This window comes from Monodelphis domestica, chromosome 5 (assembly GCF_027887165.1).
Source record: "Monodelphis domestica isolate mMonDom1 chromosome 5, mMonDom1.pri, whole genome shotgun sequence".
Classification (NCBI taxonomy): domain Eukaryota; kingdom Metazoa; phylum Chordata; class Mammalia; order Didelphimorphia; family Didelphidae; genus Monodelphis; species Monodelphis domestica.
In genome coordinates, this window is record NC_077231.1 from 127,574,258 (window position 1) to 127,718,436 (window position 144,179).

General features: G+C 34.3%; 1 protein-coding gene across 5 annotated transcripts; it reads right to left on the minus strand.

The window, feature by feature from the left end:
* Positions 1–40,601: 40,601 nt before the first annotated feature.
* On the minus strand, positions 40,602–114,245 carry LMO3 (LIM domain only 3). 5 transcript variants are annotated; one of them, XM_007503596.3, is made up of 5 exons: positions 114,075–114,245; positions 109,606–109,672; positions 104,236–104,449; positions 50,511–50,636; positions 40,602–43,470 (listed from the first exon to the last, which is right to left on the minus strand). In XM_007503596.3, the coding sequence occupies exons 3-5, from the start codon at positions 104,439–104,441 to the stop codon at positions 43,365–43,367; spliced, it is 438 nt and encodes a 145-aa protein (XP_007503658.1). In that variant the 5' UTR covers positions 104,442–104,449; positions 109,606–109,672; positions 114,075–114,245; the 3' UTR covers positions 40,602–43,364. The 5 variants fall into 5 exon arrangements, with proteins under 5 accessions (XP_007503658.1, XP_001366731.2, XP_007503659.1 ...); XM_001366694.5 differs by lacking the exon at positions 114,075–114,245 and adding an exon at positions 113,165–114,023; XM_007503597.3 differs by lacking the exon at positions 114,075–114,245 and adding an exon at positions 109,875–110,306.
* Between the last annotated feature and the right edge of the window lie 29,934 nt (positions 114,246–144,179).

Consider the following 144,179-nt stretch of genomic DNA (forward strand, 5'->3'; position numbering starts at 1 on the left):
TTGTTCACTACAAACCACCAGAACAGAAAGAGGAAATAGATAAGGAGTTTGGGGAAATAGATAACAAATTGGTTCTAAAGAGAAAACATAAATTATTCAAGCATCTGACAAAAGCTGAACAGATAATAACTTCTTTAATTGCTTTGGTGATAATTTCATCCTTCAAAAAGCAGGAGAAAATTGTGCACTCTACCTGATTCTTACTAAGAAGTAGAAATTAGTCACTGGGGTGAAGATGACAAGAACCCTGAGAGGAAGTAGCCATTCCATCCTAGAGTTCATTATTGAACAAGATGAGAAATACAGCCAGAGTCTAACAGTCACCCCAGATTTGGGAATTCAGATTTCTAAAAGTTCAGAGAAAGATGGATAGTATCCTATGGAGTAAAATGCTTCAGTAAAAGCTGAAGAAAGAAAAGAGATGTTTGAGAATAAAAAATCTGAAAACTTTTTTTAAAAGGAAAGAAATTCCATAGAGGAGGAAAAATGGGATTTGTTTGAAGAAACCAATGTGAATGCACAGGGAATTCATCAACCAACTTATATTTTTTAAAAGAAATGTACAGAAAGTGGAAGCAAGGTCAGGTAACAGAAAATTAATATATTGGCCTTGACTGTGATTCCTTGGAAAATTCTGGAATGGATAATTAAAGAGCTGTTTGACAAACATATAGAAAAAGGAGTAGTGGTTATATTAAGCTAGCTTGATTTCATCAAGAATGGGTCATGTCTAACTAACCTAATTTCCCTTGTTTAACAGGTTGACTAAGCCAACAGATAAGGGGAATGCTGTGGATATTGTCTACCTAAAGTTTTGTAAAGATCTTGAATTATATCTCATATTGTTGTTGTGGAGAAGATGGAAGGATAGGAATTAGACAATAAATATAATAAGATAAGATGATTCTCAACCTAAGAATCATCAGTTCTTCACTATCTCTCCCCTTTCCCCAATCCACCCACATCCAAGTTATTGCCAGTGTCCATGGATTTCACCTTTATAACATCTGTCAAATATATTCCCTTCTCTCCTCGGACACTGCTACTACTCTAATGCAGACACTCATTGCCTCATTCCTGTACTATTATTATTATTATTATATTTTTCCAGATTACATGTATAAACAAATCTTAATAATAATTTTCTGACATTTTATCTCCCCTCTTCCCTTCCTGAAATGGCAGAAAATATGACATAGGTTTTACATGTGCTATCATGCAGTACATATTTCTGTATTTGTCATGTTATGAAAGAAGACACACATGGCTTATACTAGAAAAAGATTCATGAAAGAAATCAAGTGAAAAATGCGTGCTTCAATCTGCATTCAGACTCCATCAGTTTCTTGTTTGGTAGCAGATACCATTTTTTTTATCATAAATCCCTTGGATTTGTCTCAGATCCTCACATTGTTGATAATAGTTGTCATTCACAGTTGATCATCATGCATTATTGCTATCACTGTGTACAATGTTCTCTGAGTTTTGCTCACTTTACTTTGCATAAGTTCATGTAAGTCTTTCCAGGTTTGTTGTAATTGTCCTGTTCGCCATTTCTTATGGCACAATAGTATTCCATTACAACCATATACCACAATTTGTTCAGTCACATACCTGGACTATTGCAGTAGCCTGCTGGTGGGTCTTCCTGAGTCAATTTCTCTTCCCACTAATCTTTCATCCAGCAAAGTGATTTTCCTAAAACTGAGATCTAACTATGTCCCCAACTTCTCAATAAACCCTAGTGGTTCCCTAGTGCCTGCAGTATCAAAATGCAAATGTTCTGTTTGATATGCAAAGAACTTTAATAACCTATACTCTTCTTTCCAATCTTATACGTTACTCTCTGATATAATATACTCTTGGACCCAGTGGCATTAGTCCCCTTGCTATTCTACAAACAAGACACTCCATTTATAAGCTTTGGGCATTTCTCTGACTGATCCTTATGCCTAAAACACTTTCTTCACTTCCCCCTACTGGACTTCCCAGGGTTCCTTTAAGTTTCTTCTAAAGTCTCATTTTTAACAGGATGCCTTCCCCACTCCTCTTAATTCTAACGTCTTTCCTCTGTTCATTTTTCTATTTATCCCTTATGCAGCTTGTCTGTGTATTTTTTGTTTGCATGTTGTCTCCTCCACTGGATTTTGAGTTTCTTGAGGACAGGGAATGTATCTTTTTCCCTTTTGTATCCTCAGTGTCTAGCATAGTGCCTACCACAAAGAAGATGCTTAATGTTTATTCAGTGATTGAGATGTATTCAGAGTTAGTTGAATGACTCAACTCAAAGAGTAGTTGTTACTTGTTAAAAGTTAATATCCATTGGATTATCCATTGGACTTATCAGGGCTTGAACCTGATATTTTTTATGTTTCTATAAATGATTTATATAAAGACATAGATGGTATGCTCACTCTGAATAGTTATGTGATTTTCTCATTTCATTAGTTTTACTCACTAAAGTGGTAAAACAGTTATACACAGAAAAGAGAACGCACCACAATACTCTACAGCTCCCACCATAAATCAATTCTTAATGCAGTCTAATTTTAGTGTGTCATTGAAACTATTTCTTTATATTTACTTTTTTATCAGTTTTTAGTTATTAATTTTTTTGACTCTTTAAATGATCAAATTGTTCTCATGTTACCTTATATTTTACAAGGTGATTTAAGTCTTTGCTTTTATATTAGAGTTCATTTTCGACTCCAAACTTCTCAAATCCCATGTGAAAAATGTGTTTTTCAAAGTTATATTTTAGCAAACTCTATTTAGACAAAATTCTTTTCTTCTTTCAGCTATCAAACTGTCCTGAAAGAGGCAATATTTTATATGTTTTACCAGTTAATTTAAGTATTTTTCTTTGTCCAGAAATATTTCTTCTTTCCTCTTGAGAACTAAACTGCTCCATGTGAAAGAGTAATACTTAATGGGAAGATAACTTAAACATATTTAATATTTATGTACAAATGCCTATGTCTCTGAAAAAAAGTCATCAAATTTTAATGGTACAGAATTGAGGGAATCTGAGCACATTTTAATGAAAATTAGACTTCAAAAAGATTTTTACAGCCTACAAGAATGAAGTCAAATAAAATGAATTTAATTGGGGATCAATGTAAATTTTTGAACTTGGGTTCAAAAATATCAACTTCAGAAGGGTAACATAGGAGAGGAGTGTTAAGACCCAAGTTAATCTGAATTTTTTTTTTGGTGTCCTGAAAATTCAATATGTGTAGACATTGTGACAAAGAAACTGAGAAAACCATTATCTCAGGACAGAATTAATAGAGGAATCGTTTACAGGAATAAAAGCTGATTACACAATGGTATTCTGTCCTGATTAGACCTTATTTGGACTATTCATTTTAGTTTGGGGGCCCCATTTAGGAAAGACATTGATAACCTGGAAAATGTCCATAATGGCATGATGAGAATGATATGAGCCTTCAAGTTCATGTCATATGAGGTTAATTGGAGAAACTGGGGCAGTTAGCCTGGAAAAGATTAGCCTGGAGAAGACTTAGAGGCACAAGATAGCTATATCCAAGAATTTAAAGACCTATTGAGTAGAAGAAGGTATTAGCCTTGTTCTGTTTTGACCCCGAGGTCTGAACTAGGAAAATTGGATAAATATTACAAAGAAGCAGATGTCAGTTTAGTATATAAAAAAATAAAAATTAAAACAACTCCTGAAAACTATATTTTTTGGATGTTTGAATAAACTGCTTTAGGAAATATTAGGTCTACCCTTCTTAGAGGTCCTTAAATAAAGACTAGATTCTATAGAGGAAATTACTTTTCAGATATCAGTTGGATTAGGTGGCCTCTGAGCTCTCTTCCAACACTGATGTTCTATTATTTTAAAAGTCATGTTTTATTTCTCTTAGTTTCATATGGCTGTATCAGTAACTCTGCATCTACATTCCTAGGTCTGGTGTCAATTCATGCTGGGTTCATAATTGTGCACATTTATTGTCTTTATTTTACTTTTTGTAGAAGTGAATTTATTGTCTTTATGTTATGTTTTCATAACCCAGCAAAAGATGCATAGATAAAAATACAGTAGGAAATTTAAATCTTAGCTCTTATTTGTATAAAACAACTTGTAAAGACTGATTTAATGCATAGCCAATTCTCTACTATGCATAAATAATTAATAAAAATGGAGGAAACCGCATGAAAATAATTTTACAGAGGAGGAAATTTTGGTTCAGGGAGTAACTTGCCCACAGTGCCAAAAAAGGGATCTGAATCCAGGTCTTATCAGTGTAGTCATTACTCTTAACACTGTAGAAGAATGAATTAGATCCATATAATTTAATCAATTTTAGAAGCCTTTAGGAACATAAAAAATTGAGTTTGAGTCATGTGATTACAAATTCATACCATTTTTAGTGAAAGCAAGGCTTCTAAATTATACTCATCAAATTAAATGCACAATAGTATTGATGTTTTCCAAACTACTCTACAATGATGCCAAAATGCTTAGGATTTCTGTACCTAAGTGAATATCATCCACAAAAAGCTAAAAGAGGCACCCCCATTCAATTTTCAAGTATTTACAGGCAGCAGCAAATGTAGGACTGCCCAGTGTCCAAGGGGCACAGTGGTATTTCAATATGGAATCAAGGAAATCTAAGTTAAAAGCTGTCATTAAACATTTATCAACAATGTGACCCTAGACAAGTCATTCAACCTGAATGCCTCCGTCTACTCCTTGTAGAGAATAATATAGGGATAATGGACATAAGTTGCCATATGGCCAATGATTAGCCCAAACCTGATGGAGATTGAGGAAATTATTTTTGCTGTATCTGATTGTACCATACTTGCACAAAACTGGACTTTTCCCTTTTTCTTTTTAATGCTTAATAAATTCTGAAAAATGCAATTTTTTATTTATTTATTTTCCTAGATTCTACATTTTCTAAAAACATTTTATAATTAATCTATTACATTTGTGATGATTACTCTGACAAAGATTTCCAAGGGGATGATTTTTGTGAATAAACTCCCCAAATGAGCATTTTAAGAATTCTGATCAAAAACTCAAGGCCTCAAGTATGAAATCTCCTAATTATTTTCTCCATGAAATTTCAAGTTATGTTTGTGGTTTCTCTCCACTTTCCACTTTGCCTGTCATGAGCATTCCTATTTCTGCTAATTGTTCCAAACACCTGATATAGAATGTAAGCCCTATAAAAGTAATAACTGCAGGGAATTTATCAGACCAAATATGTCCAGATATGAATTGGACAAGATGTCATTACAACATTTAAAGGACAAATTCAAGATTGTCTTCAGAATTATTTGCTGGCAAGTAGGAAAGAAGTCATTCTTTGAAGCTTGTTTATTTAGGTGATGCCCATCCTTTGGTGTATGTCTGTGTGTGTATTTCAAGATGGGCACAAACCAAATCCAGTGATCTGTATCCTCAGTCCTGTGGAACAGAAAAATACTCTTTTGTGGGAACAGAGTATAATTCTCAACTATCCAGGTAAAGGGCAGAAATGTGTATTATCTAATAATGGCATGATAATAGTATCATAGATAAGTTTTAATGGCTTCCTATACTTTAAAATTTAAAATAAAATCTCAGGTTTACCTTAACCACAGATAGCTTGAGGTAGGAGAAAGATCAGTAGAGTACGTATATTGGATTCTACTACTGGTTCTGTTCTTTGATGAGCCATGGGATCTTTGTCAAGTAATTTAATCTAGGTGGGCTATTGTTTCCTTATGTGTTACTATGGCAGATGGATTATCTCAAGTCCTAGATCTTCCAGCTCTAAAATGGATTAAACCATGATAATAAAGACCAGAACCTTACTAATATTCAGGCTATGGATTTTACCTAAAATATACCCTTATTGTCATGCTGATCCAAACATCTCTGAGGTCACTACATAGAGTCACATTTTAGTATGGGTTTTGAAAGGGTAGATATAGGCAACTAGAATGGTACAAGGACATAAAGCTATTGGTTAAAGGACCCAAGGAAAATGAAAAGAAGCAAAGATTTCTGAATCAGGGGAAAGGAGAAGGGCAGATCAGGAACCAACAGGTGGAAATTACATGGAGGCAAACTCTGGATTAAAATAAGGAAGAACTTCCTTTATAATAAAAGATGGAAAAGCAATGGCAATAATGATAATAATAATAATAATAATAATGATGAGTTGATTAATGATAAGACCTTGAATGAGTTGTCTCCTGAGTTGCCCTCCCCTGGAAGTGTTACAGCAAAAGTTTGACTTTGGGTATCATAAAGGGGAATTAAGCATCAGGGAGCAATTAAATTGGGGTCACATCTAAGTCTGCCATCCTATAATAATGAAGAGAAATGGCAATGCTTTCTTTAATAGAGGAAAAAAATGCCTGTCTTCAGAAAGAATCTGGTAGTATGCCTTTTCTTAAGGGATGCATCTATTTTGTGAACCTATTTCAGTAAATAAATTAGGACCTATGGTATTCTTTAATCAAAATTTATTTTGATGTACACAAGGCATGATTTTCTTTAATACACACACACACACACACACAATAACAGAAAAGGAAGAAAGGGCAGTTTTAATACCTTTTGTACCACATTTGTACTGCAGCACAAGGAAACCATATAAATTATTCTTTGTTCAAAAACATTTGTAAAAACCCAATTTTTAAAGTATTATTTACAAATATTTTTCTTTTGTTCTCCCTTCATATCCTCCTTTCTCTTCTTTTCCCACTTATTTCCCTCTCTTTCTTCCCTCTTTCTCTCCTTTTCTCTCTCCTCCCTCATTCATTCTCTTTCTTCATCTCTCCTTTCCTCCTTCCTTCCTTGCTTCCTTCCTTCCTTGCTTCCTTCCTTCCTTCCTTCCTTCCTTCCTTCCTTCCTTCCTTCCTTTATATCCCCCTTTATCTTCTTTCCTTCCTTCTCTCCTTCCTTCCTTCCTGAACAAAAACAGGCATGATTTGAAACCAGTTTTAAAAAGATAAAGAAATCTGGGGTTGAATTTAGAAGGACACCAAGAACTACTAAGTGAAATAAAGTTTTCCTTTGTTTTGTATAAGAAATTAAATGGTCAATACAACAGGGGTCTTCATGATTCTACTAAGGTAGAGCAGATAGTGAAATAAGTTGATTCTATGTGTGACTTGGAATTATGCCAGAGTGAAAGCAGGCAACCACTTGTCTGTGTGGCATTGTTAAAATGGGTAAATGCCAAGATTGGCCCGAGGTTTAATTGAAATAAGCAGCTGCATGGGTCGCATCAGTGGAAGGAGCAAGTATTCGCAGGTGCAAGAGGGCCATGGGCTCATCTATTGTAAATACTAAAGTAAACAGGTAGTGCTACTCATTTATCCTCTTAAAATTTAAAACTTCAGGCTTAAATTGAAAGCAGCCCTTGGCATTGCTTATGTGTTTAGTCATCCAGTAGCTAGCTTAAGGTGCCTCCAGCTTCCTGAGTTCAATAAGCAAGACAGTTACTCATGTCTTTAAGAAAACCGAAGCGCAGGTACTGTGTCTGCAGGAGCCAAAGCTCAGAAAAGATCTCCAAATCACGGGAACTTGGAGCAGGTGTCAAATGACTTCCACAGTGCTCTATGCCAGTCTCCCCCTCCCCCCCCTTTTCACAGGCAATCTTAAAGTTGTTGTTTTTCTAAAAGAAAGCTCCCGAGGAAAAAAAAGAAAACAAACCTACTCTCTCTCGTCTCTGATTCCATATGGGCCACTATAATCTTATTCTTGTTTGTTTGCTTGGGGGCATTAGAAGCACTAAGGCCAGCCCTGCTAAGTGTTTAATTCCCAGTGCATCCCTGGTAGTCTCTGCTAAAGATATTGAGCTAAAATGGATGTTGTGGGTTTAAAATAAAATCAACATTTCCACCTCACAATCTTTACATTGGGCTAAAGAAAGTGGGGTTTAGAGCTCCCTCCGGAATATATGGTTTCATCTTGAGACAGAAAGAGTTCCATTAGTGTTTGTTAATTTGATATTTTAATAGAGTAAAGCAATTCCAAGAACTTCAAGTCAATTCATAAATAACTGCTCATTAGGAACACTATCCATCTTCACCCACATCGTATCATAATATTGTTTTCCTTTCCATTATGGTTGTTTTTCTTTATTTTAAAGAACTTGTTGGATGTACCATTTCTGGAGAATGCATTGAATAAATGTCTCCTTTCTGTCAATGGCATACTAGTACTAACAAATTATTGTGCACTGCTGTACTAGAATATTACTGTCCTGTTATAAAATAGAGAATATTAATATTTCAGAGTAACATGGAAAAATTTTTTTGTGAACTGTTAGCGAATGGAAATAGAACCAGGGAACAACCTACATAATGACCTTAAAAATGAAAACAGAACAATAAAGTGAGACTGGGTGCTATATGTTTATATTGACTACTCTTAGTTACAAGCAAAGTTAAGAATATGACATTTCCTTGCCTTTTTCTCAAGATTGGATTCTGTGTTTGTGATATTGTGTGTGTTGCACAGGCAGCGAAACAGTTCAGTGGATAGAGTATGGAGCCTTGGGTCAGGAAGAATTGAATGAAAAACTGGTCTCAAACACTAGTTGTATGATTCTGGGTTAGTCAATTACTCTCTGTATGTTTCAGTTTCCTAATCTGTAAAATGGGAATGCTAATAGCATCTTCCTCCAAGGTTTGAGATGAGGATAAAGTCAGATAATAATTAAGTGCTTTGTAAACCTTAAAATGCTATGGGGAATTCATTTGACTCTGTTTGCCTGTAGAAGAAAATGACAAACCTCTCTTCTTGCTAAGAAGACCTCAAATGGGATTGCAAAGAGTCTAACATGACTAAAATGATTGAATAAAAAAAGTATTATATGAATGCTAGCAATCATTAATATTACTGTCAGACCAAATTGCTGTTTATTAGTTTTTAAACTTTTCTTTTTCCTTCCTTTTTCCTTCCTTCCTTCCTTCCTTCCTTCCTTCCTTCCTTCCTTCCTTCCTTCCTTCCTTTCTTCCTTCCTTCCTTCCTTCCTTCCTTCCTTCCTTCCTTTCTTTCTTTCTTTCTTTCTTTCTTTCTTTCTTTCTTTCTTTCTTTCTTTCTTTCTTTCTTTCTTTCTTTCTTTCTTTCTTTCTTTCTTTCTTTCTTTCTTTCTTTTTTCTTTCTTTCTTCTTTTCCTTCCTTTCCTTTTGTGTCTTTCCTTTTTTCTCTTTCCCTCTGCCTCTCCCTCTTTCCCTTCCTTCATTTCTTTCATACTTTCTTTTGCTTTTATTTCTTTCATTCTTTCTCACTTTCATTCTCTTTCTGTTTTCCTCTCTGTCTTTCTGACTCTTTCTCTTTTCCTGCTTCTCTTTCCTTTTCTGTCTCTACATCTTTCCTTATCCATCCTCCCTCTCTCTTTCTTTTTTCTTTCTTTCCTTCATTCTCTACTCCTTTTTCATCCCACTTTAAGTCATCATCTTAAATATTTAAGATGATTTGGTCTATATCTTAAGAATTCAATTGCAATATCACTTAGAACTTTAACAAAAAAAAAAAGCTTTGGTATAAAAATGGAGGAAGGCTCTTCAATCCCCTTCATTAGGATCATGCATGGATAAACTGGAAGCCATGGTTCATTTTTACTTGGAATGAGGGAGAGTGGGAGCTGGGAATTGGGATGATGCTGTGGTATCAATTCCAGTAATATACTTCTACAGTGCCCAGCTGGATGTGAACAAAAACCCCCTTATTCTTGTCTGACTTCTGGAACCATCAATATGCTCCCTGCAGCAAGAAAAATCAGGACAGAGACCCAGGAAGCTCAGCTACTGATCTGGCACCCTGGGCTCTACTGCAAACCTCAGCAACATCTGCTTTGCCACTGGTCAGTAACATAAATTGGGCCATCCAAATCCACTACATTTCTTTTAGATTTTTCCCCCTAAGTGAATTTTATCTAAGCTTTCTCTTACTTTGGCCCATCAGTGAATTTGACAGTGACACATTATAGTAAAATTTTTTGCTCTGAAAAGGCAATTCAGAAGAGAATCTTCCTACATATAGAATAGAAATGTTATCCAGAACAGAATTTTTATATAATATTGCTTTCTTTTTCAATTTCAGTCCTGAGATTTTGAGGCTGTTGTTTTCCTAAGGCATCCCAGGAAATGGAAGGGATAGAAACTAAATTATATGAATAAAGCCAGGATTTGCCCAACTGAGTGAATGAGTACTACGAATGATTTGAAAGATTAATTTTGTGGTCTGACAAAAAAGAAGAAAATAATTTAAGGTTTTTTTAAGGGAAAACTATAATTATATGTCCCAATCATATTTGAAAAGCCAAATTCTCATCTTTGGATATGGCAACAAAAGAAAGCAACTTCTACTTATTAAGCTCATTTAGTTCTCCATGCTACCTGTCTAGAGTACGTCCCTGGGAAAGAATAGGAAATATTCATTATGTGAAGCTCTGCAGCAAGATTTTGGGAAGTTGGATTTTTGAAGGAATGAGGCTTTAAAAGAGTGGTGACCTTAGAGGGTAGAGATTTATTATTGGTTGACAATTCCTCTTCTTATTTACCTATTTACTGTTCCTACCAAGCTATATCAAACTAGAGGTAGATGACTGGTAAGGGACTTGATACAAGCAATGCTATTTACTGACCCAGGGAGTAGGGAGGTATAGAAGATGTCACAATTGATTCAGTGACAGATATTATTGGACAAGGCTAGATGTGGTGACCTCATTGGTTCCCATGGGTTTAATAATAGTCCCTATGTAGATGATTCACAGATCTATTTATCAAGTCACAGTATCTCTCCAAAGCCAAAATCTCATGTAATCAAGAACCTTTTGGACATATGGAACTGAATATTCCATGACTGTCCTAAGCTCATTTCCCAAATCAAACTCATTATACTTCTCCACCAAATCTATATCTCTTCCAAACATCCTCATTTTTTTTGAAAGGCACTCCCATTCTCACAATTCCCTTTGTTCTCAACATTATCCTTGGCTCTTCACTCCCCCTCATCCTATATGCCCAATAAATTTACTTGTCATTTTTACCTTCAAAATACCTCTTGATTCCAACTTCTCTCTTCTCATACAGCCTCCATATTAATTCAGGCCATCTGCTCCTAGACTATTGCATTAGCCTCTTAATCGGTCATTGCCCTACCTGTCCCAATTCTGATTTCAATTCCTTCCTCATTCCAATTAATCCTCCAACCACTATCAAAAAGATTTTCCTGGTGCATAGCTCTAATAATGTTTCATTTTTATACAATAAGCCTCTGGGATGGAATATAAACTCACTTGCTTGGATTTTAAAGTTCTTCACAACCTAGTTCCAACTTATCTTTCCAGGCTTATCATGCATTACTCTCTTTCCTATATTCTATGGGCTAAAAAACTGACCTTCTTTCTGTTTTCCCATTTCCATTACTTTGAGCTGGCTTTCCCCATTTCTAGAGAAGAAAGAGTTAATTCCTCAGTTGTACTTTATAGTCTTTCTTTTCATTCATTTAGCTCAAATAACTCCCTCATGAAGAGGCTTTTCTAGTGCTCCCAACCACATATGCATATACTTACATATGTTGTTTCCTCAAAAGAATGGAATCTTATTGAGAATAGGGAATGGTTTTGTTTTTTGTCTTTGTATCATTTGCACTTAATAAAGTACCTGGTGGCAGCAGCAAAATATGTCTTCTGAGCTATAAAATAATAGGGATAAAATTAGAATCATCATAATTTTTCTATTCTATTAATTTTAGAAATATTTATTGACCCCTCTTATGAGCCTAGACATCTTGGATGGGAATTACACATAGAAGAAATGAGATGTTTGTAGGTATTTGTCATTTTTGTAGGTGAAGGCATTGTCCCTTAAAGAGTATACTTCTTGTTGTTCCTTCATTTCAGCTTTTTTCTGAATCTTGGTGACCCTTTTTGCAAATTTCATGGCAAAAATATTGGAATGATTGGCTGTTTCCTTCTCCAGCTCATTTTACAAACTAGAAAACTGAAGCAAACAGGGTAATTTGCCCAAGGTCACATACTAAGTGTCTGACTCCAGATTTAACCCCCAAAATATGAATGTTCCTGAGTGTAAGGATAGGGGCTCTATCCATTGCCCTAAAGGATGTGCACCATTCCACAATTAGGGAAGGAGAGAAATTGAGCTATTGGAGCAGGGAGGAAACAGATGCTGCCAATTGCCTTCATGAAAGCATCAGTTTCTCTCCTCTGAGGTTGCCTAAAAAGCATGAGATAAAATCATAATTACTCAGAATTTGGGGGCTGACATTCATAAATTAGCCCTCATATTTTAGGCTTCAAAACTGGTTCTTTTAACTTAGAGAAAGAAGAAGAGGTGAGATTTCGCTTTGTATGATAGCGCAATTCTGAAAGGTAGCATGTTTCTGAGTGATTTTCTCTTTGAGTCAATATTTGTATTACTATGTCATTTTAATTCCTCTGAGAAACTCTAGCTTCCTTCAAGAAAGACTCTACTCAAAAATCATGTTCTCAAGGAGAATCCTCTCTATCTTGCACTCATGAGTCTCCCAGTCTTTCTCCACAATGTCCCATAAATCCCTTTACCCTAGTACTTCATTCCATTGTTTCCCAGCTGTGTGACCCTGGACAAGTCACTTAATGCCTATTGCTTTGTCCTCACCGCTTTTCTGCCTTTGAACCAATACACAGTACTGATTTTAAGATGGAAGGCAAAGTTTGAAAAACAAAAACGGAATACAGGCTCACCCCCACACAGTGATGAAGTGGAGGATTTAGGTCTTCAATGGAGATAGGACATACATTTGAAAACACACATAACCACATATATACCAATGCATACACACACAAATGTGAAAATATTGCAACAGAGAATGTCAGTTTGATCAAGTGCCTATTTGAAGATTATAAACAAGGGCTGTGGTTTTTTTAGCAAACTGTACAATGGTGAGGAAAGATTTTACTTGAGGAAATTAGACTTAAAATGGATTCTGAAGGATAGAACAGATTTAGTTAATATTTGGAAGGCAACAGTTGTATTGCCTGTGTTCTTTCCTGGGTCTGTCCCCCAGTAGTTCTTTGAACTTAACAAGTCTAATAAATCTTTCTGAGTCTCATATTCTTCAAAACACATAGGTCTAAGGGGCAATTCCAACCTCACAGAGTTGTGAGTATGAAATAAGATATTATACATAAAATGACATACAAAGGTTAGCTGTCATTATCGTCATCTAATTCTTCTCCCTTTTTTTTTTTGATTGGTTCTGATAGGGTACAAATCCCTAGGACAAATCCCCAGGCAGCTATTATTCTTTTATATTTATTGTTCAATAGATTATTGCTTAGGTCGATAAAGTAACTCCTTTTTGTACCTGAGTAGAAGTATTAGGATGTAAACTCATCCTAATTATGAGCTCAGTGCAAGAATTCTCAACAGAACAACAGTGATAGACAGGACAACAGGGAGGATGTATCCTTCATTGTGTTCCCCCATAATTTTTATCTTCTCTGCTAAGTTTCTGTATTTCAAAAGCTTTTCATTCCATGTAGTTCAAAGAATATAAACATTTGATTTAGTGACAGCTATTAAAATAGAGCTCTTGAGTTTTTATGAATCTGTGTTGTATCTATGTGGTTGTGGCCAAAGTTCAGTCTGTGATAATAGTCTAGTTCATGCACAATTTATTTGTTCAGCTTGCAGAATATTTTGAGATCTCTATTTCTAGTATGAGGATTTCTTGTCTGTCAGTCCATGAAAAATAGTAGACTTCTTAAAGAAACTTCTAGCTACCAGGTCATGCCTTGCTAGATATTCTATTAGTGCTGATTTTTTTTTTCTCCACATATTGTGAAGCGTTGAACAGTTTCTACCATTTCCTTTGTTTGGCATTTAAAACTCTCTATGTGACTGTCCCTTCTTGTCTTCCTAATCTTCTTACAGTTTACTCCTTTCCATTCACTCTACAATCTAGCCAAATTGCCCTATTTTCCATTTATCATCTATAGCAGTCCATTTCCATGTATTTGTACTGGCTATCCCCCCAAGCCTGAAATGCTCTCCCACATCACCTTGGGCTCTTGGAATCTCCAAGTAAGCTAAGGATTCTGTAGGTGGTTCATCTCCAAGATGCATTCATCATTCTCCTGGTTTTTCTCTTCTATGCCCCCATAAATTTCTTCCCTCTAAAACTCTTTCATGTCCTGGACTTCACATAGAACAAGTAAGTGTGTAATTAGAAATCTTGTACCTTTGAATTACATTACCCTGGCTCTTTCCTTCCTGGGTCGTGACTTTGGTGGACCAGGCTGTCTGAGCAGGTAGATTAGCCATGGGCACATGGTTTTATTTTTGTTACTTCTAGTGATTATTAATAAATCTTATAAAATATAATATTTGAAGTTATTGTATATTAATTTTAATTTTTTTCAGAAGGGAGTCTTTTAGCTTCTCTTTCCAAATAGTTGCTTTATTCAAGAACTTCCATTTTAAAAGTATATCTTTAGGGGCAGTTGGGTGATTCAGTGGACTGAGAACCAGGCTAAGAGATGGGAGGTTTTAGGTTCAAATCTGACCTCAGACACTTCCTGACTGTGTGCCCCTGGGCAAGTCTCTTCACCACCATTGCCTAGCCCTTACCACTCTTCTACCTTGGAACCAATAAACAGTATTAATTCTAAGACAGAAGGTAAAGGTTTTGGGAAAAAAGTATATCTTCATTTTTTTCTGGACTATATTCCTAAATCTCAACTTTTTCGATGTGTCCTCTTCCCCAATGTCTTGTGCCTTCATCTCTTTTTCCCTCCATCTTTTTCTTAGTCTGGTCATTATTTTTTGCTATGTGAGACATAAATTATGCTCTCAGAATTCTTGTTTTTCTTTTAAATCATTCAAGAATATTGTGTGGTGATTCTTTGTTCTACTCCAATTCCACAGAACCTTCAGTTTCATCAAGTATTAGATCACCTTCCTATATTTTACAGTATTTTTCAGAGATGACTGAATTCATTTTCTAGATCTAGAGGCCATATTCCTTTCTCTTGTTATTATTTTTTCCTGTTGAATTATCTGTTTATGTTCAATTTCTTTGATATTTCTTCTTCCTAAAATATCATGTACTTTCTGTCTTTCCCTCCTTCCTCTTCTTTTGCTTATTGTTTACTTCCTGACTCCCTCCCCTCTGACTGGGATTTCACACAGGGCATGGATCAATTTTGGGTGATCAGACCTGGCTCCTGCTGTATACTTGGGCTTGGAAAGGTATTAAAAAGCCTCACTCTCACCCACATGCATGACATCCTTTCCTGGTGACCTGTCCCCTCTCTTGCTGTCTCTTAGTTCTCTAGCCCAACACTGGCAGTTCAAAGCTTTGCAGCATTGGGACTTCTAGGTTGCAGCCCCCAGCAGGTTTTTGCCTTGGAAAAATGTGTCAAGGCTATTTGTCTAGACTTGAGCAAATTTCTGTACCTTGGACCTGGGATCTTCATGGCACTAGAAAGAAAGAAGAGAAACCTAGGTATATGGGGTACCTTTTGTTGTAAGCCTGTGTTATGTCGTTTGGTCTACTAATATAACCTTGCTTCTGGTAACGCAAAAGGGAGAAGATGGATCCTGAGTAAGCTGAGATCAGGGTCTCAATTTTTTAAACCTTTTTTGGATTTTGGGTGTCATATACCATGGAAACAGAAGTAATTGTTTTATCTTTGGCGGATAATATCTGTTTTGGATCCACTTGAGAGATCATGAATGTCAGACAAAATATGCGAGTCTAATCCATCTTATTGCTAAGGTAAACTGAAAGTTTTCTTCCTCCCTTTTAGCTCCCTTTTTCTATGTGTTGTCTTATCTTATTAGAATATATAGCTTCTTGAAGGCAGGGACTTATGTTAATTCATAGTCTCAATGCTTAGCATAGATCTTGGCATGGAATAATTGCTTAATAAATGTTTGTGATGACTTACGTGTCTTAAAAACTTTCCCAGTTCCTCCAGTTTGTAGAACCTTCCTCTTTAAAGTTCCCGTCTATTTACTCTGTATGTATCTTTTTCTTCCTTTTTGTATATTTTGTATATTATTTTAGCACTATAATGTAAGCTCCTTTAAGGTAGCAACTAAATTGACATCATAAACTCCTCCATTCCCACAAATCTTCATATAAATAACTCCTCCTTTGTTCAATACTTCTTTGTCAAAATAGTTGTTAGCTTCATAGGAATCCTTATGAATACCACCCTTGCAATGACTTTTTTATTCCATTCTTAGATTTTAGTTGTTTCATAGGCTCTATCCTGAGATAAGAAATTTTTGGTTATAGTATATGTTTTATATATATATATAACATTAATAATATTAATATTCATTATTTTTAATATCAGGTTATTTATTTTGAGCACCTATGTTAATAAATGAAATCTCAGGGAATGGTTAGAGTTGGTTGACCTTTGCAGATGAGTGAGATACCATGGGCAATAGTGGAAAAAGTATTTCTAAGAATTGAGTTGAAGTGTCCATTAAGTTGGTGATAGTCTCCTGTTCTATTAGAGAGAGGGGCATAATGTCAGCCTCTTTGTTCCCTCTCCATCCCCTCCTAGGTTCTTCTCAATATCATATTGGATCTAATCTCTGCAATGAGGAAACCAGAAAACTGAAAAAAAAATCAAACCCAGGCAACTGGAATAGTATAAACAATTATGATTATTACAATAATTATACATTTAATTGTATAGAACAGAAGGAATAGGATATTCTCAGAAGGGGGAGATAGAAAGAACAAAGGCTATAGAAAGCATATTTTCTGATCTGTGAGAAGAGTAGCTAGTTGACTGAACAGTTTCCTTAGAAAATAGTGATATATGTTGTTTTACTAGGCTAGATTATGCAAGATGTTGAAATTCAGACTGAGGCATTTATCCTATGCTCTAAAGACTGTGTGGAGCCATTAGTGTATTTTGAACAGAAGAGTAACATTATGAAGGAAATGTGTAGGATGGATTAGGAGGAGGAAAGACTGGAGAGAAAAGAGCCCTCTTAAAGCCTATTGTTACAGCCCAAGCAAGGTTGAATAAGAATGAATAGGGTGGGGGCAGTGAAAATAACAACACATCTTTGAGTTTTAAAATCTGATAAATGGAAGATTAATAATATAGACAAAAATGGAGAGTTGGAAGAGCTATGGGGGAAAAGGGAGAGAAATAACTAGTTCACATTTTGATGTGTTTTATTTGAGGTGATGGCAGAGTGTCCAAACAAAAATGACGAGCAATAACTATGTAAACCAATACTGAGCAAGGCCTGCCATTCCAGAGGACCACATGGAAGTTCAGGCCCCTGGGCTCTTTGGGCAGGATGAAGCCTGCTGCTTCCAGGCAAAGGCTTGACTAAGCTCTGAGGGGGATAATAACTTACATTTGCATAGTGCTTTAAAGCCTTCAAAGTGCTTCACATACATTATCTCATTTGATCCTATAACAACCCTGTGAAGGTTAGCAGCACTTTCTCCTAATCCATTGTTCTTTTCCACAAACACTAGTCTAGGGGGAGGAGGAGGGAAAGGGAGAAGGAAACTGAGAGGGAGGCCTGGGAGGAAGAGAGAGGTTGAGAAGGAGAGACAGAGACAGAGACAGACAGGCAGAGACAGAGAAAGAGACAGAGAGACAAATAGGCAGAGAGATAGGGAGAAACAGAAAGATGGAAAAATAGGCAAAAAAGGAGAGAGAGAAAAATTGAGATAGAAAAAGAGAGAGGGAAACTGAAAAAGAGACAGAGAGATGGACACAGCTATAGAGACAGAGATAAAAATAGTCAGATATAGAAACAGAGATAAACAGAGACCCAGACAGAGAGAGGAATATAGAAATACACAGAATATAGAAATGAAAAAGAGAAGCACAGAAATAGAAACAGAAAGGAAGAGAAAGACAGGGATGGATACAGAGAAAAGACAGAGAAAGACAGGAAATCAAGGGAAGAAAGAAAAGAGACCAAAAGGAAGAGACAGACAAGAGACAGGAAAAGAGAGAAAGGCAAAGACAAAAACAAAAACAAAAAAAAAACAACCTAAGATAGACACAGAGAAAAAGATAAAGAGAACAACAGATTCTAAAACAGAGAGAGAATGACTACAGAGACCTAGAAGCACAGAGACAAAGACTAACAGAAAGAAACAGACCCAGAAATAGGGAAACTAAGAGAAAAACAGACAGGAAAAGAAGAGAGGCAGATAGACAGAGATTTGGGAAGAAACAGAAACTGAACTTGTTAGGAATCATATCAGTTCAATTGGAGCTAGCTGTTTTCAATATTCACTTTAGTAAGTAAAAATGAGAGACATACAGATGAAAAGTCGCTATTTGAAAGATTCAGAGTCTTACACACATAAGCAATATATCAATCAACACACACTTATTCAGTCCTTTTTATGTACCTGATAATATGCTGTGTTGGAAATACATAGAAAAAGGTCAAAACAGTGCCTGTCTTCAGAGATCACATTTTTGTAACGTCATTAAGCATTTATTGAGCACTTACTATGTGCCAGGAGATAGATGGAAAACAGAGAACTAATCACTGAAACTATGTGAATGGCCTTTAGAGGTCAAGGGACACAAATGTGCCCAAAATGAACCTCCCCCCAACCTCTCAACTACAGTTAGGTACTCAAGCAAGTCTGGAAAATAAAAAAAAAAACTATCAGAGTTACTGCTAATACAGTTCAACCTTGATTGTTTTCATCTGTAAATTAACAACTGCAATGCTCTGATAAAGACGATTAAATGAATACAATTTGTAAAAGGAAATTAATTAAGGCATGAGCTGTATGGATATCATAGTAATGGATATTTCATTTTAGGTGAGCTATATTAACATTACTATGGAAACTTGTAGGTAGGTAGGAATCAGATATTAGGAGGGGGAGAGAGAGAGAGAGAGAGAGAGAGAGAGAGAGAGAGAGAGAGAGAGAGAGAGAGAGAGAGAGAGAGAGAGAGAGAGAGAGAGAGAGAGAGAGAGAGAGAGAGAGAGAGAGAGAGAAGGAAGGAAGGAAGGAAGGAAGGAAGGAAGGAAGGAAGGAAGGAAGGAAGGAAGGAAGGAAGGAAGGAAGGAAGGAAGGAAGTTATGGTACCATTTATTTGCCAAGTACTGTGCTAAACACATTGCAAATATTATTTTATAATTGTTAAGTGTTCTTCTACTATACACCTACTCATTAAGTTCTCAAGCAATAGTTTAATCTATATGTTTTACACTCATCACTGCCCCCCTTGTACCACCACAGCAACCTCACCACTACCACCACCTTAGACACCCTCTGTGCTCAGACTAGATAAAGAGAAATAAAAATAAACCACCAGCAATCAAGGCAATTTATCACTTCTAGATGAATTCTTAATGTGTTTTTCATTTATCTTTTTTATGCTGAATTCTTAGGGGCTACATATAGTATGGGATGGCATGTGGAACATAGATGTAAATGTTCCCTTACATATTGCACATAACAGGGATAGAGAAAGTCTTTATAAAAAAGTCAGAAAATATTTTCAGTGCATCAACGTGCACATGAAGTAGAATTTTTAATTGGTGAAATAAATTATGTTGTAGGAAGAAAAAAGATTTTTGAAGTTTTCTTCTCCTGACTAATATCCTCTTCTTTAATTAGTGAGATAGTAATGGAGTTGGTAAATCCTGGGGAAATTACAGGTATCATTGAACTTGAATTTCTCCTTTATTTGATTCTGCAATTTCTTTAATAATAAATTCTTTTCCTTTCTGCACAATGATAGTTGGTTATTTAACTAGCTGGAGGGTCAAACCTGTAGAGCAGTCATCATTGATCAGTGTTAACCTGCAGACTTATAACAAGGTATGTCTATTGGAGGCAGCATTAGGACCAAAGCTGAACATTTTCATGATGGTTTTAGCAGACGAGAGAGAACAAGCTTATTATCTTGGTAGGTGACACCATGGTGGGGGAGATAGTTGTATTTAACACTCCAGAGAAGAAGTCAGGTGATGTTAGTAAAATAGAGATATGGTCCTCCAAAAAACTGAATAAACTAGAAGTTGATAGGGTGGAAGCCAGGATAAAAAGTGATGAGAAAACAAATCATGCAACAACAACAAGATGGGATATATCTGTTTATATGAAATTATAGTAGAGAAAATATCTTGGAAAAACAATAGTCCCACATAAGAGTTGAATAAGTAACTTTTTTTATTTTAAGAAAAATAAATAATTTCTATAGAATTTAATTTAATTTAGTAAATCTAGAGTCTACTCTATGCAAAGCTTGCCCTCTGTATGACCCTGGTAAGTTACTTAACCTTGTTTGCCTCAGTTCTTCCTCTATAAAATAAGCTGGAGAAGGAAATGGGAAACCATTCCAGTATCTTTGCCAAGAAAATCCCAAATGGGATCACAAAGAATAAAATGTGATTGAAACAACTAAGTAATAATAACATATACTAATCATTGTCCTATAAAGTCTTGAATAGTGCATAAAACTATCAATGTAGAGGCAATATCATAATGTTCCCGTTATATTTAATTATTCACAGATAATTTTATTGTTAGGAATCAGACTTTTACTAAAATATTTTGTATGCCTGATTTTCACAAATAAAAAGGAAGTGAAAAATATGAAAAGACTTCAGAGAAAATCCATGAGGATGTGCATGATTAGGAAAATAAGACCTTGGAGGAAAGGTAAAAGTTTGTATTTGGAAGACAGTGACCAAGATTTTTCTTTATTGAAGAGAACATGAAAGTGGTTAACATCAACATAAATGATTTAGGCTTGAAATGGAATGTTGTTTAACATCTTTAACAACAGATAAAAGTATAAATGTTACTTTATTTTAATAATTTTATAGATGACAAACTGCTGGGAGTTATAGCTAGCACTACTTTATGCCAGAGTTAGGATCCAAAATTTCAACAGTCTACAAATACTATTCCAAATTTATTGAGATGAAATGTAATTGGTATAACTATAAAGCACCAAATTTTCCACTTGAGTTCAAAAATCAACTCCTCAAGTTCAAAGTTGGGGAAACATAGCTAAATAAAAGTTTATATGAACAAAAATCAGGATATTAGAAGATGACAATTCCTATCTGAGGCAAGATTGTGATATGACAATCAAAAAAGCTAATATGATCTTAGGGAATAAGAAGAAAACAATGAATTATGTTTTAGAATTAGGAAAATGATAATCCCACTGTACTCTAGCCATGTCTGACAACATTTAGTTTTGCGTTTCCTACATATCCTTTAATTGTATTGAGTTCTGATGCTACATTTGAGGAAGGATTATATGTACTCCCTACAGAGAAGTGTGAATAAGATAAGGAAAAGCATTGAGATCATGTCCTACAAAACCAACAAAAACCTTATGATTATTTCAACAGGTACAGGAAAAAACTTTTCACAAAATACAACACCCATTCTGATTAAAAATATTAGAGAATATTGGAATATATAGAGAACATTCCTCAAAATGATAAATAGTATCTATCTAAAAATCATCAGCAAGCAATATTTATAATGGAGAGCTAAGAGCCTTCCCAATGAGAACAAAAGTAAAATAAGGATGTTGATTATCACCAATATTATTCAATATTATGCTAGAAAAACTAGCTATAGCAATAAGAAAAGAAATAATTGATGGATTTAGATTAGGCAATGAAGAAATAAAGCTATTATTCTTTGAAGATATGATAGAATACCTAGACAATCCTAGAGGACCAACTAAAAAACTAATAGAAACAATTAACTTTAGCAAGGTTTCAGGATATAAAATAAACCCACTAAATCATCAGTATTTCTCTGAACTACCAATTTAAACTCAATAGCAAGAGGTAATAAAATCAATTTCATTTAACATAACCATAGTTAATATAAAATACCTGGGAATCTACCTGTCAAGATAAACCCAGGAATTCTATGATCACAACTATAAAACCCTTTGTATGCAAGTAAAGTAAGATCTAACCAACTGAAAAAAAAAATCTCAATTGCTTATGGGAAGGCTGAGCCAATATAAATAAAATGGCATTTCTTCCTAAATTAATTTACTTATTCAGTGCTATACCAATCAAATTACCCAAAAATTATCTCGTAGAAAAATAATAATAGAGAAAAATCATATCCTATTTGTGTAGGATTTAAAATTAACATCCATTACTTCAAGTATTATTTTTATAAAGTTTATTATCAGATAAAATTGAACCATGTGATTAAGTTTTTCTACCTGCTCAAAAATCCTCACTCTACCAACACTGAAATAGGAAAGAAAGAGAAAGATGGACCTCTACCCAATTTATATCCTGTGTACATCAGCATATATCAACAGAAATTGAGTGGGATTCTGGGAATTGTGGTTTTGCTGGGAATCATAGTTTTGCTAGGGAATTGTAGTTTTTAGGGTAACAGATTCAAATTACACATATAGATCAATTGAAAAAATTTGGGTTATTTAAAGTGGAGAAGAATATTAAGTCACAAGGATTATCCAGAAAATCTACACCCCCCCCCAAAAAAGAAGACAAAGAACTGTGAAACTTTGTACAAAAAATTGTGAAGAACATGGAAAATTATGTGATGACCTAAAGTGAATTTTCTGTTTTTGTTGCTCTACTATAATTTATTACTTATGATCTATTTTGTGTTGGTAGTTAGTTAGTTCCTTCATTATTTCTAAAGTTGTTGTTCAGTTGTTTCAGTTGTCTCCTATTCTTCCTCACTCCATTTTGGGTTTTCATGGCAAAAATACTGCAGTGTTTTGACATTTCCTTCTCCTGCTTATTTTTACAGATGAGGAAACTGAAGCAAACAGGGTTAAATGACTTGCCCAGGATCACACAGGTAATATCTGAGACCACATTTAAACTCAAGTTTTCCTGACTCCAGGCCCAGCACTATAATCTACTTCAGCATTTGACAATCATTGAGTTGGGGGGATGTCCACTGAAAGCATGTGAAGACACCAATCCCCCACCATCAGCAGAATGGGCATATGAGAACAATTTGTTCCAATGACTAAAGAACAACTAAAGTTGAGCACTTATGCTTGGCCAGACTTAGTTACACCAAGTTCCTACACTGTCACTTCCTGGGGCTGACCTCAGTTGTCCTAACTTTCCTCTTGCCACTAGATTTTCATCTCTGGGAGAGAGAGTGAGACTGATGATTGGGCAACTCTGCCTCACTTAAATCCAACTCATCTGTTAGTTAAGACATCACTCCTGGGTCATTGGTCCTCTTTGGAAAATGAAGGTTGGACAACAAGAACAATAATAATGTCTTGTAATGGATGTAAAGTACTCTGAAAACCTTAAAGCACTATATAAATGTCTATTATTATTATAATACTAAAGTTGCCTCCACTTTGTTGATAACCTCATTCCTTGTGACTTCTACTGCATTTCTGCTGACCTCAAGCAATGTGTATAAAGCAATACAGAACTGTTCTGATAAATGTTTAGCAACCATTAGACTCTCCAAAAAAGAAAATGTGTCTATATATATATACATATGTATGTACACATATACACACAAATGTATACACATATGCCATGTAGTGGTATGTATATATATATATATATATATATATATACATATATATATTAGTTTTATCTGTATTATAATCCTGACAAACAATAAATCAGGAGCTGATATGTAGCAATTCCTAATTTCTGAGATGTAAATACACTGAAAATTCAACATTCAGTAATCCAAATCCCAGTTCATTGGTTCTAACTCCAGCATAACTCTGCCTAAATGTTCAAAATAAAAATTGGTCTCCACCCGGGAAAGGAAATTAAAAGTGCTGGAAGGAGATATTTCTATGCTTCTGGTTCTTTGGAAGGACAAAATGTTCCATGGAAGAATGTAAAAAATGAAATGAGGAAAATAATGTTAAATTTATTTATGGTTGGACCTGAATATTTAATTGGTGGTCACCAGAGATTTAATTACTAAATCCCAAAATGAATTACTCAAGTAAGTGAAATTTATGGTAGTTTATTTTACAATAGAGGGAAGATATTAAGGAAGAGAGAAAAGGAGAGAGAGAGGATGAGAGAGAGAGAGAGAGAGAGAGAGAGAGAGAGAGAGAGAGAGAGAGAGAGAGAGATCCAGCTTCCTCTGAACCAGTTAGAAATTCTAAGGCCCCAATCAGGGGAAAGGAGTCTCAAAACCATGGGCCTTTCTCAGAGGTTCACACCTCAAGAATGGGCAAGGAAGGAAGTCAGCCTTTGCACTCACCAATGTGACTGTCTAAAAAGAAAGCAGTCTGAGGTCTCCTGAAGGAGCTCTTCCAGGGTTCCAGTTCCACAGTCAATTGTCTTCAAGTCTGAGTGTCTGTCTTCCAGTCTCTTCTCAAGTATCTGTTTTCCCTCCAACTCTGAGTGACACTCTTCACTCCATGTCTGAGTGAGTCTCTTCCAGTCCAACTCTGAGTGACTAAATCTAACACCGAGTTACTGAATCCTCCATGTGTCTCTGTTTCTACTATTTAAAGACCTTTTTCTCTTGTGTCAACTCCCCTGAATTTTATGTCTACGAATCACAGCAGAAGCTCCTTTCTTCTCAAGTGGGTCACAGACCTCCCACTCAATGTAAGAAACGGATATTCATACTGTTTGTGGTTAGTTCACACCTTTTTGTGGTTAGTTCATACTTTTTTGTGGTTAAAATGGGTAGATCTATTTTAAATACTGTGTTTACACTTTGGGGATTAAAATCCAAAAAAAAATCTTAAAAAAAGACTTGGGATTACAATTTAATCTTCACAATAAAGGAAGAGCTAAATTCCTTCATTGTTACAATCAAGGGAGAGCTAAATCCAAAGTTCACAAGAAGAAGCAAAAAAAAAAAAAGAAAATTAAGGAAAACTGAAGGAGCAGAGAGGATTTGTTATTCAAGGCATTCCGTGGAAAAGTGAATCTAATCATAGTAGTGGCTTAAGGTCAAACACTGAAAGGTAAAGTAAAAAAAAAACCTCAGGATCCAAAATAGATAATTCCTATTCCCAAAAGAGCCCAGAGGATTGAGTACTTTATTTGTATATGTAAAGACCAGTGAAAAAGTGAATTTGCCTTCCTTCAGGGCAGATTGCATTCTATATTTTGTCTCAAACAGTCCATCAAGAAGCTTTTATTGAGGAATTTGTGCCAAATTCCTAAGTAAAGCACTGTTCCTGCCTTCAATGATTTCACTATCTAAAGTGGGAGACCTGGAGCAAACAAACATATCCAAACAAGCTATTTTCCAGATTGATCAGAAGAGGGGGAAGGCACTTCAGAGAAAAAAAAAAGGAGAGAAAGGCTTTGGAAAGATGATGGGATTTGAATTAAGAGTTAAAAGTTAGGGCAGTCAATTAAAAAGGCTTCAGGCATGGAGGACAGCCAGAGAAAAATACCCAGAGTTGGAGGATCTCATTCCTAGAACAGCCAAGAGGCCAGTGTCCATGAAACCAAGTATATAGGGCAGAGAGCAATCTTTAAGACTGGAAATGCAAAAACCTACAACAAAATTCTAATTACTCAAATCTATAAAGAGTTAAATCAATTGTACAAAAAATCAAGCCATTCTCCAATTGATAAATGGGCAAGGGACATGAATAGGCAATTTCAGATAAAAAAATAAAAACTATTAATAAGCACATGAAAAAGTGTTCTAAATCTCTCATAATCAGAGAGATGCAAATCAAAACAACTCTGAGGTATCACAGATTGGCTAACATGACAGCAAAGGAAATTAATGAATGCTGGAGGGCATGTGGCAAAGTTGGGACATTAATGCATTGCTGGTGGATTTGTGAATGGATCCAACCATTCTAAAGAGCAATTTGGAACTCTGCCAGAAGGGTGCTAAAAGACTCTCTGCCCTTTAATCCAGCCATAGCACTGCTGGGTTTGTACCCCAAAGGGATAATAAGGGAAAAGACTTGTACAAGAATATTTATAGCTGCACTCTTTGTGGTGGCAAAAAATTGGAAAAGGAGGGGATGCCCTTCAATTGGAGAATGGCTGAACAAATTGTGGTATATGTTGGTGATGGAATACTATTGTGCTCAAAGGAATAATGAACTGGAGGAATTCCATGGGAACTGGAATGACCTCCAGGAATTGATGCAGAGTGAGAGGAACAGAACCAGGAGAACAATGTACATGGAGACTGATACACTGTGGTACAATCGACTATAATGGACTTCTCCATTAGTGGCAATGCAATGATCCTGAACAACCTGGAAGGATCTATGAGAATGAACACTATCCACATCCAGAGGAAGAACTGTGGGAGTAGAAACACAAAAGAAAAACAACTGCTTGATCACATGGATGGAGGGGGATATGATTGGGGATGTAAACTCTAAATGAACATCAACAACTTGGAAATATATTCTGATCAATGACACATGTAAAATGCAGTGGAATTCAAGTTGGCTATGGGAAGAAGTGGGAGGAGGGGAGGGAGGGAAAATATGATTCTTGTAACTAAGGAATAATGTTCTAAATTGACTAAATAAATTTTTCCAAAAAATACAGTAAAAAAAAGATTAAAAATAAAAAGACTGGAAATGCAAAAGGGAGAAAGGTCTGGAGGTCTTTGAATGCCAAACAGAAGATTTTTATTTAATCTTGAAGGTGATAGGGAACCATTGGAGTTTATTGTGTAGGAAAGTGAGGTAGTTGGACCTGTACTATGGGAAAATCACTTTATGGCTGAATTCAGGATAGAATACTGTTGAGAAAGACTTGAGGCAGACACACCACAAGATGGGACTGCAATTGTCTAGGGGTGAAGTGACAAGAGCAGTGCCATATTGAGAAGTGAAAATGTAAATAATAAGATGCTATTTGAGAAGAGAATTTGGATGTTACAAAGGTAAAATGAACAGGTCTTAGAAACAGATTGGATGTAGAGGTTAAGAGATAGTGAGGAGTTCAAGATGACTCCTAGGTTGTGAGCCTGAGGGACCAGGAAAATGGTTTTGCCTTAGGGAAAATTGGGAAGGAGGGGTAATAAAGATTTAGGGTGAAGATAACGGGTTCCATTTTGGACATGTTGACTTTAAGATGCCTATTGGACATCCAGTTTGAAATGTCTGAAAGTCAATGGAAAATGGCAGCCTGGAAGTTGGACAGAGAGTTTGGGGCTGGATAGACAGATTTGAGTCACTCATCTTCAAATATACAAGATTTCCAAAGGAGTATGGAATGTAATCCCTACACTTGTACCTCCCTACCATTGAACTTTATGATCATGCCTTCTCTTCTCTTCTAAGGACTCCAAGGATTCCAAGGATTTGTGGCAGAGTGCCTCCACTCCGCTTTAACTAGCCCTTGTTGGTGAGGGACTTAGTCTATAATTACTAATTTTGCTAGGCTGGATGAGAAGACACTTTTGCTAGTAAGCTGTCTGATCTAATGGCCAATCATTAAGGAGAAGCATACAAGTTGGGGTTCCTGTGTCGGTGTTGACATTAGTCACCTTCAGAGTTTTGACTAGAAAAATGAAAGATACATCAGTCATAATTCTATCCTCTACAGATCTGACAATCATTACCCAATTCTTGTGACTCATGTGGTGAAAGCATCATGAGATCCTAGAAAAGATTGCTAAGTATCATGAATTAATGAGGGCAGTTAGGTGATACAGTGGACAGAGTACTAGTCCTGAAGTTAGGAAAATTTAAATTCCTGGGTTCAAATCTGGCATCAGATAATCATTAGCTGTGTGACCCTGACCAACTCATTTATCCCTGTTTTCCTTAGTTTCTTCCTATGTATCTTTGCTAAGAAAATCCCAGATGGAGCCATGAAGAATCAGATATGATTGAATGAACAAACTGAATGAATTAATAAGATGGGAAAAACTGAGTATGAACAATGATGGTGTGATGATCTCTACTGTCAAATGAAGGTAGGTATTTCAGAAGAAAAAAATTGAGAAATGAAAATGTAAATAATAAGATGCTATTTGAGAATAGAATTTGGATATCTAGACCATTGGTTAATATTAACAGAAATAATAGAGATTATAAGTGATGGAGTGCACAAAACTAGGACTAGTTGAAACATTTTTGTGGAGGATTTTTAGTCTAATTAATGGATTTAGACTGAAAAGGAAGAGAGAAAACATTCATTGGTTAAACAATTCTAGGTAAAAAATACTTTTTTAATGGTTTAATTGCAGCCCGATTCCCATTAACAAGTGCTCTGCCATGGAATTTTCTAGGAATCTATGCTTCAAGCTCTGGTTTTTAATACTTTATTAGTGTTCTGGATAAAGGTGAATATGACATGCTTGTCAAATCTGCAGATGATACAAAGATGGGAAAATTTGCTCATATATTATATTAAAGAATTGGGACCTAGAAAGATCTTCAAAGTCTAGAATATTGAGGCAAATCTAATGGAATAAAATGCAATAATAATAAATGAAATTTACTTGGGTTAAAAAACAAACTTTACAAGTATAGTACAGTATAGGTATAAGCATACAATTTATTGTCTGAAAAAGATCTAAGAATTTTAGTGCACTGAAAACTTACAATAAGTCATCAGTATGATGCAGAAACCACAACTAATGCAATATTCCACTGTATTTAGAAAACCAGCTTCCAGAAATAAAGTGATAGTCCCTCAGTATTTCTCCCTAGATATACTACATGTACATTATTGTGTTTAGTTCTCAGCCCTGTCATTTAAAAGACCCCAAAAGAAGGCAACCAGAACAGTGAAGGGTGGGGGACCCATGATATCTATTCATATACAGGTACAGATTTGCCCTGCTTTCCTATAAACCACGAAACCAGGAGCAATAGGAAAATTAAGATTTGATTTAAGGAGGAATTTTTCTAAAATCCAACCTGTCCCAAAGTGGAATAAACTGCCTTGAGTGGCAGTGGGTGATCAAAGAAGAGCTGAGAGACCATTTAACAAGTATGTTACAATCATGATTCTTTTTAGGAACATTGGGAGAGTCCCATTGAGCTCTCAAACTATGTAACTTTCTGATTCCTTTAAAGCCTTTTGTGATGAGATTTTGGATAAGTTGAAGAGACATGAGCTAGTTGATACTATGATTATGTACATGAGTAGATTGACTGAACCCACAAAAGACTGATGGATTGATGTCCTCCTAGAGGGATGGTCTCTTGTGAAGTACTCCAAGGATCTGTGCTTGGCTCGGTAAAGATAATTTTAGTGTTGTGATTTGAAATCTAGATTTAAATGATAGCCAAATAAAATTCCCAAGTCAGTCTGGAAATTATAGAGATTTTAATTAATATATAGAGAAGGAATTAAGAAGAAGGAAGAAGAAGGAGTAGGCGTTTTCTCTCCCTCTCTTCCCCACCCACCCCCAATTAGTATCTGGCAGGGAGATCAGGAGATAAGGGAGTAAGGGTTTGGAGTATGAAGGAGGAAGGAATCAGCCTGACCTCCAAAGGGGCTCAGCTAAGATGCCCAAACCTGAAGTCAGCTCCAGGGAAAAACTCACCACCCAACACTCCAAGATGTCAGAACGCTTAGCATGCTGCCAGCCAGAGTTGTCTCTGCAGGGAAAGAGGAGGGATCAGGAAGTGCCTTGCCTTATATGGACGTTTTTTTCCATCATTTTTCTGCATCTCATCTGTACCAATGAGGACTTAGCTTGACTTAGGACAGCCCAGAGATCTGTCCTTTTTTTGCACATTCTGTTGAAGGTCATCTCCTGTGATAATTAAAATGTTTGGGAGCAAGGGAAATATATATATCAATTATGACCACTGAAATATGTTTTCTACTGTGTCTTGGTTTTATATAATTATAAGATGGTCGCCAGGGAATATATTCCCAATTTATAAATATGCCCAAGCCAACTGGGTTTTATAGAGAAATTTAATTTATAATACACTGATTAATCAATAGAAAAAGAGAGAAACTAAGAAAGGAATAAGAATGAATAAATCAGTCAGTTGATTTTATCACTCATCCAAGATCTCTCTTGGTAAGGCTTCTCATGCCAACCTCAGGCTCCACCTTCAAGAGAGCCTCCTTTCAAGAAATGTTTCCAGAGAATTCTCCTCCTTCAGAGCCAGCCTTCTCTCCTGGTCCTCCCACAGAGCAACCTCCTCAGTCCTCCTTCAGAGCCACTTCGCTCAGAGCAAAATCTCCTTAGAGCAAAACCTCTCAGTGCAAAAAACTCTCCTCCCTCTGTCCTCAGACCCCACTATCTTTAAGGAAACCATCTAAGTTCCCTCCCCTCAGTTCTCACATCTACCAATCACTGTCGATGTCTTCCCTGTGCCAATGGTGGCTCTAGTTTAACCCAGGACCACCCAGAGGTCTGTAGCTTTGCACATGTCTGTTGAAGGTCATATTCTCAAATAATTAAATCTTGACCTTTGCTGCAGCCCTTCCTAAATCCTGTTACTCTAAGTAGGGTGGAGATTGTATTTCCAAGACCTGGTTCTGTCATTCCAAGTATCTCTATTGTATCAATTCTAAAATCAATCATGACTCAAAGAACTTCCTGTTCTATGCTTAAGCATAGGTCAAAGCCCTTTCCATTGTTTAGCAAAAGGTTTTTGTCCTAAAGTAGTCTTAAGTAGGGAGGAGAAGGATCCTCCCATGTCAAGGAGTTTCACATTCCAATAGAGTTCTTACTATCAGTAGGAAATTTTTCAAGTATGAAATTTCCCAATGGTGAAATTTCCAACATTCATAAGTCTAAGAAATGTTAAGGTTTACACTCCTCAGATAATTAAATCTTGAGTTTGATGCAGACCTTCAAAATCTTGTTAAACTGAGTAAGGTGAAGTATGTGCTTTGAGTGTGAGACCTTTAGAAAGATCTCCAGCCTCCAATGAGAAGAGCAAAAATTGGTTTAAGGGGGTCCTAGATAAGAGAAAGTCAGTCTCTGGGATTAGATAGTGAGGGCAAAAGTTATGCTCTGGGAAGAATCAGGTCTTCCTTTTTTTTTTTTTAATGAGTGAAAGAAGCTTTAAAAATAAAGAGCAAGTATCAGGACACTTTTGTTCCATTGTGACATGTACCAGTTATAAAAGATTAAGAAAGAAAAAAGTCAAGGGAAGAATTCAGCAAAGCTAAAGGCTACATCAGCCAAATCTTATAATACCCCACAACACACTCACAGTCTCCCACCTCAGCAAAGAAGGAAGGAAGGTTCATTCTCTCAGCTTGTCACTGGAGACAAAGGTCAATAATTATATGAAGTTCAGTTTAGTACTCTTTTCCTTCCATTTACATTGTATAATTTTGTTCACTACTTTCCTGGTTCTACTTATTAAACTTTGTAATAATTTACATGATTTACCATGCTTATTTTCATATTCACCATTAATTATAGTAGAGTAATATTCCATTTTATATGTGATCCACTGTTTAGTCATTCCCATATGGATGAGTATCTACTCTGTTTTTAGATCTCTATTACAAAAATCTCTGTTATGAATATTTTGGTCTATTTGAGGATCTTTCTTTATGTCATTGATTTTTCTGGGGGAATTTTCAGAGGAGAAAACTCTTTGAGTAAAAAGGTATACCATTTCAGTCACTTTAATAATTCTAATGCTACCTTAGGTTACATAAAAAGGAGCTTTATCATTTCCAAAACGAAAGTAATAGTTCAATTATTCTCTCCCCTGGTCAGGATCCTATTCTAGTCTCTATAGTAAAGTAATAATCTAGAAAATGTCTAGGATGGGATAAGAGGATGGTTATTGGATGTGTATAGAGGACACACACACATCATGTGTGTGTGTGTGTGTGTGTGTGTGTGTGTGTATTCACTATATATTATATGTATATATAGTGAAGATTGGATTTAGCTATCTCCTGATTGTAACAATGAAGGTACTTAGCACTTTCCTTTATTGTGATTACATTGTAATCCCCTGTCTATTTTTAGATTTTAATCCCCAAACTCAGTATTTAAAGTAGATCTACCCATTTTATCTATAAAAAGTGAACTAACCAAAAAAGGTGTTAACCAACCACAAAAGGTATAGCTAACTAAAAAAGGTGTGAATATCCATTTCTTACATTGAGTGGGCAGTCCTGAAGAGGAGCGTCTGCTGTGATTGGTAGATGTAAAATTTAGGGGAGGTGATCCAAGAGAAAAAGGTCTTTAAATAGAGGAAACATAGGTACACAGAGACAGATCGAAGGATCTTCAGTCACTTGGAGTTGGACTGGATAGAACAGTCACTTGGGCTTGGAGTGAAGAAGAGTCACTCAGAGGAGTGACTGGAAGACAGACACTAGACTTGGAGTGAGGACACTTGGCTGTGGAACTGGACCCCTGGAGGAGCTTGTGCAGGAGACCTCAGACTGCTTTTCTTTTAGACAGTCACCATAGTGAGTTGAAAGGCTGACTTAGTTTCCTTGCCTTTCTGGAGGTGTGAACCTCTGAGAAAGGCCCATGGTCTTGAGATTCCTTTCCCCCAGCTGGGCCTTAGAATTTCTACCTGATTCAGAGGAAGCCAAAGTTTTTTTCCCTCTTATCTCTCCCCTTTTATCTCTTCCTCAATATATTCCCTCTATTGTAAATAAACTACCATAAATTCCATCTACTTTAGTAATTCATTTGGGATTTAGAAATTAAATCCCTGGTGACCACCTATTTAATATTCAAGCCCAAACCATAAAAAATTAATTATATATGTATATTTTCAGTCTGAAAATAAGGTTAATCAATTGATTACAACAAGATAATTACAACTCTCATAGGCATTCATTTGTTGTCAATACCCCATTCATTGGATGGAACCCTTTTTAGGATACACACAAAAGTCCTACAGGATAAGAGGGCATATATAAGTTGAAAGGAACATCTTGAAGAGAATGACTGAATCAATAAGATCATCATTCCTACAGCAGGAAATTGTTTTTAGTGAAGAGATGTGTCATACAGATTTCATGGCCCTTCAACTCCAGCCCAAAACACCAATGGTGAAAAAAGTACAATCAATTCCACTTCATTTTTGATTACAATGATCTGAACTTAAATATATGACAACTAAATGATCTAAAACTACTTCACCTCTTTAATTTTATATATTCCATGGACTGCAATCACAAATACATATATTAGTGGACTCACATTTTTATTTTAAAAACAAATCTTTTAAAACACCCACAAAAATGTTTAATTATCTACATCTGCTATAGGCTTATCACTGTTTCTTACTCAAGGAAATTATTATAATTGTACTAAATGGTATTATTTTTCAATTTACCATAACACGATAGTGGAGCAACTTTAGTCAGTCAACAAACATTTACTGAATGCTATGTGCTGATTGTGCCTGATCAGTTTGTAAGTACTGGATTTTTAAAGCATCCATGTCTTAGCACATCTTATTTCCCACTCTATAAGGAAAACCTTAAGAGTACAAGAAAGGCTGTAATATAATGTTGCCAATTATTCAAAATTCAAGAAAACAACAGATTAAAACACGGGATAAGAAAAGAACCTCTTTGTATAAATATATACATATATATGTATATGTATAACAACTCTTTTTGTAGTGGCAAAGAATTGGACACTGAATGGAAGACCATCAATTGGGAAATGGTTGAACAAATTATAGTATAGGCTTGCAATGGAATACTGTTGTGCCATAAGAAATGACAATCAAGATAATCCCCCCCAAACCTGGAAAGACTTCAATGAAATGATGCAGAGTAAAATGAGCAGAATTAGAACATTGTACATAGTAATGACAATAATGTATGATGATCAACTGTGAATGACTTAGCCATTGTCCACAAGATAAGGATCCAGGACAACTCCAAGAGACTCAAGACAAAGAAATGATATCCACCATAATAGAAGGAACACATAGAGTTCAAATGCAAGTTGAAACATACTATTCTTTATTTCCCCTATGAATTTCCCTCTAGTGTAAGCAATATGTATCTTATTTCACAACATAATAAACATGGAAATCTGTATTTTATTAGAATATATATATATATATGTATATGTATATATACAACCTATATCCTATTCCCTGCCTTCTTAGAGAGGGGGAAAAGGAGAGAGGGAGAGAAAGAACATGGATTGTAAAATGTTAGAAAATGAACTGAAAAGTTGTATTGACATTTAATCTGGAAAAATTTTAAATTAAAAATGCTTGTATCTTTCCTTCCTTTCTCCCTTCTTTTCTTCTTTCCTCCCTTTGTGGCAGTTAAAAGAGTGGATACCATAAACTATAATAATTAAAATAGTTATGGTCATAAAATGTGGTGATTAAAAGTGTTGGGGTCATAAACTGTAAGAGTTAAAATAGTTAAAGATATAAATTATAGTAGATATAAGAGTGGGTGAGTAAATTTGACCACAGAAAATATGTTTTACTACAATGTCTTGTTTTTAAAACAATATATAAGGTGGTTGCCAGGGAAATATTCCCAATTATGAATATACCCAAGTCAACTGGGTTTTATAGAGATTTTAATTAATAATACAAGGAATTAAAGAAAAGCGAGAGAGAAAAAGGAAATAAGTATGAAGGGCCTTAAGCCAACATGGCCTAGACCTGAGTCTTAAGAGAGAGAGAGAGATCAGTCAGTCAGTCTTTTATCACTCACCACAAGGTCTGTCTAAGCAAGGATTCTAGTGACAGTCTCCTCAGAGAGAGTTCCAGCCAGAGTCCTCCTCAAAGAGCCTTCCAGCCAGAGACTGTTTCAAAGGGCCTCTCTCCAGAGCCTCCAGAGGGACAAAGTCCCCTCAGAGGAGCTCCAGCGAGACCTCCTTAGAGATTGTCCTCCAAGAGCTTCCCTTCTTCAGAGCCTCTCTCAAGAGATTCTCCAAAAGGATTCCTCCAAAAGGACTGACTTTCAAGAGATTCTGCTTTTTCTTATATAGGGGGTTTTCTCCTATGTCACCTCCCCTAAGTCCTTACATCTACCAATCATAGTAGACGTTTTCCAAAGGACAACCCATTCTAAAAACACTGCTGGGTCGACTAATCCCTTTAGTAAGTTTGTATCAGAAAAAACTTCTGAATAAGTTTTCACCTCTTTGCTCCTGGCAAGTTTACAAGTTGCCTGGCCTTTTAATAGGTACTTAGCATCCCTTTGTATTACTTCTAAAAATAGGCTGGCTTAAAGAACTTTTTGCCTCATTATAAGTATGGGTTAAAGTACTTTCATTGTTTAGCAAGGAGTTCTCTCCCCCAAAGCAGTCCCAAGTAGGGTGGAGCAGAGGTCCTCCCATTTCTGATCCAAGTAGAGTTCTTACTGTCAAAATGGGGAATGTTCCCAGTAGGGAATTGTTCCAATTGAGAATTCCCCGATGGGGAAATTTTTAACATTCACAAGTCTGAGAAATTTCAAGATTTACACCTTCCTTTCCTCTTCCCTTCCTTTATCCTCCCTCCTTTCATCTCTCCATTCCCTCCATCTTCCTCAGCCATGGAGTGAGGAACATCTTTAACTTAAATCTCTTCTTTGGGGTCAAACTGGTAGTTTGTAATTTCACAACATTCATTTTAGATTATTTTATGGTTGCTACTATTTCCATTTACATTATAGCAGAAATGTTTTCTATCCCCCCACTTCAATTACTTTACTTTGTATCAGTTTGAGTCAGTTTTCCCATGTTTCTTTGGATTAATCATATTTATCATTAATTATATCATGGTAAGATTATTTAACATTCATATGCCACAAAAAAGGGGACATGTTAGAGCAGAGAAAAAATTCTAAGTCTATGACTAATGTTCCTGTGTGGAAAGGCACATTTAAAAGATATCAGAGATATGCAAGTACCTTCCCTAACATCTCCAATCCACATACATTGTTGGACAATGGAGTAATGCTTTTTCTCCTGTTGCCTTACAGAATATCACTATCACTTAAAAATAGCTCAGTTGCCCATCATCATCATTTTCTTCTTCATCATCTCTTAATGTGATTGTAACCTTTATCAGACATGTTAAAACCTTCTAAAAACTGTAAATTATCAATGGATCTGTAAAAGGAAGCTCGAGCAAAATATTTAGGTCCAGGGGTGCTTACTTCTTATTTCTGACATCTTATAAACCCTTATGTGTAATAGATTTCCTCTTCTTTTCATTTATGAAGCTTATCATATGAAATTACATACAAAAAGTGCTTTGCAAACTCTAGAGCACTGTATAAGTGTTTGCATTTATCAGCTAGCTAGTAATTATTACTTGTGTTCATATGTTAAATATGATACTGTTTTCAATCTAATAATGAGCCAACTGCAGTGGCTAAAAGGAAGTACCGCCATTTATAAGTGCTATATTATAATCAAAATAAGGATGAATCCTTTTCTCATTGATCTTTTCTATTATGCACTATTGAGCTCATGAATATTTTGTGGGAGAATTTTCTGAATAAATTGATGAATTGAAATTTCCCTAGACTTCCCTAACCAAGACATGGCAGATGTATACTCATTATAGGGAGGCTTGAAAAGAATTTGCATCAATGTAAAGGCATTTTTGGAAAGTATCAGAGACATTTAAGTACCTTCTCTCCTCATTTCCACTGAACACACATTGTTGGGTAATGGGGTAATGGTTTTCCCCTCACTGCCTTAAAGAATATTGCTATCACTTAAAAACAGCTTAGTCGCCCATCATCATCTTCATCATCATGTCTTAATGTGATTGTAAGATAAAGATATAGATATAGATATAGATATAGATATAGATATAGATATAGATATAGATATAGCCAGAGCTGCAAGAAGCACAGCCTGACATTCTCATATTTGTGCTCCATTTCTGGTTTGGAGGTTTGAGCACCTGGGCCCAAAAAGAGAAGAAACATGACCCAAATGTTGTTTTCATTTCCAGGCTGGTTCCTTGAGATTTTTGTTGGCTTTTATACTATAAAATGCTAAATGCATACTGATTATTATAGGGTTTGAGAAGAATATACATAATAAAGGCAATGGATGGGGATGGTAGATTTGGGGAGGGCAGGCAAGTCAAGAAAAAGAACCTAACTTGATGAAGGAGCTTGGAGTATTGGTTGTCCCATCTTCCCTGTGCTGTTATCTTCCCATAGCCACTTTGCCAGTCATCCAGTCTAGGATGACCAATGAAATTCTGGACTTAGAATTAGGATGATAACTCACTTGCAGTGTTAATATGGAAGAGGGTAGGGAGTCTTGTGACTCCTCTAAGATCCAGATTCTTGAACTGGAATTTTATAATAATAACCTATTTCACAAGACTGAAGCCAAGGATGAAATGAGATGACATATGTCAGTTAGAAACCTTTCAAGGGCTCTCATGTTTCGTTTCCCTGTTTATACATATGGACCCACACTATTTGGAGATTTCATATATATACATATATATATGTATATATATATGCCTTTTACAACCCACCTCATAAAAAGACATCTATTTTGCTGCCCCTTTTTATCTCCTCCCAGTCAGTGCTTAAACCCTTGTAATCTGAATCTCAAACAGCACTCTGGTAAGATTGGGCTTTCTTAGTTATTGTTATTATTTTCCATCTACAAATTCAAATCGAAGGCTTTGCCTATATATCAGATATAAGGGTTCAAAGAATGTGTAAGTGTTCTTTTCACTAATGAAGCATACATAATTAATAATCATAGAGACATTAGACAATTAAGTACCTTTCATCTCCATCTCTTAGATTACTTCATTTCCTTAAACTTAACTCGTGACATATACATAAAGCCTTTCTTGATGCTCCCTCAATTTGCTCTCCCCCAAACTTAGCTTTTTTATATTTTTATTTATTAACATACACATCTTCCCCAAGAAAACATAGGGTATTGGAGGGCAAGAACCATTCAATTCTGGTCTCAAAGCCTCCCAAATTTCATTAGTGCTTTGCATATAGTAGGGAATAAATACTGGCTGGTTGGATGGGAACAGCCCGGGAAGGCTTGTTGGAAGGATGGAGGAGCTAAGGTCAGTACTGAAGGACATTTATGTTTGATTCATGTGCAAGAGAAAGAAAAATGCCCCCAATCGGAGGTGTGTGTATAAGCAAAGCTACAGGTATGAATGAACATAGTGTTGAGGGAGTTGAGAAGACAAAAAGGAAGTGTAGTGAATGATGAATGATTTCTTTATTTAATCTAATCACCTTATCTGAGGGCTTCTCCTTCCCTGACTTCTCTGCAGCATTGGACTCCACTGATCATCTTGTTTTCATGATGGCAATCTTTCCTGCTTCTCTTCTCTGACGTCTGACCAGTGCAGGCTCCTTTGCTAGATCATCTATGCCCAGCTCCTTAAATATGGGGATATTTGGCAGTATTTAAGTACTAAATATATGCAATGCAGCAAGGCATAAAGGTAGATAAAGAACTGTTCTTGGAGCAGTTCCATGTCTGACACAGACTGGCTTGTGTGTGACCTTGAGCAAGTTACTTAACTTTGCAGTACTCTAGGTAGTTCTCTAAGACTACACGTTGTAATGGTACTTTTCATGATGAGGATGTGCACAGGGAGAAAGGAGTTTCTTCAAATGGAAATTCCTTAGTCTAGACTTTTTTTAGACAGAAATGAAAGAGTTCCCTGCTCAAGGAATTTACATTCGGGGTGGTTGGGGTGGGAGGCATGAAAAGGGGGGAAAGTCAACACAGTTAAATCAATATTAAAACACAAAGATCATGGGGCAATGCCAACTGCTGGGTCATAAAAAGCCTCATCTAAGAGGTGAACTCTCGAAGGCAAAAATCCTCATAAGGGATTCTAAAAGGTAGAGAGATCTAGATGAGGTACATTAGAGGATAGTCTATATGAGAGCAGAGGCAGGATATGGATTATCATGCATAGGATGTAACACAAAGTATCCAAGGGTCTTCTGGTCTTGCATTTCTTTCTACACCCTCAGTACTGTATCATCTCTTTTAAGATGATTATTACACCTCTGACATTACCTGTATGAGCTGGAGCAAGTCAAACTCTCTGGACCTCAGTTTTATAGCATCTTTCTAAAAATGAAACTACTAAAGTACTATAGATACTCTCTGGTGTATTTCAGATTTAAATCTAAATTACCAGTCTTCTAGAGATATCTTCAAATGATTAACTTAGATGTATCTTGAGCTCAACATATTTAAAACAACTCTTCACCCCCCAAAGCCACCCTTCTTTAAATTTGCCTATTTTTATTGAGGGCACTACAATTCTTTGAAATACTCAGGCTCACCTCAGTGCTGTCTTCAATTTTTCCTCTCCCTAGAGAAGGAAAACCCATTACCAGAGTTGCCAAGTTTTGTTGCTCCTGCTTCTACAACTCTCATGTCAACCACCTTTACACACACACACACACAGTCATCTTTCTACCAACTTTAGCCCTCACCAATTCTTATCAAGCCTTTTGCAAAAGTTAATTGGACTTCCAGTTTCCTATCTTTTCCCTTACTATGCCATCTTTACTATTAAACCAAAAAATAATCTTTGCAAAGGTTAAGTTCAGCCCCAAAATTACTCGGTAACATCCAGTGGCTCCCTATTGCCATTAGGATAAAATATAAACTCCTTCTTTTAGTATTTTAAATCTTCTACAACTCTGACTCTCATTTATTTTCCAACATGGATTTCACATCACTCCTTTTCATTCTGTGTACTTGCCAAAGTAGTCTATATTTTGTGCTGTTTCACAAACCAGTTATCTTCAGCAGAGATTATTCCCATGTCTAAGATGCATGCCCTCCTCTTAACAACACCTTATAGAATCTTTGGTTTTAACTGGCTCATGCAATTTCCTACAGGAAGTCTTCTCTTCAAACTATCAGGTTTATATTTACCTATTTACATGGTGTATCCCCCTAGAAGGAACTCCTAGAGGAAAAGCTCTAGTTCATGTCTTCGTATCGCCAGTGCCTTGCACAGAGTAGGCATTTAATAAATGCTTGTTAGATGGTAAGTAGAGGATGATTTCATCTAGCCCCTCTCCCACTCTCCCCTTCCCAACTTGTATCATAGCATCCATTCCCCCAACTGTGGGTACAGTTTTCCACTTCTTCCTATGTATGAAAAAAATTCCTAATTACTGGTCTGCTGTTGTAACTCTATTACAATAAAAACACAGATTGTGTTGTAATTTACTTAAGTGAACACTTGAATAGATTTGGTCTATATAATTTCCCTAACTGCTTAAGTGAACTCACATATTTCTACGTCCCCTTTTCCCCAAAACACACACGCACAACCAACATTGTAATTTTACTTGTGAATGCTTTGCTTCATTTAAGTAACAACTTCCTTTGGGAAAAAACACCCCCTACACTTTGGAATTTAGTGGGGTTTTCCCCCATTAATTCTTAAATTAAAATGGATAAACTTATAAGTCTGATAGTAAAACAATTAATACTTTCAAATCAACTGGTTACAATTATTCATATAAAATTTTGCCTAACACTTGTGATCTTCAATTTTGACAATCTTCCCTAGTAAATAAAACCACAAAGTACCCATCCCCAAGACACTAAAAATAATACTGTGGGATTATTTTTTCTGTCCCAACTAACCCATATCATAAGCATATCAATGCATGTAAGCATCTTTCTCTTCTCTCCGCTTAAATTTAAGCTTTCTATATGGATCATCTAAGGTTCTGACAATTAAATGCAATTGAAGCAGAGTTATAACCTTTTTATTAAAAGCATAAATCCAAGTATAAAAATGGATGAAAGAGATCAGAAGATATTTATTAAGCAAGATGAAAGTAAAATTACAAACATTTCAGCTTAAAACTTGATCAGTGTTTTTGTGAAGTAGAGCTTCCCTGATCCTTCAACGCAAAGATTATATAAGAAATATGTGGTGAATGGAACTGTCCCCTCTTTTAAAAAAAATCTAAGCTTGAGTCTAATACTGCAAGATTTGGAAAATGAAGCATAATGTGAAATATAAAAAGTAAAGAGGAAAACTTGCCACAATCCAGTGAATCTGAATAGTGTACTGCAGACAGGGTTTAAAAAAAAATCACTATTAAAAGAGCAGTGCAGATGTTGATTTTAAGATTTCAACGTGTAAATCAAGCCTCTAAATTTTTAAATTTATTCATATTGAAGATATAATAAATAATCCAGTTCATTTATTTTCCTTATAAGTAAAAGAATTTTTTTAAGTACTAGAAAAGAAGTAAAAAGAAATTAGTTTGGCCTTTTGCTAGTGAGGACCTTCAATTAGATGACAGAATCAGAAAGGACCTGAGAGGCCACCTAGTCCAACCTTCCATCCAAGACAGGATGGCCTTCCACCACAAAATGAATTTTGCTCACAATTTACCTTACATGTTCTGAAACATAATTACAAAATGTAAAATAGTTTACATTTTAAAAGACATTTGCAAATTAGATATTATTTGACCTCAGGTAACTATCAAGAATGAGAGGGCAATAGGAAAGCCACTTCTTACTTTTTCCTTTCTTTTCATAAAAGATTCTTCATCAAATAAGTAACTTTCATCTGGAATTTTAGTCTCTGTACTAATTAATTACACTTTTGTGATATTCAATGTAAAGCTGCTTACTATGAAATATCATTAAAATGCTTATGTTTATTTTCCAAAGCATGAAGTTCTCTTGAAAATAACCTTTGGCAAGTATTGAGAAAATGTGTACATGTGTCTATTTCCTCCAGACTTAAATGCATACTGATCATGAAGCTTTGCTTTAAATTCAAGTTCTCAAATACCTCACATCCAGACTAGAAGTCTGAAAATATACTTTTGTCTAAAACAAAGCAAAACAAAACAGTCATAAGATGCATTCATTACCCTTAACTTCCATTCTTTGTATATTTATAAGACAAAACTTCTTTGCAAAACCAGTGGAAAACCTAAATTCCCTCTATAGGCACAGCAAAACAAAAACAAAATGTTAATAGCACCACATTTGCTTTCGCAAATTATATGCTTCATTGTGCCTGTGTGAGAACAGCTTAGTGACTGAATGGAATGAATCCCACCCAAGAGGAGTTCAGGTCTTCACATCTTCCATAATTGTTCTGTCTTCTATAAACCTGCTCACTTGCAAACTATGAGGTAAGCCTAGAAATAATATTTACTCCTAACAAAAAGAATAAGTAATGACAGATTTTCGATGTCTCTGTGATGAAATCTGAGCAAATAGTTTCTTTAAATTTAAATAAAAGCAGTTGGGAGTATGAGGAACAAGTTTAAAAGTGCTCAGTTTGGAATGTTAAAAGGATGGTAGAATGCAGAATAAAATATAATCAGTTTCAGAGTGGTTTATCCAATCCTTGTTTCTCTTCTTCCAATTGGTCTTAATAGCTAGTATTATCCAGTTTTGAGACACAAGTAGCACTGCTGAGAGGATGTCATGGCTTCACTGTATAGAAATAAGACTTCAGCAAATTTCTGTGCAACTCCAAATATTTTTCAAAGACCTTAGATTATGTGGAAAAAATCAAGGATAACATGATGTTTAAAAGTTTTTATAAGAACTTTGATACTTTTCTAAGTCACTACACCAGGGCAGTAACACTTTTCTAAATTAACCCTTTGGAAAAAAAATCCATGACAACCAAAGGCACTAGTTTGTAAAGGGGACTAAAGGCTGACAAAAAAAAATCATGAAACATATTAAGAAGATTGAGTACAAGAATCTGAAATCATTAATAAGTATTTTCATGATTTAAAGATATATTCTAAAAATGCCACTTTTTCCCAAGTTGACAAAAAATAAAATTACTCTTAGATGAAACTTTTATGCGTTTTTTTTAAAAAGCTGATCTTCAAGCCCCTGAAAATAGGGGTCTTATAATGAAAACACTGACAGACCCTTCATCATAGTGGCAGTAGTAGTGGATGCTGCTAGAATACTTTTGTTTTCTTAAATATTTAACATAGATAGACTTGCTTTATCTATGTATGTAGCAATTAGTGGGATTTACCCTTTAATTTTTTTAATAGAAAGTTACAGCTCATTTAAAATAGCTGATAGATACAGAAAGCATAAATATACAATAAGTTTAAACACTGATTGTACTAAATGCAACAATACAAAGAAGCAAACAAAACACAAATGGTAACACAATAAAACTGTATTACATTTGTGCTTCAAATATTACAATACATTATATACAATAGTCCAAAATAAACATCTCATGCCAAATGACACAAAACAAAGAGCAAGCAAGAGAATCTGACAATATGTACATTACCTTTTGTTTTTAATAATAAACATTCAACTCTGACGGAGAGCAATTTTACTACATACAGCTGCAGTCCGCCTTTTATTCCACACGATCATCCTGTTTCTCTATATCTACGCTATCCAATAGGTTCCTGTGTCAATTCTTATATACATTTTGAGCAAAAAAAGATAAAAGAATGTAGTGCTTTTGTATTCTTAGTGGAGTGACGTTGATAGATCAGCGAACCTGGGGTGCATAACCTTCTTTCATCAAACCCTCCTCATAGTCCGTCTGGCAAAGGATCATGTTATTCTTTAAGAAAAATTTGTCTCCGACACAAAACCTGAAAATATAATAAAAAAGAATCATTTTGACAGATTTAAGACCATTTTATCGTAGAGGCAGTGTTTTAAAATATGGTTCTTTGTCAATGACATAATTCTATAAATCTGAAGTTTGGCTTAGATAACGCTTTATCAAAATGAGGCAAGTTAGAACTTTATAGAAATGCTACTTGATTATTTCCAATTTTAAACTTAAGTCTTAAAAGAAATCATAATTAAGAGATGTCAGCCAAAGCAGCCCCATATTTAGACAACAGGTTTGTCTAGGGTGAGCATATATTAAAGAACGATTTATTTGAAGAACAAATAGAACTTTATTGCTTTCTGGGAAAGAATAGAGAAGCATTGGCATTGTTTTGTCCATTTATTCACATTATGAAGGAGGGCAGGGAGGGAAAACATTAAAATAAACAGGCAGATTTTAGAAATTAAGCTTATTTTAGTGCTTTCTATTTGTCAAAATGTTTAAATTTTAAGGATTAAAAAGTGAAAAAAGAAAGTCTGCAGCATGAAAGCTTCTTGAACAGACTATGCTGCAGGGTAAGACTCCTGGTTTGAGACATGCTCACCAACTCTAAACCATTTACAGAGGCATTTCTTGGAGATTTCAAGTTAAAACAAAAGAATTAACTAAGGGAACACTGATGTGAATAAAGCAAACCATTTTCATTAGCTAACTATGCATTTGACTTCATAACGCGCTGCTTAATCTATTATAGGCAATAATGCTCTTAATAAAGGCTTTTTGTTGGAGGAGGGGAGGGCGGAATTTCTAAATGATGGGACTTTGGTCACCATTAGGGTCAGCAAGAAATGCTTGTGTTTAGAACTGATTTAACTGCTATGTGGGGGTGGGGTGCCCAGGGAAGGTTTATATATGTATTTAATTGTAACAATTTAACCTTCAAACAGTCCTGTCTGCTAGAGTTGACCCAGTATAACAGACATATAATTATACAAGTTGACCTTCCTGACCTTTGATAGTGGCCTCTCTTTATCAGACAGTCAATTTCTAATGATGTTCAAGTAGAAATCTAAGTGGATTGTCAGATTAAATTGTGTATTGAAAGCTACCCTTTAATGTTTTGTGAAGTTTGAGGCTTCAATGAGTAGCAGTTGGGCTGATTTACATTTGCAAAGATTGGAATGCTAGACAAACAATGAACCCATTTATTTTCCAACTGGGTAGTTTTGGAAATTTATCCTTACACTAAAGTAGATAGGGGGAATTGCACAATAAAAAAGTAGAATGAAAAGAATTAGTTTTTCCTCTTAAAGGAAAATTGGTCTGTTTATTTATGGAGTATACTTTCCCCCCTCCTCTAGGATTACTGCCTGCTGATGATGTTGACTGAAAGGGGAGCTTAAGCAATGATCTTGAAATCTTGCAGTTATTGGAGGTCAAGACTGATATAATGAACTTTAAACATCTTGGCCTTGGATTGTTTTTCTCTCCTTTACTGGTTGTAAATTATATGATAATTTAAAATGATGAAAGACGATTTGTTACTGTAGATTATACTGGTAACTCAAAATAAACTAAAAAATAGAAAAATCTTTGGTTGGGAATGTATCTATTGCATTCCCATCCGGAAGAAAATTTTCCTAGATATGGAACAAAATAGCACAGACACTATTTACAGGCTAAAATTCAAAACCAATGATTTATATGCCCTGTCTTGTTGAAGTGAATATTAATTTCTTAATAAAATCAATATTTATATAATGTCAAAACTAAAACTGCTAAAGCTCTTCCTTATGCTTTATGAATTTATTTCCATACTGAAATGAATGTCCTCAATACACTCCTCTTACTAATCTTAAAGAACTACAAAATTCACATTATTATAACTAAGTTTACATTAAGATAAATAAAAATACATTAGCTCCCAAAACAACAGGTGAAGTCAAATTATTATTAAACCTCTTTAAAAACTTTTCCCCCTTACAGACTATGAAAGTGTTATTCTCCAATTATATATTAACATATATCATTGTTATAAAGTCTTCACAGCAATAAACCATTGTTCCCATTTACCCAGCTCTATGATTTACCAAGCTCTTCCTTCACAACTATCTCCTGAGGCAGGCAGTCTATCATCAGCCCCATTTTACAGATGAGGGATCTGAAGCTCAAATTAAAATGAATTGAGAGTCAAAACCCATATCTACTGTTTGCAAATCCACTGTTGTCTCCTGCTTTGTAACAATGCTATTCAATATCTGAACTGTTTTTAGATATTTACATATATTATAATTCTACATTGTTATGGGCATCATATGACCATAGATTTAGAGAGGAAAGGGACCTTGGAAGTTCTCTAGTCCAAACTAGGCAGATTAAATAAATTGCCCAGGGTCACAAAGTTAGTATGAGCCAATGCCCAGCAAAAAAGGGAATTAAAGTTAACTTTGTAATTTTACATAGAATATTTACATATTGAAAGCCTACAAAGATCAAAAAGGGAAAAACATGCAGTTGTCAAGTAATTTTAGCACTCTAATAGAGATTTAAATATTGGAGTTTATATTTAAATCTTACATTATGAGACTAGTGTTCTATTACATCAATGTTATTGCTATCATATTTGACATGTTATTGTAATGTAATGAATGTTATTAGAATAGATTAGAAAATGTCGAGTAATGGACTAGAGTTCCATGTAAAATAATTTTATTGAAAATTCAAGTCATTAAAATGATTCCTATTCTGACAACTTTGGAATAGATAAAAAGTTAACAATCTTCACCAAAATACTTTTGGTCTAAAGTATAATTTCATCTCTTTTTTCCCCCTACAATGCCAATATTACAAAAGTATAAGGATTTATATATGCGGTATGATGGTTGTTTTTTTGTTAGCTTAATTTTAAGTTGAATTCATATGAAAAAAATCTTAAGAACTTTCTGAAAGGGTTAAAAATGTTTACATAATACCCTCTGCATTAAATAGCTGATGATGCTGGGTAAGCACATAAAGAAAGCTTTAGAAAAAAATAAAGAAAAGGCACTTCTATTACTACCATCCCTTCAAAGGGTCATTAAAAGGCTACAGCTCTTAACTTTCCTAATAGGGTAAGGGCAAATTAAATCAGACAATTGCAATTTAACTGTCCCACCTTTCTCTTATAAAAACAGTTAGGTAGGACCCAATTCTATTCTCTGTCTGTATTTCTGTTTCAAGTTGACACTCAGGATTACAGAAAACTTAAAAGGATTTCAGTGCTACCCCCTACCATTCTCAGGTTGTGATCAGTCTCTTCACTTGAATGTAAACTACAGAGTAGGGGAAGGTTTCTTTTAAATGAAATTAAATTAATTATTCGATTATTATTTATATTATTTATTTTTAAATTAAAAAAATTTCCCCTCTATGTTTAGTACTGTGAACCTATTGTACACTATTTTGCCAACCTGTTTTCCGAGATGAGATCTAACAATTTATGATTGCAAAGTACTTAGCACCAGTAACATACCATCACATTCCTAAGTCCTGGTCCTCATTACAAAAGGCAGTAGGGAGAGTATGGAGATAAGCATTTATTAAGCACCTACCATCTAAAAATGGATTACAAAGACTTTTGACATAAATTACCAAATAGTTTACAAGTTGGTCTCATGGCTTTCAGGCCTCATGGCTTTAATTTTCAATGAAGATGAATTTTTTTTTTAAAACCTTTACCTTCCGTCTTGGAGTCAATACTATGTATTGGCTCCAACACAGAAGAGTGGTAAGGGCTAGGCAATGGGGGTCAAGTGACTTGCCCAGGGTCACACAGCTAGGAAGTGGCTGAAGCCAGATCTGAACCATCTCTAGGTCTGGCGCTCCATCCACTGGCCACTTAGATGCCCAAAGATTAACATTTGTAGAAAAAATAAGATCCTTGTGGAGAGAAGCGTTTTTGTCTTCATATTCCCAACGGTTAGCAGAGTGTCTGGCACATCATAAATGTTCAATAAGTCCTCACTGAATTGTGCTGAGTTTACCTGGTAGGATCTTGAGGTCTACAACTGAACCACACTGCCATTCAAAATCACAAAAACAATGCTTGACCTGACATTTAAAGCACGCTGTAATCTGGTGCAATCCAGCTTTCTTTCCCCGAGTCCCTAACGCAAGCTCTATTTCTGAAGATATCTCATTTTTTCCCTTCATTCTTTCTTACTTGATGGAAACAACCTCCAGGAGCCTTTGTATCTCTCTAAATTCTCAACATGTATCAAGTCCCATTATGTGATTGGAATTGTACAGGATGAGGAAGTCATCACACCTCTTAAAGAGCATCTCATCTTTTAAGACCTAGAATTTTATTTCCTCCATTAAGTCTTTTGATCATTCCTATGATCACCATATACCTTAAAACACACTGATCTATCTATCTATCTATCTATCTATCTATCTATCTATCTAATTTTTATCTAATTTCTTATATCCCCAAATAAATTGTCAGCCCCTTCTGGGGAGATTCTTCTTGATTCTTTATAATTCTTGACACACAAGGTAAGTGTTAAAAAATAAAATTATAAAGGATTTTTCTCAAATCCTAGTGTTTAAGACATTCCAATTATGAATGGATCTTAAAGAAAAACTAATTTAAATCATTGTATTATATTTTGACTCATTCAAAATAAGGAAAGGCTATTGTAGTTAGGAGAAGGAAATCTTGGATTATAAGCATTTACTTCCATATACATATTCCATCTTGGAGAATCAAGACCCAGAGAAGATTCTAATTCATCTATATTTGGTAATTTGGAACATAGATTTCTGTATTTAGAAATAATATTTTTGGATATGGAGATTTTTGGATAGTGAGAATTTTGTGAATGGCCCAATTAGGCCTTAAAAGGCATGACTTGCTTTGAATAGTTGGAGATTTTCATTTTAATTATATATAAAATTAAATATTAGAACTAAAAACCTAATAAATAATCTTACTCAACATTCATGATATCTCATTTCAAAAACAACAAAAAATTCCTCTTTGGGAAAGTTATCTATCAACAACAATTTGCCTTATGTTTCACTTGAAAAGACACCAATTATTACAATTATTTGGCTGCCTAAAGTAGAGCACCATGAATTATCATGGCTTTATTGGAAACAATGGTTTTCCAAGCTAACTTCTAGGAAAAAAGTGTCACCTACGTGGAAAACCTTTTGTACTGAGGGTAACAAAAATTGCCTGCTTTGCTTGACTGATGAAGATTAGCTGACTTCTTGCATTAAAGAAGTTTGTCTTGTATGGGCTAAAGTGACAAGATAATAACTAAGTGCTAATTGTGCATAACCAACACTAAAGATATGCGGCCCCCTTATGGCATGTAATAAATGAAGCGACAACAGAAATATATTAGGTACTTTCATAATGATACTAGAGTAGTGTTTTACAGCAATAAGAATATGAACAGTTTTAGAGTCAGAATTTAGGAGTGTTTGTCTTACTTGACTGAGTTCTACTGGGGAGAGAGACTTAATTGTGAATGCATTTTTTTTATTTCCATGGTGAAATAAAATTGATGCATGATTTGTAAATAGTATTAACAACCCGCAATTATTCTGTATCCTAATACAGTTTAAGAATGGTTTAATATTTGTATGATGATTTAATTTTATGTACAAAATATGCTTAGAATAGGGATGCTCAACCCTTAGGTCAGTAGACCAAAGTAATAAATCAATGCAATTACTCTGTCTATTAATAATATGCCTTTTGGAAATAAGCTGCATTTGATAATTTTTTTCTGAGTCTCAGCCAAAAGTGTTTGGGTTGTAATTTGTGGTTGCAAGGATCTAGTGTCATAAAACCTACTCTTTGGACTAGGAAGATGAGCCCTTCCAATTATCCCTTAGGAGAAAGATGTCTAGCTTTAATGTGTATCGGCACATGTCTAACTGCTTATTGAAGTTCTTCAGAAATATACCTGAAGTTTTGGAAGAAGAAAGTACAGATGCTTTGTGTTCTTCAACCAAATCAAATGAATATTCTTTTAACCAAATAACTTACAGCACATAAAATATGAAAATGTATGAGTGTGTTCCAATTCAGGATTATATGAAGCATTATATAGTAATTGAAGACTGCTTAAAAGGGGAGAGTCACATTAGATAATAATCATCTGCAGAAAGTATATTCTTGACATTTAAGTTCTTCATGAGATCTTTCTTGATCTCCCAAATTGTTAGTGCTGTTTCCTCAAGATTCCCTAGTGTGCTCACCTGCACACACACACACACACACACACACACACACACACACGCGCGCGCGCGCGTGCTCACTCATATTGTCTTCATTAGGATGTAAGTCCCTTGAAGTAGCATTTCCATATGTTACAGTAAAAGAAAACTCAAGTTGCCAATGTTATTTATTTAGACGCTAAAATACAGAGATCATATAAAAATATTTGTTTTCCTCAAAACTTCTGTTGGCAATTTGTTTCAGAACTAGAACAAAGCCCAGAGGAAGTTGGTTGGATCCTCTGTGAATAATTTCTATAAAGAGGCAGAAAAAAATCATTGAATATGAAAAGGCTTGGGTGGCTCACTCTTAATACTGAGGAAGTACCATAGCAGTGTTATAATAATGATAGTTAGCATCTACATAATGCTATTAGATTTGAAGAATGTTTAACAAATGTTAGCTTATTTTCTCTTCACAACAACCCAAGGAAATAGGTGCTATTATGATTTCCATTTTTTAAATGAGGAAACTAAGACACGATGTCTATTCTTTAAACTACCAATGCCCAGTTGACAATTTTTTGAAAAGGACTAGAATGAAAATAATGATTTATTAAATTATTACAAATATATGTAATATAATGATGCATTAAATTAATTAAAGGAAGAAATTATGTAATCACCTGTTTTTTTTCCTATCCCAATTGGGTATTCCTGTGCCTAAATGAGTGTTAATAACACAGTTACATTCAAATAATTCCTTTAAGTTTAGTGGAGTCAAATATTTTCTGGTCTTAAAAAAAAGAAAGAGAGAGAACTATTCCATTGCATTTGGAAGACCCAATAAAATTTTCTTACCTTTGATTACAAAGCTGACATGCAAAGCAGTCCAAGTGGTAAACATTGTCCTTCGCTCTCATCACCATCTCAAAAGCAGGGATAAGCTTACTGCAAGCAGCACAGTTTCCTGTTACACCAAATAACCTAAAAGAATATATGTATTTTTTTTTACAAAAATAAAATTATTGAAAGGGAATCTGAAATTATGGATGAAAAGGAATCAAAACAAAATACTTATGATATATAGGTAAGCAACTTTTATGTATTAAATGTAAACATTTGGGGGGTCCTATATATCATTATTTCTTTCAAAGTTCTCTTATTCAATAAAAGGAAATAGCAAAGCAGGGTTATGTACCCACATGCAAACAGAAGCCAACCAGTTTGAATACATGGCAAGAATTTTGTTCTTGGATTGTACCATGAATATAAGATCCATGTAACTTTGGGGTTATTGCCAAATTTATTTTTAAAAAAACCAACAACAACATTTTAGGTGAAATTAAAAAAAAGCCATCTTTAAAAGATGCAGCCTTCTTTGGATTTTTGACATCTAGTTAATAATAGCTATAGCATTATTATTAAAAGAACATTTTATGAACAAGACATCTAAACAGTCAGAAAGCATTAGTGGTTCATGCACCTTACAGCCCTATACCATAGTTATAGCTATGATTATGTTATTCAGGTAGCACATTAAAGTAAATGAGGCTGTAAACTATATGTAGCTAGTCCAGGAGTTGAAGTATAATATACTGTAAGAATCATTTGAAATGTCTAGTACAAAAACACACACACTTTAAAAAAGAAAAGGACCTATTTGCTCTAGATCTCTGCAAATAGTTTCTGTAATAGCCTGAAAAATTGCACAAAAGTAAATGCCCATCTAGACTCATAACAGGAGCAAACAAGGAGCAATGATTTACTCTACTTGTTTTTGGCAATATTTGAAGCCAAGTTTATTTAAAGTACTTAATAATTGTAAGAATGCATAGAATAACATTCTGCATATTGTCATTAATGCTATTTTCTTTTTTTTCCAGGAAGCAAGCTACATGAACACAACACATCTGCCAGTTTCTTTTTTTCTCCAGTATCAGGCTGAGAAGAGAAAAACATAATGGCTCTCAAGGGAAGGAAGAAATTAAAAGCAGTTCTAAACTAATGCATTCAAAAGGTACAACATAGGGAATTCAGTTTGGTAACAAAAATGCAATTTAAAGAAATCTCATCCTTTCATTTTATTGAATTTAAAGATTACACAGGTGTGCTTCTGAGTCTTTCTAAGTGCCCTCCATTTATAAAGACATAGCTTTTCTTTAAAGGCATAAATACATATTTTCCAATTCAGCACGATGTCTGCTTTCATACTGATTACGTTTGTCTGAAAGAATGGCAAGACTGGATGTTGCAAATCTGATTTTTGGCAAAATGCCTATTAAACATGTACATCAAGATGCCCAACATCTTCTGAACATGAACACCTTGAAGGTAAGAACTTCAGATATATTTTAATCAGTTCCTAAGAGGGTGAGTGTTTTTAATAAGTTTTGGGCAATCATGATATTGCTTGATAGAACAGTCTTGATTTTTTGGTGTTCAATATTTCCCCCCAAACACAGACCTTCCTCCAGTTTTCTTTGAGGAATACATCATTAGGCAAGCATTGCATTGCTAGTGGTTTTATAATCTTCCTATCAGGAAAAGAATTTGGCCTCTGTAGAACTTCCTTTTAAATGAAACTTTACTTATTTTCAACTAGAATTCCAACCAGCATCTCTTTAATTCTAAAGAAAAATTAGGCCTTTCATACTTCTATAAGCAGAATTCTGAATTTACTATAAAGCCAATATCACTCTTTGGTCCTTTGCTACCTAATGGTCTATTCAGGAGTAGCATACTTAAGAACTTCATTCATTTTCAAAAAGTGAGCAAAAGATAAAGAAACCTTTAAAGTTCTTCATGCCACTCTATATACATACATGAATATCAACGATGGTTAATATTGGATAATGCAATTTTTATTTGGTTTTCCACTAATGCACACAATGCCATTTTGAAATTCTGGACATAGTTTCCCCCAATTTCAATTGCTCTTGCTAGCTGAGCATTTATCAGCTACCTGATTAGAATTTGTTTCCACACAAACCATTGATCATCAGCCTATTACTAGGCAAATGACAGTTAATTACCCACTACATTAACCACTGGGACCTGAGACCTGCTTCTGCTGCCATCAGTCAACATGATAAATGTGGCAAGTTCAGTAATGCATGGCCAGCCCTGAGCTGCCTGCTATAGTGTGAACAACCCTCAATCTCACTTCCAGGCCCAGGAAAATCTATGGCAATCTGCATAATTACAAGCTCTGGGTTAATAACAGACAAATGATTTGTTGCATCTAAACAAAGTCCTTGGAATGGGCCTAGTCTCTGGTGACTGCCTGTGCTGTTCTGCCACGAGTGTACTTTCTAGTACATTGTGCACAAAACAGATCTCTGACGTTCTTAGCCTTCCAATTTGTTGCCCTCCAATTTATGGATTCTGCATATGTGATTTTTAATCATTAAAGGACTCGAAGCAATATTATCTTAATTATTCTCTGCTGTAACTAGGGAATTAGGCTTCAGATAAAATTTTCTTCCTCGGCACACTCTCCCTGCCTCGCTGGAGGCTCCATCACTTCTCATCTACACCTGGAGTCTGAAATCCTAATGATAAATTATTGCCCCTTTTCCTAAGAGGGCGAACCTTACAAGGGAACATTTTACTGAACTGTCAGCTCACAGGCTGAGAGCAGAGATGTGGAAATCTGATCTAATTTACTGCAAAACGATGCATTTGTTAGACTTTTCCCTCAGTTTTGTCCAAGGATCAAGAGATCATTCAGCAGCCACCTTCATGGGTTTCTTTTTCAGTGAGGCATGCCCCATGTTCTCCATAACACAGTCTTCTGGGAAAGTAAACGAAGTAATGTTTTGATTTTAAAGAGAGAGGTGGGAGGGAGAAGGAGGGAGGGAAGGATGGAAGAAGAGAGAGAGACAGAGAGATTTTTTATGCACTTTTTTTGAAGATTTAACAATGGCAAAAGAATTAGAGAAATTATATTTTTATAGAAAATCAAATCATTTTCCAAGCTGTGAAGCCCTAGACAAGTCACTCAACCTCTCTTTGCATCAAACAGATTTGAGGATCAAATGAGATAATATTTGCAAAGCACTTAGCCCAGTGCCTGGCATATAGCAGGCACTATATATATATATGTTAATTCCCTTCCCTTCTCCTTAAATCATAGTCCTACTCTATATTATTTCCCCACATTCTATACAATGAAGAGCAAAAGAATAGTTTACGATAACTGTTTTTCACATTTTAAAAACAGGTGTGAAAATTGGTAAAATCATCGTATTCCAGGTGTGACAACTCCCCTCACCCAGCTCAACTTGTCAACTAAGTAGAAAAATCCTAGGAAGATGAATGGAATTATGTATTCTTCCCAGAGTCACAAAACTTTGATGTGTCACAGAAGGGATTTGAAATCAAGTCTGCTACATTATCCTTCATATCACATTCTCTCTCCTAAATTTTAGATTCTTAAAAAAAAAAAAAACTTACCTTCCATATTAAAATCAATATTGTATACTGGTTCCAAGGTATAAGAGTGGTAAAGACCAGGAAATGGGCATTAAATGATTTGCCCAGGGTCACACAGTTAGTAGGTGTCTCAGGCCATATTTGTACCCAGGACCTCCTGATTCTAAGCTTGGAGTCTATTCATTGTGCTTAAACCATCTACTTTTGAGACTTGAATTACCTGGCATGTTTATGCTGAATAAAACTGGATAATTTCCAGTCTCCCTTCTTTGTTAGGTTAGGGATCTTTATAAACCTTTGGGCATTTTAAATACGATTCTTACCTATTTTGCAAATGAGAGACTACAAGAAATCAATTCTAGTCCATGAGAGGTTAACAATCACTATCACACCTAATGTCCAGTCTGGCAACTTTGGCCTCTATTCATGCTACAGGGTATTTTATGATTTATTTAAAAGGAAAAGAGAAATTGCATCTGCTGTGGGGCTGTCATAGGTTGGAACTTTATCTACTATTTAACTTGTCAAATAAGTTGCTAAATAAATGGCAGCCTTTAGCTTCTCTTTTTGAAGTAATATGAAATTCAGCTTTGCTTTGGAAAAGCACTAGGAATTCCTTGCTCAAACATTGCACCCACTTTAGCATCTGTTACTGACTGCTAGAATCAAAAGACAGGCTGTTTAACACCCTTTTAATATCATTTATCCCCTATGCTCTGATTTTGTCACAATTTCCACAGTTTAAAAGGGCAGATTTTTTTTACAAGAAGTAATATAAAGCATTCCCACAATGAAGACAATAGAAAACAATAATTCGGTGGTTTTTGTGGGCACAGCAACACTTAGAAGGCAAGGACTTCTGTACATTCTATTTAAGACAGATTATTGTGGGTTTTCAATACATACCAAAACATCTTTGTAGTCTAGGAGTCGATAAAGTAGAATAAACTTTATAGATGGTTATGACGTGCTAGTTACCGAAATTCCACTGAGAGGTAGGGAGAAAAAAAAAGATTTAAAATATCTGACATTATTTAAAATTGTACTTTCTCTGCTATATGATTTTGGAGGAAACATATGTATGTCGCATGTAATAGCATGAGAAGTTTCCACAGACTTTTTACCATATCACTATCACAACTTGCTAAATCAAGTTCTTAACAACTTAGAGGAAATCATACTTGAAATACAATTGTTAAAGAAAAATGTAAATATACTTCGTAAATATTTAATTTGGAAAGACACTAAAATTTCCCCCAGAAATCTCTTCTTAAATTTATGGCAGGGCTGTATATATCCTTCTAAAGTAGAAGTAATCTCTGGCTAACATGTTCATAGAGAAGTTTTCTATAAAAGTATATAGAGATAAGTAGAGAGGAGGTTTGTTTTCTAGAGATATACCAATATAAGCATTTCAGTTGAACAGCTCTAACTTTTAACATCTTTAGTCTGGTTTTCTTGTAGATGTTACAATGACATGGGATATTGTCAGAGAAATTAGAAAAGGGCCATTTGCTTTTTTGTTTGTTGTGAATGAACTTTATGCATTTGGCAGTTTTACTTTTCAAAATAAGAGAAAGGTAGATAAAGAAAAAATTAAAATGCTATTAAAAAGGATAGATCCTCATGTCTCACTTTTCTCACTGAATCTTATCCATGAAAATCAGGTTTATGTCTATTATGGAAAAGGTCATCCTCTCAAAGCACAATCAAGTTAAAAAAAGCCAAAATGTTATTTATTGAGGAATAAGTATCCACCTATTGAACAGCACATTTATTTACTTATCGCAACCCTTACCTTCTGTCTTAGAATCAATACTAGGTATGACTTTCAAGGCAGAAGAGCAGTAAGGGCTAGGTAATTGGGGTTAAGTGACTTGTCCAGGGTCACAGAGCTAAGAAAGTGTCTGAGGGCAAATTTGAACCTAATATCTCCTGTCTCCAAGTTTGGCTCTCTACCCACTGGGTTACCTGGCCTCTCCAAACTATACATTTATGTTACATTTATGACATTTGTACAATTATCCAATATATAGGTTAGTAAATTAATTTTGGATAATACGTACCAGAGGTGACTGCTCTTTAAAGAATCCCTGACAGTACATAACTTTTTTGAAAATAAATTTTATAGATAAATAATTTTATTATATAATCATTCCAATTTTATTCTAATTATGAAGCAAGACACACTTGTACAGGAGTAAATTAGTCATGCCTACGTCCATTCTTTTCATTTCCATAACCAGATTATTCTCAGGCATTTATTTAAATAGGAAACATTTTAAAACAAGACATTCTGGGTTCATCCCACTTATAGACTCCATCTCTTTCATTCACTCAGAAAACTCCTTTAAATGGTATTTCTTCCATTCATATTACACTTCCTGGGTCCTTGCTGTTTACATCTACTGGCCTTTTCTCAATCTCCACATATAGATTAAACTATATAATTTCACTCTTCAGTAATTTCACCTCCTGGTTTACATTCTTTCCCCTTAATTCTCAATAAATGACTCCTATTCTGTTCCATTTTCCTCCCCCCCCCCCCCTTTGTAGCATCCAACTAATTAGATAAACCACAATGAAAAGCTAAAGAAGGTCATCAAATTGTGCTGACCAGGACCAGTATAATGTCACTACAAAGACTCAGCTCAAGGAGAAAACTTTCCTGGTCCCCAACACTGCTAGTGCTGACCTTTCTAAGGTTCCCTTGTATCTTCTGTGGACCCATCTTTTGTCCTCCCTAGAGTGTAAACTCTTTGGGAAAAGGGGCTTCCCCCCAACCCCCGTTTCCTTCTATCTCTAGCATTTTGGCACAATTCCTAGTGTAAAATAAATGCTCACTTTATCTGTGCTGGTTGACTAAATGACAATCCACTTAGTTTTTCTCATTACTTATCACCCTCTCCCACAAATATTTTAAAACTTCCCTTTACGCAAGTCCCCAGTGCCAATGTTCTGATCCCACTGTTTTAGCAAAAGACCTCAGCTACTTCAGGAAGATTAAGGCTACCCTTCATCTCTCTATGCACGTGGGCATCTTCCCAAGACTCTCACCTCAGCTTTCTTGCTTTTCTTGATCTACATTTTATGTTTTGGGTACCTCTTCCACTCTGGATACTTGGATACTTGTCTATATTGAACATATTGAACCAATATTTTAATTTCTCTTGAGCTCCAATCTCCAATCTAACTTCCTTCTTAAGCATTTCTACCTTGATGTTGCCCTGGTATTATACACAATATGTCTCCCCTTGACTCTACTACCTCAAAATCAAAATCTCCCCATCCTCTCTGTATCTGTTCACTATTCTCCCTATCACCCACGCTGGAACCTAGAAATCACCTTTAACTTTTTCTTCTCCTTTATTCCTCAAAGTTGATTATTGTGGGTTTTAAAATATTTTGTGTGTGGGTGTGTGGGGAGAAACTGCATCACCCCCCAACGTGCCCCTGGGGTCCCTCCCCCTTACTTCCTGGAATGGACTAATCCTGTGCTGGGGGAGGGACCACACACCCCTACTTCCTGAAATGGGATTGATCTTGAATTGGACCAATCCCGTGATAGGGAGGGGCCATTCCCCCCCCCCCCACACACACACACACTTCCAGGCCAATCCATGCCAGGAAGTAGGGGGGAGTGACCCTAGGGCATGCTGGGGTATTTAGTTCTCCTCCCAACCCACCTTATATATTCGCAACCTCTTTCCTATCATCCCGCTTCTGCTACACCACCTTATTTTTAGCCTTTATTCTTCTGCAATAGCCAAAGAATATTATAATTGTCTCCTATTTTTCCTGCATCTTGTTGTCTTCCTATGCATAGAGTAGGTACTTAATGTCTGTGGAATCAGAATATTATAGAATTATAAACTCATAATTACATAGCAATATGCAATTAGAATTGAAATTAATTATATATGTTGAACATCTATTTGAATCCTATTCCATGGCTTGTTCTTGATGTGAAAATGACTGCATGATAGACAGCCAAAAGTTCTTATAGTCCTTATATAGCAGGAATGAGTTGAGTAAGGATCAGCCTAGCAAGGTTAGTCACCAGAATGCTTTTTTTGACCAAAGCAACTCATGAAGATTATCTATGAATGGCTGTAATCTGTACCACTGATGAGAGTAAATAAACTAATAAAATAAGCCTACAGAATTATAGTTACTTAGAGTGTATTTGACCAGTAAAGGCCATGACTGGAAACATTTTTGTTTTTCTACTTTTTTTCCATCAGAAAGAAGTGCCAAAAAGCATTGAGTATACAAAATTTAAGAGGGAAGGATAGATAATTCTCTTAAATCCAGTAATTTCTTGCATACTCCCTCCCAAACTATCTTGTATTTAATTTTATTATATATTTGCATTTGCTGATTTTATATGTATGCAGTAGATATTTACATATGTAAGCTTCTTCTGAAAAGGGATTTTTTTCAGTCATTACACTTGTATCCATAGTACCTACTAGCAAAATGCCCAGCACATAACATGGCCTTAATAAATATTTGCTGATTGACTGATAATATAATTATAATTACAGAGTTGGAAGTCCCAGAAATAGATTAGACATGATATTAATTTCCATTCTGCTTTATAGCACTGAAAAGAGAAAACTATATATCCCAATAGTACCTTACAAAGAAGGAAGAAAGTGAACCTCACCCAATCTACAAGTGCCCATTTAGTGAATTTTTTTTTTAAACCCTCACCTTTTATCTTAGAACCAACATGATTCCAAGGCAGAAGAATGATAAGGTCTGGGAGGTGTGGGTTAAGTGGCTTGTCCAAAATGAAATAACTAGAAGGGTCTGAGGCCAGATTTGAATTTAGGACCTCCAGTCTCCATGTGTGGCTCTCAATCTACAGTACTACCCACCCCCACTGCCTAGCCCTTACTACTGGTCTGCCTTGGAAACAATATACAATATTGACCAGAAATGGGAGGCAAGGGTTTAAAAAAAGCCACAAAAATAAAATTCTTTCTCTAGACCTTTTAACATTCATTGGATACCAGTTTCCTTTTTTTAAAGCCATTTTCACTTGTCTTCCTTGTCAGTAATTCCTACTATGTGACTTTCTAGTGCCTATTAGGTCATACATAATTTTGATTCTTCATAGATAGAGCACATGACTGTAAATCACAGAACATCACAGAGAGATTATTGGTGTAAAAAAAAAGATTAGTTTAGGTGTCAAAACATCTTGAGTTAATTGAAAGGGCTATATCACTTCCCAAATGATATCTAGCCTATTTTTCCTGCCCAATTCAGGTCCAAGTTTATTGTTCATCTCTGTGGAGGTAGACAGCTAAGTGGATTGAGTGTGCAGTCTGGAGTCATTTAGACCAGATTGCCAACTAAGGGAGCTGTTAGTCCATTTAAGGATTATTACCAAAATACAAGTTTCTACTTCAATATTCTCATATAAAAATTAAAATATGTGACATTTAATTCTATATATTTTGATGGCATTAACTATATCCATTCTGCGAAAGGTAATAAGAATTTTAAGAATATAAAGTACTAAATTGTTATAAGAATAGAAATTATTATAAGAATATAATTATTATAAGAATTGATGTACTAAAATGACTTTTTGTTGTTGTTGCTATTTATTTCCCTTAGCACTCTTACTGGTCAGATGGCAAAAGTGGCAAGTAACTAACAGCCAATTTGTTCGATTAGGATTTTGATTTTATCAAGAAAAAGTGAGGAAAGGACCCTAGTAGATTGGATCAGATAGACATCTTTGGTTAATTTATAAGAGAACTTTGGCAATTTCACCGAATAAATCCAGGATGGTATGGGTCGTGATCAGAATCAGAAGGAATATCCACATACTGATGAAATTGCAGATCCCTCTTGAGTATTATACTTACTTAACACAATAGTACACATATATTAAGTAGCCAGCATGTATAAAAAATAAAAATAGATTTTGAAATAATCAAGAACATCAGCTAAGGTGGAGAAATTAACAACTTAACCTTAACCTGGTTTCCTGCCCATCTGTCTCCCCTCTCTATTTCAAAGCTAATGAATGATGCTGCAAGTAGTCCCTGAATAATGCAGATTGAGCCCACTATGACTGACTCTGAGTCCTCATAATAGTTATTCCAAACTTTACTCACAATTATTGGGGTGTTTTTCCTTCATGCCTGCCACCATTAAACTGAAAAGTCCTTGGAAGCAGCACGAGCATTATGTTTACCTTCATTTCCTTAGGTTACTGAACAATGCCTCTCATTCAGGAGGAAACTGAGAATCTTGTTGAATGGATACTGAGCCATTTTAATTTAAAAACAGGATCAAATATCAGCATCAGATAGTACCTAGTCACTTTAAATATACATACTAATTATAAGAACCTTCATAGAGGGTCACAATGATCTGTAAGGTAAGAAGTGGGGTTATCTTCATTTTTTTGGATAAGGAAACTAAACATCAGAGTTGAACTTGACAAATTTTACAGATTGTATCAGGATTGAGACATGAATCCAGTGATTGTTGGGGGGGGGGGGTTGGGGAGGGAGGGAGGGAGAGAGAGAGAGACACAGAGAGAGAGAGAGAGAGAGAGAGAGAGAGAGAGAGAGAAAGGAAAGAAGAGAAAAGAAAGGGGAGTATAAAAAGAAAAAAAATTGAGCAACTTCTTTGAAAAATGTACTATTCTAGGCAACGTGTGTTCATCCTTTCTTTTTTAAACTCTTACCTTCTTAGAATCATCTTAGAATCAGTACTGTGTTTTGGTTCCAAGGCAGAGAAGTGATAAAAGAGTGGTAAGGGCTATTGGAGTCAAGTGACTTGCCCAAGATTACAAAGCTAAAAAGTATATGAGGCCAAATTTGAACCCAGGACCTCCAGTCTCTAGGTCTATCTCTTTACCAATGAATCACTTAGCTGCATCTATATCCTTTTTTTTCATATTCATAATCCTCATATTGTTTTGTATTCTTCTAACATAATGTTGTATTTCATAGGATCCATGATGCCATCAATGTTATTTCCTCCATTGGAAAATATTTCTATATTTCCCCTATTCATTTCCTCTCTGATCTAATTATAAAAATTTATGAATATTTTGTTTTTATATGAAAACAATTTATATATTATGCCTAAACCATGAGAGGTCTCTTGTAGCAAAATAAAACAAAACTAAAAATATAGTAACCTCATCTAAAATTTCATGTTAACATTCTATATCTGTAGCCCTCCCCCCATTCTACTTTAAAAGAATTTTTAATTAATAGAGATCTATTTTTACTTCCTTTCACCCACTACACCACTAAAAAAGGAGAAAAGAAAACACTTTTTCAAGAAATATACATCATCAAGCAAATGAATTCCCTCACTGGCTACGTACAAAAATATATCACATTTTGAAATCTATAACTATCACCTGTCTGGTGGACAGTATATTTTATAATCAGTCTTTTGGAACACTGGATGGTAATTCTAATGATTACAGTTCTTGCTTTTCAAAGTCATTTGTTTTTATAGTGTTGACAACATTTATATGAGGTATTCTGTTCTGCTCATTTCATTCTTCATCATTTATAAATCTTCAAAACTGTTCAATTATACTGATGTTATTTTTTATTTGTTCTTGTTTTTATTACTTTATTCCATATTGGTTCATAGAAGTCTTCCTTTCTTTTTGAAATCACCACTTTCCTTATTTCTTACAGCAAAAATATACTTTATTACATTTATGAATAATAACTTATTCAGTCATTAATCAATTTGTTTAGTTCATGCAGAGTTTTTTGCCACCACAAAAGAAATTGCTTTGATCTCTTTTGGGTATAGCAAGGTCAGAAGACATGCTTTAATAACATTTACATGTTTGGCAAACTATTTTGTATAGTTCCAAATTGCTTTCCAGAATAGTTGTACCCATTTACAGGTCTACCAAAAGAACAACCCTGTGCCTGAATTCTCACAATCTCTCCAACATTTAACATTTTCCTTTTTTTGTTATCTTTACCACTCTCAGGGGTGTGAAGTAGAATCTCAGAATTGCTTTAATTTGTTATTTCTCTAATTGCTAGTGATTTGGAACATTTTTTTTTCATGTGGCTATAGATTGCCTAGGTTTCTTCTCTTGAGAATTGTCTATTCATAGCCTTAGACTATTCCTCAGTTGAGTAATATTGGCACATACACAAAGCTGAATCAGAGAGGGGGTGTATGAGTTTGTGTGTTGAAAATGAGACCTTGATTAGAGAAACTTACTGCAAAGTTTTTCTCTTTACCTCCCCCATTGTTTCCCTTTTAATCGGAGTTCATTAGGTTTATTTCTGCAAAACCTTTCTTAAAATGAATGATCCAAATTATGCCATTTTATTTTGTGTGATCTAGCCATGCTTTCTCATTGTTTCTTTCTTTCCATGTCTTCCCACAGATCTCCACAGGTCTTTCCAAAATGCTGGAGACCTTCCCCTAGTTCTGTATTCATTTTGTGTTTAACAATGAAGTTATTCATCTGTTATCCTTTCCACTAGTTATATAGCCAGCTCCTTTAAAAATATTCTAAATGTTATCTTTGTGTCACTTCGGATGCCTGGGTTATTTTTTATTTTGCTATAGCCTAATTGTACCCAGCATGCTTTCTACATTGCCTTTCAGGTTATCCACAATCGAGGCTTTAGAGATTTGTGGCGATGCAAGTTTGTTTCAATGGGGGAACATTTGTATTTTTTTAAAGGTGAGTGTGTGTGATTTTGAGCTGATGAGAGATCATTAAAAGCAGTTTTGTGTGTATGTCTGTATGATATACTTCCCTCCTTATAAAATATATTAAATAAACAGGTCATCCAACTAAATATTGGTCTGGATTAAAAAAAAGGTATTTTGGTTGTGGTTTTCTTTTTTTCCTTTAAATTATGGGAGAAATGGGGTGGGGAATTACCTTATTCCCAGAAAACTGAACCCCAGAAACTGACTTCATCAGGTTTCCTGAGGCTGGCAGCTTCTGGTGAACCTCTTTTTGCCTCCCTTACCTTCATCTCTCTCACCAACCCCACTGCTATTGTACCATCAACTTCCCTGACTTGTTTGTGTAACACACAGATCCTTCTTTCCTTAGAACCAGCCCTTCTCCTCCTCCTCCTCTTCTTCTTTTTCTTTTTTTGTTGCAAAAGACAAGATGGTGTTTTATTTAGCATTCTAGGGAGGGGGTTGGAGTTACATAGCCAGCCCTTGAAATTGTTGTACTTATTCAGAAAACAGAAAAATTACTTTTGTCCTAATTATGGTTTCATCTTCCACAACTTATTTTAGTTAGAAGGAAAGAGGAAATTTAATCCCTTTTGAAGCTGTTTGTCATCCAGTAAAGCCTGCACCAGTCTTACTGGGGTATTTCAGAACTCAAACCAGTTCTCTTCCTTTAGCATATAGCAGTTTACCCTGTATCTATAACTGAAAAACAGATGTGAATATATTGTTTCCCCATTGACTCACCTGTTAGGACACTTCCTAAAATTCAGAAACTTCCTAAGAAAACATTCTAAAATTTCTTAGATCTGACATTTTTTTTTAAAGTGTGGTGGTGAGAGGACTAGAGAATATACAGCTTTCCCCTCAAGAAAGAATTTCTGAGGGAAGGGCTTCTAAGGCTCTCAAATTAATAAAAAAAATTTAAGACAAAATGATGCCCTTTCCAAAGATGTTTTACCTCTGGTGCCATAACATTAAATTTCTTCTTAAGTATCTGTGGCAAATCCTATTTATGCTAAAGGAGAGAGCAGCAGAAAGGAAGTGTATTTAATTTAAAGAACCAGCCCCTCTTCAAGGGATATGGACTCCATTTTATTCTGTATCCGCCATTTTGATGTAAATGTCTCTTGGTAAACCATAATCCCAGCTGGTGCCTTTCAGTGTCTCTTTTTTTTTTTACTTCTGATCTGGACCAAAAGACTTAGCTGCTAGAGGTGGACAATTCCATGCATGACCCCAGAACAATTCTCCTCTCAGTCTTCCTCAATGGGCAGATTTCTTTGATTTAATGAGACTGGCTATAGTCTGATGAATAATTCCCTTATTTCTCTCTTAGCTATAAGATGACATTCTTTTTTTATTAATACCTGCATTTTATAGGTAATTTCCCCCTCCTCTTTTTTCCACGTTTGGCTACTTTGAGTAATTTTAGCTTATGAGTGCTCAAATATAATAAAGGAATGATGGCCAGTTTACAGTAGATGCTATCCCGCTTTTCTATGAACCCAATGGAATAAAATGGCTACTAGTTTCACTCTTGACTACCCATTTTCTGTTACTATATGACCCCAACCTAGGAATGCAGACTGGTGAATAACCCCCAATGCCACTACTGCATCTACATTGGAAGAGATGCCCATATATCAGACTGAGTTTTGATTATGCTTCATCACTATTTGGGCCTTGTGCTATGGCAACATAATTTATATAATAAATGATACTGATATGGTATTTTAGGCTTCAAAAAGTACTTTATATGCATTATCTCATTGGATAAGAATCTAGTAAGTTAAGTACTATAGGTACTATTCTCCCCAATTTATAGATGAGGAAACTGAGGCCAGAGAGAAGTTAAGTGATTATTTAGTGTCAGTTAGGAATGATTTCAGAAATTTTTCCTGTCCACAGATATTTTCCCTAAATCAGTGATGCTTTGATATTTTCATCAAGGTTTTTTTTTTCCTGTAACTGACAAAATTAAATTTACTGAAATGTTTTTAAGTGTTTATTCAAGTTCACAATAAATAATCCATGTGTGAAGCTAATGAAATAATTCTTTGGAGCATGGTATCTCTATAGAGGCAAGATATCTGAATTCTCTCATTGGTATATAGGTATATACAGCCATATGTAGATATATGTAAGTATACACATGTCTATGTATAATGATCTACTCTAAGAGCTGAAGTTGGAGAGCTAGCACCGTATAAAAGAATGATGGATGAGGGTCAGAAGACCTACATTCATTCAAGCCTGGCTCTTCCATTAAGTTATGGTCTCCTCCTGTGAGAGTGTATCTTTATCCTATGTTTCTACATTGAATAAATGAGAATACATGTAAGAACTAAGGTGATATAACAGATATAGTGTTACATTTTGGAGTCAGGAAGCCTTGGGTTCAATTTGGCCTCAGCCACATCCTAGCTATAGAACTCTGGGCAAATCATTTAACCTTTTCAGTCTTACTTTTCTTATCTACAAAATAATATAGCACCCTACCTCCAAGGTTGCTATTAGGATCAAACCAGATAGCATCTATAAAGCACTTTGCAAACCGAAGTGTTATGTAAATGTGAATTACTATTATTGTAATTAAATTTTTAAAATTTATAATGCTGAAGGGCATCCTATCACCTGAATTAATAACTTTCCTCTGAGAATAGAAAAACAAATCCAAATAGAATAGTCTGAGCAGTTAAAAATACCCAGGGAAATTTGATGCTTAGAGTCAGGGAGGGAGAGTTTATTTCACTCCTAAATGGACATGGATCTCAAAAGAATTCCCAGAATCTAGCCATTAATCCAGGTTCAGTCCAGACCCATTCCTTTCCAAATTATGAGAGATCTGTATCTCTTATCTTAATTGCTATCTTAATATTAATAATAATAATAATAAATCTTAATGGTTTCAATTGAAAGATTTAGAATCATAGATATATAAGCGTTAGAAAGGATGTTAAGAGATCTTCCAGTTAAATCTCCTCATTTTACCATTTAGGCAAGTCAGAGAGAAGTGACTTGCCCAAGGTTACTCAGGAAATTAATGGCAGAACCAAGAGAAAAATCCACATCTACTGGCTCCTCTTTCTACTATGTCACAAAAATTATACAGCCACTTGTACAGTCCAACCGTCACAACTAAAATGCATTCTGTGGTTTCATAGTATCTTGAAATATGATCTACATGTTTTAATATCATTCTGAAAAAAAGGCAGAGATAAGAAAATTAAGTAAAGAAATATGCTGAAGTCCAAATCCCACAAATATATATATGTATGTATATATATATATATATATACATACATATATATATTTAAATTAAAAAAAGCTACTTTTGAACTTACTCAAAACTTTGAGATCTGAATTCAGGTGTGAGGTTAAAGAGGGTAAAGAAAGAAAGCTAAAAGTGTGTGTGTGTATGTGTGCGTAGGTGGTGATATATTAAAAAAAAAAAAGGTAACTTTAGAGTTAAAGGTGTTTTCAGTGGTAGGGTAGAGACTGAAGCTACCTCCAAGGCTCCTTGTATTATATTGGACTGAAGGTGGGCAAAATACTTTGAAGATAAAAATTATCTAGCCACTTCAACCATGAATGGAAAGTATTCTAGTTATATAAATTCAGATTTCCCCAAATTAGACTATTTCATGCCACTTTTAGTACATATTGCCTGCTGACCCTTTTGGAAGTTCCTAATTTTTTAATTTTATCTTTATGAGAGCCAAGCCCCAAGATTAGCCATGTAGTCCTTGTTCCTTCACCAACTTTCAGCAGATATCTTACTCCTATAGGTCTAAGGAGAGAGGATTGATTTAGATATGTTTCTCTTGGCTGCTGATGTGGAGAAAGGTAAACCTGAGAGAATCAAGTGCAATTTAGGGGAACAAAATTTCATCCACCAGCTGCTGGTAAGAGGTATAATGGTGTTTCAACATTCTGCTTTCAATAGAACATTATTTATGCTCTTCCCAAACCTTCAGAGAAGCTATTACAATTTCTCCTGGCAAGCACAGAAGCCTATTCAAGGGGTAGAGAGAAAAATTAAATTGAATGTTTTATTTCCTCAAAACTATAGCTAGAAAAGGGGTAACATTTCAGGACATATGCTAATGCTATCACAGCCAGGATCAACATTCACAGATTCAAAAAAGAGAATGACAGATTCATGAAGCATAAGTGATAGTTCTTCTGATATAGTAAAGAGGCAATATGAAAAAGTAGTGGAAAGAACCTTGATCTTCCCATCAGAAAACTTGAGTTCAAATCTAAGCTCTTCCACAGCGTGACTGTGGGCAAATTACCTGAATGAACTCAATAGTCCTAAAAATCCTGACTTATCAGAAGACTCTGACACACATCTTAAGGGAAGTCCTTTGCAAACTTAGGAACTGCTTTAAAAACATGAACTATGACGACCTAAATGCTAAAATAAACCCTGAAAATAGAATTAGCTAATGAAAAGGGTTCTCTCTCTGGCACCTGAAACAATGAAGAATTGAAGGTGAAAGGAAATAAGATATAATGAAATCTACGTATGCTAGAAAAGGCAATGTGTTAGAATAAGTATGTTTTCTTTTAGAGATGGATATATTTAATACTAATAGTACTCTACTTTGACTTTTGAAATAACTACAATGAAGAAGAGATGAAATATATAGGTCATGATGACAACCTCAAAGTCTATAACTGTTTTTTATGTTTATAGGTGATTGCAAAAAATATAGCTACCAAATCTCCTTAATGTGACAAAATACAGTCTTAAAAAGCTTTTCCTTCAATAGAGACAAAATTTCTTGATTGGTACAAGACCTAACTTTGCTCAGTGACCCTCTAATGAGAAAGGTGAAGCAAGATATAGAGCAGGAAAACACATATTCACCAGTTATTTGCCACCATGATGGAATATACGAAAGGCAGAGGACAGATGGAAGGAGCATTCCCTACACACACAGTCATATCATCCAGATGCTCCTATTTGCAGATGACACCATGTTGATTGCAGCAAGCTTGGAACACCACAGAACCTCCCCCTGCCCAGATGAGATGCATTATTATTTGATAGTTTTACTTAAGTAACCATAAAAGACAGAAAAAAAGTGAAGGAAGAATTCTATAATACATTCTATAATACAAACAATGGAAATGCATTTGGATGGAAAAACTATAAAGCTAGTTTAATTGATAAATGTATCTTGGACAGAATCCAAATATGGCCAAAGATTTGGCCCAAAAATCTATGCAGAAGAAAGAGCAAATTGGATTGTTTTGGGGATCTAGTACAATACATTTTTTGGTTTGTCGTTGAGATGTTTCAGTCTTGTTCAACTCTTTGTGACTCCATTTGGGATGCTCTTTGCAAAGACACTGGAATGGTTTTGTCATTTCCTTCTCCATTTCATTTTATAGATAAGGAAAAAAGAAGCACACAGGTTTAAATGATTTGCCCAGGGTCACACAGAAGATGTGTCTGAGGCCAGATATGATGAGTTTTCTTAACTCCAGCCTGGCACCCTATCCACTGGAGAACCTTAAATTTTTCCCTGAAGCAGTGGTCCATTTTTTTAAACAACATACTTCCACCAGTGCTACATGCTTTGGATTGTAAAACCACAATCTCTGAGGAATTAACTTTGAGGGGCAGCCATTTGATAAAGGAAAGGTGCTTGGATAAGCCCAAGCAGGCTGCAACACAGTATAAATAAAGAATTGAACATGAGAAAGCCTTGTAAAGGAAGTCAGAGAGATGTATTACTGGGGGATAAAATGTTCTGTTCACATAGTGAAAAAGGCATAACTGAAAGACAGCCTGTGTGTTCCAGTGATATATTTTTTTTTATTGTTGAGAGATCTAGAGGACAGCCCCTACCATGCAAGTTTGGACACCTCCCTTTTACCAGGTAATTTTAGGTGGAGATAAATAGGATGGGCTGAATTAAATGGTATGTAATTCACTGATATAACTGGAGAGAATACCTACATTAATGAAATCAGGGATCCAAAGAATATATATGAATAGTTAAATTCCTAATACATATCTCCTGTAATAATCTCTAGAAATATGAATAGTCTTCAACCTATATAAATCAGATAAGCTTCCATTTTATTTAAAAAAATGGAAAATTCCTTGTTGCTTTGTATGTACTCAGGTAATTTTCTAATAGTTCTGATACTGACATATTTCTAAAAGGAGAAAATCAAAAGAGGAAATAATGATTTAATGAATTTTGGCTAGAATAGTAAATTCAGGTTCTCTTAAGAAATTATTATTGTTAAATACATTTGATAGATATACCAAATATTATGAAAATCACCTTTCCTATATATCTAAAAAGATATCTAATTTATTCAAAAGCAAAAATGACAAAAACATTTAATTCATTTCTGAGTTATTATTAATTATGATAGCATCATACGTGGGAGAAACAAAAACAAATGACCAAAAAATAAACATCCTACCCTCTAAACCACTTGCATATTTAAGATACCTTCTCCAACAAAGTTGAAATAAAACCATGAAAAGTTAAACCTTAGAATAACTTTGCTTCCCTAAAGGAATATCTTAAAAATATTTCACCAATTAAGTTTGAACTTAACAGGTTTTTATGAAAACTTCTCATTTATCTTTTATGTGTAAATGAAATCCTTTAGACAGCCAGATGGCTCAGTGGATAGAACACAGAACCTTGGAGTCAGGAAGATATTTAGTTCAAATCTGGCCTCAGACACTTTCTAGTTGTGTGACTCTGGGCAAGCCACTTAACCTTTATCTACCTCAGTTTATTCATCTGTAAAAACAGAGATGACAATAGTATCCATGTCCAAGAGTTGTCTTGAGGATAAATTATAATTGTAACTAACTGCAAACCTTAAAATGCTTTCTTTTTAAATGTTGGATACTATTCTTAATATAAGCATTTTGAGGATTTAAAATAGTAAGTAAAAGAAATTAAAGTAGTAAGCCCTTCATAATGAATAATAAAAGGAAGCAGGAAAAAATGGGAGAGGATGTTTGGGCATCATGAAATTAATATCCTATTGTCTGATCTATTTTTAAAAAACTGCATTTCTAGCAGGAGCCAGAAACTGTGACAGCTATATTTAATAAAACCTATAAAGACTAGAAGTGATGACTTTAAAAAAACATCTGGACTAGTCTATATAAAATAAAATACTAACCTGCTAGTTATCTCTTTTTCCTCTGTCAAAAATCCTGTCAGCTGCCAAGGCGATAAGGTGGGCAGTTTAAAGAAGATATTGAAGGCTTAAGCTTCTTAATGTTCCAAGAATCAATCCCATGAAAGCAAACAACTTTAAAAGGAGTTGTGTATGCATTTAGGAGATCTCTCAAGCCCTCTTCCCCTCCTCTTCCCTCCTCCCTCCTTGCTTTTGCTGGAGCTCCAGCTAGTACTCAAGTTTTCTCACCCTAATGACCCCTGAAGCAGCCCTGAGGGATTGCAAAACAAGGCCGTTACACAAGGCAGCTTGCTAATTGAGAAGTTGATCAGGGGTAGAGAAATCCTGCTTTACCACGTTAAGTGTCGAAATCAAGCATGACTAGATTGACGTCGCCAAATCACTGTCTGGGGGCCACTCCAAGCCAGGAGCAGCAGGGCTTTTCACACCTGATAGGCCCTCACTCTATCTACATCAAGTCACATTAAGAAAGGAATGTATTACCGAACTACAGCCTCTGCCCCTTAAGAGCATTACTTGTACTGTTTAATTGCTGCTTCGGAGCTTCCCCCAAGTCGCAAATGGATCCAAGCCTTAGAACTGTATTTTCCTGGTTACCTCTGCTTACCGCACCCTTTCCTAATTGTATCAACTTGATATAGAGAAACTTTTTCAGGTTTTATTTATTTATTTATTTTTTGTGGCTGTGGTAGAGCCTGTTAGAATTTTTCCAATGTTTTTCTTTACACTGACCTGAATGACACCCTCCATCCAAAATGGAACCCAAGGAATAGTTCTTTAAAGATTAAAGAGAACAGATGTCAAATTCAAGTTGTTATAGATGTGGAAAATGATTGTCAATGGGGTAAAAAAAAAAAACATAGTTAACTACTGCTGTGGACCAGTGTAGAGGCGCACGCTAGAAAGGAGTCGTTTGATTTGCTGGAGCTTTTGGTTATGGAACCACTCCTAAAACCCATTGTGTTGCTCTGTGACAGATGGCGCAGTAGATATTACGACAGTACAAACTGGCAAGCTTATATTACTTGCCTATTTATCTACTGTGTGTTTCTGACAAATTCCAGACATTTAAACAATATTTGATGGTCTAAACACACACATGCATAAAGGACAGGAATTGATTTTTTTCCCTAGTTCCAACACTATGTGACCTTGCGTCTAATTGTCTTACTTCCAGAATGGATTTAGTGCCATCTTGCCCTCTTTATTCCAGACATCAAGTGGCTATCGTTTAGGTAAATAGTATCCAAAATGGCTCTTTAAATGCTAGAGAGAAAGGTGTTCTTGTTCTATAAACACATCTTAAAACCACCTTTCATGAGTTGGCAAGTCTACAATCTATAAATGGGGAAACTGAGGCACTCAGCTTATGGGACTCACCCAAGATCCCACAGTCACTTATCGGTACAGATGAGTTCACTTCTTTGGAAACTTATGTTAGTGCTTCCTACAGATGAAATTTCTTCCCTTAATCTTATTTGGTATCTCATGGTTTTATAAAACTAATAGCAAACGTAGCCAAAAAGAAAACAACAGAGCCATTTCTGACCTAGCAAACGATGACAGATGTAACCACGGGGCTTCATGAATGAATAACTATAATCTACATTTAGAGCGCAATGCCTATTATGTTTTTTAACAAATAATTCTTCTCTTGGAATTACAAGCTAAGAAATCATATAGGCAGCCACATTCTATCTCCATTGACCTGATCATTTGGTAAGCATTCCTGAATAGTAAGAAGGAGCTAGGTGGCACAATGGAAAGAGGGTTGAGCCTGGAGTCATGAAGGAGTTCAAATCTGGCCTCAGACGCTTACTAGCTGAGTGACCCTGGCAAAGCCAATTAACTGTTTGACTCATCTATAAATTGAGCTGGAGGAGGAAATGGCAAACCACTCCAGTATCTTTGCCAAGAAAACTTCAAATTGGGTCATGAAGGATCAGATATGACTCAACTACCAAAATAAAAAAAAAAAAATTAACATTCAGAAACTGTAATATACCAATAATAAAAAAATTGAAAAAAAAGTGACCAGGATTTGAAAAATATATTTCACAAATGTCATGCAAAACTTACTTTGCTTCTTTAAAAAAACCCCAATATATTTCCATATAGATCAATAGAAAATAAATGACTACTCATTTTAAAACATACATGTAGTATGCATGTATAAATAATCTCTGCTCACTAAAATTTTCATTTAAAATGGAAAGACACTAGATCCTGCTTTCTCAGCAACTGATAGATCCAATAGATTTTTCTCAATGTCCATCCATAAAAAAAAAAGATATAACTTGATCTAGTTGTAAGAGGTTTCACATAATTTAAGGTTTTACTTGAAATATACTATATTGGACATAAGAAAAAATAATCTATAGAACTAAACTTAAATCATTTAGGAACCATGGTAGAAATCATTACTGAAGTTTAATAATCATGAAAGGAAACTAATCTCTATTACCTAGTTTAAGAGCAATCTGTTAATACTAGATAAATTTAGTGAAAATAACACATTACTTTGCAGGGTGGAATTCGGCCTAAGGTGGGGCATTCTTAGATACTGACCTGGATAGCTTAATTGCTAAGATGTCTAGAGAGTTTGCCATTCTTCTGTAAGGCAATATAGACTCTGAATACAGCTACATCAAGACTCTGGAGTACATATTTTATGCTGAGATTTTCATATCACAATACAATTAAAATATTCCACACTTCATTTGATTAAATTATACCATTCCTGTAACACATCATTACCCTCTTTCCATATTTTTAGGTATCCTCTGTTTGGGTTTGGGAGTAAAATGACTAATATCATCTGGTACAGAAGATGTCATTTAGTTATCCTGGACTGCAGACAGTCTACCATAGTGAATCAGCCTCAGAGTCAGAAACACCTAAGTGTGACCATATATTAGACGTGTGACCTTGAGTAAATAATCCCCAAAACAGCTGCTGATCTGCCTTGGTATAAGAAGTCTCCTACTGGGACTTGCAGCAATTATAACACATCTAGCCTATTTTTTTTTTAAATGGAAAACTGCTTGATAATGACACAACTCTTGTGTCAGATGACAGACACCTTCTCCATCCTTAAATGTCATTTTCTAGGGTGCCTGCTTTTTTTTTTTATTTGAAAATTTTATTTAATTAATTTAGAATAGTTTTCCATTAGGGTGCCTGCCTTTTGAGGCGATTTAGAATTCCATCTCTTCTCCGAGCCCTTCCTCCATTACTCCAGCCAATGTGATGCTCTTCTTCTTCATGCCACCTGTCTCTTGAAGCCCTGATGACTTTAGATGCTTGTACTTTGTCACATTCAATTACGCTCTTTTTCTTCTGCTACTTGATATATGACTCTCATTTCCCCCAACAAGATAAGTTCCTTGAAGGCAAGAATTTTATGAAGCCTTTTGTTTCCTCTAAGGCATCTACCATACACAATAAGAGGTACACGGTTAAGTATTCAGTCCTGGAACCGAAAGGAAGCAGATACACTCATTTTAGAAGAGGGTACTGGAGGGGTCTGTTGCTAGATTTCAAGGGCTATGAGAATTCACATGGAAAAGACAACTACATCTTTATTTTTATTGGATACTAAAATTTTGCATATCCTTCAATAATGAGTGTAAGCAATAGTCCATTACTCAGGAAAGCAGGGTTTGGAGGCTTCACCAGATTGCCAGAGGAATACCTGACCCCAAAATAGGATATATGCTCCTCCCCAAGAGTTAAGAATCTCTGTTTTAAGATGGCACTGCCTGTGCTTTGTATATTTCTTATTTTTTATTTTCAATACACTCGAGAGGATGCACTTATTTAGCCATCCTGGGCAGGTGGGGAAATAAATTTTCATATCTAAGTGACATTTAGAAAAAGTTATTTCTTGGTGTGGTTTAGAAAGTGAGATATTATGAAGTTCTTTGTCTAGAGAACTAAAATATAATGCCAGTTATCTTAATGGCCCAGGGTAACCCCTCTTCCCCTATAATAACTTATTTGCAATTAAAAGTTATGGCAAATAATTATGTTAAACCCACACTAACCCAAATTGTCTTCCTTTCACTTTATGTATTAATGATTCCTTTCATAAACTCTATTATAATACATTTTTATGCCTTTTATTTTCTTATCATCTACATTTCTGCATGGGCAGATAGATGGCACAATAGATAGCACTTGGGCATAGAATTCAGAAGGCAAAGTTTCATGAGTTTAAATACAGCCTCAGACATTTACTAGCTGTGCCATTTAACTGTTTGCCTCAGTTTATTCATCTGTAAAATGAGCTGGAGAAAGAAATTGCAAACCAATATCTGTGCCAAGAAAACCCTAGATGGAGTCATGAAGTCACTGAAAAGACTGACCAACAAAACTTTCTGCACACTCTCTCCCTTTCCCTGAGATTCATCCTTTATAAGAAAGAATAAATAAGTAAATAAAAAGGAGAAAGAGGGAAAAAATCAGCAGAATGAATTAATATGTAGGAAAAAATATAACAAACAGCATATACAGATTTCCATATCAGTGGATTTCTACCTCTGCCAAGGAGAAAGGGATAGTGTCTTTTCACATCTATTCCTTGGGGACAAGTTTGGACATTATAATTTCACAATATTTAGTTTCTATTGTTTTGTGGTTCTCTCCTTTTGAATTGCTATCATTGTGTATTGTTCCTGCTTACTTTTTTTTTATTAATTCATTTAAGTCTTTCTATGATGCCCTCTCCATTCATCATGCTTCCCATTTCTTAACAGAACAATATTATTTTATCACCTTGATGTACTCTAATTTTTTAACCATTCCCCACCTGATGGGAATCTACTTTGTTTTTAGCTCTTTGCTATCACAAAAGGGCTGTGATAAATATTTTGATTTATATTGAACCTTTATGTTTTTGTCAAGGAACTTCTTGGGGGTATATGCCTACAATGAAATCTCTAGGTCAAAAATTATGTATAAAAGCAAAAATTGTTTTCCAGAATGGTTGTCCCAATTCATAGCTGGGACTAATATTGCAATATTGCTACAACTTCTCTAACATTGGAGCATTCTTTCAGATGGTTTTAAATGGCTTGTGATTATTCTTTTGAGAATGAAGTATTGTTGATCACCTTTTACCACTATCTATTGGAGAATGACTTTTATTTTTTAATATTTTTAGTTGTTTACAAAGCTTAAATATACAGCCCTCATCAGAGATATTTGATATAAAATTCTCTTTTCCCAGATTACCTTTTTATGTTCTTATTGTAGGTATATTAATTTTGTTTCTCCAGAAGCTTTCTGATTTAATGTAAACTAAGTATCTACTTATTTTTATAATTGCCTCTATCCTTTGTTTGGTTAGTAATTCAGCATTTACCCATATTTGTCAAGAGTGTATTTTCTACGACTTAGTTCAAATTTTTTATGGAATTATCTTTAATAGTCTAGGTATCCATTATAGAATAATTTTAGAGTATAGAATAAAATGTTGGTTGAAGTCTGCCAGGTTATTTTCCAATTTCCACAGCAATTATCAAATAGAGAGTTATTACCTAAATAATTTATGTTTGGGGATTTATTGAACAATGAGTTAAGTTCCATTATTTCTTATTCTTGCTTGTCTAGTCTGTTTCCTTGATGCATTCTCCTATTTTGAAATCAGTATAGCAAATGGTTTTGACTGCTACTTTATAATGGATTATGAAATCTGGAAGTGCTATTATTCCAATTTCATTCTTTAAATCTTATTTAATCATTTCCTGTGATATACTAAATAATTTGTTTCTCCAAATTAATTTTATTATTATTTTGTCTTTCAATAAAGGATCCCTTAGCACTATGATTAGTATATTGCTAAGTCTGTAAATTTATTTTGGCATCATTGTTATTTCTTATTATACTAGCACAGCATAGCCATGAACATTAAATCATTTTTGAATTATCTATTAAATTTTAATTTTAATTAAAATTTTAAAGAGTATGATGCAACTGAATCCACAGTATTAGGCATACAATGATATATTAACTCCCAAATATTTTATGTATTTTGCACATTTTTAATGTAAATTCCACATTATTACCTTCTACATCATTATTACATAGAAATGTTGCTTTTTTGTGAGTTTATTTTGCAGTTTCTGTTTCTATTAGGTTCTTTGCTCATTCTCTTGGATTTTCAAAGTAAATCATCATGTCAATAGCAAATAAGGGATACCTTTATATACCCTTTTTGCATCTTCATGTCTTTAATTTCTTATTTCTTATTCCTATTATTAGTACACTTCTAGAAATACCTGAAATAATAGAAATAAGCTACAAATGTATACGGAGGTTGTCATCTTTCATTAGCAGCTGTAAATCAGTATAAGCTCTGAAGTCTTTGATGTTTTGAAATAAGATCATTTTATTAGATCATTAAAGATGCTATGGAGAAAGCACAAAATTGACGTTTCACTTACAACAAAGAAAAAACCTACAACCCTTCCAATTATGTCTCCTTGTGTATTATTAAATTTATATTCATTATTGAAAAGCATATTATTTAAGGCAGGTGACTTTTCCCACAACACCATTAACTCTGGCTTTGAGGAGTCTTTTTCTTTTTAAATACTGATCACAAAATCCATGACCAGTTACTATGTGACTTTAAGAAAAATTTATATTTTTTTCCAGAACTTTTCTATAAAATTAATGTGGGAGATGCCTACAATTTCTAATTTGTTAATAGTAATAATTACTGAGTTTTATATATTATATGCAACAGGTATAATGAAACATTTCTCTTACATTATTCTTAAAAGAGAATATTTGAACAAGAAAATATTATAGTAAAAAGAAATTTCTAAGTCCACTAATTCAGAGGTATCAAACTTAAGGTCTTCCTGTATATCCCACAACCCTTCTTAGTTAATCTGGTTAAATTATAATTAGAAAATAGTTAATAGAAGAAATAAAAGTACAATAAAACATAAATAAAACAATAAGTGATTATGCAACCTGCAAGGATCCTTATGTACAGATTAGTGGTTCTCATTTTTATTTGAGTTTAATACCCCTGATCTTGTTCCTACAGGTGGGGATGGAAGCTTCTTAGGGAGAAAATAATGTGTTTAAAGGATTCATAGTTAATAAGTAGCATAACCAGGAATCAAACATTAGCTCAATATCATAAATTTAGAGCTGGAAGAAACTTTAGAAGAAAATTAATCCAACTTACTTAATTTTACAATAGAAGAAACAGATCCATAGGGATCAATGTATACAAGGTTAGTCTTAGCTATTTTTTCATTCTGTTTTTTTGAAAGAAGCATTGATAGTCAGTGGATCTATAAATATTTGGGAAACATGAAAACTATTAATGTGAAGTGGGGCTCACTTTACTGGTGAGAAACTAGTAAAGTTTACTCTAGTAAGTAGTGAATAAAATTCACACATTTATGGTAGAGTAGTCGTTTAATAAATTAAAACTTCTAGCCCAAAAGAGAGCAAAATTTGAGTGAGAATATTGTTTTCCTTTTCATACTGGTAATATCAGATTTAACAAATCTGAGAGTTCACAATACTAACTGATGCTTAAATTTTTTATTCTTTTATGGTCTTTTTTTTTATTCTTTTATGGTCTTTTAGTTGTGTCCAACTCTGTAATCCCATTTGAGGTTTTCTTGGCAAAGATGCTGGAATTGTTTGCCATTTCCTTCTCCAGCTCATTTTAGAGATGAGAAAACTGAGGCAAACAGGGTTAAGTTTAAGAAAAAGATGAATTATACAGATTACAGAACTGGCACTCTATACTTTGTAGCATCTAATAATGACTAAAAGGACCAAGATATTTGGTGGTAGGAAGCACAACCAGAAGCAGAACACCACAGCTCTCTTAACTAAATAGTTTTTATAGGGTGGTCAGTTCTTCTACTACCTTTCAATGTTTATTCCACTACAGTACTTATGTGAAATGTACACAGTATGGGTTCAGTTAACACTTAAAAGTAAATGTATACTTTCAGTTAACTTTCCAACTTATGAAATGGAGAGTCTGGCTTATAGTTTATCCTGGAACTAGGCACAGAAGGGAACATTTTTAATAAAGATGGCCAACACAACCCTGTACTAAATTAATATTTACCATGCTGCTTCTCTGTGTAATGATATGCACTAGGCAATGATATGAGAAATTAAAAAGAAAAATTAAAACGTGATTCCTTCTCTTAACCAGTTTAAACCATAATTGGAGCAAGATGACAAACATGCAACCTGGGTAAGGTATCTCATGCTATCATTGTGGTCAAGATTGGAAGATACAATCTAATTGAAAGTACAGTCAGGTGGATTTGGGAAGTTTGAATTACTGAACACAAAGGGTCAATGTAATAGTTTAATTTCATCTTGGAGGGAAGACTCCAGTCAAGCACTCTAAGATCACTCCCTTGGTTTTGTGCCATTCAACTTTTTTTAATCAATGGCTTCAGAATATGAAATATGAATTAAGATATATTTTATAGCACTTTATGGAATTTATTTGAATTGTTATTTAAATAATCTTTTACCTACTAGGATCAAAGTCAAAATGGTCTTCTTGCTGTTCTCTGAACCCTATGTTCCATCTCTAATCTCTGACTTTACAAAGTCCTGCATGTCTATAATGCACTAGTTTCTTACTTTTGTCTCTTTAGATCTTTAATCCTACTTCAAGTCTCAACTCAGATGCCTCAGGAAGCCTTTCCTGATCTCCCTGCCTGTTACCATTTTACTCTGCCTCAAATTATCCTGTATTTATTTGTGTAAATCTTGTATCCTTCAATTAGAATATACATTCTTTTTGAGGAGGAAATAGTTTTCATTTCATCTTCACATCTTTAGTTTGTAACAACATTGCCTTGTATATAGTAAGTGCTTAATAATTGTATATTAAATTGAACTCTAAAATAATCCCCCTAAATTGCCAAGAAATATTGTCAAAAATATTGGAAAAGTGGATTAAATAACTTGCTAATAAGTCAATTGGAACCAAGAAAGCAACTGTGTATATCTGATCATTAAGTTGTATTATAAAGTTTTTAACTCTGAGAATGACCATTAAATCATGATGAATAAATAAATATAAGAAATTGTGATAAAAACTTCAGCACAAAAATTTTATACTGCAAATTATTTTACATATATAAATTCTCTGTTAATATTAAATCATTTTCTATAATGAGTTATTTAGAGCTAAACAAAACATGAAAGATTATGGAAATATTAGAATAGGAAAATTCCTAGGTCAACATTTTATATCATCCTCATTGAACTTTTTGAAATATCAACTAAAATATTTAGACTTTTATTTATCTATTAATAGAAGACAAAAAGACCTATTTCCTATTTTTCAATACTTGGATTCAACTATGATTTCATAGATAAGGACATTCCCTGCAATAGAACATATATCACGATATATTCATGTACCGTCATCCTATGTGAGGTACACTTGCACATATGCCCCAAAGAGGATCTACCTGATGTTCTGAGCTCCTCTCTTGAATTCTCTTGATGATTAAAGATATCAATAGAGCACAGAGGCGATCTATTGACTCTCAATCTTGCAACATAACTCTCCTTCTGATTCCCTCACCATTCTAGTCCTTTATCTGACAATATCCTTTGTCCTGAACTATTCTTCCTAGGTAATTTATTGCAGCCTAACATGTGCTATACTTGATGATTGGGCAATCTGGAGCACTAATTCTCCAAAAATTTCTGTGATTGGCATGTAGCTCCATCAGAAAATTATTTTTATTTCAGATAGAATATTGGGGATATTAAGAACAATTCACTATTTCCCCAAAGTAAAGTAACTCACACTTCTTCCTGTTAAGTCTAGGATGTGCTCTTGTCCACTCACCAGTGATCAGGATTTCTCTCTCTCTCTGTCTGTCTGTCTCTCTCTGTCTCTCTCTTTCTTATTCTCTCTCTCTGTCTCTGTCTGTCTCTCATTCTCTCTCTGTCTCTCTCATTCTCTCTCTCTCTCATACACACACATACTTCATGTCATTGTTTGCATACGTGTATACATACAGATGGATAGTTGAAGAATGAATTTTTCTATTCATTTAACAATTCTTATACAACTATTTAGGCTGAACTGCTGAGGGTTTGTTGATCTGAATTAGGAGGTGCTACAATTCTCTTAAACCTTAGATAATCAAAGCAATGTTATTTGTAAACTGGAGAATCTGGGACTTTCTTGTTTTAGAAGGATTCTCTTTTCCATTTGGACTGTGCTGGACATCAACAACAACAGTGGCAAATAGCTTTGAAGCTTTTGAAGACGATCCCTGTTTCATGATAACTTGATATTAATCACTGTCAAAGTTTATTGATACATCTTCAAAGGATCTTATGATGTTGATATATGTATTACAGACTAATTATTGGAAGAGATGTGGCATGCTGAATTAAATGATTGACTATAGTCACAAAAAATACAGAGCATGGCCAAGATATGTGCAAAAGCCTACCAGTTCTCTTTTAAAACTTTCAAAAACATTTTCAATGCATGTATAAATTATCTTCACAGATTTTATATGGAAAATTGGGGATATGAGTCATAAAGGCATTTCCTCAATTTCAAAATCTACAAATTTATTCAAGCAGTTTTCTCTCCTCTTTCACACTCCTGAGATTGAATCCTCAATAACCCTCAAAATAGTGTTACCTCTAGTATGGACCTCTTCAATGTGTGCTTGTCTGGTCCATTCCATCTGTTGTTCTCAACTTTCTTTTGTGCTATTTTTAATTTTTTTAATGCAGAACAAAGGGAATTATAGAGTCTAAACAAAGTAGTCACACTGTCATTGACAGGGGGAAGAATACATCAGAGTATATTTATAGCAGTTTTTTTTTTTTGCATTTCTTATATATCTCCCCATCCAGTTTCATCTTTAAATGCTCTCAGGCTCATTTTGTTTATGTCTCACAAAGCTTTCTGTAAATTTCTTCTCCCCCCCCCCCATTTTTTTCTTGCAGTTTTGAGGAAATACTGGTCATAATTTTACACTGTTGTCTGTTACACTTCCCAAACCATATCAGTTTATAGTTTAAACTCTTACTTCTCTTAGCTACTTTCTCAGGAGATCGATCAAGTGTTATTTTTGGTGGAGGTCCTTGCAATATTCTTATTTTGGCAACTGGCTTATACTAGATGAAGTCCCTAAGAAGATAGTTTATGCTGCTGATAGTTCTTTGGTCCTTTTACTATCTGCATGTAGGTAACAGATTATTTAAATAACAAATAATTTCCATAAAGTACTGAAAAATAAATCTTAATTCTTTTATATCTTTTAATTATGCAAATCATCTGCATACGCATTGTGTATGTATGTAAAATTATGTCCATGTGTGTGTGTGTGTGTGTGTGTGTGTGTGTGTGTGTGTGTGTACACAAGACACACACTGCCCACCAGGCATTCTGCCTTCTCCAATCTGTGTGAAAAGGAACTTCTATTTCTTTTCAGCAATCTACCAGTAATCTACTTATTTCAGTCCATATTAAGCATAAGCTAGAATAATTATACTCAGAAATTAATTGCATCAAGTCTAAATCCCATAGCCTAGCATGCAAGACTTTCAATTAGCACCATGCTCTACAAAATGAAGGCTCTTAAACATTGGCTGAATTAATACTAAATGCTCTTAATCTCATTTTCATTACCTCCATATATAAACCTCCAGCCCTGATCAAACTAATCTGTTTGATATCTTCCACATATACATTTACTAGTTTCCGCCTATGTCACTGCCCATGTATTTCTTCTACCCACAATCCCAATATTCGCTTCTATGCCAAGAGGATTTCTTATATCTTCTAAAAGCGGGGGAGGGGGGGTGGGAAGCCTCAAATTCACATGCCTCCTTCAGGAAGCTTCCATAAGTGATTCTACTCTTATTTGAAACCCGCTTGGTAATGACTGACTTTGTATATACTTTGTATATTTGCACTTGGTGATGTGGCACTCTGGAAGGAGTGATTTCTTGCTGTTACTTGTATATTTACTCTACTCCCAAATCCCATAAGCCCCCAAGGTCAGCACCATGTTAAAGTCTGTTTCTTGTTGTATCCTTTTCCTTCCGCTCACTGCCAGCAAATCATTTCTACATAGTTAGAAATCAAATGCTGGTAGTTGTCATTTTTGTGAGTTTTTTACATTCACTGTTAAAATTAGACAATATCATATTTATCTAAGTCCAGGCTCATTGATTAAAAACACATCCTGTTTTAATTAAAGAGGAATTCATTCCTTAAAATATTCAATTCCCCTCCAAAAATGGCTAATCTTATCAATCTCTTACTTTATTTCTCAAATAAATTACTGCTTTACTCAGAAAGCCCTGAGAGAATTAAAGAACTTGAGATAATAATTCAATGAAGTAGCAGAATACTAAATAAGTTCACAAAAATATTAAGCATTTTTATCAAGTCCTAACAAAAACCATAAGAAAATAATAGGATGTGAAACTATATACAAAATATCTATAAAATTCATAATTTTATCATACCAAGACATATGCCAGGCTTACATGGATAAAAATACAAAATAATTTAAAGAAATGAAGCGATACACACATAATTAATTAGAGAGATTCAATGTTCATGGTTAGGCTGCATCAATATAAAAAAACCATGAGATATACATGAGTACATACATGAAAATATATGTATACATATACATATACACATGAGTTTTTATACTTATATGTACACACATATATATGATTTTACAGTTTTAGTGCCCTACTAAACACAAATATTTTCCTTGAAAAATAAGACAAAAAACATTTTCTCCTGAAGAAACACAAGGTTAAAATTTTAAAGAAATCAGTGAATCAAAAAATTAACAATACAGAGACTACTAGTTTTCAGATTGCATTAATCCTCAAAAATTTCTAGCACAAGTTTTAAAAAATCAGCAATAGAGATCAATAGAACTGACTAGATAAACAAGATCCATGAGGAAGCAGCCTTGTGGTTTGGAGTTTAAATGAGTACTTATTACTAGGACAAGAACTCTATTTGACAAAAAACCACTTGGTATTTTAGCAGAAACTGGCCACCTTTTTATAATTCGCATTTCAAAATGATCTTCTATGATTATATGACTAAAATATTAGATCAGTCACAAAAATGTATACATAGAAAAGAGAGAAAAAGGTACCCCTTTAACAATAATTTTGCTTATACAACATTGAAAAGCTTTCATGAAAACAAAACCAATATAGCTAAGATAAAAAGAGATAAAATTGCTGAGTAGATGCAGTATGATGTACTGGACAGGGTGCTGGGACTTGGAGTCAAGAAGACCCGAGTTCAAATCCTGCCTCACATACTTATTGTCACTTTAGACAAATTACTTGACCTCTGTGACTCATTTTGTTGTTTGTAAAACGTGACAGTGGGGTTTGGTGGCCACTAAGGTTTCCTTTCAACTCTAAATTTATGATCTTATGAATGGGGAAAATATATTGGCATTATATATCTCTGATAAAATTCTGACATGCAAGATATATAGGGAATTGTTTCAAAGATATAGGACCAAAAAATCATTCTCCAACAGAAAAGTGGTCAAGACATATGGTAGTTTCCAGAAGAAAACAATTATCAAATGAATGTGTTCCATGTACTAATAATAGACAAAATTAAATTACTAAGGTTTCACCTCACACCTTTAAGATCAGCAAAAATTATTTTTAAAAACTACAAACAGTCAATGTTGAAGGGGCAAATTAATACCCTTGTGATGCAACTGTGAATTGGCCCAATCAGTCTGAAAATTAATTTAGAATCATATATTTGATGACTTTATGTTATATTTTGTTATAAGGAAGGTTTTACTAGAGAAGGGATAGGAAGTAAAAATGACCATTATGAAAAAGAGCAACAATAAAATAATTTTTAAAAATATATGAAATGTTGTCAAAATATCATAATAGATGACAAAATAGGGTATTCTTAGATCACATATCAAATTGTGATTATATGAAAGAACTTGCTGCCTACCTGTTATTCTTAAATACATTTATAAATACAACAAAATTAAATCATTATACAAAGAAATCTCTTTGTCTAAATGTTTTAAGAAAATGATCAAATATACCCAGATATCCAATAATAACAATTTAAGTACTATAGATTTACAGCCTTCTAAACGGTAGCTGCTTAAACAGCTCTGAAGCATTCCTAAAAGGTTTCACTTAAAACATTCCAGCAATAAAATCTTACTGAAGTGCTGCTTTTGTTAATTTCCCACAGACTAGACAGTGAAGAATTCAAGTTTGTGTTGTTGGTTTTTTTTAAAGTAGCAAATAAATTGCTGTTTTGTTTTTAAATAAACCCCTGGCCTTGGGTTTCAGCCCCTTAATAGTAGCCTACATGGTTGACTACTTTCGGTGTTAAATTTTCTTAAATTGTATTTCTGTCAGTATATCATTTTTTTAAGCAATGGACCCTATAATAGCACACATTGGTCTGTCAGGAGTGCATTTTAAACAGTACGATAGTTATTTTTCACTACAGGAGACAAACAATGATATGTATTACATGCAGTAAACACTGCCTTTGAAACATAGGGTTGGTTTGCTTTGCATTCATCAGTCTAAAATCTTACTGTGCCTTTTATGGGGGTGGGAGAGAAACCCTACCTCTCGTTAATGATAGCCAGCGGCTATAGGTTTGCAACAAGCCAACAGTAAACATTCACATTTCTCATGGAACAAAACCTTGATTAAATATTACATGAGATGGTCGAAACACGGCAAAGTAGATTAGGATATATTTTGATACTACTAATAGGAAGGAGGTTTATATGTGACATAAACCTCCTCATTCAAATATAATGTGTGTGTGAGGGTGTAGGTATGCATACACATCTGAATTTACAACTGCTTCTTCAATGAAATCAAACAAGTTTTTTTTTTTTAATTCCTACTATGTGCCACACTCTATAAATACAAAGCAAAGAGCAAAATAGTCATTCCTTCATGGAACTCAAATTCTAATGGGAAAAACAACATGACCATAATTCAGACAGCACAAAAGAGATAAGGAATTTGTGGGGGAGAAGGAAGGAAAAATAATATTTTTGCAAAAATGAATAACAAACAAGTGACTTTAAGGAATTCACAGATAACATTACTTATGGATATTCTTTTAATTGATACAAGAAAATATAAGTGATCATAGAAAAATGGTTTGCAAGATGCAAAGCCATGAATAGAAAGAGTATGAATATTAGACAGTGTAAGAAGAGGTAGGTTCAAGTCCTTGATCTCCCATTCTTTATTTTTTATGACCATGGGCATTTCATTTTCTATTTCTGAAATTTCATTTTATCATCGATGAAAAGAGATAGTTGGAGCAGATTACTTAAAGTCTCTATGATGCTTTACAGTTGAGAAAAAGCTAAATTAACTTAAATATTAATTATTTAGGTAAACTTTTCATTTATAAAGGAATTATGGCACTTTTAGAGGATGGATAAGTTATTAGTATGGTAAAGGATAACCCCCACAAAGACCGCAGAAAATCATACCTATGTAAAATGGCTCCTTACCTATTTAATTCTCTCTAAATCCTAATAGGTGACCAGGTAATTAACTAATTTTCAACAAACTTCATCTAAAGAAATTCTTCCTAGTAAAAAGTCTTAAAATATTGTTTGTTTTCTCTTATTTTTCCTTAGTAAAGATGAATGAAGATTGGTTTAAAACATCTTTTACAATCTTTCATTTATATGAAGCCATTTATTTTCAATCCACCTCTTCTAGGATGAATGATCCTTGTTTCTTTAACTTTTCTTCATGGGTCTTTTCAATTCTTTAAATTATTTTCCTAGATACACCAAAATCCCACTACAGCCTTCTTTCTATTCAATTAGGAATAATTTTTTAAACACCTAATCTTTGCTAAACAGCAGGCAGAGATTAGAAAGAATGAAATATTCTCTTCCATCCTAGAGTTTATCTTCCATGAGGGGTATTTATATATCCATATATTTATACATACATATGTGTGTATCTATCTAGGAGAGAAGGGGGAGAGAGAGAGAGAGAGAGAGAGAGAGAGAGAGAGAGAGAGAGAGAGAGAGAGAGAGAGAGAGAGAGAGAGAGACAGACAGAGAGACAGACAGAGAGACAGAGACAGAGAGAGACAGAGAGAGACAGAGAGACAGAGACAGAGACAGAGACAGAGAGAGACAGAGACAAAGAGACAGACAGAGAGAGAGAGACTGAGAGACAGACAGACAGACAGAGAAAATTTAAATGAAAATGGGTATTGGAAGAACATTTAAGAGGGGGATCAGGGAGGTGTTCTGTTTGTAGTAGCATACGATCTGTGCTTTAATTGGGAGGGATTCTACAAAGGAAAGGTGAGGAAGGAGGTCATTATAGTCTATACAAAGGTATACATGGACCATGCCATGTTTATAGTCAGGAACAAGTTCTTTTAGTCGCTAGAGTCTATATTAGGCCTTAAACTATACCCAGAATAAACCTGTCATAACTTGGCAGTTCTTAAAAAGAGTTGGTATAGTGAAAGTAGACCTGGATTTGTAATCACAGGACTTTCATTCAAATCCAAGTTGAAATATATTATCATTAAAGTCACTCCCAATTCTATACCTATGATCCTAATTCAATAAACATTTATTGGTACCTTTGTACTTAGTGTGCTAGGTGCCAAAGGCATAAATAACATTAATCAGGAAAATTCAAACTCATTTTTTCCTACCTAAAAATGACCATAACATGGGCAAATGGGGGGAATAGAGGGTGTTAAGTGGGAAGATGTTTCTAAAAGGAATCAGGATTTTAAAAGTAAGTGAATATCTCAAAGAAAACAAACTACATTTGGATTTAAGACAATTTATACAGTTTTTAGAATAGAAACATTTCTGGATTGTAGGACAGTAACAGTTTTAAGAAGATAGACTTTGTATTAATATGTACATAAGTTATTTAATTTTTTAAAACAAGTTATTAATAAGTCATTAAATGAAAAAAGTATTATTAGGCACAAACTACAATAAATTCATACTTAATTTATTTTTGATGGTTTAAAGGTCACTGACTGTTCTCTCAAAAACTAACTGAAAAATCTCAATTGCCCAAGAGAACAACAAAATACAATTCAAGGGAACTAGATTAATTTAGTTCATAGCAAATGCCTTGGTTTCAACACCTGCCTCTTAACACTTTACAAAATAGATGAACAAGTCAATGAGTTCAAGCCCCAAACTAGCTTTTCCAACAAATCAAATATTAAACTTCCAGTTGTGTCCTACTCTGATATCTCATTGTGATGGGGGCAATCCCAAATTATTAAAGATTGTGCAAATAAAGCACAAACTGTTCCACCTCACCAAGCTAAAAAGGCTTGAAACACATGCCAGACAATGGATGACCTAAATGTACTTGTGATCTGAGGATCATCACCAAGATATGACCAATTAATGGATATTCCTAGGAACATTAGTAAATAAAGACAATGCAGAAAACTATGATGGAATTATGAGTCTCGTTAATGAAGAGTATTTATGCTAATAAAATCTATATAGAAAGTTCAAACTAAGTGTTTAGAACAAGTATTCAGGGTGTCTAAGAGAAGAATAACTATAAATATTGACAGCTGGATAAAAAGTGGAAGTATGTAATTCTAGAAATAGCTTAAGGAGAAAGAAACAAGGAATCTGAGGGTGCAGAACCCAGGAATGTCAGGCTGACAGAAAGAAGGCTGCAGAGTGCAGGTATTCATCTCTTCCTTACTTTCTGGGTAGTGAGGGGGCACAGTGGATTAAGTGCTGAGCCAGGAGATAAAAAGCTGTGTGACTCTGGACAAGTCACTTATGGCTCTGCCTCAGTCTCCTCAACTGCAATAGGAATATTTTTATAGTACCTAGCACCTCCCAGGGTCATTGTGGGAATGAAAATGATTTAATAATTATAAAGTATTTGGCATAGTGCATTGCACATTGTAAGCACTATAGAAATGTTAGACATCATCCTCATTATTAAATAAGCTCTAGGAATTTACCTTTTAAGGTTCATCTTCATTAAAACTCCCTGTATTAAGTAAACCAGAGGACATCTCAAGATATTTCCTCTTATGTATCATGTTCAGACTCCATATATGTATGTGGATTGCCTTGATTCTTTAAATAAAATATTTTAAAATGACAGTCTGGCTAAAGAAAAAGTTTGTCCAACTTCAAGTTCTTTTATTCCTTTAAGTAAAAATGGCCAAACCAGTTCTGATAGGTAGGCTCGATTAGGATTAATGAGCACAAATATTTAAATTGCTGATATTGTTCAGCCTTTTTTCCCGATCACCTATAAAAAGCTTCTTTTTATGAAAGACAAGATAAAATGTAATGGAAAAAGAGCCTTCCATATGACAACTTAGTGTTTGTTTCTCTTTATTCACTCTAAGATTTCTTTTCTTTTTTTTTTCTTTTCATGAAATGAAGCTTCTAGGTTTTTTTTTGAACATTAGGCTTGGATTCAGTTAAGATAAAGAACCATTCCTTTCATTTTAGATATTTAGAATAAAGGACTAACAGTTATTTAAAGAAAATGCAAACTCCAACACTAGAACTATTAACATTTCCACCTTAGGTCTAGAAAAATGGCACCTTCAAAGGGACACAGGTGTCTAGAATCTACTTCAACTAAGTGTTCAAATCAATCATGACATGGCTAGGAAAGAGTCTAAAAGCATCATTCACCAACCCAGTGCCTAGATACATGCTGTGCAGCCAACTGTCCAATTTACTTTACATGTATTCATCGAAAGGTCAGATTCAGTAACATTAAAATGTTCATTAGTATGAATTACAATATGTGTGGAGATGTATTTTTTGCCTAAATTACAAGTTTTCTTTTGCTTTTGTGTCATAAGCAGCAATAATATTTAATTTTACCACATCCAAAATAACCAAATTATTTAGACAGATAACAGAAATTTAGAGGTCTATTACAATAGACTTCAGTAGGAGGGAGATTTCAAGCAAATCAGGACTGTTCCATAGCCACCCTAACACACTTAATAGTGAAAATTTTATGAACTGTGTCCTATGTTGCCAAGTGAACTAAGTTTAATGAGACATTAATGTGGTGGCAACAGACATCGTTAGAGACATGGAACTTATCTGGTTCCTCAGCATTAAAATCCCCTATCAAAAGAAAAATCTCCCATCATCCTCCCCTTAAACAAATATGTCTTTCCTCCATTCACCTGACTTCTTCTCAATGTCATCTGTTCATGTTACTAAAATCGCATCAATAACAAAGAGATGGGACCAATCTAAATAGCATAGCCAGAGTTCCCTGAAATGAACAGTCTCACTTTTCAGGACTTCTCCTTATTCCTTTCCACTTATAAGGGACTTCTGAATTCCAGACTCTGGAATGTGGGCTGTTTGGCTGGAAGCAGAAGCAGTAGTGTACTACATCCTAAAAGCATGAAATCCAAAGGAGTATTGATTAAGGAAAGCTATACAATATCAACAAGGGTGATGGACGCTGTGTGTTTGACTGTGCTGTAGGGAGAGGAAGGAGTAATAAGAGCACAATTACACTTCGGTTCTCCCTCCAACCAACTACTCACTGAAGATGACTAAAGCCTAGACATGGTTCGAAAGGTTAGTTACTGGTCTGTAAAGAAACCAATCAATAACTACAAAGTGTAATACATTCAGGTTTTAGCTGTTATAAACTCTCCTCCCCTGCTTTTTTCACCCTTCCTTCTACCATTATAATTGCAGCAAATAAAACAAGTAGAATATGTAAAGATGTTTAAAAGTAGCATGGGGTAAATATGGATGCAGAGGAATACTAACTAGTACATTGTATTTTGCTGTTCAGTTGTTTTTCAGTTGTCTGATTTTTTGTGGTTTGCCATTTCATTCTTCAGATCATTTTATAGGTGAAGAAACTGAGGGAAAAAAGGATTAAGTAACTAGTCCAGGGTCATAGACCTAGTCAATATCTAAGGACAGATTTGAAGTTGGGAAGATGAGTCATTCTGATTCCAAGCACGGCATTTTATCCACTCACTGGGCCACCTAGGTGCCATAAATTATGTCAACTAGATATAATTTTAGTAAATTATATAAAAGTTTAGAAGTCCATGATTATTATCTCATCAGTTTCTATGTTCTTCATAAAATGTCTAGTAAATTTCTGTGTGGATACTTCTATGTGACTTATTACATAATGAATATGAAATCTAATTATAAAAACATTAGGACCAATATAATCCAGATTTTATGAATGTGTCATTTAAACATTTTAACTGCAGATGTGTTTCCAATTATTTGAATAATAAAATGGTAGGGAGAACTTCAGATGATGGTAATTAAAAGTGTAAACATTCTATCTCAGAGGAAGACTTCCATGGAAGATGTCCGTTTTGACAAAGTAAGAAGAGCCTTCTTTTGAGATTTTCTATTCATGATTCAGAACTGAAATTTACCCTAGACTTTCCAAGTCCTTAAAGTGGAGAGGGAATGGTCAAGTACAATTCCAGAAAGCCACCCCACTGTTGTTGAGAACAAAAAAATAATATACAAAGTAACTTAGAAATCAGAATAATTAAAAACTTTCCCTTATTCCCTATAGTGACATTTATTTCTTGGGCCTCATGTTATACTTTTCTGCTCTCTAGTGTATGCATCTTTTATTAGAGTTAGTCACATATGTATCTTATGCCTCTAGTAAACTGTAACTCATTGAAAATAAGTACATAAACACTATGACATGTTCTCTCCTGTATACACAACATGTAGAGGGTTAAACATTTTGTTGAACAGGAAATTTTATCACACACACAAATATATATATATATATATATATATATATATATATATATATATATGATTTTAAATGTGTCATATGTGTGCATATTGATAATCTGGCACTCACTCATGCCTGGAGAACTGAATACTGTGGTCTATATGGAAGGAGATAGGACTTCTGAATGATGAAGAGAAAGTAAGAGATTTTCTGAATTGGGGTGGGGAGGAAAAAGGAAATGAGGAGAAGGGGGAGGGAGGGAGAGAGAGAGGGAGGGAGGAAAAGGAGAGAAGGAGAGAGAGAGAGAGAGAGAGAGAGAGAGAGAGAGAGAGAGAGAGAGAGAGAGAGAGAGAGAGAGAGAGAGAGAGAGAGAGAGAGAGAGAGAGAGAGAGAGAGAGAGAGAGAGAGAGATTATTGACATACAGGAGAAACTAGCTCCTCAATGTTTTGGTGATTTTTGAGTTAATACGCTAGGAAATGTATAAAGACTTTTCTTTGGGTGAGAACAAGCCTACTTCCTTTTGTTAAGTTCTTATCACTCCCAGGTAAAAAGGTCTTTTACATGTGTGTATGTGTGTGTGTGTGTGTGTGTGTATGTGCATTTAAGGGCAGAGGGTAGAGTCTATTTTGATATATGTAACCTGATTTTTTTCCCCTCTGTTTTGCCTGAATAAAAAAATGAATTCATTTGCTAGTCACTATTTGGTGATAGACTTTCGCACTGATTAGCATTTGGTGAGAAGGAGCTGTTCGGTTTTCTCTAATAGACAACTCATGCAGGCACAAATATTACATATGTAGATAAGAAAGTTTCCCAATGCAATTCTAAATCAGTATTTAGAAGAGAACAATCTCAAATGAAAAGAATGCTATGGGGAATGATGGCAAGAGATTATGAGCAGCTCTCTTTTGGGAGCAAAGTACTGAAAATTGAAGGGGCACAGCTAAACAACTTGTGGAATATGATTGTGGTGGAATAGCACTGCACTGTAAGAAATGAATTGGTTAATTTTGGAAAAATATGGAAAAACCTACAGAGAAATAATGAAGAGTGCAAAGAGCAGAATCAAGAAATATTATATACTGAAACAAAAATAGTATTTGAAGAATAACTTGTGTATGTCCACTTCTGAAAAAGAACTGAAAAAGAGAAATAAGACGTAGTTTTACATGTACACATATCTTTTGTATCAAATAATGCTTCCTTCAATGAGAGGAGAGGGGGGGAGTTAAGTATTTTAATATATAAAACATGTCCACAACCAAAAATATATACACTAGGATTATCACTTCCCCGTGGTGTTTGATACTGTACCTCCCTAGGCAGTCAATGACAGCTTTATTTCATGGTCATATTAAACTAATGATTTATTTCAACCTTACAATATACTAGAATTTCCATTTGAATTGTTGTTTAACTACTCCAACCCCATCTAATATTCAGCTAAGTTTATTTCTTTAACCTAAAGATTTCTCCCCAACCCTCCCTTTTTTTCCTCTATTCAATATCAAGTAATTTTACTGTTTTAAGAATTCTCTCCCTACTCATAAATGCAGATCAGTAAATCATCCAGGTCTTAGAGAGCAGCCAGAGAAAATGGTTTGTTCCTGGCCACAACCTAGACATCAAAAGCTTGGCTTAAATTTCACAGACTCTAAAGCCACCTTTCTAATCGCTATGCTAACTATGTTGCTGAATATTTTACATGTAGGGGGCAGTTGAGTGGCTCAGTTGACTGAAAACCAGACCTAGAGATGGAAGGTCCTGGGTTCAAATTTGGATTCAGGCACTTCAGAACTGTGTGACCCTGGGCAAGTCACACTTCACCCCCATTGCCTAGCCCTTATCACTCTTCTGTCTTGGAACCAATACACAGCAGTGATTCTAAGATAGAAGGCAAGGGTTTAAAAACATGTATTTTACCTGAATTCTTGTTACATTTCATCATCTTCTTATTTGGTCCAAACTTCTGATCTCTCATGATAGTTCTAAATTCTCTCATCCAATGATTCAGCAATCCTGACTATCTGTGTCATTGGTAATTTGATAAACCTATTATCTATGCCTTTATTTATTTGTGTAATTATGTATTTATTTATTTTTCTATGCCTTTATTTAGATTGTAAAGAAAACTACTGAAAAACACAGGACCAAATAGACTCCTGGAGTAATCTCCTGGAGACTCTCTTTTCAAGCTAACATGAAACTATTAAAGATTGCTTTGAGTTCTTCCCTTCTCACAGGCTAAACCACAATCAACCTCGATCTCTCTGTGTTGTGCCCCCAAATAGGAGAGACTTTGTTAAAACACTAGTTGTCACGTTGTCTTCCTGCTCTATCAGTATGATAACCCTTACAAAAAAAAAAATAAAGTCAAGATTTTAAGAGAGTTAGTTCCATTCTGATTTTTCAATTGATCCTACTGCTTCCAAACACAGATTTCTCCACCCAGTGCCATCACAGACTGAGAGCTCAGATCACAGAACTAACTGAAAGGGATCACTCTGTCTGAGAAAACCGAGGTCTAGAATTAAACAACAAAAATTTGGTCATCCGCTAAATAGAGAAACTGGGACCAGTTCTCATGATTTTGGGATCCCCTTCTTTTCTGCAATATGCATTGCTTTCATATTTCCCAGAATGATGATTTTTCTGGATTTTTTGCCTTTGTTCATGCTTTTCCTTCTTAGGTACCAAGCTCAGAAACATATTCATTCCAAAGGATCCAAGACTACCACGTGGGAAAATGTATTTGGTTAGGTAAAGGGAGCAATATGCCTTTGTTCCCATTAGAGCTGGCAGAAACCTCTCAAATCCTCACCATTTTTTAGAGATTCCAACCTCTTAAAAATATCTCCTATGAGATTGAAGGTACTTTTAACCTCTGCTACAAAATTTAGGGATTAAAATAAGATTCTCACAAGATAATTTAAAACAATTAAAAGTGTTACATACACATGAGGTGGTTATTACTGACAACACTGGAGTTTACAGTATCAGATAAATCACTTGTCAACTCACAAAGTGGGTCCTCTACACAAAGTTATCTATTCCTGGCTAACATAGTGAATGGTTCCATAAAGACTTAAAATTTTAATACTCAAATTCCCACTGATATGTGTATTTTCCAGTTGGCTGGGGAATATTAGTAAAAAACAAACATTTTATGAAAAAAATACAGCAAAGAAAATATTCTTCTATAAATACAAATATCAGCATTGGGAATAATTGATATGCTTTGGGGATGAATAGGACACATAGCTGGAGCTCTAGAATTAAACCAGTTTCTGATGCTTCCAGGTTGCTGATATAATTCTACTATGTTTCCAGGCATTTGGGATCTGCCAAGTGTTATTCCCTGGTTTCACATGGCTCCACTGATGCTACGGTTCCTTTCTAACCTCAGCAGAAATGTTCTCTTCCTTAAGGAAAAGAAGAATGGGCACGTTTAGGTGAACACCAATAGCTTTTTCCTGTTGCTGCATAAAAAGAAACCTCACAACTCAATCACTGGTCTATTCTGTTATACAAATAAAAATTCCTCAAAAGTATACTTCCTTAACCCCCCCCCCAGAAATTGGTTTGCTTCCCCTAAACTTTGGCAATGTAAGAAATTACAGTTTCTTTTCCCAAGGAGGATTACTCGCTCCAAAGGAGTGCCAAACTTTTTGAAGCAAAAACCAGCCCCAGCTTCCTAGTGCCCTCTTGCTTAAATCTACTTTTTGAACTGTCTTTCTTGGCCATTGAACTTTGTCTGTACTTCTCCATCTAAGGCTCAAGAAAGTTTTAAAGATCCTTATAATTTCCAGCAGCAAAATCACACCTAATCATTATCCATTTAAATGGCAATCATTGAGAAAATTGGCAAAGACTTTTAGGGTTTAGGGTCTATCGGTTTCTTAATTAAAAAAATATTTTGCTTTCCTGTAGAAATGTTGCTTCTTGTAGGAGAGTTTGAAGTAGAAAGGACAGAAAACAAACTTCAGCCCAGATTATATATTTATTATTATTTTTTTGGCCAGCTACAGTCCAAAACCCTTCAAGGGACTGGGCCTTCTCCATGTGGAATTCTTGACTGATCTTAAACTCCCTTCACAAGTTATTTCTATTCTTATCCACAACTGTTTCCACAAAGCAAATCTTCACTCTAAATTATAAAATATCCTACTTCCTCTAACTCAATAGTGCTTTGGGCTGTGGAAAAGTGAGAGTTCATTTTTTTCATCATTTCACTATATTGGAAATTCTAGGAAATAAGTAGGTCTCGACCAACAATTATATTAGATATTTTAATTAGACTATAATAAATCTATTGTCTTCTCCTGTCACCATTTTTATCTAGTCTCTTCATGTCTTCATGCATTTATGTTGGTTGTTGGAGTTTTTTGATGTTGATGTTTTCTAGTCCCTTCAAGTCCCAGATCACTTATCATATCCCTTTCATTTCATGACATCCTTGAAAATTTTCTCATGGATCTTTAAATAGAATTTTCATTTATATCTATCATAAGGAAGTGTGGGCTACATAAAGAAATAAATAGGATCACACTGTATTTTGCATAGGAATGTAAGCTCTTTAAGGGTAGGAGCTATCATTTTCTGTTATTATTTCTATTTTATTCCTTGGTCCTAGGAACATTATTTGGCTCACAGGATGATGATGGAATCATGGATTTAGAGTTGAAGGAACCTTAAAGGTCATTTCGTCCAACCCTGTCATTTCAGAGATGAGAAATCTCAGGCCTAAGGAAGATGTCACCCACTCAAGGTTGCACAGATATTAAGTTTCAGAAGAAGGCTCTAAATCAGGTTTTCTGATTCCAAAGTAAGTGCTCTTTCAATTATAATATATTGTCTTGCTCAATGAGAAAAGACCAAATTGAATAAAACCATTATGAGGCATCTGAGTAGAAACAAAGTGGAATCCATGTAGATAGAATATCTTTAAACTATTGTTTGAAATGTATGAGAAAAATTATAGCATCTTGCTAAAATGAACATTGAGAGTGAAAATCTTCTGAGTAACAATTAACAGGAATAAATACTCGAATCATGCTACCTAGTTTTATATAATTTATCAGATTTCAAGATTGAGGATCTTCCCTCTTTCCTTAACTTTCCCAACCACCCCCCTCCAAAAAAATTATAGGCAATTCAACAATAAAGTCATAATTCAAAGTAAATAGTATAAGAAAACTATATAAGGCATGTGAAAACTGTAAATGAGATTTTAAACTTTTCCTTTAAGGGGAGCTAATACAACTATGAGAAGAAAGAGTATAAGAAAAAAGGAGGAAGATATAAAGTTTTAAATAATAATTTAGCCCAATCATGAATATAAAAATTTAGACTTTTTTTCCCAACCCTTGCTATTTTTGTTCTTTGTTGTGGTTTCAAGGCTTAAGCATGATAGAGTTTGTTTCTCTGAGGTTCCAAAGAGTATGATTAAAGGTCAAAAAGTTTAATATACATTAAAATGACTTATCAGATTGTATATGCTTATTAACAATAGAAGACATTCCATTCATGAGCCATACCTTTGTTTAAAATTGAGTTTGGAGTGCTCTTTTGCAAACCACTTTTCTATTCTAGAGTCTATTTCCTTTTCAGTCCAGTTAGTAAGTTTTCAATATTAAATTACACCATGCATACACATCCTCTTAATATAGAAAATTGACACTGCCTTGTTTAATGTTAGACCTTCCCTCTATTTCAAGGTGTCACAAGTATGCCTTTCCCCTCTAATAAGACTTTAATATGCAGCCCCAGTAATATAACTTTTTAACACCATGTAACAAAAAATAAAGTCACGGGATACTAAAGTATGAGGTCACGAGTTGCATAAAAGATTATGAAAACAGATGGGTAAAAAGGCTGTCTAATATGTTTGACATAGAGTTCTAAGCTTAAAACATCACAATTCAACAGATCCACATAAATTTGCTAGCACTCAGGATAGGAAAAATGGAGAGAAAGCTCATGACCTAAACACAGCTTCAGACTGAAGGAATATTAATTCAGGAAGATGTAAACATCCTACTTTCAAATGACTAAAAAGTATAGCTTCTCATGCTTTGTAAGGTAAATATCCACTATAAAGGAAAATTCTCCCAGGAAATGAAATAAAGTAGGGATAATTTATTAAGCACAAAATCTGATAGTTAATGGGTGTACTATTAAACAGTACTGAAACAGAGAGAATCAGCAATACCTTCTGATTCAATTAAATCCCAAGATGCTTTAGGAATTCTGGATAAAAAAATAGACAAGCAAATTTTCTACTGAAAATGTTTACCAGCCACTTTTACAGTGTCTGATGTTTGAAATTACTAGATAACATGTCTTGGCAAAAGATACTATCACATTTTCAAGTGCCAGAATCAACCAAAGAGAATTGAAATGCCTTGAGGTTGTCTCTGAAGGAAGAGAAAAACTGCTTTTTAATGTTTCAAACTTTTTCTTCTACATTCCACAACAAAGATTATTTCTTAATTTTCATCTTTTGCTGTTCGTGAATGATTTTTTTGCTTTCCTATCTAAGAGAAATGGATTCTTAAAAAGGAAAGTATCTATATACCTTATCAGTATATCAGTCATCCCAAATAGTATTAAGAACCAGTAGGAATTACATTTCTAAAGAAATGTGGATAGGGCAAATCCAGTGTGACATTTTTGCTGTTTTGTGGTCACTCTAGAAGTAGAACAAATCCAGGCTTCCTCATAAAAAATTAAGAAGAAAATTAGAAAACAAGGAATGGGAATAAATATCTAAATTAGATAAACTGTCAATTAAAAAAGCATTTATGTTTCCTGTGTCCCCTATTTCTCATGTCAATTCAATAAATTCTATTAACCAATTTGCCCTTTATGAATGATACTTAGAATGATGCAAACTCATAGAAACTGTAAGGAATTTTCAGAAAGGAAGGCCAGACTTAAAATGTTCTATCAATTTTATGAAACAATTTCCAATAGACATTTATATCAACCAATTGTTCTAGGCTATATCTGATGTAGAACAAAGTCTTACTATGCTATGCTCACAGTTATTTAGCTCACAGGATATATTCAGAATCTGACATTTACCAAATTACTGTTTTCATCCTGCTTCCTTTTGTCACCATAACACAGCAAAATTCTATTTATTTTTCAGTTTGCATTGTTGAAAGAACATTAAGTTCTATTAAAGGGTTGACCAATTTTAACCTAAGGTTACAAAGCACTATGCTCATTTTGTTATATTCTAGAAACATCCAAAAATAGAATCTCAAACTCAGAAGTCTATTTACCATGTGCAAAATAAGCAATTTTTGCAATTCACAAGTAAGTTATTTCTGGATGTCTTTAATCCTAAATATACTTGTGGAAGCAGAAATTTTTTTTCTGATAAATTTCAATACATCTAATTTGTCTCTTATATGTGAAAATTATCTGGATTGAAGAATCTCATGCTGCAAAAAGTCAGATCATAGTCAAAATAAATAAAAATATGAAAGCGTGGCAATACTTTATGATTCTAAAGGTCAGTGGAATACCAGGTTTAGTTTAAAGTTAAGAAAATATAATTAATATGCAAGAGATGAAATTTCATAATTGTGTAATACATTTAAGATTGTAGAAAGTTCACAAAGCTATGGAAATACTTCAACACATATCTTAACAAGAACTTTAATAAATTTGTTATTCCTCCTCTGAACCACCAAAGTAACAAGTTTGCCATTAAATATTACAAAAAATGACCACTGATTATGCTTAGTAATTTTTTCTCTCCTTCCTTTTGAGCATGCTGTGAAAATTATATATGAAACATGTTAATTTGCAGGTTTGTTTTTTCCTAGGATGTTATAAGATGGGCTACTATATATGCTAAACCACACCTGGATATTTTCCATTTAAGAAAAACATATTTTGAATTTATAAAAATTAATTATATTATGAATGGAATTAAACATATTATGTTTGAATTACAAACTAATTTAACAAATAGAGTGTGTAGGTCCCTAGGCCTAAAAATATTTCATATTAATATTTAACTTCACAAAATTAAAATACAGTTAAAATTGATGATAGGAAGTTTGGAGGATATAAAGTAATTGACTAAAGAAGCACAACAGATACTCTGGCCTCAGTTTCCTCATCTATAAAATGAGGGCGTTTGACTAAGGAATCAGTTTGACTGAATGACCTCTAAGATCTCTTCTATGTGTTGAATCCCTGATTCTATAATCTATATTTCACAAAATATAGTTTTGCATTTTAAAATAAATATTTATTTTTCAATGAACAATGATACTACTTTTCAGGGAAAAAAACAACAAAACTTCCCAAAGCCTAATACTGGAATTTTTAAAATGATTAACAAAAAGAACAGATATTTTCCAGAAAGGTAGAAAGTTAACCATATTACTGAATTCAAATTTAACATATCAAGTTGCTATGCAATGCTACATAACCTGACAAGCTAGATTATAGAAATACTAATTTTATGACCTACAAAGTTATATAAAGTATTAGCAGCAGTATCCTATTTATTGATATAATTCTGTTGAAAAATCTTCAGTTTGATTGGCAATCTATTTTCAAATCAATCCAAATTTTAAGTCATTAATCCTATTAATTTCTTATTTTAGAGCTCTTGAATTAATTTTCACTTAGAAAAATGACTTCAAAGAGTTTAAGAAATAAGTAGTTATTGAAAATAAAGTAATAATTCTAACCCAGTGTTCTCATTTAGAAATAAGTAATTTGAGAGAAACTTCTATCTCTACCTAACACAGAATAGTAACATATGCTAGGTTTTTCTAGTAAGAACATTTTTCTGCCCTTTTAAAAACTTTTTTTATAGGAACACAAACTCAGATTGCTTCCATAATATGCAGAATAAACAGCTTTTAACAGCTACTTGGTAAGATAGCATTCACAGAGATTTAACTTATACTATAAATTAACTTAATGCTTTGAAATATACTACAAATAACTTGGCAGGTTTAAAGAAAACAAAATTGCCAGATAGGCTGAATAGTGAATGTGACGCTATTTACTTTTCTTATGTTGAAAAGTACATGTTCCTTTCACAGCTTTGGTATTTTAGTGAGGCTATACATGCGCATACATCTATCACAAACTAATTTTAATGAGTGAGTGAACATTAAATATTTTAATCTGTAATTTGTAAAAGAAATACAAACTAAGCAAGGTTATTTCCAATCCATTAATTCCCCACTGTTGATATACAATTACTATTAAAACAACTACTTTTATATGCTGTGCATTAACCTTTTGCACAATGGTGGGCTAGTGCCTTAAAATTAAATTGCACTAGACAGGGAACATTAATTAATTTTGGATTGTTAGATATATCCAAACAGTTCTAAGTCATTCCAAGTTCATCTTACTTTAGAGAAAGGAAGGGGAGAATTTGGTCACCTATAGTTCTTAACTATACAAGCTCCAAAAGGATGATTAAACTTAATGTTCTTGAAGATTCAACGTTGATGGAAACTTTGGATCCATAGGCTTAGACATGGAAAACTGAAATGCAGAAATATTTCAGGTGTCTAAATCCACTATTCTTTGAGTTTGGAAAAATATTCATTTGGGTAAATATATAATTAAATTCTGCCATTTCTTAGGTAAGGCTTCAAAAAGTTAGTGATATGTTAGAGAGAATGAACAAATCTCACCATTAAGATCACAGACCAACGTCAGACAATTAAAAAGTTATTCCATGTGAATGTATATAGTCTCTATACATATACATACACATATACACAATACTAATTTCGACTAGATTCCTAAAGTCTATCCCAATTCTACCCCATTTGGGCTGAAGTCCTTTATTTGAGTTCAGGAAAAAACTACAAATGTTTATATATATACACAAAGATACAAAATCATACATTTGCAGAATGCAGTGTGAATAAGACCACACAACTTGTTACCTACAAATATTTCTTTACTTGGGAGTTTCTCAAATTATTTGGGAGTTCTTGCCAACTGTCATCACAACCTTAGTCTCACTATACTGAAGTTTTAACAAAGTAAGGACTAAGAAGTCCACGATTTCCTCTAGTCACACATCAAAGGGGATATGTTAAGTGATTCAGCTTTTCTGCCTCTCCTCTATACAACAGTGACAATTTTAATTTTTAATATAATTATCTAATTATTTCCTTGTCTAAGACAACTAGTATTTATCTAATCAGGTTTATTCTATCCTTGCTCCACCCTACCACAACCTCGCCCCCCCCCCAAATGTACCCAGAAATATAGAAAAGGAGAAAATAGCAATGGAAAATATGTTTTAAGAACTCTGCAACCTGCTTGTCTCAATCTATTTAAATATTAAAATAGGAAAAATCTAAAATTGCAATGTCATGTAAATTAACTCATTTACTGAAAACTAATTTCACTGCATTTAAGATTCTGGATTAGAAAATTTAAACAAGAATCAATCACATTGTTTTTATTTGTTTTTAACTAAACTAATACTACTGGATGGTCAAAATGGGAGAAAGAGCTGCATTTTATTTACAATGTATTTAATGAAGTTCATTTCATCATATTATGTTTATTTGTAATCTATTTTAAATGTAAAATTAGATTTCAAAATTACAAAAGATTACAGATCTAGTTGCACAGAAATTTGGTGTCTGTGTAGATATTTCAAGGTGAAACTTCATGTACTATACGTGGAAAAAGTTACCTTTGTATTTTAACAAAATGCCTTCTTAAAAACACATTCACATCTTATCCCACATTGTTTCTGAATTTTAACAGGTGAATTACTAATTCACTTTAAAAATTCATTTTATCAATAACTTATATGTTCAATTTAAATAAGTAATAACTTTCCCTCTAATAAGTACCTTGAAATGTTAACAAGTCTGAGGCTATTAACATAACAACTGGTTATTAAATGTGGCGATGACTAGTTTAGAAGAAATGGCATTCTGAAAAAAAGCTGTATAGTCATTCCAAATGCAGTTTATATTTTAGAAAGTATATGACATTTTCAAAAGCCAAAAGTTGAACAGCATTGTATTATTTATCAAGCTAGAAATTAAAGAAGAATATTTGGGTTCCATTATAGTGACATCAAGCACGGTTTTGTGGAGACAAAGTGATAACAGAAAAATATAATGATTTAATGTGTACAGCAAGACCCCTGAATAGGTCAAATACCAAATTTAATATTTTTCTAACATCCTTGAGTGGAAAATAGTTAATAGTTCTTTGGAAGGCAAATTAAGTTCATACCTACGCCATAATACTAAATTTGCTTTATTATAATTAGAGTTACTTTGTCCAGAATTGATCATGAAAAAAATTATTTGTAAAGCAAATTTTTTACTGAAAAAGAAACCAGATAATGGAGCTTTGATTAAAATTTGGAAAATTTTGATTCAAGGTGAAATGGTACATTAGTCCATAAAATTCCTCTTCAGGTTAACTAAGAGATTATTTTAAGGAATTTTAATATAAATTCATCCTAGAAATTGTTTGCAAATATCATAAGCATAATATGCCTATGGCTAAGGACTTAAATAGTGTGACTACAAGTCAATATAGCTGTAATACAACTAGCAGGGTAATAAATCAATTGTAACAGATCTAGATACTTTTTGGGTGGGTGGGGGGTCAGGAAATAAGAATTAGTTTACAAATAAACTGAGGGAAAGAAAAACTATAATTTTAAATCTTAACTTTATAAATATCCATAGTTCTAAAAGAAATGATCTAAAACAATAACTCATTATTTGTACCTGTAATAATCAAAGATTGAAACCAGAGTTATAATTAGGGTGTAAAGTGGTGACTGGGGCTTTGCCCTAGGGCACCAAAATTTAGAGGTTACAAAAATTCAACACTTTTCCTTCATCAGGATAGAAGCCACCATAGTAATTAATTGTCCCTCCAACGCAAATAAATTTTTCTTAACTTGCGTTATTGTCATATTATAAATTACTATACCGTCACCCCCCAAAATGTGGATTTGATGGTTGATTAATGCTGCTTGCTCCAGGGTACCAAAATTGCTACTTACAGGTTTGAATAGGTTATTTTAAAGAGCCACTTTTTTATTTTTAGACTCTTATTTGAAGAAGCTCACAGTACCATAAGTAAGAAGAAATAATAACTATATATTTTACATGACCTGGGAATGTAGAATTAGACAGCTAGAAAGCTTTTGTGCCATCTTTGAGGATGACAACTTAATTCAAATGAGATTCTGTTGTTTGTACTTATAAAATGAACCTGCATGAAAATGAGAGTGAGATACTATGTCTAGACATTTTATAATCTCCTAAAACCATATGATTCGCTAAATAATAGGAGATATAAGTTATCAGGAATAAATCCATGCCTTTAGTAACTGACCAAGTTGTATTTCTCATGGGCTGTACTAGAACAGTTTGATTTAAGTTTTCCACTCTAGCATCATCACATAGGAACAAGAAGTCATCACTTTAAGTCCATCATCAATGTGAAGTTTCAAATGAGTTCTTCCTTATGTAGTACACTTCAACTGAGAAAAAATCAATTCACACTCATTTCTGAAATTCTGAGCAATGCACTTTGTGAATTGACATTTTTTGAAGTTAGTGCCTATCCAAGGATGGGGAACTCTGAAACGAAAGACCCTTCATCAGAATGAAGTTTTCTCTAACTTCTGGCATCACAATCCAAGGTGTCAGTGCACTTCTTTATCTCTTTAGCTATTTAACTTATAAGAGGTATGTCATTTGCTAATGACAGAGGCTTTTAATATTCTGTTTCTGAGAGAGTTATTGGCAGATTAGTGTTTAAAGTTCAAGGTTATTTTTGTGCTAGTCAGTGTAACTTGGGGAAGAAGGGTCTGAAGCACATATATGAACACACACTAAAACTATACGAAACTGCAAAGGAAGTTCTTCAAAACAAGGGTGGGTTAAGAATTTCAAAACTTATGTTCATATGAGAGATGAATAACTGATCAACTCTTTAGGTTATTAAATTTTGGGGTCCAACTATTAACTAGTGACGATTATTTCATATAATGCTCTCGAAACTTGGATTAAAAAAGGTAAATATAAATGTATGCCATTATCTTTATCTGTCCAATTTCCCATTTCCTTCTGTTGAAATGATATGTATATGTTTATATATTATACATATACCCATACATAAAATACATACACATCTAGAACTTGCTGGCAATTTCAACAGTAACAGAGAATTGATTTTGTAAGTTGAGTAGACTAGGTTACAACATATTGCTGATATCCAGTCTGCCCATTTTAAAAAATGCACAACCAAAACAGAACAGTTTTGAGAATTGAATTCTGCACCATTCAGTTGCTAGGATGTGTGTGAGGGATTCCATAAAACTTGATAATTTTTTAAAAAGTCGAGTCCCCACTGGTGTACAAGAATAATTCCTACCTCAGATAGTCTCTGCGACAAAGGATAAGGTTTGCTTTAGTGTACAGGGTGGAGCCCACCTCTCCCAACCGACAATCACAGCAAGCACACTTCAGACAGTCTTCATGCCAATATTTGTCCAGGGCCTTCAGTAGATATCGGTCCTTGATTTTACGGTTGCAGCCAGCACAACCTTTCGGCTTGGTGTCTGGCTGGACTGAGAGCATTTGTATACCTATGAAAGTAAAAAATAAAAAAAAAGCAAAGAACTGGGGCTATTAGATTGAATAAAAAGATAGCACAGAACAAAATCAGACTCTAAAAAGCATTGCTTTCTCTGTATATATAAGGTTTATTTTTTTTCTTCCAATGTTTATTGAAATAAAATTGGATTTAGGCTCTCATTTACATTCTATACTTTCCTTCCTCTCTTTCCTCACCCATTTGTTCACCTTCCAAGTATCAAAAATATTATCTTTATGTGTATATGTGAATATATTTGTGTGCATATATGTATATATATATTTATACATGTGTGTTTATAGACACACACATGCACACATAAACAGAGAGAGACAGAGGGAGAGAATATTCATGTCATGGTAAGCAGCTGTTATAAATATGAAGCTAAGTAATATTAGATAATTGTATAATGTTTCTGCTCCTGAATAGAACATTTCCCTTGGGGAGAAAATGTGATTAAAATTCTAAACAATTTTTAAAGAAATCTACTTAATAATGCACCACACATAAATTTGCCCTCCAGTACATAAGTGTCAATCTTGAAATATCAGAAATAGCTAGGTTAAAATAACCACTTAATGTGTATTTGGTGGTAGGAAGAGTGGGGTGCCCCTTGTGTAGCGAAAGGAGTTAGCTTTCAATAGTTGAAGGGATATATGACAAATCAACTAAAGGCAGAATTTATAGATCAATTAAAGATCCAAACATTCCAAAATAATGGACACTTCCTTATTGGACTATGGTTCTTGTGCATAAAGTAAATATAGCCACTACTGCCTACATTAAAACCACATAAACTAAGTATTTGAATATATTGTTACAAATTCTAACAAAATATTAGATAACATTTAAAAGAACATCAGGGAAAGGGCCAATGGAAGGTCCATTTTCACCTCAAAGGTCAGTATTAGAAGACAGACAAGGGGAATTACTCCCTACCAAGGTTTTTAAAAAAGTTATCTTTCCATAAATGTCTACATCAAATCACCAGGTATCATGAATAAGAGATGTCTATCCTGGCTCTCTTTTTCTACAACTTGGGCTAACTCTTGATAGTAAAATATGCTCATTTTTAAGATTTCCCCTTTTTCCTAAATTGATTTTGTACTGAACATACACCCTCAATGAATAATTAATTTTACTATATTAGAATTTCCATAAAGCCAAACCATAGAATGGTCAAACTGAAAAATAGCTTCCATTTTCTTATGTGAGGCTTCTACCCAATCCCAAATGAGGAAACAGATGTCAGGAAAGATCAAGTGGCTTGTTCTAGGTCTCACAACAGAGATGAGAATCATCTCCTGAGTAGCTTTTCCACCAATTTATCTTGTGTTGTAAAAGTACTGAAGCCCAAACTTGGGAGCAGAAAGAAGGATGTTTTGTACTAATTGTGGGTTGTGCTTACTAACTACTTTAAGAAAATAAAGGCCAAGTCCTACATCCAGCTATTCCCAGCTCTTCTTTCCCCAATTAAATAAGTTCTCTAAGTTTCTACCAGTGACATTATGGTAACTGCTCTACCATAAACTTTGATAATTCTACTTCAAATCACATAAACCAAAAGGAAAAAAATATATATACAGACTACACAACTTTTTGCAAGAAAAGAATTCTGCAGGGATTTTTTTTTTAAACAACAGTGAACATTTGTTAGAATGAAACTTCCTTGACTGAAGTTTTTTTGGTTCAACCAGAGTTCCAGACTAGATGTTGAGTTATAAGTTCTTTGTATAGAAGAGCAGGAAATATTCATATGGCCTGATTCCTCCCCTTTGAAGGAACTACGAACCCAGGATAGATCATAGAATCATAACCCTTGGTAGTGCTGCAAAGGCTTACTTTCTAGAATTTCTATCAAATGAAGATTCTTTGATCATAACTGGTTATTTCTAGCATGGTTCAATAGGAAACGAATTCCATCAATTACAACATAGCACATTTCCTAATGCCCTTAATACCTGGGGAAGGGGGAGAAGCATTTCAATTCAATAAAGAAGATTCTAGATTTTAGAGGCATATAACTATTTAGTAATCAAAAGTTTGAAGGAAAAGCTATTCTACTTTCCCCAGTTTGTAATTCCTATTTGTTTTTGATCTTTAGTGCTGGAAAAGATTAGGAGAAAACTCCCATCTTAAAAAACAACCAAGCTATATTTCCCAGTTATGTTACAGCATAAATAAGGCCAAATCTCTCACTCAAAAATCTCGGGGATAGCAGAAACTAGTGTTTATGAAAACTAGACAATAGATGACTAATCTCCAAAACAGTTTATTGTATTAACATTTTAAATTAGCAACTTGGAATTCGACTAATATTTGTACTCAGTAGACTGTTTGACCCTAAGTAACTTAAGCCCAGGAGTTTGGTGTTCTAGAATATATTTATGTAGTATCCCTTTAAAAGGATCTGGCTGCTCCTAAAATTAAACATTTCAACTAGACATAAATCAATAGCTGCTAGTTGTAGAAAATGGTTATTTCACAATTATTCTGCCACATATATAGAATTTATAAAGTAGTCAGCAGCTTCCCCTGACCGTTCAAAAGAATGTCTTTGTAAAGTTACATGTTCATAAGCCAAGAAACATTTCACAAGTTTCTTATAGCACATCAGGAGTCATAACTAGTTTTAGATTGGCATGTAAATTGTTCTGAGGGAAATTCTTATTGCCTCTGAGACCCTGCTATTCCGAGTTATTTGACAGTTTAAGGGAAATCAATTTTTTTTAAGACAAATAATGGCCTGTGCAGTATGGTGTTCAGAAATAAGTAGAATCATTTCATTTAAACTCTGGTGAGCTTTTAATTGCCTGGATTGTATTGTGAGCCAGCCTAACGGTTGATTGCCTCCATTATGCTCTCTTGTTCTGTGCTATTCATCCGCAAAGTCTCAGCTATAGTAGTTAACACAACAAAGTAACCACAACTCTATAACATGTGGTTTTTTTTTTAATAAAGAGATTTTCAACACTTAGAGAGATTGCCTTTCAACCAATAGTATATATTCAGATGAAAAACTACTTTCCCCATTTAAACATGCCTTTTTTTTTTAAAGAGAAAAGGAACAAGAGGTAAGGCAATACAGCAGGTTGACAGCTGAGGTGAGTTAGGAAGATGCTAAAATGAGAACTCAGGTCCCATACCTAGGAGCCTGACACAGATTAAAAGAATTTGACCAACAAGGCCATTCAATTGCTGAGGGGTACCAAACAAAAGATTTTCTTTCTTTACCCCCTTCAATCCCCAAATCGACCCCTCCCCAACCCCATTTGAAAGCTGGATTGGGCCTAAAAGCTTGTTTTTCTCTGTTCAGTGGCCCAAAGCATCCCTGCAGGCTGTAGCCCCCTAAGGGACAACAATGCAAATAGATGTCCCTATATCTCAGGGACTGGAGCTGCATAACTCCGTTCTACCCCTTCAACTCCCTCCTCCCCACCCTCTCAACCCCCCTTCTTTTTTGAGCAATGGAGCTGGGAACCAATTTGATTCCCTTTTTCTCCAATGCAGCTGCAAGGCTCAGAGATACTGACATTTTTCCACTCTTATCAGTTTAATTACAGTTACCATGGCAGCAAAGTGCTAGTGCTTGGCAAAGGCCAACAAGAGATTTGCAAGACTGAGTTCAATTTTGATGCAGCTCACATGCAAAATCAAAAAAATAAGAAACATACATACAGTATAACAAAGAATTCCTTTTGGGTTTACACTCGAGCCTCTTTTGTGGCGGTGTCTTTTCAGCCACACAGGGATGATTTGCTAAGAATGTAGCAATATTTGTTGCACCTAGCATGATTAATTGGTTTAAACAGCAGTCTTTCAAAGCAGTTACACACAGCAAAAAATATCTCAGATATCTTTAGAAATACACCAAAGCAACATTAAAGCCAGTTTCCTGCAAAGTACAGCTACGACAGGAGAGTAACCTTACCAAAACTTTTCTCCTTTTTCTGCATGAGTTGATTTAAGAACGCCTGAGTAGCAGCTTCTCATTGGATTTGGTAATCCAGGGGAAAGTGGTGGCGTCCCTTTGGCTTGGGCTGAAGTGAGAAGCTGGTGTTCACATACACAGCCGAGCACAGACTATTGTGCACCCACTTTGGGAAAGGGTCGGAGTGTCGGCAGGGGGTGGGGGGAAGGGAGAAGGGTTGACAGACAAGACAACACGCACAAACTGAACCACTTGCACCACTTGCAATGTGGCAGCGTTCAAAATGATGGCGAATGACAAAGCCACATGTTTCTCTAACTCTGTCCGTAATCCTATAATCCCAGCGGTCTCTTTTAGCTTCGTTTTAACAAATGGATTTGATTAAACTGTCACATGCAGCGTTAGCATACCATATCATGTACAATATGAAAAAGATCATAAATCTGACTTGTATTTCATAATAGCAAGCTGGGTAGCTGCATCAGTCTAATATCGGGCTATTAATCCGTGTGCACCTCAATTCACTGAATCTCGCTCTTTCCCCTTCCCACTATACCCCCAAACCCCGGCACTCTAGACACTTTGCCACCAGAAAGCATTGGAATAGTTAAAGCAATGGTGTGTTTAGCGTTTCTGTTTAGAAAGAGGAAATGAGTGTTTATAAAGAACGAAGACTCTCCAAATTAAACTATCGGGGGATTAGTCAAATAAAGGAAGCAGTCACTGAATTGTACCCCAATAAAGCAACAATAAAAAAAGAATCTACACATCACTCCGTCCTCGGTCCTCTTGACCTGAACCCTAAAATTCTCCGTTAAGAAAAGAACTCCCCCCCCCCTCCCCGTGCTCTGACACAAAGAATAAGCGTGTGGAAATGCTGCAGTTCATTGTTAACTTTGACTATTATCTACTCTAACACTTGAGATGTTCAGCGAAGGAGCTTCTCTCCCTTCCTCCATCAGCATCTTCCAATTGCATGTATTTCATGTCTCATCATAAAAATAATGAAGCCTCACATGATTTAAACAAAATCGTCTCAGCAGAGCTGCAGCTTGAGCAAAAGTTACAGTGCAGAAGACGATGTGTTGCGGCTCTAGTTTATACCTCATTAGGAGAGGCAGAAAAAAAAAATACCCACATAACACACACGCACGCACGCGCACACATACACACACCACAAATAACCCAAAGCTTGTGTATACAGTTGCTTCACTTACCTTCTCAATTAAGCAATACAGGGGGAGGCAGTTCAGTGAGCACAGTGGCTGCTTTGTAGCTCTTCTCCTTGGGAAAGGTCAAAAAGAAGCATTGTTTGAAAAAAAAAAAAGGACAGGGGAGGGAATCGCTATTCTTTAAGTTTAAAATAATGAGGTCCTCAAGGATCCGCCAAGTAATTGTGTTGACCACATCTGAGCTACAGGTGTCCTCCTTTTAGTATCTTACAGTCCACGGCTGTCTTTCTCTGTCCTGGCTCAAGACAACTTACCTAAGCAGCGTGTGAGGAACCAAGCTGAATGAAGCCAGGGCTTTATCAGCTGCAAAATGCAATCCCTTACCAGCCAGACATAATACAGCAAAAGAAAAGGTCACTCAGTTATTACTGAGCCAGCAGAGCCCAGGCAGCTCTTGTCAAGACCATAGAGAAGCAGCTCCCTTCCGATTTAAGACTATTTACCTCTCGCCCCCCATCCCCCCCTTCTTCTTTCCTTCTCTCTCTCTCTCCCGTCCCTCCCTCCTTCCTTCGCTCCCTCTCGTGTTCTCGTTCTGCAGCTCAGCCAAGTACAGCCGCCCTCCGAAAGTGCAAAGCAGCCAGGAGACAGATTGGGCTTTGTTGGTAATTTCCCATGGTGAAAATTTACAAGCCTGCGAGTGCAGTCAGCAAAACCACATGCATATGCTAGACACAAACACCAGGGACAACCCCTCGCGGAAAAAAAAAAAAAGTGACCTCTACAGAAATCAACTCAGAAAGGACCCTATATGTCCCAGCCCATCCAAAATGAAACTCCAGCAAAAGGGGGTGGGGGTGGCGGAGGGAGCAGATAAATTCTTTGAATAACCAGGGCTTTTTGCAACAGCTGGCTACATTTAAAACAAACTGTCCCCAATAGTCACTTCCGAGGCTAATAATTATGGAAATTTTAAAAATAGAGTTAAGATGTCAGCTAAGATTTTCAGAATTAGGTAGAAAAGTATTAACTCTCTACAACTCTAGACGGATTTGGGGAGTGGGGAGAAATAAATATTGTACCTTGGTCTCTAACTTCCATTCATAGTCCTGAAAACTCCCTGCTCTGTAGGTCGGCCACACACAGGCCTCTTCTTGAATATCCTCTCAGGCCACCCCCTCCTCTTCGTTCTAATGGCCTAGCCTCTGGTGCACTTGTGGCCCAATTCATTCAATTCCTTTCCCCTTTCTTCCAAACATATTACTTAAATTTACTTTAAAACTTCTAAAAAGTCTTTTGAGGCTGATCTGTTTTTTAAGTGTATTCTAGTTTAATCAAAACACAATTGGGGGTACCCACAATCTTTCAGAAGTCTCAAAATAATTTGTTGTGGTACCTGCACAAGGTTTATTTCAAAGGCATTTTTTAAAAAGGATTTTATTTAGAGCAATATCTACCTCTCCCCTTCCCTGTCCCATTTATTTCACAACCCTTCGTGAAAGATTGTTGGCAGCTGGAGGAAAAAAAAATAGAAATTATTCCTCAAAACTTCAGGTACCCTCTTTCACCAGGTTTAAAAGCCTTGATAGAGGTCAGACTTAAAATTTAATCTAAAGTTAAATGGCATTATCTTTTAAGAGCCAAGCAAGATCCAGTGAAGTACTTCCAACTTTTTCCTCCCCACCATCAGTTTAATCTAGAAATAATAGTTGAAAATAGACAAAACATAATTTTAACAAATGGACTTTGGGCTTTAATTTTATGCTCCGATGAATAAAAATTCATGGTACCAATATTTTAGCCTCCCCACTCCCCACCCCACACCCAAAATCCTATATGATGAAATTATCATGTGGTCACTTTTTTCTCCCTTTAAATAGTAACAAAACTTAGAACTAACCTGAAAAATAACTGAAAAATCACACAGTCAGCAGGTTAATACGACCCCCTTCAGCTGATTTGATCTGTACATAAGCAGATTTCTCAACTTTTGCCTTTCTCTGATACTTATGCAAGCACACATACACCTCATCTGTATGAACAGATCCTTGCTCATACCCTACCTCTGCTACAACCACTCTGAAAACACAGCAGCGTCTCTCACTCTCTCTCTCAACCAATACACTGAGAAGAAGAAAAGAGGGAGGGAGAAGTATGTGTGGGGAAAGGGAGAAATAAAATCAAAACAAATGGTACAGCTAATGAGGACAATTAAATTAATTATGTTCAAGGAGATGAGATTTTTTTCCCTCCAACTGTATGATCTGTTACCCCTCGCTGGCAACTGCTGCTCTGTAATTCATGGCAACTGATTAGTGCATCTATGCAAATCTTTGTTTAAATCATTCAACTAATTAAATGATGGGATTATTCCTCTGCCTACGGTGACATCATTCGCAGTAATTAGTACTCTATTTGGACTGTGGCAGTAAGATTCCTGATATCAACACCAACCTGCAAAGACATTAACCACTTTGTCACTTTTTTTAAGGGACAAACACCCAGATCTCTAATTACATGTGTTTCCCCCCTCCTTTATCCCCCCCAGTCTTCCTTGCCTTGCCTGTTTTACACCCTCCTCCACCAATCAGGAATATATATTTATATATAAGAAAGGGAAGAAACTTGGTGAATAATATGCCAAACCACATGTGTAAAGGAATAAAATGGAATAGTTAACATTCAGCTCCACGCCATTCATTTTCCCCTAAAATGTAATGATAATTAGATGGGTCATAAAATGCTCTTCTTTTCATTATGACTGATGAAATGCATTAAAGCTGACAGGGTATTACCTGACAGTAATTAGGTTTTGTCATGAATTAAATTATTTGAAAGCAGGCTATCTCCCCAATCAAGCAATTTACAGCAAGATTTTTTTTAAATCTGTGCTACATAAGAGAGATAGAAAATAGCAGTTTTTCTCTTCATAATCATATGAATTATTCACCAAAAAAAATCATCAGGAAAAAAACCCTGTGCAGATGAAGAGGCTTGCCACTTAATGTACTGCACAGATGTGATCATCAGCAGTTGCCGACAATGAAATATACAAGTGCACACAAAGTGATCTGGTGAACAAGAGGTGGAATTTAATCATCTTCTGCTGACACTTTGCAAAAAACACCATTAACCCTCAGCAAACCCCCTGTTTCCCCTGCTCTCTTCTCCCGTGCACTCCCCCCCCCCATACCTCACCCCTCCTGTGAAAGGAAAAAAAAAGTGAAAAAAAAAGAATTTGTGCTTTTGTTTACTCAGCCAAGCTAAAGGTTGGTTCCAGCCAGGCAAACAGTTTCTTCATTTCCAGAGAGTAAACTAGCCAGTTTAATTACAAATCCTTAGGAAACCTTTGCAAAAGGACTGCTATTAAGAGACATTTTTTTTGGAGGGGGTAAATGGGAGTATCTGGTTACAGAGCTTGAGGTCTGTCTCAGCAGCTCATCATATTTTCCATTTGATAAGAGTATTTAATCCACCCAACCCCTTAAAAAAATCAGAATGCCATAGCCAATATTCTTAACTTTAATGCCTTTGAAGGAGGGGGAGGAATGAAAGAATGAAAGGGGCAGGACATGAGGCAGTGATAAACCGGGTGTGTAAAACTTACCTTTTCTGAAAAGAAAGCTTCCACAGGAAAAAATGTATTTCTAAATATATCCTCAAGTTCTCAGCTTTAAAATACCCTTCCGTTTAATTTTGTTTATGCCCCTTCAATAATTATTTCTGCAGTGTCCCAAAGAGGATGCTGTTATGTTGCAGTCTTTTTTTTTTTTAGGGCAGCAAGAAAGGTGGGGGTGAAGGGTAAGGCTAGGAAATCATATGCTCAGAGTCCAAATTAAAAGAAAAAAAAAGTCTCAGTCAAGGTAAGGATGAAGTTAGTTCTCGCCCTAACTCCACCATCATTCTCCAAAATTCAGCCACACAGATGCAAGGAGCACCTAGGTTCACTTTGCCTATCTTTTTTTTATTTGCTCTTCTCTTCCTTACTTTCTTCCCGAACTGCACAAAACCTGAGTGGGCCAGCTCTGCTCCTCCCGTATTTAAACACCTCACCAGGTCCCTAGTTAGCAGCTTCCTTCAGCTCATCCAAGAAGCTGACAAGTACTGTTAGAGGAGGCTGTACATGTTGCTCTAATGGACCTCATTAAGTTCTACTTACAGATGTTCTCTTAACATAATTGATCTGCGGTGAGTTGAGAGGACTGCAACTTATTCCCTAGCCCCCAATTATGGTTGGGTAATTAGATCCCCAACCTCCAATTTTTCACATTCACCCTTCTAACATTCCAAAATATCAAAGTATCTCTTTCTCACCAAAGCTCCCCCCCTTACCGGACTCCACTCTACTCACTGTATTGACAGTTAGATCTGCAATAACCTTTGTAGTGACGCCAGTTTTAATGGTGCATTCAGCCCATTGACAGAGCTGTGTTCCCCTCCTCCCCTTCTCCGCTTTCCTTCCCCCCCCCACCCCCTTAACCCTCAGAAACAAAAGGGTAAAAAAAAAAACACCTAACTTGTATAGTTTGTACTTTTGATAAAAGGTTTCAGTGATGAGCTTTGGCAGAGGAGCTTCTCTTCTAATGTCTTTTTATCTGTATTAATTCCTCAGATGAAAACTTTAAGGAACAATGAAGGAGAGAGGTAGTGCTCTGAAACGGTGAGAAGAAAAAAATTACACAGCACACCTGGGACAGATGAAGCCAAACTAGTGCTTTTATAATGCCAATCAGTAGGGCTGTTATCATCCCTCTAATTAGGAAAGCAGCCTAAAACAGAGAGCACTTGGGGAAATGGTAATGTTATGGTTTTGCACTTAAAAGGGGAGACATTTCCTGCACTGTAAGAATCTAGGATTGGGGCTGACAAGTCCTTTAATTAATGGGCAGGATTCCCTGTGTGTGCAAGTATGTGTGCATGTTTTAATTCATAAAAGTAGACAAAGGGTGCTATGAGGACAGGGAAAGGGGAGTACTGAGGGGGGGGGTCCATTAGTTTAAAGAAGAACAGAGTTCATAGCTACCTTCCTTTTTTTAACCCCCAAAGGACTGAAGTGTAGAACTGCACTGAGCTGTTTTTCCCAGAATTTGAATGTTACAGTGGAAAAAAGCCTAAGGCCATAAGGCATACACAAAGTTCGAGACAACCTGTATTTTGAGTTTGTCTTCTGCTTTCTCTTTCTGACGTGCCACCACCACTTTCTCCCAGGGATGCTGGCTCCTGGTTTAGTTAGGGCTAGTATGGGGGTATGTTTGGACTTACATGGTGATGACAGAATCTCTGATAAGTGCAAGGGAATATACACTTTAAACTATTCTTGCAAAATTCAACTTCTATCTTTTTTTTTTCTTTTTGCCAAGAAGAAAGAAATTCAATGTTATTGGTGGTTGTTTTTTTTTTCCATGAGTTTTTAAAATGAACTCTCTGATCCTTGAAGCAACTGGCTGCAATACTGTTTTGGAAGCCTTGTAATGATTAGAAATAAAAGAGGGCCTTACTTCTAAATTCTTAGAGTTATTAGGTCTCCTCTTTTCCACAAACTTTCTTTTTTAAAACACAAACACATAGATGTGGATAATAATTATATATGTAAGCATATGTAGTGTTATATTTGTCTGATGGTTAATAGTTCTAAGGTTCATTAAGCTCTGATCCATTTTGCCTTGTTTTAAAAAAAAACAAGCTATGGAAATCAGAAATTGTATTAGCTAAAATACTCAATTACCATCTCAAATATAGTACCTTATGTTCTAAAAATAGCAATTCTGCTTTCATAAATACATTAAACAGAGGTTGATTAAAAAAAACTTATAGTGATTGATTAAACACATTTATCTTATAGAAGATGGAAACGGATTGTAGATTTCACTAAGGAAAAGAAAGAATTATCAAAAGAAATATCAGAATGGCTCATTTTAGTTTTATTTTCAATGGCAATAACCATTTCAAAAGAACCATTTTAAAAAATGGCTATAACTTATGAAAAATAGATACAGTAACTCTTTCCTAATATATTTTAAAAAACTTTTTGGGAGACAAATTGGATGATTTAATGGTTTTTAAAGGTCTTATCAAAATTAACTATTCCAATACTGAATGGTAAGAGGATATATCAGTCCTCAAATGCAAGAATAGCATAAAGCTAATTTTCAAAGAACCCTGTGAAATGCAAAGAATGAACCAAATGAAGAGCTGTCATGGCATTAAAAAATCTCAATCATAATGGTGGTTATTTACAAAACACTTATTATAAATGAATATTATGTTAATAGCCCTTTGAAAATATATCACTTTAAAAGAAAATCAATCCTTATGGTAACTAATATATTCTATCACAGTGTATCTCCATGCAGTTGGAAAACATTCCAAATATTTTCATTAAAATGAATGATGAAACCAATAGGTTTAACTCTTCCTATATTAAATTTTGCCAAACCAATGACTTTTTTTTTTCTCAGAAGCTACTGCATATGAGGCTGCATTTTTGGAAAGATTAGCTGTACACTTGTTTGAATTTAGAAGAATCTAAAAGTATGTTATCAGTCTGATAATTTTATTCCAATGAATATTACTTTAGTTTCTTTAAAGGGCAAAAATTATTCCTATTAAACAAATAAAATATTATACTAAACAAAATAACCAGACTTTTAGTTAATTTTGTTCAAATACTTAATTATAGTTTATGAGAAAAATTAAAAATAGTTAAGTGACACTAATTTTTAAAAATCTCTTTAAAATATTTGCTAATTCTTTATCACTGTAGATACCAGCATCATTTCCTTTGAAACATTGCATAAACTCTGATTTTGATCTCTACAAAGTACTTAATATAATGTTCCTATAATTTTACAGACTGAGATACAATTTCTACTTTTTGTTATCATACTTTATAACTATTTGGAAATTAAGTGGGACATCAAGGAATTGGTAAATTTAAATGTATTTGTCTACAAAATGTCATTTTCTTTTTCATATAAAATTTCCCCAAATTAAATTAAAAAAATATTTGTAGCCCTCCATCTTCCTATCCTGAACCCCGCAATTCATTTTGGAAGGATTTTCCTTTTTGAAAAGAAAATAATTCATACTTTGTGGAAAGCTTCCAACAAGATTTATTGAATTTCAGGAAAGATATGTGTACTCTTGCAGTTATTATTCTGTTCTTTAGTGTTTTTAAGGGTTGACACCTGATAAACTTGGTATTTCTTATTACCTATCAGAAACAATTTTTTTTTCTTGTAAATGAAGGAAAGTGATGTAGTTTGGTGAAAACATATATTTGGATTGAGAAGATATGAGTGCCAATCCATCTCTACTATTATTTATATGATAATCAGGAAGTTACAACTTCTCTTGGTCTGCTTTTCAAGTGTAAAATGAAAGGATTAGAGCATATAATTTATAAAGTCTCTAAATACTCTGAATCTATGATCTATGACCATATATCTTCATCACTGATGCTTCCATTATCTGAATATATGTTGGAATGGTTATACCTAGGTTTGAATATGCAAATAGATTTGAGTAGACAATACAATAGGCTATGAACAATAGACCTAATGTATACCCTAGTCAGCCAAGTATTCCTCTTAAGTATTTTCCTTCAAGTTTGTTTTCATAACCTGTCTATCCCATATTAAAGGTTGGCTAGACCTAGAAGTTTTTTGTTTTTTGTTTTTTTACTCAACTAGAACTCTGTTCCTGCCCTTGTCTTCTAAAGAAAAGGTGGTGGGTTAAGGACCTGTGTTTATTGTTGTCATGGTGTTTATTTCAGTACTCCAGGATCTATATCAATATTCAAGGATCAATAAAGAAATTTACATGAGAATAAACAGAGATTCTCTAATTTGCTAATCAGATTTTGGTTAAAAGGTTCAAGACAAAATCTTCTGTTGGTAATAACTGTTTGGAAATAGCGAATATTTAGAAGTTCTAGGGCCCATTTTTTTAAATAAGCCAACCACTGTTTCTCCACGCCATAATTTGTAACTCTGGATCAAAGAAAACTTCTTTATTATCTTGTCCCCAAACTGTAAGCAGTGAGGCTTTAAGCACAATGTAAGCATTGATGCTGATTATATGATCATAGGAACTGGAAAGGAAGGTGAGGATTCATACATAACTTTGAGGCAAGAAAGGACCATGAGGTTTTTGTACATTAATGGAAGCATCAGAAGATAATCCTGATTGGTGGGGTGTTTAGGAACAACTTAAAATAACTTGGAAATGTTATTCATTGCAGGCTAGGAAAAAGCAGTTTTGGATGGATATTTCTAACTTACAGAAAATAACTATGATTTTATTTTTTCTCTCTTAACTGGACTTTAATTTGACAAAAAAGAAGAAAAAAGTGCTCTATTTGACAATTTATCTTAGTTACAATGAATGTATATAGCAACTTTTAAATGTAAGTTTACCCTTGAGAGGCAGTGTGATATAATGAAGTTCAGCATATTCCTATAGAAGTGATGGCAAATCTGTCCTATTTAGCATCTGTTTGTTATTCGTTTAGTTAAGAATGTCAAAGCCAGGATTTGTACCCAAGTCTTCTGATCATCGCTCTTTTCTAGTATGCTGTATTGTTTTCTAGATAACTTCAATTCAATCACTTTTCTAAGTGAAAAGATTTATCCTTTTTCCTTTCAGAAAGTGTGAGTCTAGAATAGCATAATTAGAGAAAAAAGTCTGCTGTCAGAGAAGTAAAATTGAATGGGAAGGAAACAAAGAAGGAAGGAAACAAGTATTTATAAGTGGCTCTTGTGCTAAGTGCTGTGCAGCTAATATCTCATTGATTCCTCAAGACTATCCTGGGTGATAGGTGCTATTATTATTTCAATTTAAAAGTTGAGAAAACTAAGGAAGAAAGAAGAAAAGTGAATTGTCCATGGCCACCAAGCTAGTTGGTGTGGGGGACAGGAGAGGGATACGCAACTTAAGTAAAAGTATGAGTATATGCTAAAGGCAGATATATTTGGTGAATGTGATATTCTGAATTATGAGATGGGCATATTACACTCTGCAGTGTTATCTAAAGATAATTGAGACTTAATTGTAGGTAGATCTTGATATCTAGAGATATGGACGCATTAATATGGCAAGCAAGTCATGCATTTGTATATCCATCTGTATTCTTTTGATGGCCTTCACAATTGGTAAGTTTCCCTGGCTCCTTCAGGTTATCTAAAAATTGTATCTACCTTTCTTAAAAAACCTCCACTTGGGGTATAGCTTGGTCACCCCATAGATAGAAACAGGCTAGGAGACAGGAGGTCTGGGGTTCAAATTTGACTTCACACCCTTCCTAGTTGTATGGCCCTGGACAAGTCACTTAATCCCAATTGCCCAGCCCTTATTGCTCTGTCTTGGAACAGATACTCAGTATTGATTCTAAGGCATTAGATAAAGTTTAAAAAAAAACAACAACAATAATAACAAAGAAACCTTTACTTATTACCATTTTTGCTAGTTATCATCCAGTATCTTTCATCTCCTTCTTGAAAATGCCATTTAGAAGTGGTACCTCCCTTTCCTCTCTTCTTGTTCCCTTCTAAAACCTTCAGACTTCCTATTTTATTATTCTACTGACACTGCAGTCTCCAGAAACTAATGATCTCTTCATTTACTTAATGGTCTTTTCTGAATACTAACCCTACTTGAGCTCTCTGCAGTCATTGACATTGTTGACTGCACTCTGCTGAACACTCTTAAGGTTGGTGGAACACTGCTCTCTTCTGGTCTCCTCTTATATGAACACAACTCTTTTTTTTTTTTTTTTGCTGGCTCTTGGTTTTCTTCAAGTGCCAGATAAAATCCCACTTTCTATGAAAATCCTCCCTTTTCAGTGCTTGAACCTTCCCTTTGTTGACTATCTTCAATTTATTCTGTATATATCTATTTTTGTACATGGATGATTTTATGGTCTCGAGTTCCTTAAAAATTGGGCCTGGGGGCAGCTGGGTAGCTCAGTGGATTGAGAACCAGTCCTAGAGACGGGAGGTTAGGTTCAAATCTGGCCTCAGACACTTCCCAGCTGTGTGACCCTGGGCAAGTCACTTGACCCCCATTGCCTAGCCCTTACCACTCTTCTGCCTTGGAACCAATATAGTATTGACTCCAAGATAGAAGGTAAGGGTTTAAAAAAAAATTGGTCCTGTTTTTTGCATTTTGGGGCATATTCTTGGCATTCATTCCAGTTCCTGTTGCATAACTGGAATTTAATAAATGCTTCTTGATTGGCAGGCCACATCTAGTAACCATGAGTATCTCCTAAGGGTCTCTCGTAGATCCTCTTCTCATTCTCTGTACCTGATACCTTATTGCTTGGTGATCTCATCTGCCCCCATTTGTTCAATTAGCATCTATGAAGAGTCTTTCCTTATTTATATATCCAGCCATAACCTCTCTCCTGAGTTCAAATCTTACATAACAACTGCCTTTTGGACATCCCAAACTAGAGATCATTGAGATATCTCAAATGCAGTATGCTCAAAACAGAAATTATCTTTCCACTCAAACCCTTTTCCTTTCTTCCAAACCTCTCAGTTATTTTTGAGGATACCATAATTTCTCAATCACTGAGGTTTAAAATCTTTGTGTATAATTCTCATCTTCTCTTTCACACATACCTAAATCCAATATGTTGTCAAATCTTACTGAATTTAACTTCACAACATATTTCATATATACCTTTTTCTCCATACCCACAGTTGCTACTACCTCTTATTCCTTATACCTAGACAATTGGAATAGCCTACTTGGTGGATTCCCTGCTTCAAATCCCTCATCATTCCAATCAATTCTCACTTCAGATTTCAAAGTGAATTTTCTAAAGTACAGGCTTGACCCATTCACATCTTTTATCCCATTAAGCTATGGTGACCCCTAATTATGTCCAGGATCAACAAAAAGTGTCTCTTCCTGTTTTTATTTCTCTCATCTCCTCTCTTCACTCCTCTTTCGTTCTCTTTTCTTTAATCGACGCCTGTCTCTGTCTCTATTTCTCTCCTCCCCATCCCCCTTTGACTGTATTAATATACTTTATTTTTACCTAACAAACATTTTCATATTGCCTCTGTGAGCAGTTAAGGTACAAGTTAATAAGAGAATAAGGCAATTTAGTAAAACTAAAATTACAATGACCCCAACTGAAATATCTAATATTCACCATTTTTAATATCCCTCCAAACTTTCTACTTAAAATATTAACTAAGAGAATTCTATTTTTCTCTCCCTCTCATGGCCTGCAACACTGAAGAAAAAGAAATACTTGTTGCAAACATGCATAGTCAGTTAAAACAAATTCCGTTTGGCATTATTAAAAAAGTACATCTGCTTTCCAGAATGGTTATATCTATTGACAGTTACATTTATAGACATCAATGTTCATATTTTCCTATATGTTATCCAAAGTTTATCATTTTTTCCATCCTTGCCAATGTGATGGGTATGAAATAGAACCTCAGAATTGCTTGAATTTGCATTCATCTAATTAATAATGATTTTGACTTTTTTTCTATATGACTATAAATAAGCTGGGTTTCTTTCCTTAAGAACTAAACTACTTGTCCACATTCTTAGATCATTTATCAATTGGAGAATAGCTTTTGTTTCTTAGATTTTCTGTTTTATACATTCTTTGTACTTATTTATAGTATTTTGTACTTTCCATTGTTTTAATTTTTATATACTTACATTTTAAATATTTGTTTTTAGAATTTTATACATTCTATTTTTAATCTAGGTAGTTTATATTTTTTGTTAAGTATTCATCTATTTTCACATAGATTTTTAAATGTATTGGCTGATTGTTGGGCAAAATAACTTTTAATAATTGCTTTAATACTTCATTTGTTGTGATTTCATCTTTCTAAAATTATGATACTGGGCATTTGGTTTTCTTCTTTCTTTTTTTTTTAAATTTAAGTTAGCCAATTATTTATTTTATTTATTTATTCATAAAACAATTCTTATTAGTTCAATGGTTTTCTTACTTTCAGTTTTATTAATTTCTCCTTTGATTTTAGGGTTGTCAAATTTGATGTTTAATTGGGGATTTCAAGTTTGTTCTTTTTCTAGTTTTTGTTTTTAGTTGCATGCCCAATTCATTGATCTCTTCTCTATTTTATTGATGTAAATATAAGAGATAAGAATTTCCCCCTAACTACCACTTTGGCTGCATACCACAAATTTTGATATGTTGTCTCCTCATTGTCATTTTCTGTAGTGAAACTGTTGTTTCTTTCTATGAGTTGTTCTTTAACACATTTATTCTTTAGGATAAGATTACTTAGTTTCCAATTAATTTTTATTCTTGTTGCTGCTCTTTGTTGAATGCAATTTTTATTTAATTATGGTCTCTCAAAAAGTATGCATTTAATATTTCTGATTTTCTACACTTAGATATGAAACTTTTATACCTTATTATGTGGCCAATTTTTGTGTTATGTACTGCTGAGGAAAAAGGTGAATTCCTTTAAATTCCAATTTAATTTTTACCAAAGGTGAATATCCAGCTTTTCTTGTATTCTATTTACCTCCTTAACTTCTTTCTTGTTTATTTTCTTTGTTGAGTTTATCTACTTCTGAGAGGGAAAGTCCCCCACTAAGAATGTTTTACTATATTTTCTCCTATAACTCATGTAGCTTTTCCTTTAGGAATCTGGAAGCTATGCTATTTGATACATGTGTTTAAACAGCTTCCTTCCTTCTTTCTAAGTATGTTCCTTTTCATTGCTCTAATAGTGATATGTTCTTAAATATCTTAAGTACTTTAGGTTTCTTGCATACTTTAAATATTATAGATATCTAATTATTTCCATTATCATCTACCCAGGTATTAATGTACACATTTCAATCATATTGAAACCCTTAAATTTTCACTTTGATTTTTTATACTTCTCTTCAATGTTGGATTTGCTTATCAAATTTTCTTTCTATCTCTATTTTTTTTTTGTGGGGAATGTCTGAAATTTCTCTATTTCATTTAATGTCATTCCTTCCCCTAGAGGATTATGTTCAATTTTTCTTTTTCTAGGTTGTACTCCTAGATTCTTTGCCTTTTGGAGTATCATATTCCATGCCTTCTGGTTCTTTAATGTAGAAGTTGCTAGGTCCTGTCTAATCCTGACTGTGGCTCCATGATGTTTGAATTGTTTCCTTCTAGGGTTGCTTGTAATACATTTTTCCTGGTCTGGAAGTTCTGGAATTTGGCTATTAAAGTCCTGGAGTATTTTATTTTGGGCTCTCTTTCAGAAGGTGATTGGTAGATTCCCTCCCTATTTTCCCCTCTTTGAAAACAGTTTTTAAAATTTAATTTATTTTTTTTCTTGTTTATACCTGGTTTATTCTTTGATTTAATTGATTAATTTACTGCAGAATCCAGGTAAGCTTCACTCATAAATAAATGAGGAAACTGAGTCCAGGAAAAAGAAGGCTTTCTTTTTACCCCCAAAGGATACATAGTGGCACCCAAGCCTAGAGTTTAGGTCTTTTGGTTCTCATTCAGAACTCTGCATAGTATGCTATTAGTTTAGGCCACCTAGCAAAAATTTTTCCTGGGACAGGAAAAGGTGGATAGTTAGATGTTGATAGTGACATTGATGATATTGATGTTGATGACATTGATAATGATGATGTTGTTTATGCTGATGCTAATGCTGGTGTTTTTTTGATTGTGTTGATGATGTTATTGACGATGATGTTGGTGATGATGATGATGTCGATGAAGATGATGTTAAGATTGATGATAATGATATTGTTGTTGATGACTTTGATGTGATGTTGACAATGAAAATGTTGTTATTGATGATAATGATGATGATGATGTTGACTGAATTTAGAGTTGGAGGTTTTCCTTCCATTTGAACCTTTCTTACCCTTCCCACTGTAATGATTAAAATTTTCTTGGAGACTGTCTCCAACCTCTTTCACCCTTCCATTGTATTGGTCTTCTTCCTACTTCCTCCCATATGCTTCTTTATGCAATATATTTTACTCCCATTTTATCTCTTTTCCTATTTCTCTTTAGTGTTATACTTTTTTTTTACCCCTAGTTTAATGTATATATATTTTGACATATCATCCTACACAGTTTGTCATTGTATCCTTTAAGTATACTTCTTCTAGCTACCCTGATGATAATAACAATTGTTAAGAGTTATCAATATCATCTTTTCTTATAGGAATACAAATCATTTGAACTTATTGGGTTCCTTAAAAAAAATTTCCCCCTTTCTTACTTACCTTTTGGTGATTCTTTGGAGTTCTGTGTTTGGGCATTAAATCTTCTGTTTAAGTCAGGTCTTTTTCGTAGGAATTCTTTAGGAAAGTCTTCTCTTTTTATTAAATGACCAGACTTTTCCCCTGCAAGAATATAGTCAATTTTGCTGGGTAATTGGTTGTAGACCCAGTTCCCTTGCTTTCCAGAATATCATATTCCATGTCTTCTGGTCCTTCAGTGTGGATGCAGCCAGGTCCTGTGTTATCCTGTCTGTGGTTCCATGATATCTGAGTGGTTTCTTCTTAGCAGCTTTTAGTATCTTTTCCTTGATCTTGTAGTCATTCCTGGGCATTGTCAATTGGGGATTAAATGCAGGAGGTGATCTGTGGATTCTTTCAATCTCTACTTTTCCCTGTTTTTCAAGAATATCAGGGCAGTTTTCTTGGATGATTTCCTGTGGAATGATGTCCAGACTTTTTCTTTTGTCATAATTTTCCAGTAGTCCAATAATTCTCAGATTATCTCTTCTGAGATATAATAATCTATTTTCCAGGTCTGTAATTTTATCAATGAGGGATTTCATTATTTCTTCAATTTTTTAATTCTTTTGATTTTGTTTTATGGACTCTTGCTGCCTTGTGAAGTCTATTGCTTCTACTTGTTGGATTCTAATTTTTTTAAAGACTGAATTTCATCCCTGGCTCTTTGGTCAGCCTTCTCATTCTGGTCTGTTTTTATTTGTAGGTCATCTTTCACTTTCTTTGCCTCATTTTCAAGTTGGTCAATTCTGGCTTTCAAGACCCTATTTTCTTTTTAGTTCATATGACTCTGTTTCCAGATGACTTATTTTGCTTTATAACTTCTTTTCCAAATTGTCTTCAGCCTCTCTTAATTGTTTTTTTTAATTGTGTTTTGAGTTCTTCCAAAGTCTGAGTCCAATTCGCTGGAGTTTTTGTGTTTTTGCCTTGTGTTCCTTGGTCCTCCTCTGTTCCATTTGCTCTTTGTTCATTACCTAGGTAGAAGCTGTTGATTGTAATTTCTTTATTATGTTTCTGTTGTTTACTCATGTTTTCCTTCTTTGACTCCTGTCATTGACTGTTATCTTGCTCTTCTGATTATTTGCTGGATCTGTGCGTTTGGGCTACTCTGTCCTGAAGAGGCTTCTTCTCTGTTCTGCTGATTGACTAGATTAGGCAGATGGAATATTAATGAGCCCTGGGGTCAGATCTTCTCCAGCTGGCAGCAGAAGCTGAAGATGTGGGTGAAGGTGTGGAGACTGAAGGGAACTGTGCCCCTATTTTCTTTTCTTATTCAAGCATATTAGGACAGTTTTCCATGATGATTTTTTTAAACATGGTGTCCAGGCTCTTTTTTTATCATGATTTTTAGGTATTCAGATGGTTCTTAGATGATTTCTCCTGGATCTATTTCTCTGGTAGGTTGCTTTTCCAATGAAGGATTTAAACTTTGCATACAGTTTAAATTTTTTAAAAAAATTTTAGCTTATTGTTTCCTGATGCTTTATGGATTCATTAGCTTCTATCTGTCCAATTCTAATTTTTAGAAACTTATTTCTTCCTTGCATTTTTGTATTTCCTTTTCCAATTGGTCAATCCTACACTCTTTAAAGAGTTTTTTCCTTCATTTTTTTTTGCCATCATTTTCAAATTAGTCCATTTTATTCTTTAGGGAGTCACTTTCTCTTATGTAACTTTGTGCCCCCCTTTCCTTTTGTCCTATTCTATTTTTTAGGGATTTGACTTCTTCAATGATTTTTTCCTAGCTATTGAGTTTCTCTGTCATTTTCTTATTATTATTTTTAATTTCTTACTACTTTATTCCAAGGGTACTTTGGGGGCTTGACATGCTTTCACAGTTTCCTTTGAGGCTTCACATTTTTCCTTTTTAACACTTTAATCCTCTCTTAAATTCAGAATTTGGTCTTTCTTATCACTAAAGATATTTCTAAGGTCACATTTTTGTTTCTGCTTTTAGTCTTTTGCTCATTGTTTTAGTTGTTTCCTGCTACCTCTACTTCCCTCACCAACAACCCCTGACCCCTTTACAGGATCTATCTGTTGAGACACTTCTGTTTTTCCAGGATAGAAGGTGCATTGCTCCAAACTTTGAGACTCATACTTTGGGTAGGCCCATCTGCTTTTGTTTCTTATGATGTGTCTACTGAGGAGGTAGCTGGCTCTGAGGTTTACAACTGTTTTGTCCAGTTGTATTCAGCACCCTATATTAGCTGTTACTCTCCTGTTTCAAGGGTTCCACTGCCACATGGCTGGGTTTCTAACATTTCTGGAGCTTTATTACCCCTGGTGGAGTTGTGGCATGTTGGGCTACTATAAGATCTGCCAGTTCTTGGAGATGCTATGCTGCCTGGGCTACTCTTTCTTCCCACTCCAATGAAATGTGTTCCTCTAGTTTTCCTTTGTTTTGAAGAAAAATATTTTCTTTTTGTATGTATATGTATGTTTGTTTGGAGGAATCTGGGGAGTAGAACATCCTTTACTCTCCTATCTTAGCTCCTAGGACACAAATTGAAGTTTATACATTCTAGAGTAATTTTAAGTGAAATTTCCCAATTTCATCCTGCTGTGTTTTGTTGATATTACATAAAAATCTAATCATCTCTGTGCCTGCAACTTTTGCTGAAGATGTTTATCATTTATATTAAATTTAGTTGATATTTTAGTGTTAAGTATGTCATTATATCATCTGAAAAATAATATAATTTTACCTCTTCAATATGTCTTTTGATGTTACCTCAATTTCTTTTTTCTTATCTTAGTTCTAGTACCAAAATTTCTAGCACTTGGTCAAAAAGAAATGATGCCAATGGACATTCTTATTTCATTTCTGATTTTTATGAAATGATTCTGGCTTATCTCTATTACATATGGGTTTAGATATGTGCTGTTTATAATTTTAAGGTCAGGTTCATTTTTTCCTATATATGCTAGAATGTTCTGCATTTGCTTATATAATTATGTGATTAGGTTTATTTAGCTATATTTAAGTTCATAATTTTTCCAATTTTAAGTCAAATCCTCCATTTTTGAATAATTCCAACTTGATCATAATGTATAATCTTTGTCATATTTTGTGATAAAATGTTTATTAATGTTCATTAAAATATTGGTCAAAAAAAATTGGTCAATAGTTTTTCCTTTCCTTTATAACTGTTTAATACATCAAGACCATATCTGTGTCATAGGAGGAATTTAGTAGAATCCTTTCATTTTATAGTTTTGTAAGCAGTTTATATAGTATTATGGTTGATTGTTCCTTGAATGTTTGATCTATTTTGCATGTGAATCTATCATTTCATTCCAGCAATTTGATTTTCCTCTTGCTTCTTAGCCAAAGTATCTAATTTTTAACTTTAATTAAAAATTCTCTCTACTTTTATTAATTCAATGTTTCTTGTTTTGTTAATCTCATTTTCATTTTTTTCTAATTTGGAATTTGATTGGGGATTTTAATTTTTTAATTTTATAGTATTTTATTCACAATGCTGATTCACTGATCTGTTCTTTCTCTTTTGTTGCTGTTAGTAAAAGCATTTAGAGATAAATTTCCCCCTAAGGTTTGTTCTGGCTCTATCTCAATAATTTTGGTATGATTTCTCATTGTTGTTATTATCTTTAAAGCCATACTCTATCATTTCTATGATTTTTCTTTAGGACTTGGTTACTTAGTCTCTTTTTTTTAAAACATAATTTTTTAGTGAACCTTAAGATATTTTTTATTGCATTTTGGTCAACAAAGGATTCCATATATATTTTTTCTTTTGTCCATTGTTTGCAAAGTTTTTATGACCTAAGACAGCCAGTTTTTGTAAGGCTGTCATACACACCTGATAAATATGCATAGGTTTTTTTTCCCCCATTTTTATTCAATGATTAATGGAAATTATTATATTTTTCACTAAAACTACTTAGGTCCCTTAATTTCTTTCATGTTAATTTTGTTTTGTTTTGTCCTCAATTTAATAGTTTTCCTAGTTTTCTTTGAAATTAAATTACTGTTTTCCTTAAAGTATTTGGCAGTTATGCTCCTTGGTGAATTTGTTGTTGTTTAGTCATTCATTTGTGTCCGAGTCTTTGTGACCCCATGGACAATAACATTTTAGTACTGACTATGAAATTTCTTGCCAAAGATGCTGTAGTGGTTTTTACCATTTCTTTTGCCAGTGGACTGAAGACAAACAGAGGCTATGACTTGTCCATGGTTTGATGGCTAGGAAGGATCTAAGGCTCCATTTGAACTCAGACTTTCCTGACCCTAGACCCAGTGCTTTTTCCACTAAGCCATACTAGATGCCCCACTGAATCAAATAGCTGCCTAGACCCATAGATGTTAAGTAAATAAATTCATTGTTACTTTAAAAAAATCTATTTTTGCTTTTGCTTTGTCTGATAATTGCTACCCTGCTTTTGTCTGTTTAGTTAAGGCATAATAGATATTGTAACACCCATGCAAAGGACTAATGCCTGTATTTCATGAATCAAAGTAGAACCTAGGGAGGAAATGATGCATAATATAGTGCAAATGTGAACTGCTATACAAATGTCATGACTATTATTAATATGATAAACATAATGGTGCTTGATGAAAGGTATTCTGATAATAAGTTGTAAGATGAATAAGAACTATGGTCCTTCAGATCATTTTATTCACTTTTGTTTAAAAGAACGATTAGCATTAATTTACTTATTGCTTTTTCCCTTTTAAAAGTATCATTTATGTTTTTACTTTATATAACATATTTATTTTTAATTATACATTTTCCATTTCCTTAACAAACAAGCCTTCCTCTTTATGAAAGATTAAAAAATTTATTGAAACCTATAATCAAAATTGTCTTTTATTTTTTGTGTTTTTTTTCCTATTATATCTTCAGTTAAGGATTTATTCCCTTGAAATAGTTGTAAAGAGCACTTCCCAAAATTTCCTGAAAAAATAAAAAAGATTTCTGCTTTTATGTTTGTCATTGATCTATTTAGAAATTACAGCAGAATGTGCTATCAATCAAATATCAATCAAAGCTTTTAAAATTTTTATTTTTCAAATATCTACCACTCTCTCACCTCTAACATTAAGAAAAAAGAAAAAAATAGTTCACTGTTACAGATATAGACATATCTTAATTAGGCAAAACTATAAGCATCGACTATGTCAAAAATAAGTGTCTCAATATACCCTTAGTCCATCATCACTTCTCTTTCAGGATTTGGATAACATGTTTTATCATGAATCTTCGTAAATTTCTACAGCTCAGAGTCTTTTAGAATGAACTGTCTTTTATAGCATTATATTTTATTATATGAATTTTTCTCTTGGTTCCCTGCTGACTTTACTCAGCATCAGTTCACAAAAGTCTTTTTTAGTATTCTCAGAAACCATCTCCTTCATGATTTCTTATAACACAGTGATATTCTATCATATTCATATTACATAATTTTTTAGCCATCCCTCACTAACGACCAATAAAAGTATAATTTGTAAACTATTTTTGGATTTTTCCAACAAGTTATCATTAATAGAGATGATTATTTAATATTATTTTTAATACTAGTGTTATCAGACATTGGACTACTGTGTAATATAATTTCTTATTCTTGTTTATCCATTTTCCCACTGTTTTTATATATTTTTATATGGCAATTATTGATTTATAATATAGTTTGAAGTCTAGAAATACTATCCCCTTCATTTCTTTCTTTTTCATTATTTTTATTGAACATTTAGAATTTTATTTGACCAAGTGATTTTTATATTATCATTTTGCTTACCTGAATTAAGAATTTCTAAGTTTGATAAGGATCAAATTAAACTACTGAAATATTTTATGCAATTTGTCCATTTATCATAATTTACTTAAGCCCTACTGAATAAAAATTATCTACATAGTTGTTTAAATTTTTATAAGAATATTTCATGAGTTTACTTGCATCTTGAGGGATTTTTAATTCGCTCAGACTTTACAGTTCTTTTGAATGAAATTTCTCTATTATTTCCTCTAGCTCTTTGTTATTGCTTTTTAGAAATGTTCATGGATTTATTTCCTTCTGTTTCATGGAAACTATAGTCTCAATTGATATTTATTGCTGATTCTCTCAAGTTTTCTAAGGAAAACCATTATGCAGTTCCAAAGAGTGATAAAATTTTATTTTTGCCAGTGTTTCTGCTTTTAATTTATTTATCTTTTCTTATGGCTGTCAGTGGCATTTCTAGAACTAGGTTAAACAATAATGAGAGAATGGAGCATGTTTGCTTTTACCCAGTAATCATTGTAAAATGGTTCTCCATAATGCAAGCATTGTTTTTTTTCCTGATATGCAATTTTTCATATTAAAATGTGCCTGTCATCAATACAAATGAATGTTGAATTTTAAAACGTTTTTGGGGAAACTCATTAATATTTCTATTTTTAATGTAATTAAATTTATAATGTTGAACCATTCTTGGACCATTAATAGAAATTCTTATATTCTTCAATAATTTGGTTAGATCAGATTTTATCCTCTCTCTTTATAGCTTTTGTAGTTCCTCTTTGTCTTATTCAATTTCAATTTCTGAGTCTGAGTTTTTTAAGATCTCTATTTCATGGTCTATTAACTTGTCTAGTTAATATTTTTATACCTAGCCATATATTTCCTTCAAATATTCATTTTTGCTAGTATTTAATTGTGTATAGTCATTTGTGATCACTTAAAAACATTTATGTGTTTTGAATTTGTCTTGTAATTTTTAAAATTTTGTAACTAAAATATTCTCTCACTTAATATTGCTTTGATTAAAGATTGAAAGATTTTATTAGTCTTTTTATAGAACTCATTTTTCCTTATCATTTCTGTCTTTTCTACTTTATTAATTTCTCCTCTGATTTTCAAGGTTTCTTATCTTGTGTTTCTTTCAGACTACCTATCTACTTACCTATCTATCTATACACATTTGTTTATTTATTCATTCTTTTATTTTGGTTTTTCTACTTTTTATAATTTCATTTATTAAATAGAATCTTTTTCCTATTCTGATTGTTTTCCAATAGATGATTTCAGATTTTTCAGTTAGATCATTTTTATTTTGAAGCATGTTCACTAAAAACCTCCAGATTTTAATTTCTCATCACAATTGTTCTATCTCACAGTTGTTTCTGCATTTTCCTTCATTAAAATACCAGAATTTTTAAATTTCTGCATTGATGTTATGCTTATTATGTTATATTCTATTGAAAACAGAACGGAAACACAATTTCTACCTTTATATTTTTGCTCATTTCTCTAGCCGTCAGATTAAAGTATACTTTTGTGAAGGTAGAATTTGATACTTCGATCATGTATACTATTAAATACTTCAATTTAGACAATGTCACAAAACTTTTTCATCTAACTTAAAAAAGTGTCCTGTTCTATATGTTCTTTTTTGTTTAATATTTAGATTTAGCCATTTCTGGAAAAGGGACATTGAAGTCTTATACAATTTTTGTGTTACAGTGTCATTTTTCAATTCAATTGATTTTTCCTTTTTGAATTTAGATGGTATGCTATTTGTTTTATATAGTTTCATTGTTTATTATACCTTTGAATTTAATGTAGTTTTCCTCATTATATCTTTTGTTATTAATCATCTTTTCTTTGTCTGATAGCATTGCTGCAACTCCTGTGATATCTGCATCATAAATTTCTTTCTAACCTCTAATTTTCTATGTGTAGCTGCTATTTTTGATATGGATTTCTTAATCTCAGTTCATTATTGGGTTTCATGTTCTTATTAAGTTTTTCATTCTCTCTCATTTCATCAAATTTTTTAATCCACTAATGTCTAAGCTTATGATTATTAGGCTCATGTTCTTTATTTCTTGATTTTGTATAGACTTTTGTCCTCTCCCTCTTTTTATTCAGAACTTACAGAGGTATGTGCATTCTGTAGCACAGAATAATATAATCAAATTTGTTATCATAACATTTTACCTCTTTAAAAATCTTTTCATGTATAATATATCTACTTCCTACCATTATTTAAAACTGTTTGACTTTTACTTCACAATAATTCTTCATCATGAAACCACATTTATTGTGTTGGGTATTTAAAAATCATGATAGCTTTTATAAAGCACTTTAAAGTTTTCAAATAACTTTGCATATATGGCCATTTTTATCCCTACAATGACTGAAAATAGCTGATATTATTATCCTAATTTTATAGATGAGGATAGTGAGGTTCAGAACAGTAAAGTGATTTACCCAGGGGCATATAGTAAGTAAATGTGTAAGACAAGATTTAAACTCAGCTCTTTTCTGGATTCAAGTGCAAGACTATCCACTATGCCATATAGCAGTCCTTAAAGAAAGTTTTGTTTTTCTTAATCCACCCCTTCCAGATATAACCCAGAGATTCTAAACAATGTTTAAATCAAGCAAGTTACCAGTTCATTAAATCATATTTATCAGCAATTCTCAGATACATTTTCTAACCTTTCATGACATGTGGCATGGCACAAAGTAATGTTGTAAATTTCATTTCCATTTGGGAATTTCTATTGTTCTGGAAAAAAATTTGCTTCTCAGCTTTCCATGATATGTAATTTGACATTGCAAATTGAGCTCCTTTTCTTATATAAGTATCCAATTCTACTCTTTTCTCTGACTTTTCATTGCTTATTCTGAATGATTAGAATTGTAATTTCTTCAAAACTAAAATCTTTTCTCTTAGTTGCTTATAAAATGGATTTCTTGGCATTTCATTTTTAAATTAATGACCTATATATCTTGGAGTTTCAAGTGAAATTTTATTTTATCTCTTTCATTAATCTGTGAATTTGATCAATCAGGGCTTTGTTGTCTGAATTCATTTATTCTAGATGGTTCTCTTGTTTCTTTTCTTGCCTCCCCAGCTCCTGTACTCATATATACTTTGACATAAATACTGAATATCCTTCACATACCTTAATTACTCAGTTTCTCAACTCACTTACCTCTTATGAGCTACTTCTTCATCCCACCTTAAGCTCACACAAAGATGGTCATATTCTTGATCTTATTATTACTCATGAATGTATTACTTCCACATTCAAGAACTGTGAAACCCCCTTGCCCCACTATAATTTCTTGTGTGTGTGTGTGTGTGTGTGTGTGTGTGTGTGTGTTTGACACTCCCTCTGCCTTCCTTTAGATAACCCTATCCTTCCTATGCATTGTGTCTTCCAATATTTTGACTCCTCAATTTTCTCCCAGGCCATCTCCCCTTCAGTATTCATTCTTTCTTCTTCCTTCTTCACTCTTTGGTGAACCAATTCAACTTTACATTGTCTTCTTCTCTTCAATCCCAAACCCACCTTTCATATCACTGACTATGGTCAGCCAAGCCTCTATCTTGAATCTTCAATTGCCTTTTAATCATTTCAAACTGTGTATCTGGTAGACATCTTATCCTCAGTATATCCAAAGCAGAACTCATTATCTTTCTTCTTAAACCTTCCCCAACTTCTAATTTTCCTATTACTGTAGAGGGCAACAAACCCCCCCAGTACTCCAGGTTTATAATCTAGGAGTAAAGAGTCCATAAATATTTTCATAGTTTTCTTTTGTTAAAAATTCCTCTAATTTATTTTACATATATCTGAATATTATATTCAAAAGTAGAGGGTGGTATGAAATTGCCTTGACAAGGTTAGCTTTCTGACAGTTAATTCCTTTGTTCTAGCTTTCATAATGTCTCTGATAACTTTTGAAATTTTCTTGCCAGATTACCTTGTTAATCTTACTAATCAATTATTATATTTATATAACTCCTCTGCTCAAAAATATTTATGGACTACTCACTCAGTGCCTCAGTATAGTTTGAACTCAACATTCCAGGCTCTCTATAATCTAGCTCCAACTTTTCTGTCCTGCCTAAATTATCATTTCCTTTTATGTACTCTATATCTCAGGAACACAGAACTATATTCCATCCCCTCTAACCATTTTATCCTTTTCTAAACCTATTCTTTTAACATACAACTGAGAATGATGATTGGTTCATTAATAGTGACCTGGACTCTTGGATTTGGCTTTTAAATATAAGCCTGATGCTAGTGAACAAGAAATAAGCATATAGATAGAACCACAGTTGAAATGGAAATAGAAGCAGGTGGCACAAATATGACTTTTGTTTTCCTAAAAGACAACCTTTATGGTTGCTGAAATTGTGGCCCATTAGGGCTGTGTAGCTGGAAAGTACATGGTGCTAGGAGAGGAGCGGACCATTTAGCCTAAGGAATGGAAGCAGACAGAGGCAGCAAGGGAACAACAATGCCTGAGCACTAGAGGGATTCCCAGATTGAGCTTCCTGGAAAACGTCCTGTATCTTGTTCAAGTCTTATGGATCAAGGAAAGGAGAATACTTGGATCATGCAGAATTTGGAAATATAGCCAAGGAATGTCAGTCAAATGGAAGAGCTCTGTTGTACATGAACAAATAAGGTTATTGTCCTTCATCAGCACTGAGTTATGTGCTGTGCAGGTCTGAAGGGGGCTTCTTCATTCTTCTGAAACCCTGAATGCATTTACCTTTTAACATAGAACATAGAATTCCCTTCACCCCAAGATGGTAGTACAAGTGCTTCAGGATTGGAGAATCCAAGGGAGATGGATGCCCCCACTAGTGGCAAGGAGAGTTGTTTTGACAACAAATGAGCTTCTGTATGTGTCTGTGATTTTGAGGATAGGATGTGGTAAATAAAGTTTATCCCATGTTCAATGCACTGTTTGTCTTGAGTGCTTGATTGGAATCTTAAAGGCAGGGGCGTCAATCAAATTATGATATCCTTAAGGGGAAATCTCGGTTGGAGAAGCATGAGCAAAAATAGATTTTGTGATGTCTCCAAAATTGAACTTGGTCAATGTGAATCCATAGCTTTGGTTTGGAATCATCAACTATTCAAATAACTCTAATTTCAAATATTTAACCTGAAAGGAAAATGAATGAACCTACTTTACATGTATTCAGAGTCAATAAAAAAGTTACAATATGCATGAAATATTTACAGGCTTAAAAAATCAATTTAATCACATCCAAAATTAGAAATGAGAGACAGACGGATACATAAATTCACAAATGTGCTTTCATACACACAGAAATGCAAGGTTTAACAGTCAAAAGGAAATGGCTTTTCCTGATACTAGTAAGAAATGCATATTTGGCATAGTATATAATGGAATTTGTCTTCTTCATTGTAAGTTCCTTGTTAAAAGCATATTTCATTTTTGTCTTCCTGTCACCAATGCCCAGATAAGGCTTGTAGATATTTAAGAAATATATATTGATTGATTGATTTGTTCCTAAACCTGCCCTGCCTCTAATATTCTTTGCTCGACTGATAGGACCATTCTCCCAGTGACTCAAATTCCCAACTTTAGTATAATCTTTGAGTCTCACTTGATTATTCCTCACCATAAACATTCGGCTACTTGACAAACCTTCTTGGTTGACCTTGCTCACACAACCCCTTAAACTTAAAATTGATTTTGTATATTGAAATCCATCACTTCTTCATGAAGCCTTTTAAAATCTTCTGAGTCTTTTCCTTCTCAAATTTCTAATAGTACTTTGCCTGACTATTGCTTCTATAACACTCTTGTATCATATTTATTTTGGTACGCCATATTCTCTAATAAGACCGTGAGGTCTCAAGGATAGGAACTATATAATTATTCCTTAATAATTATTCAAGTCTATCACAAGAAAGCTGGGTTACAGCATTTGGACATGTATCAATAAAAGTTCTGAAAAGTTGTTTTCTATTAAAAATAAGAAAATAAAAAACCCAATTCATAATTTATATTGGATATTTATTTTTTTTAAATCCTTACCTTCCATCTTAGAGTCAATACTGTGTATTGTCTCCAAGGCAGAAGAGTTGTAAGGGCTAGCCAATGGGGGTCAAGTGACTTGCCCAGGGTCACACAGCTGGGAAGTATCTCAGGCCAAATTTGAACCCAGGACCTCCCTTCTCTAGGCCTGGCTCTCAATCCACTGAGCCACCCAACTTCTCCCTTGGATATTTCTTTTAGCTACTTCCCATCTTCTTGTGAACTCTTTAGACTTATGCGTCATATCAATTACTATAATTAGCAACTTTCTTCTGAGATGAAAGGGTAATTATCTAAGAATATGAGAATGAGAGAAAGGCAGGCCAATGAACCCAAGAAAACTGTTATGTTAAGGATAAGGAGTGTTAAAAGTTTTTGCCCTTGTGACCTCAGTTGAGTGGTACCTCTATCTTCTTTGCTAGAGTTAGAATATAGGACCATTATTAACTCTTCATTAGAAGACTAGAAAAAGCTCCAGGATATAGAAATTGCATATGTGATAGATTTTAAAATATTCTTTAAATTTTTAAATAATATAATGATTTTTTACACTTGAAATGTTCTAACATATTCCATTTCAGACTTAACTATGCTGATTTTTTCCCACAAAGATGTTAATCTTGTCCTTAATATTTTCTATGATTAGACTCCTTCATATATTACCTGATTCACTTTTTAGCTAGAACCTGAGTTCAATTATGATTTGGATGATGGAGATTACTTCTACGTCCTAAATTGATCTGTAAATATTTATGAAAAATATACGAGGTTAGTATAGTCAAAAACAACCTTGATATTCTCTGTCTAGGTTTTATACTTTTTGGAGACCTTGCAAAACACATTTTGGCTCATGTCTCCATCTAGGATTTCCCTTAAGGACATCAGAATGATTGATGTCTCTATATGTTGAGTTCCCAATCAAGTACTGAGGCAAACAGTGCACAGAACACAAGATAGGCTTTATTTACCACCTCCTGTCCTCAAAATTTATATGCGTGTGTATGTGTGTATGTATGAATGTATGTGTTTGCTTATAGATTTTCCATACCCTGTTCCTCAGAGTTAAAACACTAAAGTTCTAAACAAGTATGCAACTTTACTGTTTTACAGAAAATCTTGCTAGAATCAATTTAATTCAACTATCATTGATTTAATACCTATGATATATAAAGAACAATGCTCTTCCCAACTCCAAATGACTTTGCATCTATTTTGTATTTGTTATTTATATTTACATGTTATAACTCCATGGAATGTAAACTCCTTGAAGATAGGAACTTTTACTTTTGTCTTTGCATTTGCAGCACCTACTACTGTTCCTAAAATATCGTTGGAGTTTTAGAAAAAAAAAAACTAATTGATTGATGATGATATAAAGATATGAGAACAGTCCTTGCTCTCAAGGGGGTTTATAATTCTATTGAATGGAGATCTGATAGTGCACAAATACTGAACAGTTGCCACTGGAATCTCTTCTTCCTCCCCTAAATCATCCTGCCACTGTCCTCTACTCATAGTGCTTATTATGTGCTAAATACTCAGTAAAGAGAGGTAGTCTCTACTCTGTAGGAACTCACATTCTAATTTCAGGAGAAGGATTTAACTACAGATCAGATGGCAATGCCAGGAGGTCCAGAGGATGAGCTTCCAGGTAAATGGTAAAACCAAAGATCCTCTATTTTACCAGAACTGTAGTTATTGACTCCATGTCTCTCCACATCTTGGGAACACAGGATCCTGGCTCAGTACATATACTGAGGAAATACATGGGGTTGATAGTGAGGATTAGATTGTCACAGGAACTCTAACTTTCTTCCTGTGAGGGTGAGGGAAAGAACTTCCAGTGGTGCCTACTCAATTTTTTCTATAGTATCTGAATATTTAAAAAAGACTGGGACCCTAAGAGATAGAAAATGAGCAGATTAAATTGTAAACTTATACAAAGCAATGAAGGTGGGAGATGGAATGTTATGTACAAGGAAAAGAAAGTGTGTTAGTCTGACTGAATCCAAAAAATAATGAGAATTGACTCTAGAAAGATAAGGTGGAGTCATACTGTGAAGAACTTTCAATACTAAACAGAGAAATGTATTTTATCCTAATGGAACTATGGTACCATTGAATCTTCTTAAGTAGACAAGTCATGTCAGACATTTCTTCTCAATATCAATTAATTAATTAATATCAATATCAATGGAATAGATGGAGGATGATTTGAAAAGGAGAAGCAAGTTGGAAGAGCATTTAAGTAGGCATTCTAGTAGTAGAATTTGGATGGGAATAGAAAGAAAGGGATGGATGTGATTTATCTTGTGGAGGGGAAAATGAAAAGAATTAGCAACTGTTGGGGATAGAGAGAAAAGTAGATGCTGACGCTGATGTTGTAAAAAGAAGTGACTGAAATAGTAGTGCCTTTGGCAGACCTTCCTTTTGATCCCTGGTGCAGGAGACCAGATGACCAAGAGTTTCCTTTTGACTCTGCCTTTGAACTTTCTGAACACTGAGGTAGGCATGAGAGTGGAAAGAACAATGAATTTGGGATCTAAAGACCTAGGTTTGAATTGTGACTCTGTTACATGTTTACATCCTTCAGAGCAAGGATGAAGTAATTTTGAAGTTAAATTTTCTTTTTATTGTGAACTAAACAACAATAGATACAACTATTTCATTATATCTTCCTAATACATAGGATAGCATAGCAGCAGCAGTAGTGAAATAGCTTTTTGAAAATTAATTTTGAGTAATTCATTGATTAAATTTTTTAAAAGTGCTAAATTTCCCAGGAATTTCCCATAATACTTTGATAAATTTACAATTTCCGGACATTAGTATTTTTCTCTATATATTGGGGAGTGAAGTGGATCTTCAAAATATAACTCCATATTATCTATCCAACTTTATCTCTCATTGCTATTCAATACCTTCTTATCATAGCTAGGTCTTTTTAAATTAACCTGAACCTATCATGTTCTTTCTTGACATTCAAATATTTGCTCATGCTATCACTGTATTCTTTCTTTCTGCCTTGACCAGTCCTATTCTTTTTTCAAGCTCTAACTAGTCCTAATATAAGCAGATTTTCTTGACTATTCAACTCCACATAAATTGTTTCCTGCCATTTATTTTTGTAATTTGTACTGGAATTTACATGTGTAAAAAATGGATTTTTTATGATCTCTCCAACTATATTGTAATTTCTTAAGTGCAGCTGTTATTCTAATATTTATTTTGTTTCTTTCATAGAACCATGTAGAATAATTTAAAATTTTTATATGAATGGCTGAGCTTATATGCTAAATGGATAAGTTGAACTATGCTACTGTTGACATAGTATCTAAAAATGATACCAGAAGACAAAAAGAAGTTACCGCTAAATGGAAGGAGTTTTTCCATGGAGTAGTAAATAATAAAATGGGCAAAATTGGTTTCATCAGATATCTGAAGTCATTAAAAATAATTTAATGAGATGAATAGGCATCTCACCTTGCACTGATCATGATGAACATAAAAAAAGAATAAAGATAATAGGATCTTAAAGAGAGGAATGTCACACACGTTTCAGAGACAGTTCATCTTAACTCTTCAGTGTTTTCAAAAAATGTTAGCTGTATACACCTTAACCCCCAACTAAGTAGGAGTTATAGAGAATTCAAAATATGTAATACAAAGATTTGCAATAACTACAGGCAAGTGTAACCAGCTTTCAGTACATGAGAGGAAGCAAGAAGTTTCATTTGCTGCTCATGAGTACTTGATTCTCTTGGTAGATTTCAAAAGCAGGTAGCTGAAGAAAAGCAGAATCTAAGAACTTATCACACAAATATTTTTAAGTCAATTTTGTCTCTGAAGTTCTCACCTACAAAGTATATTTCTGTCTTAGGGGACTTTTCAGTGACATTGAGGGAAAGGATGATAAAATTATGGTCTTAATCATAGGAGAAATATACATTTATTATTTGGGTGCCAACTATCTGGCTATCTTGCTTCCTTGTGCTTCTCACATTTTTTAGAGAGTAATTAAAAATGGAGAGCAATTTAAAATGGGTTTTGGTTCTCCTGTCCTTTCACATTTCCTGGACACAATAGGAAATTCTTATGAAAAATCTACAAAATTAGGTTGATGTCTAGAAGAAACCCTAAATTATTTTTAACAAGTTGTCATTTCTATTTTCCTCTATTATTAAATTTTTTTTGTTTACTTGAAAGCTAAGAAAATGTTCACTGCATTCTTTAAAAAAAAAGCACATTTTAAGCAAATAAGCCTTGATCCTTTCTCTTGTATATTTATATGTATATATTTTTTTTCCAAAAGAACTAGATAGCTATTTGTGGTTGATTTCATGAAAAAAATAATGGAAAATTATTCTTATGGTTCTTAGCAATAGTTGAAATGGTAACAACTATTATAAAACATCAAATACATACAATTAAAGAAATTCTTTATCGTGTGCTTTATGTTTAAAAAAAAAAACCCTCCTATGAATCTAGGTCTACTGCCTACATATATCTTCTAATAACATTTATAACCTCAAACATTTTTAGAAATAAATTTAGAACAACATTTTGTAACACTGTTTTTTTAAGTTCTATAAATTTTTGTTTTACATAATAATTAACAGACACATTTTGTTAGTAAGAGTATAATACTGTTGTCCATGACAATGGGGAATCCCCTTGACCAGTATCAATATTCTTTTTAATATCTTCCCTGATAATGAAACACAGAAGATAGCTGAACAAATTTATTCCTGCCACTGTACATATCAAAGAATATTGTCTAGGATAACTTATAGGATAGAATATAAACTCTTTGAGAGTACATATTTTTTTTTTCTGTACTGGTTTTTCCACTAATGTTAGCAGTAGTCTTGAGATAATCATACTTGTAATTTTAAGGTAGTTAGCATGTCATGATTTTAGTAGGCTTTTTGTGATTATTCTGATATATTAAGGTTTTTAATTAAGTAAATAACTGCTTTAGCATTGGCCTTAGTATCAATACCATCCTTCAAAGCTGCTATATTATGCACCCTCAGCAATAATCATGATCTTGAACTTGTAATCCACCATGTATCACTATGACTGACCCTGAGTTCAGAACCTGGTACCACCCAACACCACCCACTCTTATCTTTTGTGTCACTAGCTCAGGTACCTCTGCTCCCCTTATCTCTATCAAATGACTCTTAAGTCATAGTCAAATGATTTCTTTTACCAATGAGAAGTATTTCCTGATTACCTCAACAAATCTACATTTCTCTATTTTTATAATTATCCTGAATTATTTTTGTACTGGTATAAAAGTTGTCTAATTCTTTCGGGTATATATGAAGGTCTCACACAGTGCTCGTGGTCTTCTGGTCTTGACCAGGGGTCTTACTTTGTTATGGGACTTGAGCCTCTCATAATAAACCCGACTCTTTACAGCTTGGAGATTTTGACTCACTTTATCTAAATTGCATACTTGTGTTTAGAAAATCACACAACAAAATATAAAGAATGGAAAAATCTCTGCTTTCAAGGAATTTGCACTCTAAAGGAGAGAATAAGCAAACATATATTTATATACAGAATCAAAATAAATGAATATAAGGTAGTTCAGTAGGGAATGTCCTAGCAATCATGAGGATTATGAATACCTTCATGCCGAAGTAATACTTTAGCAGTATCTTTTTTTTTAAATCCTTACCTTCTGTCTTAGAGTTAATACGGTGTTTTGGTTCCAAGACAGAAGAACAATAAGGGCTAGGCAATGGGGTTAAGTGACTTGACCAGGATCATACAGCTAGGAAGTGTCTGAGGGCAGATTTGAACCGAGGACTTCTCATTTCTGGGAGTGGCTCTCAATCTACTGAGCCACCTAGCTGCCCCCTTTAGCAGTATCTTAAAAAATAAGTCTTTGGAGTACGTGTGAGAAGAGGGTCTATTCCAAGAAGGAATATGTGTGACATAAAGCAGGCATTTATGACAGAGATTGCTAGACCTTGGATATGCATTGTTATAATATTATAAGAGCATCCACCAACTGAAAGGTTATAAACACAGATTGGGGCTGACTACTCAAACTGAAGTGACTCCACTAAGACTGCTGGTATCAGTTTTTATAAGCTTTCAAGAAGTTACATAAGATTGAGTCAATAAATTCACAACCCATTACATTGATTCATTTGGGAACAGAACTAAAGGCATTAAGCATTGTGGCCTGATGGATCATGACTAAGCTTTAAATCTTAGCAAACCTCTTAGGGGAAATGGTATTAATCTTATTAGGAAAAAATATATGAAAATTTGTGGTTCTGATTAGGAGGAGAGTGGAAGTATGTACTCTATCTGAACCAAGAGAAACTGTGAACATCATGGATAAATATTTCCATGAACATGAAGGAAGACAGAGTACGTCACATTACATAAACAAATCTGAGATCAACAAGGTAAAGATATACAGAAAAATTAAATTAAGAATGTCTTTAGAAATGGAAGTTTTAGCTTTTGCTGCTAATATTAACTACCAGTTCTCTTGAATATTAAATGTTTGCTTACTAAAACAATTTATAGGCTCTTTTAGTCTCCTTATTGTGGTAATTGCTTTATATTGGTTAAAGTTCTATAAAAAATTGGGACAGTCAATTCAATGTCTATGCTTATCAATTTCCCATTTATTAGAATCAACATCTTAATTGAACATGTCATTTTATAACTTTGCATTATCCTTTTTATTTTTCTTCTAATTTTTTCCTGTTTATTTTCAATTTTGAAATTTTTTTTTTCATTTTATTAGAAATGATTTCCATGATTTCTGGGACTACACTGTGGTCCCTATTCAGACAGATTTCTAATGCTAGATCTGAAGGTAGCTGCAGAAAGAAATTAAAACTTGGAACAATATTCCCTTCCCCTCAGTTACAGAGTCCAACTTTAACAGTTTTTTAAACAGTTTTTTAAACAGTTTTTTAAAAGTTTTTTTAAGAGAAAAGAGAAAGGGAGGACATCAGGAAAACAACAATGACAACAAAAGGAAACTCAATATTGAAAGTTATTTTGATGACAGGGTAGATTCAAACTTAGAAGACAACAAATTCAATGCTGTATCCAAAGCCTCTAAGAAAAAAATATCAATAGCTTTCAAGCCAAAAAAGAGTTAATAGAGGAGCTCAAAGAGGATATTGAAAATACGAGATATAGAAGAAAAAATCCAAAAAAGAGAACTCCTTTGAAAAGCAGAATTGGCTAAATAGAAAAAGATATACAAAAATGCACTGAAGAGAAACAATTTTTGAAAGAAAGAATTTGGAAAAAGAAATATAAAGTTCACTGAGGAAAAGAACTCTTTACAAATTAGATTTGTCCAAATGGAAAAGGAAGTACAAAACACAATCAAGAAAATCAAATTTTAAAAATTAGAATTGGGCAAGTGGAAGCTAATAAATCAATAAGACATTAAAGAACAAGCAAAGTCAAAAGAATGAAAAAATAGAAGAAAATGTGAAATATCTCATGGGGAAAATGGTCTGGAACATAAATCCAGGAGAGATAATTTAAGAATTTTTGGACCACATGAAAGGCATGATTAAAAATGAACTTAGACATCATCTTTCAGGAACTCATTCAAGGAAAATTGTTCTGATCTTCTAGAACCAGAGGAGAAACAAGAAATCAAAATTGAAAGAATTCAGTGATCATCTCCTTAAAGAGATCTCAAAAGGATAACTCATCTGGAATATTATAGCCAAATTCCTATGCTCCCTGGGTCAAGGAGAAAATATTGTAAGCAGCCTAAAAGAAACAATTCAAATATTGTGGAGCCTCAGTCAGGGCAACACAAGACTTAGCATGTTTTATCTAGGATAAGATCAGGATCAGAGAGCCTGGGATATGATATTCCAGAGGGCAAAGGAGCTAGGACTTGAACCAAGAATCATGTAACCAGTAAAAGTGAGCATAATCCTTCAGGTGAAGAAATGGGTCTTCAATGAGATAAAGGACTTTCAAACATTCCTGATGAAAAGGCCAGAACTGAATGGAACATTTGTTTCTCAAACACAAGACTCAGGAGAATCATAAAAACATAAACAGGAAAGAGAAATAAAAAGGCATTTAATAAGCTTAAACTGTGCACATCCCCTATATAGGGTGATAGTTCTCATAATGCCAAAGAACTTTATCACTGTTAGGGCAGTTAGAAGAAGTTCACATAGACAGAGGGTGAAGGTATGAGTTGAATATGATGGGATGATATCAAAATTAAACTAAGGCATGAAAAAAGGGAATGCATCTAGAGGAGGGGGAAAGAGAAAATAGAAGGCAGCAAATTAGTGCACATAAAAGGAGCATGAAAGAACATTCATAGAAGAGGGGAATATGGGGGAAGTGAAGGGGAGAGCAGGTAAACCTTACTCTCATCAGAATGGGTTCAGTGAAAGGGAATATACATAATTAATTTGGCATAGAAAGCTATCTTACCATACAGGAAAATAGGAAGGGAAGGGAATAAGAGAGGAGGGGCAGCTAATAAAAAACGAGGGTAGAATGAGGAGGGG

What these genes read in the sequence shown, in the direction of transcription:
- LMO3 (XM_007503595.3), bottom strand. Translation starts at nt 108,413, where the DNA reads ATGCAGAAAAAGGAGAAAAGTTTTG. An exon ending in GAAAAAGGAGAAAAGTTTTG is followed by an intron (nt 104,450 to 108,388) that starts GTAAGGTTACTC and finishes TTACTTTCATAG; the next exon opens with GTATACAAATGCTCTCAGTC. An exon ending in TGTCAGCTTTGTAATCAAAG is followed by an intron (nt 43,471 to 50,510) that starts GTAAGAAAATTT and finishes TTATATTTTCAG; the next exon opens with GTTTTGTGTCGGAGACAAAT.